Below are 126339 nucleotides of genomic sequence, written 5' to 3'. Positions count from 1 at the left end.
GTTTAGGGTTGAATTGACATTGGCCCTCTGTTGCTACTACACAGTACCCCTGAACCTTTTACTCTACTCATTTAAGACAGCAAAGCACGGCATTTAAAGTATTTCATCTATTATGTGGTCATTGCTCATTTGTTCTGTTCCCCATATCACATAATTACAATTGTAAAATGTATTGTATTAATTGTGTTAAAGGAACGTTTACAGTGAATACAACATGTAGTGAAGGTGCGATAGAATAAATCCTTATTGACTCGATATTTGCAGTCGGTTAAATCTGACATTGAGAAGAACTGTCACTGTTGTGGTGCAAGGCTTCTGAAACTTGTTCCTGTGCAATCATTTTCCATAGAGCACGTTGCGGAAAGTGACGACATTTCTGAGAACGGTTATGGTTAAAAGTCCTGGGATGTGAATAATGGTCTACCATTGTAAAGAAAATGTGTTACCCTGCTCTTCGCCTTAAACTGTAAAAGAAAATTTGTTATCCTGCTTTTAGTTATCACTTAGACAGGGGGCACAAATCAAATACCCAAAACCTGGTCCCCTTTTTCTACCCCCCCCCCCCCCCCCCCCCTTTTAGGCTTCGTTTTCCTCGCGAGGGATTTTATTTTTATAGTTTTATGTCTGGCTTAGTACTCAGAGGTTCCTTTAACACTACGAATCTAATTTGTAGAAACTTTTATCTTGAAACGTGTTAACATGGCACTCAGAGGTTCCTTAAGACCAGGAATCTATAAAAACGCAATCTCGAGGCTTGTTACTCAGCATTGTATGCACCAGCCCGCAAAAGGGTTGGGAAGGAAGATGCAGATGGGATGGAAATATGAGGATTTAATAAAATGCATAATCACCAGTTACGTTAATGACAGAAAATATGAAAACATTCATTACCTATAGCTGAACACAGAATCACATGCTTGCTACGGCAAATAAACATGAACATGTTCACTGACAAATACATAACTAAATGACTCAGCAGGTCGATGGTACCAGGAGAACTGTGTTTGACCCCTCCACCTGGTAGGCCCATGGCCTCTGGTCTTCCAGTTGCTGGTTGCCAAATATAACTTGTGGCATGTGTGGCTTCACCAGTCCTCAGCAGTGGTGAAAGTCCATGAATACTCAAAAGTGCACCTTACTGTGATGTTCTGTGTAAGGACCCACACGCAGACCAGGGAAATCCAAAAAACGTTGTCTTTATTCAGTCCGAGGTTCGAAGCCAGGTAATCAGAGAGAGGAGGGCGTTATAGCAGGCTAGAAAGAAAAGGGGCGGAGCTACAGCGCAGCATGGAAAAGGGGAGACTGGTTAATGTATTAGTATAGTGATCTAAACTATCAAAAACCCAAAACTAGTGTGTGTTAGTCCATTAGTAATATTCACATGTTAGTATATTAGTGAGGTTAGTACTTTACAATCTATAAGTTAGTAGGGATTAGTAGAAATTAGTAAAACTAGAAATAGGCAGGAAGTAAGTAAAGCGAGACTGGAAAGAAGGGGGGAAACCACGAAAACCCGGAACCACCCGAATAGTGAAATCACACAAGTACAGGGGAGTGAAGCAGCTCAGGGAACACAGACACAGAGACAGTACTGGGGAGACAAGTGACCGGGAATACAGACTACAACACTTACACCATTATTCATGGCTTGCATTATACATAGCATATTATATTTTCCAGATCAATGCACTATAGTAATATGTCGCATAACAATCTAATTTGATTAAATAGATACATTTCGTTTATTTAAATGCTAATAAGGCTGTGTAGCCTAATGGCCCAGTTCCATTTTACTATGGTTCGTTACCTCTATAAACCTTACGTCTATATAAAACTCATGGGTGCGGTTGCCTATGGGAACTTGCGGGTACACCTTATCTGAATCATATATAATTAGGAGTTGCCTTGTTATTCTGAATAATTCGTAGCATTAATTCTCCGCGTGGAGAGGCTGTGCCCTGTAGGATCACATCCAGTTGGTTGTGATTTGTCTCATCTCGTGTAATCTTCACTTAAAGCTAATGTCCTTTCTGTAAAGAAAAAGTAGCCATTTCAGAAAGCCAAATTAAATATATGTTTTAATCCAACATCACAAATTAAAATAGGTGTTGCAAGAAGTAACCGGACGCGAAAGGTGAGTGTTTTTTTCATTGTCCTTGTCAATGAGCATTTCAGGAAACTTATTAGCGACTTTGTCTCACCACTTCGGATCATTTTACGTTGACCATGTTATGCAGTTGAGAGTAGCCTAGCCAATTTTTTAAAGAGCTCATTTAATATTATATGAGTAGGCTACCGCTTACGCGGCCAAGTTACAAATGAAATATGCGTACAAAATACATTTTGGTTAAAAAAAGAAGAAAAAAGAATATAAAAAAAGCATAATTCCTGGCGACATCGTGGAGACTGTTAAATTGCCATAATTAATATAATTGGTATAGCCTTATGGATAACCCAGTGCAATCTTTTGAGCTGAAAGTTGACGGGGCGGGAAACGTCCCTTTAACTGATTTTGGTCTCAGTCATTTTCCTTGATTATCAATATAGCGATTAATTCACAAAAAGGCTTAGCCACGTTTGTGCTCATTCAGACTGTGCACACGAATCACAACATTAAAATGTTTTATCGCAGCAATTTGGAGATCTGGGGAAATTACGAATTAACGTCATTATAATTGACTATTGGGATATATGACAAAAACAAATTTTGAGAGCGTATTGCATGATTTACCCATAATTAGCACAGATGGTAGATTCCCAGGAACAGCACTGCGCTGCCCTGCTGTAGAAGGAATTGTCATTTTATGGAGGATTGTTCCGCTCAAAATGGAAAAGATTACTGAAAACACAAAAGGTAAATGAAAATGCAAATGGCAGATTATTTATCCAAAAATTAAACTGGAATAGAAAATTGAAAACTTTTTCTTTTTCCTTTTAGTTTTCCTTTTTCATAAGTGTTCGAGTTGTATGTAAAATCAGATGAAAAACACGTTTTCAACATACATAAATGCCAAGTTACTCGCACATACAAAGCACTGTTTATAAGTAATGAATTCAAACTGGCAACATCTATACCGTCCATTAAAAGTACTAATATAAAAATTACACCAAGCTACAAGAAACAATATTGGCTATCTTAACTTACACAAATTAAACAAGCTGTATTCCAAAGCAATGCCACCCGATGTTCCCTAAATTATTTCACTTGGTCCCGTGTGTACAAGCAGACAGTAGTACATTAATGGGGCAAACATACGTGCGGATAGGTTTGTAAGAGTCGAGATTGATTTAATAGGCCTCAATATGTCAAATTTTGCTCTGTATGCAACATTCACATTTATAGGCTACCAAGGGACATAGCCTACAATCATTCACTCTACAGACAGGGGGGCTGAAAACATAAATACCGATAAAAATTAGACATATTGAGACCTATTAAAGAAATATTAAATCTTACAGACCTATCCATAATTGCTGTACCCATTGACTTATAGATAGTGCTTTTTATGTTTGAGTTGCTTTTTATGTGTGAGTAGGCCTAACTTGGCATTTTTGTAAGTTCAAAACATGTTTTTTTTATTATTTTTTATTGGATTAGCAAATACCATTCCGACACCCAACTGGTCTGAAAAGCTCAAAGTGAGTGCAGGCAGAGATGGGCAAAGATACGTCCAACGTTTCCGCTGGTAAGGTTTTCCTTGCCGCCACACCATAAATTTTTTTTTTAAATTTAAATTAAAGAATATATATACTGTATATAGTCTATATATTAAATTCATAAATTTAAAATGTTAAACTTTCTAAATATTTCTGCCTAAATGCGCTTTCAAATCCATACCGTCGCGTCCACATATTTATTTTCAAAAAGAGCCTAGTCCGCTCGCTCCGTGCTTGCTCCTTTCTGAGGTGGTCGGAAGACTTGCAGCGCGAATGTCGCACGGTCTGTCAAAGCGTCACTTTTTTTCTTTTTCACCGAAAGACAAGGAAAAGGTAGGTAGCGACGCTTCAAATATTACAAAAATACCATAGTGTTAACCTGTGTTTTAATTGGACCAAAATAAGTGCCGGTACCTACTCCTCAAAATACATAGGCGACTTTTTAAAATAAATTACTGTTGGTAATCAAAAGAAGAGTCGGTACTCATATACAAGTGACGACAGCTACTGCCCATCTGAAGCACTGGCGTTAACTATCATTCGGTGATGACGACTGGCGGATCCTCTCTGTTCCGGCAAGTGGAATGCCTCATGCAGTTGTCTGATCGGACAAGTAAAAAATTAATGTGATAAATATGTAACGTTATCTGAAAATAAACAATGTTTGTTTGAGCCGAAGCGGAACCTGTTCCAGTTGAGCTACGTAAGCTACGTGCCTACCATTTTTTTTTTGAAATCTAGAGCTACTGTTATAATGGTACAATACATCTGATTAAAATGGTGACCCGGAGAAGCCCGTCGGATGTCGCGGCCGCAAATTGTTGGCAAATCGCCAAAACAGCGCGAATTAAAAAAAAAAAAAATTGGCTATATTTTTTAGAGCATTTAAAATGTTTGAGTGATTCAACTACTTCCATTTCCATACTATAACATGGTGATTTTTTTCCAATGAAAACGAAAGGGAAAGTGTTTATTTTTAAGGTTTTGTGAATGTAGTGAGCTAGCAAAATTGAGAGTTAGGCTACAGTTGCTACAGCTGACAAAGAGGGCTGCATTCCAATGACGATTATGATTATAACGAGAGGAGCAGTCTCACAAGCTGCTGCAGTGTCCAGAAATGAATACAGATAAAACTAGCTAATAAAAAATACATTAATCAAGCATCTAAGTAGTATTAGAATGTAACAGAACAGAATCTTTAAAACCATTTTTCTCACTTTTTCCTTCTTTTTTTTTTTGCATGGACAATGCATGTAAACTCTGTCATTGAGTGTGAGAGAGACAGAGAGAGAGGGCTTTGAATGTAGACCCAGCTCAAATTATATTGTTAAATAAAAAGATAAAACATTCTAACTAAGTACTATTTTGTCATGGCAATTGAGTTAACTTAGCAGAAGTGTCCCTTTTAAAGTGCAATATGTAACTTTTCTTGAGTATCAATTTTGGTTATATAGTCCTCTATTCTTGAAGATAGAACTTCTAGATGGACAATGTGCTCTTTTAATTGTTCTCACCCCACCGTAACTCAAAATACAGGCCTATTTTGCTTCAATATTTACAAACAATACAAGGGTTAACAAATCTTTTATGGTTTTAAAGTACAACTAAAACTACTTTTTAGCTCTTGCAAACTGTTATTCCTTGTATCAAGAGCTCGTCAGAACTATAAGATAGATTTAGATATTAAAAAAAACATTTAAGAAGTCTCATAGTCTTCATGTTTTCATAGTCTTAAACTTTTTTGCCTTTGCTACACCCCCCCCCCCCCCCCCCCCCTTCAGACACCCACCACCACGCCAAGAGATATCAATTCCACAGGAAACACTGTCGTCAAAATGTATCTTGTTACAAAATACCCCTCAACTAAATGTATCAAAATAAAATAAATAAATACTGGAGGATTTTGAAAATACAAAATTACTCCACTCTAAAGTATATTGTTACAAATGACATTAGAATTTTTTCAGCCCTGTCAAATACAAATTACAAAATACTCAAAAGTAATTGAAATATGTATTTCAAATACAAGTAACAGAAATACTGCTCATCTCTGAGTGCAGGCTATTAGAAACTTACAGTTGGCCTACCGCGTTTCTGAGTTCCCTAGGCTTTGCAACCAAGTAATCATGTTTTGAATGGTTATATTTTAATACTCACAACGAAGGTCGGGGGACAAAGTATGTCCACCTTTCTTGCACTGCTAAATAATTCACCAACTAGATCAAATTTGGCTAAATATTTTACAAAAGCCTTGGAATGCTGGGCACATTTCAACAACAACAAAATATCTATGTATCTGTGTTACTGACTGTTTGGCTAGCTAGCTAAGTTATCTAAACGACCACGTTGCCGTGCACATCATTGTCACCAAGCTAACGTTATTAATAAACAAGTGAAGTCGTTATTTCGATGGCGATTAATAAATCATGTAATGTTACAATGTATCGAACGTTACATTCATGCTACTAGTTTAACGTTACCTACAGACTGCTTAAGTTAATATAAAAAGAATGTACTTACCGACGAGATGAAGTGATAACACAGTTTGTAACGAGGATAGTTAGCCTTGTGTTCTGCCGAAAATAAGGTATGTGCTGAACGTGAGCCTAAGACGGATGCGCAGTTTGTTCTACGAAATAAAATACACCCATTGATATCTCAACTGTGGATTTCAAAGCTGTTGTGAAACGAAAATAATGGTCGCATTCTGTACTCGAACGCCTGCATGGGATTACCGTTGTAGATTCAATATAGCAACTTGTAATGTAACGGCTTTGCAATTCATGGTTGAGATGTTAATGGGTGTAATTTACAGTATCTTGTAGAACAAAAAGTGAAACTGCCTTAGACATACGTTAACCACAGACCTTATTTTTGGTAGAAAACGAAATCCCCATGGGAAAGCATTGGAAATCTGGCGAGAGAACCCATGGCGGAAGAAAGGTCCAGGTTGGCTTACAAAAAGACGTCATTACTGTAACACTCACTGAACTGATGAGGCCATGTTTCAGACTTATGGTTCCATTATAATGTACCATCTGTTTAACAGTAGAATTAATTATCCAGTGCCCTCATTTTGTAAATGGCTCTCAGCCTGTTCTGCTAATATCTTGGACAAGGTATCAAATTCCAGTTGTCTAGTGGAATGCAAATTGGTCAAAGTCCCTGATGTACTTTCAGTTTATATGCAGGTGTCTTTGCAGAAATGCTACCCAGCAAAATTGGGCAGCAGCTGGGTCACCCCACTCAGTCTCTGCTCGGATGGATGGTGAAAAGATTCCTTCTCTGGCACAACGAGGTGCTGGAGAAGAATGCTGTGAGGCTGTGTGGGATCCAGCCGGATGACACGGTCCTGGAGGTGGGGTTCGGACCAGGCCTGGGGCTGGAGTTCGCTGCCTCCCTCTTGTCTGGCACCAGGGGAAAGCTGTTTGGGGTGGACTATTCAGAATTCATGTGCAAGTTAGCCAGCAAGAGGGTCCAGGGCCACATTGCCAGTGGAAAAGTGACCCTGTATCATGACAGGGTAGAGTCCATGCCTTTCCCCGACAGCACCGTGGACAAGGTCTTCCACTGCAACTGCTACTACTTCTGGCCTGACCTGAGGGCTGGGACTGCAGAGATCCACAGGGTGATGAAACCGGGTAGGCCTGACTTCCCACGCAGGCCCTGAGAAAGGGTCTGGGCACTGATTCTGACAAACGGACTGAAATAACAAGCTGTGTAATGGGCCAGTAAGGGGCTTCCATTTGGACTGAACAGGAAAAGGATCCAATGTCACAGTACAGTGACGGGGAACTGTGCTGTAGAAGGTGCTGTCATTTTTAAAAGATGTTCTTCTGATCCACTCTCTGTGGCACTCTTTCAGTGAGTGGGGTGTCAACCCTTGCGTCCCGAAACTGTCTACCAATTATTTCTCCTACATCCAGATCTGATAGGCTTGACAAGCCTTTTAATAATACCCTACATCCGTATCTGATTTGCTAGACAAGCCTTTTAATAATACCCTACATCCATATCTGATTTGCTAGACAAGCCTTTTAATAATACCCTACATCCGTATCTGATTTGCTAGACAAGCCTTTTAATAATACCCTACATCCATATCTGATTTGCTAGGCAAGCCTTTTAATAATACCCTACATCCATATCTGATTTGCTAGACAAGCCTTTTGAGCCCCTTTTCAACACACTCAACACTGGCATTTATGTGCTGATTGGTATATCAAAGGCATTAATGTCGTTTTGTTTTGTTTTTGGCAGGAGGACAGATGGTGACGACCCTTATAACTCATAGTGTGGAGATTGCAGCGTCCTTGAAGATCCTTTCAGGAGAGAACTGGCGCCCTGAGGTCTACATGGATGCCCTCCGAGCAACCGGGTTCACAGATGTCCGAATGGAGGACAAGAAGGATAAACACATAATTTACCAAGCAATATTTGCCACTGCCTCCAAGTGAATGATGCCAGGCCTTTCAGAGTACAAATAATGTTCGGGACAGGCTTAGCATTCATCTGTTTCACCACTTTCTGAAAGCTTACTCCCTTAGAAACTGTGTGAGCCACCGTATATGCCATTTCTGTTGCTAGGTAGTGATTCTTAATGGCAGTTAATGGCCATTTAATATCCAAAACAGTTATCTGATGCTAGTGAGCTATAATTAAGCTACAGAAGTACTCTTCGTAATGCCATTTCTCAATTCCTGTCTACCTCTGTTATACACAAGACTATATATTTCATAATAATACTGTTTACATTAATGCAAATACTGTTCACCTAATTACTAAAGTTGCTATATAATATGCTACCAGTCTGTAATATTGATACTATTTTGAGTGTTAACTAGTTCTACAGTATATTCTATACAACATTTGTAATGTTTATTATTGGCATTAATGTACAGTAACCCATTATTGTAAAGAATTATTGTAATAATTCCTATTGATCCTTTCAGATCACACTCACAAACATACAACAGCAATAAATAAAGCCTTTAAACTGAATATCTTCTCCTGTGATTCTCTGACCAGAGCCTCACATCTCCATATCATCACCTACTCAACCAGTGTCATTCGCAGAGGGTGCCTATTGTTGGAAAACATGGGAGCCACAGTTTACCCCTCTGATTACCTCCCCCCCTTCCCTGTGATGTGTATTAATTTAAGATAACCATTTGGCCCTTTGTTTCCTTAGGAACAGGGTATAAGTATTCACTGTCTCTATCATTTGTTGGTTCTTTGTTTATCTGTACTTGGGTAACAGACCCACTAGTTCCTTTGCTATATTAAACTACCTATTTCGAAACGAAGACGTGCCTAAATTTTCTACTTTCTACTTAAAAGTACGGCAGAATAAATTGAACTCTTAAAAATTTGACATCTAACCCCTAATCCCTAATCCCACACGTTTTGGTTATAGCCTGCTAACGTCTTGGAATTATAACGTGTGCTCTTCTGTTCTTTTCTTGCTTTAGTATTCGTTTTATAAAATGCTAAGCATTCGTGCTGGGACAGCATATTACGTAGGCTACCAAAACATTCAAACGGATTAATTCGGTTGCTGAATATTTTCTTCCGGATTTTTTTTGTTAGCCCGTTGTAATTGACTCAAAACGTTTGATACGATTATGTGAGGTATGCGGTAGTTCTGCGTAATTAACATTGGTGATACAGTACAAGCAAACTGGAAATCACCTTCTGCACTTTTTGTCAGGGTGAAATAACAGGTTAATTCTAGTAATCGTCCCTTTAGCTTTTTCAGACTGCTGTAATTTTACTCAATTTTACTGCCATTTTTCAATTCCACGAAAAGACCAGGAAGACTATGGACTAATTTATGGTGCATGGTTCGCATCTGGAGGGCACACTTCGCTGCTCGGCTAGCAGTAACTTCGAAGGAAAGCAAACGGTGGCTGTACCACTACTAATTTAAATTTTCACGCAAGTCCGAGTTTTCGTTCTATTCTTGTCATTTTGCGATTAGCCTATATGGAATTGACGACGAGAAAGTAATCAAACAGCAAATTGTTTACAACGTGTGCATGTTTTCTGCTGTTGTTGCCAGTTATACATATAAATGTGAATGCATTCTGTCGCTTCGGATGTCAAGACATGAAAGCGAATGTTCGCATAAAAACATAATGAATGTGTTTGAGAGGATATATGAAAATCTATAAATACAAAAGTAACCATATATAGTCATTGTTGGTAACCCGTTGTATATAAGTGGAATAAACCCCTCCGGGCTGTCCCGGTTATTAGAAAATAATGTAGGCTACTTCGGTGGTAGTATGGGGTTACAGAAGAAATCATATGACAGATGGACCGACGACAACATCGCTTTTTCATACGTCAAGTGGGCTAATTTGCCTAATCTTCGCGGGACTTTAGACCGCGGTGGAAACGCAGACAACCATGGGCTGAAGGAACCTTTTAGTTCCTGGTAAAGTAGTTCCTGGGACTGAAAGTTCTGGGTAATTTTGGTGGAAACGCGGCTTAAGAGACAGATAAAAGCATAAGGTCACGGTCCATCATATGAAGTATCTTATAACTCACAAATTTTGAATGGTTCCCCTGTGTCTACAGGGGAGGGGGAGTATGCTCCCTTGAAGAAAGTAGTAGGGGCTAGGGGTCTCTTGGTGGTGTGGAGGGTGTTCCTGTCCATACACAGGCAAAAGCAACAGTTGATATGTTTTATTTTTAGGAACCCAGCAAGGCAGTGTAACTTAATGAGTGAGTGGTTTTCATGAGTCCGAGTCCTAGGAGAGCTCAGCTGTGAGTCATCCAAAACTATCACAGGCATACGCACTACCCAGTAAGTTAACAGCAAAGGAGATATAGGAACATTAAAAAGTGGCTGTTTTAAACGAGTGCACTTCTATATATATCATTTTGCATATGCATCCAATGTATTTATTGGCTGATGTACCTTAAATGTCCAATGGGGAGACATGTTATTTGTGGGCTTGGAGCATTGATGATGTAATCAGGCAGGAAAAATAAGGAGAAAACACAAAATTCCCTAAGTTTGGAGCTGTATTGTTTGGATGTGTGAAAGTGATTGTGAATTCTGTCTGTTAAAATTGGGTCAGAATTGCTGTTTTTAAGGGTTGAGAGTTTGTGGTCAGTGCGGTTATTTCTGTAGGGAACCCTGAAATGTGCCAAACTCTGGTGCTGTATGCGGCAAGGCGTGACTTGGCGGGCATACCTGCCATCCCAATACAGGTCAGTGACCGGGAGAGCCGTTCAACCATTTGACGTCACTACCCAGAGTGCATTGCGACGGTAAGCGACCTAAGAATCTAAAGATTTTTGAAAATTTTTAAATAACTAAAATCTTTCATGTGGGTTTTATGACATTTATATAATTGAAGGCATTCACACCATATTAAGGCCTACAACTCTTAACAGGCGGGGTTCCCTTTAAACTACTGCTTTTGTATCTGTAAAATCTTTGCCGGAGACGTATTTGTATTTCAGAAATACAAATAAATTACAGCCACACTTTAGACAGTTCCGCTTTCGGCATTTTCACTGAGTTTAACGTGATCTAAACTAACGACAGAGCGAGTGTATGACGTTTGTACAGATGCAGACGCCTCCGAAATTAAGCCCTAACATCTGCGTTGCGATTCGGTCTGGTAGGTAACGTTATATAGAAACGTGCAAGATAAGGACTTCACGCCAGGTATGTCGACCTTCTTTAACTGAAAACCCGGCAACGCCGCATTTATAAATCAATGTTAGCTAGCCCTATAGATACTCTACTGACATACAAACAATTAGTGGGTCTGTCGTGTGCAATAGCCAATTGAAAACGCTTCCGTTTAAAAATATGACATCCACTTTAATTTATTTGACATTCATGGTAAAGGGAAAATCATTGAATCCATGCCTATATGTTTCTTTCAGAATAGGCTGTGTGTTTGCATGCATTTATGTGTATGCATGTCGGTCAACCTCCATTTATATATGAATTACTATTAGCACTTACTAATAACAAACGCAGTCCAAAAGAAATCTGACGAAAAACTAGTTTTCAACGTACCACAATGGCAATTTACTCACCCATACAAAACACTGTCTATGAGATATTCATTCAAACTAGCAAAATCTAGGCTTGTCATTAAAAGTATTGATATCAAAATTACACCAAGTTACTGTACAAGAAACAATATTGGCTATCTTACCTCACAATTAAACAAGATGTATTACAAAGCAATGCTGCCCAATGTTTCCTAAATTGTTTCAAGTAACTTGGCCCTGTGTTTTTTAATCTTACGATCTGACAATGCCCTCGTTCAAATTTAGCGTCACATCAAAGTGTCAAATTACAAAAATTTCCTCATGTAAGACATTTGAATGAATGTATAAAACTGCTGGTGAATGCCTACAGAGAGCATATTCTCCCACAAAGGATGTCTATACTTGACTGTCAAGTTCATTTTACAAAATGTACAAGTTCTTGCAACTTGCAAAATAAATACTGATTGTAAAATAAATACTGTAGCCTTCATAGATACACACATACATGGAATACTTCATTATATTCACATTTACAAACAGACATTTATACCAAGAAACATGCAATCATTCACGCAACAGAAAGGTTGGGTGGATAAATGCAGATACAGATTTGACATATTGAGGCCTATTAAATCAATCTTGACTCTTACAAACCTATCCATGTTAGCCTGTTCATGTACTGTATGCTTCTACACGTAGGGCCAAGTTACTTGAAACAATTTAGGAAACATTGGGCAGCATTGCTTTGGAATACAGCTTGTTTAATTTGTGTAAGTTAAGATTGTTTGATATTGTAAGATATTGTTTCTTGTAAATTGGTGTAATTTTGATATCAATACTTTTAATGGAATGTACAGGTGTTGCCAGTTTGAATTAATTACTAATAAACAGTGCTTTGTATGTGCGAGTAACTTGGAATTTTAGTACGCTGAAAACATGTTTTTCATTGGATATTATATACTCTAATATTCTGACTGTTTCCTTCTTGGTACTCCGACATCACGTGGTGTTCCATTGCACTTTTCCTAGTAGGAAGTTGGAAATGCCGACTTTCCAAGTTGCCTGGAACGCAGCAATAGAGCAGTTCCAGCCACTCCCACACGAGCGGTGATGTAGGTTGAAACAGACAATGGAAAAAAAGGAACATACAAAAAAACTTTAAACATTTATTTTCAAAGCCAAAAATGGAAAAAAAAACATATATAAAACAATGTTTTTTTTCATTTTATATATGAAAACATATGTTTTCATATATAAAACAAAAAAACAATAATGAACAATTTATCATGATTCTTCCATTAGGAACCAATTCCTGAATTACACAATAGTACGCTATGACTGATAGCCAGAAGGAAAATCAATGTGGTCTGTCGATCTATAGGATCTGTGAACAGAGTCTAAAAATATCTGTGAATACATCTGGCGTGAGATTTCTTAAAAGTGACTGAGATTAAGGCTGAAAGATTTGTGAGAATTGGCAATCCTGCCATCAACTTATTATTGTTTCACAAATTACGCTATGGCCTGTTTCTTTGGGTAGGCTATGTAGTTTAAACTGTAGCCTACAGGCTATAGAATGACGGTGTATCTGATAATTCAGTGATGAGGCCATGTTTCAGACTTATGATTCCATTATAATGCACCCTCTGTTTCAAACGGTAGAATTAATTATCCAGTGCCCTCATTTTGTAAATGGCTCTCAGCCTGTTTTGCTAATATCTTGGACAAGATATCAAATCCAGTTGTCTAGTGGAATGAAAATTGGTCCCTGATGTACTTTCAGTTTATATGCAGGTGTCTTTGCAGAAATGCTACCCAGCAAAATTGGGCAGCAGCTGGGTCACCCCACTCAGTCTCTGCTCGGATGGATGGTGAAAAGATTCCTTCTCTGGCACAACGAGGTGCTGGAGAAGAATGCTGTGAGGCTGTGTGGGATCCAGCCGGATGACACGGTCCTGGAGGTGGGGTTCGGACCAGGCCTGGGGCTGGAGTTCGCTGCCTCCCTCCTGTCAGGCACCAGGGGGAAGCTGTTTGGGGTGGACTATTCGGAGTTCATGTATAAGTTAGCCAGCAAGAGGGTCCAGGGCCACATTTCCAGTGGAAAAGTGACCCTGTATCAAGCCAGGGTAGAGGCCATGCCTTTGCCCGACAACACCGTGGACAAGGTCTTCCACTGCAACTGCTACTACTTCTGGCCTGACCTGAGGGCTGGGACTGCAGAGATCCACAGGGTGATGAAACCGGGTAGGCCTAACTTCCCACGCAGGCCCTGAGAAAGGGTCTGGGCACTGATTCTGACAAACGGACTGAAAAAACAAGCTGTGTAATGGGCCAGTAAGGGGCTTCCATTTGGACTGAACAGGAAAAGGATCCAACGTCACAGTACAGTGACGGGGAACTGTGCTGTAGAAGGTGCTGTCATTTTGAAAAGATGTTCTTCTGATCCACTCTCTGTGGCACTCTTTCAGTGAGTGGGGTGTCAACCCTTGTGTCCTGATAAACTGTCCGCCAATTATTTTTACATGCAGATCTGATGGGCTTGACAAGCCTTTTGAGCCCCTTTTGGGTTGCTTTTCACCATACTCAACACTGTTGCATTTATACATGATGATTGGTATGTCAAAGGCATTTATGTGGTTTTTGTTTTGTTTTTGGCAGGAGGACAGATGGTGGCGACCCTTAAAGTTCATAGTTTGGCAAAATTGGCATCCAAGAAGATCCTTACAGGAGAGAACTGGCACCCTGAGGCCTACATAGATGCCCTCCAAGCAACCGGGTTCACAGATATCCGAATGGAGGACAAGAAGGATAAACACATAACTTACCAAGCAATATTTGCCACTGCCTCCAAGTGAATGATGCCAGGCTTTACCAAGTACAAATAAACGATGTTCAGGAAAGGGTTGGCATTAATCTGTTTCGCCGATCTGGTGACCTGTTGACTGCTGCACCTCGATAAAACTGTAGCTGGGACAGGCCTCCAAATCAATTCAGGCTATCAATGATGTCTTTCAGTGTTGTAACCATAATAACTAATGAAAGCACACTTTGAAGTCATGTGGCAAGTTTGTGATCTGGGGATCTAATTATTTAGTTTGCAATTTGGAAATAGACAGTAAATGGCAAAAATCTCAATTTCTGATTTTATTGTGCTCACTGGATATTGAAATGTAGCCTAACTGCTTGTAAGCTATTAGTGTAATTTCAAAATGTTTCTTTATGATACTATTTGTACTTTTAAAACGAATTGACACCTTAGGTTAGGCACTGTAAAGTGCATGTCTTTAGCTGGTACAGTGTACTTCTTCCACAACTTGCATTGTAGATTTAAGTAGATACAGACTAGAAGGCAAACACCAGTATTTTTTGAGGCGCATGCTATTAGTTTTTAGTTAGAAGTTACAGTACATTGTAAACACTGCTTATTTTGCTTTTATTTCGGTCTGCAGATCCAGTCACAACTGTAATTTTGGTTTGTTGTTGGTTAAATATGCTTGTCCAGAAAATCAGAGGCTTGTCACTGAAAGCCAACAATGATTAAAGTTAAAAATGGTTCCACTTGTCTCTACTACCTGATTGGTAACTGTCTCATATGGAATCAGTGCTTGCCATTCACTAGCATACCTCTTGCTTTGCTAAGACAAAATTAGGCAAGCAAGACCACATACAGTGCCGTAGGCTACCCTTTGACCAGGCCAGCTGCATCAAAACTTTAGGCCTTGGGAGTGAACAGCTAGTTAACTGAGAAGGAAATAAAGTGCGGGCACAATATAAAAACAGATTTTTATGTTTCATCAATTTCATTGCTCATATGCATAGCCTCAAGACATAATGTCACTACAGAAGCTTCTTTGAAGTTACATCAAGTGTAGTTTTTCTCTTCAAGCCACAAACTCACAATTGCCACATAGGGGCCTACCAGCTAATGTAAAAATCTGAAATGTCCTTCATAACACACAAAAAGCCAACTGGAAACAAACAGTCAATTTGAAAAATAATATTTTTTATGTAATAATGTCAAAAACAGAAAGTTAAACTGTCCCTTTAAGTAGATCTTAAACACGGGCACGACTTGGGATTTACCGGCGCAGTTTCTGTACCACTGCAATGCACTGCCCTGATTACAAACTTACGACTGTACATATCGCCATGATCTTATAAAACGTAGCTTTACAAAACAAAGTAATACATTTATTTAGATCAGCCTGAAACAGCATAACAGACCACGGAGCCAAAACAACACAGTCGCCTTGCTTTGTGATCTTGAGCCATTTGTCCAGTTATTTTACCGTACTACAACACCCGAGATGCACAACGGCCGTGGCGGTCTTAACGTCATAAACCTGGTAAAGAGGGAGAATCAAACGCAACGTTTTCAGAATCTGACAACGGGTAACTGCGTCTGCATATCAGTAATCTAAGGTATGACAATACTTGGCTAATACAATCCACACGCTTCAGTATTAAAACCAATCACGTCATTTTAAAAGTAGTTAGTATTAGTTTCTAAGTCAGCTAAAGTTACTTTTAGCTTGCTAGCATGGCTTATAAATCAATTGTAGCTAGCTAACTAGCTAACAACTTTAGACTAGTCTAGTTGGCTAGTTTAGCTGAATTTGTCTAACTAAAGTTAGCTAGTGTAGCTAAACTAGTGTGTAACTAGCTAGCTAGCTAGCTGAAAAGACCGCGGTCCTCTTATTTGATTTAAACTCTGCTGTCGAGCTCATTATCTATTCTTTTTTTTAATCTATCTCGTTAATAGTAGCTTCAAAGTGAACGATAATGCTAGCTAGTAACAAGATTGGAATGCGATTATCGTAACGCTCATACGTGCACAATAATAACCTGTACGTGTATGCACGGGTGGTTTTTAGGTTAACTTTAGGACAAGAAATGCAGAGATCTACCCGGCTAAAGCGTGAACTTCAGCTGTTGAGCACCGAGCCCCCACCAGGAATCTCCTGTTGGCAAACTGAAGGCCAGATTGATGACCTGCGAGCTCGTAAGCGAACTGAACTTGCTGCTATTCTTCACAGTTTTTTCAAATAATATGTGCGAACAGATAAAACACTTTTTTTTTTTTACCCAATATGATGTACCGTCATTGTTTTGCAGAAATTGTTGGCGGTGCGAACACGCCTTATGAAGGTGGTTTGTTTTCTCTGGAGATAAAAGTTCCTGAACGGTAGGACAACATATTGCACAATATTTTGTTTCAAAAACGGAGAAAACACGCAGGATCACTTGAATATCCGTACATTCCATTATAAACATAATGAACAACTCAATACACTTTGCCTATGGTGCGTATGCATTTGCTATCGGTAGGGCGTCATTCTGTAGCTGTCTTTGCCTACATATTTGTATGCAAATTGTAGCCTTTAATCTTCCACTTTGTTTCAGACAATTTATTTTGTACGTGCATTATCTATTTGAGCATTAGGGTGACGAAAAGCATATGATAAAAGGTTACACTTTACCACAGGTACCCATTTGAGCCGCCAAAAATGCGTTTCCTGACTCCTATTTACCACCCTAACATTGACAATGCCGGACGCATTTGCCTTGATGCTCTGAAGCTACCACCCAAGGTATTTATACTTCACCAAAAGTAGGCCTGCCCTGAATACTGTGAGATGCTTTGAAAGATTCTGTTTCCATAGTGTTTCTGTAAAATCATTTACGGTGAAATGCATGCGATTGAGATATCCATAGATTTTTTTTCTGCATAGATCAAATTCCAGGCCAGTGTCTGAAGGACTAGACTACAAAGCATCACATACTGTACATTGAGTATAACCCCGCCATTTCCCCATGTGCACAATGGTTGGCATTCTTATACATTCACCACATTATTCCAGGAGTTATGCATGGGTTTACAGAGTAATTTATTTACTGAGAATAGCTTATCCATGTGGGACGGTATGTGCTTGTTCAAGCTGGCCAAGGGATAGTGTTAACATAACTTGCGGATGTGCTTTTGCCCTTTCACGTTCAAAGCTGCACAAGGAATGCCAACACGCATCTGGGACATGTGCAAGCTCTGTTTACATACCGTACACGTGTTTACTGGCTTCTTGTAGTCCTGTCTGAGGTCACATACTGCCGATCCACAAGGGGGCAGAATAGGCTTATCTGGGTGTAGTGAGTAACCTTGGAGCAGAAACGGTTACTTCTTCATTTGTAGTTGTTTGTTGAACAGCATTTACATTTAGCGCCTCTAACAGAAATGCGTGGAACTGTTCCACGTGTTTGTATCACCTTGCAAGAAGGCGAGAAATGGCCCTTGCGTTGCTCGTTGTCATCGTTGCGTTGTCGTCGTACCGTGTGCCCCTTGCTTAGAGTAGGTAACAGGCCTTATGTTCTCTTCATCCCTCCCAGGGGGCTTGGAAGCCTTCTCTCAACATCGCCACCGTGTTGTCCTCCATCCAGCTGCTCATGGTGGAGCCCAACCCTGATGACCCCCTCATGGCTGACATTGTAAGTACAGGCTCTCTACCATTGGTTTACTTCGTCTGCTTAGCCTCTCAGCTATTGGTTTACTTCGTCTGCTTAGCCTCTCAGCCATTGGTTTACTAATGCTAATTGTTGCTAATATCATTGCATTGGCTGGTTGTGACTAGGGACCTATTTATAGTGCAGTTTAGCTTTAGCCTATATGTACACCTAAAGGCAGAAAAGTAAAACAACATTCGGCCTCATTCACAAAACTTTTCTTAAATTATTCTCACTTTTGTTCTTAATGTTCTTACGAAAATACGAAATGAGATTCATGATACAGACCTTTGTGTTTCTGCGCATATCCTAGGTGTATGAAATTATGGATGCTGGCTGTTTGTAAATTGTATGAGCAATCCTGTTCATGTGATTTACATAAGTTAACGGCAGTGAACAAACACCGATAAGAAAAAAATGATAAATGCCAAAATGTTCTTGGAAACTTTCTTACACGTAGTTTACGATCAAATGTGAATGAGGCCCAATGACATTTTGTGGTTTACATGCAAATTATTTTTTTGTATTCATTTTGTCTTGTGATGCAAGTACTCCATACCTCTTATTTGCGAAGGGACGTCCTCTAGAGATTCTCTTGCTACAGCAGCTAAACGGGGTTGGGCTCAGGCTGTCTGCATCTGAATTTTGAGCAGCTTTTAAAGCTGAATGCTTATTCCCCCAGTCTTCAGAATACAAGTACAACAAGCAGGTTTACTTGGAGAAAGCCAAGAGGTGGACTGAGAAGCATGCCTTTCAGCAGAACAAGGTATGCCACCTTCTCTTTCCACTTTGGATTTCTTTTGGAAAAATGTTAATGAATTTGTATAAAATTTGTGAAATTGTATTTAAAAAAAATAGATTTTCATTAGAAATGGATAAAACTCCCACACATTGTTCTCTGTAGTTTTACTTGTTTATTCTCATATTCTATGCAGGAGGTTCTTTTACTTATTTATATCCAGTCCGATTACCTGTTGGTGAATTTTCCAGGTGTGCAAACATCCCCACCTCTCTTGTATAATTATTGTATGTTTGTAGATATATTTTTGTAAAGCCCTATAAGCAGCATTTTTGATTAAATGTGCTATTTAAACAAAGGTATTTGCCTTTGAAATCAATGTCTGATCAAAGATGAAAACTTGACTGGTCTCTGTTTCCCAACTGGGGACTTGAAATTTAGATGTGTATAAAATGGCATCTTGCACCACAAGAGGGCATTGCTCAACCTTAGTTTGGACACGCTTGGTTTAAGGCTTTGCAAACTGAGATCCGAGACCCTCTGTGTATGGTTTTTTTTTTTCCACAGTCTCTTAATCATTTAACTTTTTTTTTTCTTTTTTTTTGGGGGGGGGGGGGGGAACAAAACTTCCAAACAGATTTGAGGAGAAAGAAGGCTTGCCAATTGTCTTTTCTCTAGATGATCCCACCTGCCCTGTCAGTTAATCCAGCAGTGCCTGTCAGTTGCCTGTCAGTTGCCATTCTTTGTCAGGATTTCTTGGAAGCCTCTGCTCTTAATTATTTTTTTCATTGATCTGACATTTTTATATGAAGTTATGAGCTACAGTCGCAGCCAGCACATGTATCCTGGGTGAAAATTTTTATTGTGCTCTGAAATGGGAGTTAACCAGGTGTACAGCTGTTAGGGAAATTAAGCCTCAATTAATTTGTTGGATCAAGACTAGATGCACTGTGTTCCTGGAATTATGTTGTACGCACCTCAGTTAATCATTCCAGCATAACCACCACTGTAAACCACATTCAGGACAAGGCTGTCGGATAAATGTGTTGTTTTTCTCATTGCCGCAGGACAGAACACGAATGCAGTAGTACTTTTTCGATTGATTGACATTTTCTTGGATATTCGGTCATCTTTGCACTCATTATTTTATAAAGACACTTGAGCCTAATGGAGAGTTCAAAAATTAAAAAATAGAAAATTAACCAACTAACCAGCTGACTCGTCCAGAGCCGGACTTGACTCTCGTGGCCTGCCTGAACCAACGCAATGATCGAATTTAGGTTCTGTGAGGTTTTTAAATATTCAAATGTAAAATAATTGTTCAGCATTGGTGGTGATTTGAGAATGAAGTGTGCTCTCCTGTCTTGAAAGGGCTTGGAGGAGACTGAGGGAAAAGTGCAAGGCAAACTGGATAAAACGTGCCGCAAGAGAGAAGCCCTCCACTCTGAGGGACTTCGGGATGACTCGAAGAAAGCCTGCATGTAACTCAAGGAACTTTTGCTGTTTATATTGTATATTATGTCATTGTCCATCCTGATCGTCTCTTATGTCTTCTGAAAATTATAGTGGCGTGTTTTGTGTTTGTGACGTGTGACTTGGTATTTCATGTTTACTGTTTTATTTGCTTGCTTTACAACATGTTCAATATTAAAATCTAAATCTTCATTTTCCGCCATATTTGTATTTCACATTACATACACTGTATGCATGTTTCAAAATTTCTCCTTTGGATAAATTTCCAACCTGATCACTGATCATTCTAGTGAGTGGGTGGGTCCCATTCTCTGGCATCACTGTTCTAGTGAGTGGGTGGACCCCGTGCTCTGGTATTACTCTTCTAGTGAGGGTGGGCCCCTTGCTCTGATCACTGTTCTAGTGAGTAGGTGGGCCCCATGCTCTGGCATCACTGTTCTAGTGAGTGGGTGGGCCCCATGCTCTGATCACTGTTCTAGTGAGTGGGTGGGCCCCATGCTCTGGTTAGAAATATTAATTGGATAGTCTATATTTTGTGTTTGTTGTATCCAAACATAGATTATCCTTTGTGTAAAAACTCAGTTGTAGCTTTTAAAGATTCAGGAGTGTTCAGGTTTATTATCATATGCAGTGTTTCAGCTATCACAAAAAGACCAATTAGTTCCCATGCAGGTGCATAAAGTATTTTAATAATATGAAACTAATAATTTTATTTGTCATACTTTTATAAATTGTTTACAGAGGTTCGAAAATATGTACATCCAAAATAATAAATCTGTTTTGTACAACTAAGAGCTTTAACCTTTCCATATAAAAAATTAATATATTTGTGAATAAAAAAAAAAAAACTTAAAACATATTGGGGTAGAAGGGGGAGATAGCATGCTACTTAAGAGGTAGTTACACTGTATATACAATGTCTAGCCTACTATACAACAAAACTGAAAAATATAAATCAATGTATAAATTCTGAAGCATACCGTTTTTGGTGTTATGGAATGAAATATTTTTCACATGGATAACGGTGTCCCCTTTCAGTATCTGAACATGAGCACGCATAGTTACGATCTGATTTCATCAAAGAAATATGAATTCATTTTGCTTGTTTCTCTAATACAAAAATGTGGGTACTACTTTCTGGGTTAGCGCTGAACAGTTGAAAGTAGAATGCTAAAATTATGGGATTTTTCCTGCTCCTTTTCGATGCTGTGGAGTTCATCGCAGAAACGTGCATTTGGTCATGGCGTGACCGTTTTTAGTTTAAAAACTAAAACTGATGATGCGAAAGAATGACGATCCTTTTGTAATCCTTGATCTCACGCTGCATTTAAATAATTTTTCACCCTGTGTCTCTTCTTGCCAGTGCTAATGCACGCCAAGCGCATTGCGACAAGTTAAGACACGCAATTCTAGATCAAAAGATCAAAGAATATCTTTAAGGACCTGGAGGGTACCAGTTATTTTGCCTTTGATAAACGTAGGCATGGACTATATTGCAGGATTATTCTGAAGAGCAGTTTTCCCCAACACTTCTGTGTAAGAAAAAGCATTCAGTAAAATGGATAAAACCCATTAAAGCGCATTTTGGACGAGTGGAGGATTTAAATTTGAGATAGAATATGTGTATGAGTGCCTGAAGCAATTGACCCCAGTTGTGAGCTAAAATAAATTTTCCTTAGGTTTGTGTCGAAAGGAGCAGCTCTTCAGCAGGTATTTTATGTAGCAGAGAAATCTTTACACGTGTCCTTCAACCTTTGAAAAATTAATCTCCCAGTTTTGTTTGTCATAAAAGTAAGCCTATAAATGTATCTTCTTTACAAAAGTATATAATGAACAAGTCTGTATATTTAAAAAATCTAATTTATATACATGATACATGGAAATCCAAGCTTGACATCCTATAGTATGAGAGAGTTTCTTGGATTCCGCACTTTTTTCTACAATGCCTTTGATTTGATACCACCCTTTAGCTGCCAGGATGATCCCAGGGCTATTAAAGTTCTCCTCCGCAGTCTTGAGATTTGATCCGCTGTCTCCGCAGTCGTGAGGTTGAAGCCCGGTGTGCAGTATTCCCCATTGCCCTGTGCCGTTTTCTGCGTTCAGTTCAGAGGCAAGCAAGTCATTCGTTTATAAATGAGACGAGGAGGAGGAAGAGTGGAAGCTTCCGGAAGGAAAGGGGCTGCTGCCTGTGTTCAGGTCGTCGCTTTTCAAAGGTCCTCCGCCCCTGAGAGGGGCCCCGGAGCTGTGAGTGAACGCGCCTTCTCTCCTGGGGGGCGTCTGTTGTTGGCAGGGGATGAGGGGGACGGAGGGGGGGCCGGCGCTCTCGAAGAGCATGTCCATGTCGGTGAAGGACACCAGGGCCTGCGTGGAGTCGTACGAGCTCTTCTCGGTCTCCTCGGAGATGAAGGAGTCGAGCGTCTCCTCCCGGGCTGACTGGGACCTCCTCCAGAGCAGGCGGACGTCCTCCTTGAAGTGGGGGTTGAAGAGGAGGTAGAGCAGAGGGTTGAGGCTGGCTGGGAGCGGCATGAGGACCAGCAGGACCGACTTGATGACCTCCTCGCCCACGGGGAAGAGGCTGAGCAGGGAGGAGAAGGTAAGGAAGGCCACGGGGCAGTAGAGCAGGCAGTTGGTGAAAATGAGCCAGGCCACGTGCTTGATCATGGCACAGTCCCAGATACTGTCAAACTCCCCCTTAATCAGGTCCCAGTAGAGCTTGATGTAGGTGCCAGTGATCACCAGGAAGCAGAGGGTGTTCATCATGATCAGGGCCACCATGAAGCCCATAGTTGACGGTTGCCCCTCCGGCAGGGGCGAGGGCAGGCAGAGGGGCGAGGAGCCGTACTCGCCCACCCGAAAAAGGGGTAGGGCGCCGACCACCAGGGAGAGGGCGAGGCAGCAGAGGGCGGCCGCCCGGACGCTGCTGAAGGAAGGGGACTTCCCGTAGGCCCGCACGCAGGACACCGAGACGCTGCACTGCACGGCCGCCAGGGTGAGGAAGAGGATGGACGCCTCCGAGGCGAAGACGGACAGGAACCCGGTCGCCTGGCAGCCCGGGCCGGTCTCCCAGCGGGCGCCGTGTCGGGAGAACTCCCCGAACGTCAGGGCGTCGACCAGAGCCAGCGTGCCCGTGCACAGGCCCGTCAGGAGGTTGGCCCCGCCGATGGAGCCGATGACCAGCTTCACGGGCGACAGGTAGCTGGGCGAGGCGAAGACGGTGACGATCAGCAAGCTGTTGCCCACGAGAGAAACCAAAGCAATGGCCCACACGCCGAGCCGCACCACCCAGCTGTCAAACATGTAGTCGCAGGGTTTGAAGGGGCCTGTGGAGCAAAAACAGATCATCAGATGGCTGCGAATGCAACCCATTAAAAGCACAGCATAGTTTTGCATTTCTGAGCTGTTATTGTCTATTGATGTGGGCTTACCTGGAGTAGGTGTGCACTGGATACTTGTTTGTAGTTTGGAATCTTCTACTTCAATTTGGAATTCCTCCATGTCCAAGTCATCTGCAACAAACCAGGAATTAGAGACTGCTACTAGATGACAAAAATGCATGGCCCATCCCATCTGGCAGAGCCTTAAAGAAAAGTTAATCTTATTTCAACTCGTCAGTTTGAGAAATATGAAATTGCTCAGTGTTTTGGTTGATGTCGAATGAGTTGCAGATTTGCATTTAATTTCGGAAAATGCATATTTCCTTTCATGCTGGCTGGCTTGAGTAACCATGTTTGATTATGCTTTTGTTTGTTGCTGTAATGGAATAACAGAAATTTGAGAAACGCATGTCTACCTACGCCCCTGAGTATAAATTGGCAACTTCACCATGACTACATGGAGCGAAGATGGCGGCACACACGCTATTTACTCATGTTTGTTAGGGCTCCACCTGCTTTTGATTTAAGATTCTCATTCTTCATAAAATTTCACCCTATTTTTCACCCAGAATGATAGTACTTTGACTGAACCAACGGATGAACACCACCTTACTTCTGAGATACAAAGGGAGTGTTGTCAAATCCTTTGGCACAGTGTTTCTAATGAATGTTTCGACAGTCTTCTAATAAATACAAATTGATAAGAAAAAATGAAATGGTCTTTGAGCAAATTGAAAATGGACTTCAGGGCGAGATTTCCAAAACAGTTCATGAATAAAGACTTCTCAATACGTTCTGAGAGATACATGGCAGTATGTGGGCTAAGAGGGAATCCTTATTCACCGTTACTCTAATGCAAGGTCACTGCAAAAAGGCATTTACTGTTTCATTTCATTTTTGAGGAAAGTGATCAATGTATACTTGTAAACTCCAATCTTCATTGTGTTCTTAAATTGAGAAACATTAGCCTAGGGTCAGATTGAAATTGTATTTCTCAGAAAATATGGAGGAAGTGAGAATGCTTTATTGTTTTCTGATTGTGCATTTTTTCACATTTACAATTGAAGGTATGTGTTGTCTTGCAATCGCTGTGAGAAGGTTGTTGGTCTCATAAATCTGTGTAATTGAGTACTTGACAAAATTCAGTATACGATTTGTTTCTGGTACAATGAATCCCCCTTATCTTCGTTTCTTCTTGCTCTTGTAATGTTGTCTTTTGATGACCTCCAGGGTCTCCAGGCCTTTCCATTGGGCCTCCTAATTGCGTGTAACGAGCCACACATAGCTTCCTCCACCTGCCCCTTTCAAGTCTAGACCCTGATCAGATTTCTCTGCGGAATATATACTGGAAGACAAATATTTGGACTTATTTCATCTGTCAGGTATCTATGGCTTCGTTTGGGCGTCGACATGTTTTAACGGTCTTAATTACAGGTTACACTGACAGCTAGAGGAGACCGAAATAGAGACCAGGCGATATAGCGTGTAATTGTGCTTGGTATTAACAGAGAACATCTGCAGAGTGCACCAGAAGTGCTTGACCCCCTTGAGCCTTGTTTTGGCTGCAGCTGAAAGCCAGGTGTTACTCAAACTGCGTTTGTTTCAGTTCCTTCCTGGATATAGCCCATATGTCCACATCATCATGCAAAGGCCTGGCTTATAGAGCCGTAATGGTGGATTAATCCATTAATATCAACACAGGCCCATTGACATTTGGCAAAATTATTTGATTTCTGGGCTAGGTAAAATACATAGCCCTCATATCCACTCTGCATACCGTATGTACTTGCATAAGTTGCTCTGAAGCTTGAGTCTTGTTAATGTGAATGCTGGTAATCGAATGTCAATGACTTCTTAAAGTCCCATACCGAGCATTACGGAAACAAAAACGGAAATGGTGCTCTGACAGGAGTATATGGCAGAACGCTCCGTTGTTTCATATATAAAGTGAATTTATTGATTTCAGTTGGAGAATCAATGTTTTTTTTTTTTTTTCTTCCTAAATTTTTCCTCTGATAATCAAGACAGCCCTGGCCTGTGTTGGTCATTTATTTATGAAGGCTTTCATTTGCCTTGTTTTATGGGGAACAGTGTGCCATTTCATGTGGATATTTAGCTGTGAATTTAAAAATATACACTGCATTTATACATATATACTTTTTCCAACTATGGCTACACAAAGCGCTTTGCAATTTGATGCTTCAATCACACACACACACACACACACACACCATTGGCAAAAGGAATCTCATCTTACAGTTGGTGTCGGTGTGGATGGGGAACAAGGCGATGGTCCTCTTGTGAAGCTCCTCCTCCTCGTTCCCTGCCTGCTCCACATCCCATTGGCTGCCTGCTTTGTAGTTGCTGTTGCAGGCCCCATACACACAACACTGGTACGCATACGGCATCTCTATCACCCTGTGAAAACACAATCAATAGCCGCTACGGTTTCTTACCAATCAAAGTAGCATCTTTAAAGCTACATACATCAAACTTTATTCTTTATTCCTATGCTAGATTTCTTTGTTGTGACTTGTTGACAGACTTTACAGATTTATATGAGGTTTTTTGTGCTTGATCATCCTTTGCCTTTGAGCCAACCAAACAAGTATTCATAATTTTATTATACATCTGTTCAATTGGCAAGTTAGCATTTTAGCTATCATTAATAATCAACTCGGTGGGTCACTGAAATGCGCTGAAGTACAGAAGCTAAAATAGTTTGAGGGCTGCTTTTATTTGAGCCTTTTCCTCTTAATTCTGGTTACATTGCTGATATAACAGATAATACTGGTTAAGTGGAGTCTCACAAATATGCTGGGCTACATAAATATTTGTGAACATTCACAAATATTTCTGATAGCTTGTGAGTTAACTTGTAGCTTAAGACTATATTGAATTGGCAGCTTGTATGAAGTGTTCTTTCATGTTGACAAACATTAGCATTCTCATTTTAGGCCGACTTAGTGACACCAAAGAAAAACTTGACATCTTTGACACGACTTGGAGATTTTTATACCTCTAGAAACAGGCTAGCACCCAGGGCAATCCGGCCCTAGGATTTTGGTGGCCCAGAACAATTCTGTCAGATGCGTTTGCGTTGGGGGGGGGGGGGGGGGGGGGGGGCGGTTCTATTGGTAAAAAAATTAGGGAATGAATAACGTAATTATGAAAACTTAACGTTATTTACCTTAGATAAACATTGGATTGTGTGGCCCCCCCCTCGTAGTTGTGTGGCCCCCCCTAGCGGTTGTGGCCCTAAACAATCGCATACTGCGTTTATGCCATGGGCCGGCCCTGCTAGCACCAAACTGCATTATCACTAGGGCCAGTAGCAATTACTTAGTGGCACAGCCAGAAGTGGAGTGTAATTCTTGATTTAAAAATGTTTTAAAGCAATAAAAAGAAAGATCATATTTAATGTGAGAGTTTAGATCTGTAGCTGTTGTGAGGCACTGTGGATAAGGATTTGTGTGTTGGAGCTGGCGTCTGTTCGTCTGTTGATCTTTGTTACCACTGTTTTTGTTTTTTTTTTTTCGTGTCACTTTGACATCGTGCATGGTTCAACCAGAGCCACGTAAGGTTTGTGGTTTGGAGCGGATCCACTGCTTTTGAGTGCTGAGAAGTAAAGACATTTGCAGGGCTCTGCTTTTCGAAAATAACTTGGTGAAACTGTTGAGTGACCTGCAAGGAATGTGATGTCAGCACCCGTAATGTAACACCAGTAGAAACTAAATCTACTCTTAAGAACAAAGAAAGGAAAATACTACGGTTTCATAGAACATTGGAAAGGAGGAAACCGCTCACTGGGCTATTAAGTCCTTTTCTGATCTTATGTTTTTATCTGAACCTTTCATCTTGTAATTATTATATTTACATTTTTTTTTTGCCAGTTTGGAATGCTGTAACATTTTATTGGTCCGTCTTCTGTCAGAGTCCGGCTGGCATGTGGGTGTTCAGAATCACATGGAGCCAGGTGGGGTACATCCCCTTGACATTATGGCCAACTGTGCATTGGCCCATAGAGGTCCCAACCATGATCCACACTGGAATGGTCAGGATTGCCTTTGGGACCCCTGGGGAGCTTCGTGAGCCACTGCAGCTCAAACAGCTACTCAAGATCTCGGCTATTTTAGCGCAGTGGAAACTTGTTTAAAAACGGGCCGTGCCGATGTTAATGCCGCATCACTATTGGGTCAGAAGGTGTAGCAGTGTTCCTCTCCCATGCAGTCCTACAGGTTGCTCGTAGCATTGGCCTACCTCATCTTGGGGAAGTCCTCCGCGGTGAAAGCCCCAGACAGTGCCAGATTGCCCCTCAGCTTGAGGTGGGTCAGGCCCCCGAGCCCCTCCAGGGGTAGGATGCTGAGCCGGTTCTCCGTTAGGTCCCTGTTAAGAGGAACATCGTCAGGGGCGTGGCTGCCGCATAGCTCCTTCCAGCCCTACCTGGATTCTCAAACTCCCCTGGGCCCTGTTTCACAGAGCAGGATTACTCAGTTAGCTGGATAACTGCGCTGAGTAAAATCTGGAACCCTCCCTAATCTGGAACTTGGACTGAAGTAAAAAGAACTGCTCCGGGTTTGCTCAGCACAGTTAACCAGCTAACTCAGTAATCCTGCTTTGTCCCACCTAGAGACCCCCTTGGGTTGTAACTAATCTCCCGATCAATTAAAGTGCTAAGAACAGGCTTAAGTTATATATTTTTAGGCTTATTTTTTCTCATTTGAACTCCACACATCATTCAACCAATCTGTAATTTGATTAATTTAAATATAATTACCTTTTAATTGAACTGAATTGAATTATACAAGCAAGTCATCCACCACATTGAACATTACATTAAACATTAGTTGATCTGGCAGATTAAAAGTGCTTGAGTGTGGGTATGGGACATTTATTTGTGGTACAGCCATTTCTCTGGACTTAAGAGCGTATGTCCTCCCTCAGCACACAGTAGTGGTGTCCAATGAAGAAAAGTGAATCGCTCCTTACAATTCAGTGACTGCAAGTGTGGCTGGAACAAAAATTTGAATACAGTGGGGAACCCCAGGGCCAAGTCTGAGACCCCCACGTGCTGCCTGTAACCCCAGATTCTGGGCTTACGTTTTCATACAGATGTAAAAGCCTACTTCCCGAGTGAGCTTATTTAAGTCCTCTGTTTTCTCCTTAGTATGGCCTTGACGTAATAAAGTTCAATTCATAAGGACTTCAAAACATGTTTGTCCACTTCACCCGCTGCCGTTGCTTTCCATAAATGCGACTGAAGCTACTTAACCAATGCCAGGGAAAGCATTTTCACAGCGAGACAAACGCAGACATAATGGATCGAGAAATCCAAATGTTTATGTAAGCTAACGGCTCTTGGCAAGTTGAAGTCTCATTAAAGTTTCAGATTCTTGGATGGGGTCCCTGAGAGTGTCGCCAGATTTAAATTTCGGTATGTTGTATTTAAAAAAGGCTCCACTATCTGTTGAACGTGGCATTCAAAGACTTACAGCTTCACCAGGCTCCGCAGGGACGCGAAGGCGTCGTGGTGTATGGTCTCAATGCGATTCCAACTCAGGTCACTGGAACAGAGGCAAACCACAAGAAATGTTCAATCTTGTAGATTAAAAGATAATATCTGCGCACCGGTATAAAGATACAATGCAGTTTAAGAAAAATATTGGTCCTGGTTTTCTGAGCGCAAAACCAACAGCGTGGTTTCAAAAAGCTTTTTGGACTAGGAGTGTTCATCTAGTTTTAGGTTCCTTCTGTCCACATGTCTTTTGTGAGCTGAAAGTAAAGCCTGATTGGAGTAAAACTCTACTCTGATTGGAGAGACATAGAGTGCACTGTTCACATTCTGTCATTCCCGGCTGATCTTGACCACAAGGTGGGAGTGTTGCGCAGACGATGGGTTAGCCGGCTGCTGGGTTACAGCCAGCTTTCAGCACGCTGACTCCCGCGAAACCGACAGGGGGACACGAAGCAGGACCCGAGCCGCTGCACGCACCAGTCCCGCACCGCCAACAGCTCTTACGCGCTCTGAGACCACAGTACAATGGGCAGAGCACAAGTGAACGAGCGAGGGGTTTCGCTCTGGAGGGGGCAGGTGCAATGAGGGCTTCAGGTATCTATTGGGAATACCCCCCCCCCCCCTCCTTCCCATAACAAAAATATATATTGGAATATGTTATTGAAGGTGTACGTGACACATAGATGGTAACAATAAAATAAAAACATACAATATGACAACAGTATATTTGTCCCAACCCTTTTTGTATCATGAAAGGGTATTTTTATGAATGTTCCATACATATACGTTTCTCCTAAACATCAGGTTTATGTCCATTCGTGCATATTTATGAGGCGTTTAAAGTGTGTTTGCTGCGCACTCACAGTGACCGCAGGGACCCGAGCTGCTGGAACGTGCTGGAGGTGATCTCCCGGATCAGATTGTGCTGGAGGCCTCTGCGAAAGCACCCAAACAAAAGGGCTAAGAGGGCTGCCCCTTTACTCCACAAAAGGAGAGGAGGGCTCCATTAAAACAAGAAGCTTGCCGGCTAGCTTGACTTGAATTATAAGAAAATAACTGAAGAAGTCAAAAGACTAACTTCTAAAAGGAAATGCTTGCACTCTTGAAAAATGTTGTGCAATTGTGTGTATTAATATGTTGTAGTACACAGAAAATCATTTATGAATAACCATGGTATTGATTTACGTGTATTATCAGTTAAGAGATTTCTCCTGAGTGCACTTGCTTGAGAGCCATTTTGCCTCACACACACATGCACATACACACGTACATACACACACACACATATACACACATATGTACACACATACGCATGCACGCACATACATACGCACATACACTCATGCACACACGCGCACGCACACAAACACACACGCACATACACATGCCAGCGCGCACACACACAGACGCGCATACACAAAAAATGCACACGCACACACACAAACACACATACAGACACTCGCACAAACACACGCACATACACACACATGCACGCACATGCACGCATACAGACAAACTCACACAAACACACACTCACACACATACACAGATGCACGCACACACATACACACACAAACTCACACAAAGACACACACACATACACATGCACATACACACGCACACACACACACATACACACATACACACACACATACAGACACAAACTCACACAAAGACACACACACTCACACACATGCACATACACACAGATGCACGCGCACACACATACACACGCACACACACGCAAACTCACATTTCCTGGAGCCGCTGGCAGTGATAGAAGCTGGGCAGCTCCTCTATCTGGTTGTGAGACAGCTCCCTGTAAAACACGGAGAGGACAGACTTTACTGCCAAGCACATGGACGCCTGCTGCTCGCATTTTCTGCAGTTACAGGTGAGCGAGGAGCTGAAAACCGTGCCTTCAGTTCCTATAAAAAGATGCCAGATTTAGGAGACGCAGGCTGATGTTTTAATAGACAGAGATGCAGTCTGGGACATGCTGGTTGGTTTCTCATCTTTTCTACAGTCCATTAATTATAACTCCTTCTCAAAGGTGCACTTGACCCCCTTTTAAGATGCCATAATTTAAGTTCTCCTTGTGAAATCGACAAGCTCCTTCTTGTGCAAAGCCATGTTTCTCATTGTGGAGCGTACAGGATGATTCAGACATTGTGCAGTGCACTCACCACAAGCCCTAGAAAATCTTAACCATGACAGAGTGTATAAGAGCACTAAAATGTTCCACTTATGCCTGCCTTTGCAAGGGAATCATTTCTTAACTGTGGTAATGGCATATTTCACAGTCATATTTGTTTTTCTTTCTGCTTTGTGTTTCTAAGTGTTTCTGCATTGACCATAATAAGCATTTCTATTTCAGTAGGAAATAGAACATTTTGAGAATATAAAAAAATATATTATCAAGATATTGCACCACTTCACAATATGGCAAATTATATATATATATATATATACACACACAGTATATATTGCAGTACAATCCAAATGTATTCGGCCACTTGTGGTTCTCTTTAGAAAAACTTATAAAAATATAATAATAATAATAATCTCAGACACGACTTTCCTCAAAATGGCCTCCTTTGGATTTTTACAAATGTATTTATTACAAATAAAAAATAAAAGCCTATCCAATCATTTTGCAAAGTGAAAGGTGGAGGGGTAGGAGGGAGATAGAGGGGTAATTAAATCAACTGAAGTCTTACCTACCATAAGCTTTTTTAAAACCACAGGTAGCCTAATACCTTTAGACAAAAGTTGCAAGAATTATGGCAAGGAAGAAGGAGTTAGGTTAGATGTTCAGGGATAAGTGAACATATTATGGCAAGGAGGTTATTCCCAGAAATTGCAAAGCAGCTTAAGATTTCCAGGTGCACTGGAAAACTCTTTCTTAAGAAGTCCATGCATTTATAATGCACTGCAGTGCAGTACACTTCCTGTCTGTGTGAGCGTGCCCAGTGCCCCCGGTTTACAGGTGTGTGGCTGCAGTGCGAGAGGCGTGTGGGCGTGGTTTTCTGGTTTGTGGGCATGTGGGCGTGGTTTGTGGGTGTGTGGGCGTGGTTTGCAGGCGTGTGGGCGTGGTTTGCAGGCGTGTGGGCGTGGTTTGCAGGTGTGTGGGCGTGATTTGTGGGCATGTGGGCGTGGTTTGTGGGCATGTGGGCGTGGTTTGCGGGCGTGTGGGCGTGGTTTGCAGGTGTGTGGGTGTGATTTGCGGGCGTGTGGGCGTGGCTTTCGGGCGTGTGGGCGTGGTTTGCGGGCGTGGTTTGCGGGCGTGTGGGCGTGGTTTGCGGGCGTGTGGCTGCGGTGGGAGAGGCAGGACTCACAGCACTCGCAGGCTGGGCAGCTGCTGGCACAGGCTCCGGGGCAGGGAGGTGAGTCCGGCCCTCGTCAGGGTCCTGAAACACACAAGCGCTGGACATGTCAGTTCCCGGGGGCCTTTTGTCCCACGCGAAGCGAGCGGGAAACCCCGGTCAGGCGACACTAACTGCCAGAGACAGAGGGCACAATGGACCCCCCCCACCCCCACCCGGCCCACCACCGTCCCCTCGCCATGGCGACCAGTCCCCTAATCATCCTCTGAATGGGAGTCCTGTTCTCTGTCCTCCCTGCCAGGATGTGCCTTCGTGGGTTTTCCATTTAAACAGAGGCCTACGTCTTTCTCTACTGCTGTCAGTAGGAAGGGGCAAATTCTGTTAATTAACGCTGACACGAGAACAATTGGACGCAAGCTAGCCAGACCCATTAAGAAAACAAAATGTGCACCAATGTATTTCTTTAGCAAAATAATAAAATAAAAGACAGCACATAATGCCATTATCCAATCAATGGGCGCAGAATGCTGAAGAGGCCTTCTCGTGTGTCTCCATTGGTCACTAACACCACGCTAGCACCAAACTTGGCATCGGGGAAAGGAAAGCACGTATATTTCTTTGGGAACCCACATTTTTTAAATGAGCGAGGTTGACACGGGCAGCTCAGCGAGAGTACGTGCAGCAGGTCCTGAGAGCACGCATGCCAAACCAGCACACCAGTGTTGGGGTAATGGGCCTATGTTTGGACAGTAGGATAGCCCTGTCATTGTACTGCGCCCGAATCGTTTGACACGTGAGACGTGCATTCTCATGCCTAAATGTTACGCGCAATAACGTCCAGAATATTGCCCCTGCCATGTTCCACGGTCAAAGAGTCATTGATAAACTACCATTATTTCCTTTATTGCAGCCCAAACCAGGTACCATTTAATTTCGGCTGGTCCTTCTGTTCAGCGTAGCATCACGACAGAAAATATAATAACTTCTCCCTGAATACAGCATCGTGCCAATTTACACTCGGACAGTTTCTGGTGGGATCTGTCCGCGGACACAGTGTCCAGCGTCCTTCAGTGTCAGCCGAGCCTGCGTTTGATAGGCTGTGATCGGGGTTGTGGTCAATTCCAATTTAGTCCTTTCAGGAACATCCTGTGAGGATTTTTCAATGAATTCAAATGTAATGCATTTTCTGAATTATAATGAACTAATGACCCTAATGTTCAGCCAGAAGCTGTATGGAAGCCACGATAAACACATGGTTCAGGTCCAGGTCCAGGAGTCACGACTGCAGCTGGTGGTGAACATGTACATCCAAGGACTGAACTGTATGCATTTGGCATTTGTGTGGTTGGTAATGAGCGGTTACAGACTGAACCTGTGTGACAGACGACCTCTGGGCTTGTGGTGGCCCTGGCTGCTGACATTCCCAACCTTCAGTATCCCTTTTTCCTTCTCAGGTATGCCTTTTTTCCCCGGTTTGGAATGCCCGATCACGTACGGGGCGAGATCGGCCTGCTACGAACTCCGCAGCCGACGCCAGAGAGCGTAGACGAGCGCCCAGGCACTGCCCTCCCAAGCACACAATGCACCCGGTTTCCACACCGCAACCCGCTAGCCAAACTTGTGCGGATATCTGAGCACGAATCTGTGTATCACTGCACGTTTCTTTATCTCAGAGAGGGAAGTGACACAATGAAGAGAGAGGCTAAACTGAGATGCAACTGAGCAAGCTACTTTTCCACCTTGAAGTAATTAAAGGCATTTACTGGTGTTGAAAGAAATTAATTGAAGAAAAAAAAAACATTTTAAGGAAACGATTGAGATGGAATCCTATTTTTCAGCATTTTCACTATATTGGGGGTGTGATTCAGTTTGCATATTAATCCTGTAACATGATCGAGCTGAATTTTACGACCTGTTTTACAGCCATATAGTTTCTCAGTCAAGCATTTGCGTGTGTGTGTGTGTGTCTTGTGCGTGTGTTTGTGTGCTGGCATGTGCATACGTATGTGTGAAAAAGATCAAGGACACTTACAGAATCTCCAGGCTGGTGGTTCCTTTGAGATCAGGGAATTCTCTTATTTCTGTAGCTCCGTTCAGGGACCTGAGAGGGACAGTGAGAGCTCAGCGCGGGGTGAAGTGCGGCGCGCTCGAGCAGAGGCAGGCCCCGCAGGCCGCAGAGGACAGAGCAGCCTCGGGGGCGTTGCCGAGCATTCAGAACTGTGATCTGAACCCCGTTAAACTGAACCCCGTTGGACTCTCACACTCACAGCTCATTTTGTTGTACAAGAGAGCAAACTAGCATGCGTCTTGCCCCCTTCCAAAAACAACTCCATGACACCATGTAGAACGAGCAGCCTGGAGGTTGTGTTCTTTCATTCAGCACCTCTCCTTTCCTCAGCACATCATTTATTATTTCTAAGGACGTGTAAAGAGAGAGATTTATAAAGTACCAGGTTCACAGACTTCGTCCAGGCAAGGACATACCCCTGTGTGGGTGCTGTTGCCGAGCACGGTGACTGACATTGACCTTTAGCAGGTCATACACATTTGTGCAAGCGCACAGTTGGGTTTAATACTTGATTCTGATTGGCTGACAGGGTGCTGATTATTTTTCTATAGCTTGCATGGTGAAACCATATAATTCATCTTTAGCAAGTAATTCCAAAATTCATGAGTGGAGATTGATGCATTTACAGATTTAAGTGACAGAAACAAAGTAACAAGTTAATAATATCACACCGCAATAGATTGGGGTTAAAAAAAATATATATCTCAAGAGATTAATAATATCCATGTAATAATTTCAACATTGACTTTCCAGCTAGTGGAACTTGCAGGCTGAGAGGGGGGCAGTTCCGGTTACTCACAGCGTGTGCAGCTTGGGTAAGAACTGGAAGGCGGATCTGCCCACAAACTGGATGGGATTCTCATAGAAATGACTGCAAGGGAAAGAAAAACAAAAGCACAATTACTCATGCTTCCGTTTCAGCAAACTGAAGCTGTTTATCGGCTGTCACTGGAAGAAAGATGCCCATGAGCATTATCAGAGTGGTTACAAAGTAGAAGGTGATTTAGTTTTGGATTTTTCAAGAAGTCAACCTGCAGAATTTGCCTGATATACTTGGCTGGAAAAGAAAGAATCAAGTGGGGCTTGAGCGATTAGGGGGGCGGCCATGTTGGCGGTTGGGGCTGTTTTTTAGGAGAGGAGCCCATTGGCCATAAGAAGCACTCACATGGTCTGCAGGAGAGGGTTCCCTACGAAAGCCCGCTCAGGAATGGCCTTGATGTTATTGTTGTGGAATCCCCTGTGTAGAATGCACAAATCTCATGTCATCATCACTGCCATACGCAAGTACATGGCCATGTCTTATTTTCAAATTATAGACTGTTGACTAAATATAGCACTAGATGTAATAATGTGATTCTGACACATTTATGACAGCCTATTCTCTTCACAATCCTGAAGATGCAGCAGATGGTAGGCTGCAACCAATCTCCCTGTGGTTATAACCCGGCCACCTCTGGTCACTGAGCGTGTGGATGTCACACAGATATGTGGCAGCTACTCTGCTCAGGAGCCCAGGAGCCCTTATTCATCCACAGAACAGAGGCCAAGTTAGGTAGGCGTCTTGTGCCTTCTGTGCCAAAATACATTGCTTTGTGTGTACACTGATCTTGTTTTATTTTTAAAAATAATTTCAGGAAAACCCATTCCTGCTCTTATTCGAAGTAGTCAGGAGAGTTTAGCTGTTGGTGACTGAGTTTCAGAGCCCGTTAATGTGTGGTGAGCACGCTCCATGTCACAAACAGCACCTGTCTCTCAAAAGCTGAAAACACTTGAGCATGTGAGAAGGAAGGCTTTAAAGATGAAGATGTAGGATTTGAGAAGCTCAGCGCACTGTTCTCAGTGAAGCTGCAGGCTTGCTGAAGCTCAGCGCACTGTTCTCAGTGAAGCTGCAGGAGAAGCTCAGCGCTCTGTTCTCAGTGAAGCTGCAGGATTGCAGAAGCTCAGCACACTGTTCTCAGTGAAGCTGCAGAAGCTCAGCGCACTGTTCTCAGTGAAGCTGCAGGAGAAGCTCAGCACACTGTTCTCAGTGAAGCTGCAGAAGCTCAGCGCACTGTTCTCAGTGAAGCTGCAGGATTGCAGAAGCTCAGCGCACTTTTCACACTCACAGTTCCTGAAGCTTGGTTAGGGTCCTGATGGCCACTGGGAACTCCTGCAGGTCATTGTAGTTCAGGTCTCTGAGAAGAAGAGACAACTGTCACATTGGCAAAAAGGAGAAATGACTGTGCTGTGAATTCATCTTAAAACATCTTTTAGGTTGTGTGCTTGCTTCTTTTACAGATTTCTTTGTGTGTTCATGGGGTTTGCGTGTATGCATGTTCATTGCACATTGCTTTCCTTAGTTAATTTTCCCTTGCTTAAGTAGAAGATCAAGATCAAGATCAGAACACCAGCAATATAACATTTGGTTATGACTGTTTGCTGACGGAGACAACTAGTTTGATAGTCTTGGTCTTACATCTGACAACCTCTATTTCACAAGGTCTTTATGTTGGAATGTGCATTTAATGGCTGTCTAGGAAACAAGGAATTAAGCCAGAGAAAAAAACGTCCCTGTTGTCATGGTTCTGAAACCTCCTGTGCAGGTGTCGCAGGAACGTGTTTGCATGTGAATTGATGTTTTCAAAAGATTCCATTGTTTTACTCCAGTTTTTCTTCAACTTGATTCCGCTCAAAATGAAAGGGAACAATTATCAAGAAAAGCCTTTAATTCAAGAAAGCTTCTTTTTTATGGCGCTGTGTTTGCACTCAATATGAGAGGAATTAAAAGGAAAAGAAAATATATAGAAATGACTGTGTGTGTGTGGGGCGGGGGCGGGGGGGGGGGGGGGGGGGTAAATAGGCCTGGATTTAGCCCCAGGACTCCTCTTAGTGGCCCAGCCCTTGTGGTCATGATAGCTTCTCCATAGACTATCAAAATACCCGACTGACTGCGCCTCATTATCCGTGTAATTATAAGTCTTACCCTTCAGTGTTAAGCGTGAGCTTTCAAAACGCTCTAAATGTTTATGTTTAGGGGAAGGTTTCTGGCACAGGGCCCACGCCTTTTGAACTGAGTCCTTGAATTAAAGGAGACCTGAGCCCAGGTGAGGTTTTGCACAAGCATGTCCTCTGCACGTGCGTGTGTGTGTGTGTGTGTGTGTGTGTGTGTGTGTGTGCGAGTGTGTGCGTGTGTGCGTGTGTGTGTGTCCGAGTGTATGTGTGTGTGTGTGTGTATGTCTGCGTGTGTGTGTGTGTGTGTGTGTGTGTGTGCGTGCGTGCGTGTGTGTGTGTGCGTGCGTGTGTGTGTGTCCGAGTGTGCGTGTATGTCTGCGTGTATGTGTGTGCGTGCATGTGTGTGTGTGTGTGTGCGTGCGTGTGTGTGTGCGAGTGTATGTGTGTATGCATGTATGTCTGTGTGTGTGTGTGTGTGCGAGTGTATGTGTGTATGCATGTATGTCTGTGTGTGTGTGTGTGTGCGAGTGTATGTGTGTATGCATGTATGTCTGTGTGTGTGTGTGCGAGTGTATGTGTGTATGCATGTATGTCTGCGTGTGTGTGTGTGCATGCGTGTGTATGTGTCTGAGTGTATGTGTGTGTGTGTGTGCGTGTATGTCTGCGTGTGTGTGTGTGTGCAAGTGTGTGTGTGTGTGCGTGTGTGTGTGCGAGTGTATGTGTGTGTGCATGTATGTCTGCGTGTGTGTGTGTGTGTGCATGTGTGTGTGTGTGTGCAAGTGTATGTGTGTGCGTGTGTGCATGCGTGTGTGTGTGTGCGAGTGTATGTGTGTGTGTGTGCATGCGTGTGTGTATGTCTGTGTGTGTGTGTGTGTGTGCGAGTGTATGTGTGTGTGCATGTATGTCTGCGTGTGTGTGTGTATGTCTGTGTGTGTGCGTGTGCGTGTGCATGCGTGTGTGTGTGTGTCGCAGGGGGTGGCTAATGCATGAGGCAGAGGTCCATGCACGTTCCACTGCTAGCTGTGTGGACGGCTCTTCTGCTGGTGGACACCACAGCTGCAGGCCAGCTGCCCAAACAACAACCCACCCCTCTAACCCTAACACACCCCCCAAACCTTAACCCTAACACACCCCCCAAACCCTAACCCCAACCCACCCCTCTAACCCTAACACACCCCCCAAACCCTAACCCCAACCCACCCCTCTAACCCTAACACACCCCCCAAACCCTAACCCTAACACACCCCCCAAATCCTAACCCCAACCCACCCCTCTAACCCTAACACACCCCCCAAACCCTAACCCCAACCCAACCCAACCCTAACCCTTATACACACCCCCAACCCTAACCCACCCCCCCAACCCTAACCCTAACCCACCCCCATAACCCTAACCCTTATACACACCCCCAACCCTAACCCCAACCCACCCCTCTAACCCTAACACACCCCCTAAACCCTAACCCTAACATACCCCCTAAATCCTAACCCCAACCCACCCCTCTAACCCTAACACACCCCCCAAACCCTAACCCTAACACATCCCCCAAATCCTAACCCCCACACACCCCAAAACCCTAACCCTAACACACCCCCCAAACCCTAACCCCAACCCACTTCAACCCTAACCCTTATACACACCCCCAACCCTAACCCTAACCCACCCCCCTAACCCTAACCCTTATACACACCCCCAACCCTAACCCCAACCCACCCATCTAACCCTAACACACCCGCCCAATCCTAACCCCCCAACCCCTCTAACCCTAACACACACCCCAAACCCTAACCCCCCTAACCCTAACCCACCCCTCTAACTCTAACCCACCCCCCTATCCCTAACCCCAACCCACCCCCCTAACCCTAACCCCAACCCACCCCCCTAACTCTAACCCCAACCCACCCCCCCAACCCTAACAATCCACCCCCCTAACTCTAACCCTAACCCACCCCCCCAACCCTAACAACTCACCCCTCTAACCCTAACTTACCCCCAACCCTAACCCCCCTAACCCTTACCCACCCCCCCAACACCCCCCTAACCCAAACCCACCCCACTAACTCTAACCCATCCCCCTAATCCTAGCAGGACTAGCAGGAGAAATAACATATTTTATTTCTCTTTTAATATAAATTCATTGTTACATTTTAAAATCGTGTAAAAACAATTTTCCTTGGTTATAGCAGTCCCAAGAAAGACACTGGCCAAACGGGTAAAGATACAATGAACGGGAGACAAAACGATTCACGACAGATGTACCGTTTGAGATGTCTGGTTTTGCTCTCCGTATGCTTGGAAAAATAATCGGCCTTCTATTTTTGCATTTGTTCTGATACGGTCCAGCAGAATGATGCTTTCAATTTCCTGAACCGACCAGTGATCCTACACTCCACATGCCCTACCATAGCGTGGGCTGGGCTATAGGCTGGCTACTCACACAGCCGCACAGTACAACCCACCCAGACTATAGGCCTGTTATACACACAGACACACAGTACAACCCACCCAGACTATAGGCCTGTTAGACACACAGCCGCACAGTACAACCCACCCAGACTATAGGCCTAGTTACTCACACTAACACACAGTACAACCCACCCAGACTATAGGCCTGTTACTCACACTAACACACAGTACAACCCACCCAGACTATAGGCATGTTACTCACGCAAACATACAGTACAACCCACCCAGACTATAGGCCTGTTATACACACAAGCACACAGTACAACCCACCCAGACTATAGGCCTGTTACTCACACAAACAACACACAATACAACCCACCCAGACTACAGGCCTGTTATACACACATACACACAGTACAACCCACCCAGACTATAGGCCTGTTACTCACAAACAACACACAATACAACCCACCCAGACTATAGGCCTGTTATACACACAGTGTCATGGTCCTGTTTTCCTGTCTGTGTTTCCCTTGTTGGGCCGCCAGATGGCGGCACTTCTGTTTTGTGTCCTGCTCCCCCCCTGTTAATTGTATGATTGTTTCATTGTCTCGTTATCCCGTCATTGTTCCCACCTGTGTCTTATCCCCTCCTTTTAGTTTGATTGCTTTTTGAGTTCACCTGTGTCTTGTTACCCCTGTCTATTTAAGTTCTCTGTTCCCTTGACTCGGGTGCTGGTTCCTTGTGTTTGTTGCCCAAGAATGTTCAGACCTTTTATACCTGCCTGCGTTTTTTTTTTACCTGTTTGTGTTTGTTCCCGAGTTGTGTTTGTTTCCAATCTCTGTTGCAAACTGTATTTACCTGCCTGCGTTTGTTCTCACTTGTGTTTGTCCCCGAGTTGTGTTTGTTCTGACTTATGTTTTGTTTCGGATTGAATATACCTGCCTGTGTTTTGTTTGACCTGTCCTTGTGCTCTGTTTGACCTGCCCTTGTCCTCTACCTGCCTGTGTTCTGCACTGCCCATGTTTGTGAGTTCCTCTTGTTTTCTGTTTTATTTAGATATTTTTTGAGTTGGTGTTTTTGCCCTTCGTGTCCTTTTATGTTCCCTGGTTGTTTGCCGTGTTAGTAAAGTCTTTGTTAATTTTCCCTTTTGAGTTTGTGTTTTTTTTTCCCTCTGCGTTTGGGTCCCCCCTACCCGGACCGTCACACACAGATACACAGTACAACCCACCCAGACCATAAGCCTATTACACACACAAACACACAGTACAACCCACCCAGACTATAGGCCTGTTATACACACAAGCACACAGTACAACCCACCCAGACTATAGGCCTGTTACTCACACAAACAACACACAATACAACCCACCCAGACTACAGGCCTGTTATACACACAGACACACAGTACAACCCACCCAGACTATAGGCCTGTTACTCACACAAACAACACACAATACAACCCACCCAGACTACAGGCCTGTTATACACACAGACACACAGTACAACCCACCCAGACTATAGGCCTGTTACTCACACAAACAACACACAATACAACCCACCCAGACTACAGGCCTGTTATACACACAAACACACAGTACAACCCACCCAGACTATAGGCCTGTTACTCACACAAACAACACACAATACAACCCACCCAGACTACAGGCCTGTTATACACACAAACACACAGTACAACCCACCCAGACTACAGGCCTGTTATACACACAGACACACAATACAACCCACCCAGACTACAGGCCTGTTATACACACAGACACACAGTACAACCCACCCAGACTACAGGCCTGTTATACACACAGACACACAGTACAACCCACCCAGACTACAGGCCTGTTATACACACAGACACACAGTACAACCCACCCAGACTATAGGCCTGTTACTCACACAAACAACACACAATACAACCCACCCAGACTACAGGCCTGTTATACACACAGACACACAGTACAACCCACCCAGACTATAGGCCTGTTACTCACACAAACAACACACAATACAACCCACCCAGACTACAGGCCTGTTATACACACAAACACACAGTACAACCCACCCAGACTATAGGCCTGTTACTCACACAAACAACACACAATACAACAAACCCAGACTACGGGCCTGTTATACACACAAACACACAGTACAAGCCACCCAGACTACAGGCCTGTTATACACACAAACACACAGTACAACGCACCCAGACTATAGGCCTGTTACTCACACAAACAACACACAATACAACCCACCCAGACTACAGGCCTGTTATACACACAGACACACAGTACAACCCACCCAGACTACAGGCCTGTTATACACACAAACAACACACAATACAACCCACCCAGACTACAGGCCTGTTATGCACACAGACACACAGTACAACCCACCCAGACTACAGGCCTGTTATACACACAGACACACAGTACAACCCACCCAGACTACAGGCCTGTTATACACACAGACACACAGTACAACCCACCCAGACTACAGGCCTGTTACACACACAAACAACACACAATGCAACCCACCCAGACTACAGGCCTGTTATGCACACAGACACACAGTACAACCCACCCAGACTACAGGCCTGTTATACACACAGACACACAGTACAACCCACCCAGACTACAGGCCTGTTATACACACAGCCGCACAGTACAACCCACCCAGAATACAGGCCTGTTATACACACAGACACACAGTACAACCCATCCAGACCATAGGCCTGTTACTCACACAAACAACACACAATACAACCCACCCAGACTACAGGCCTGTTATACACACAGACACACAGTACAACCCATCCAGACCATAGGCCGGTTACTCACACAAAAACTCAGGATCTTCGGAGTGCATGCTTTCTATTACCACTGCTCCAGATTATGCAGGTTACATTGACCTGGCTCACATTACCCGTAAGGGATCACAGTCCATGTGGATTAGCTCTGACATTCTGCCTTAATTATAACCGAAATAAAGCCCGCATTCATATACACGGTGCACAGCTCACCGTTTCTGACGTGTCCACAACATGCAATTGTTTCCTAGTATTAGCAGTCAGAACAGGACAGCAGAGATCTAACTTATGCAGTTTGGCATATTAATTATGGTGGATCTGTATTTCTGAAGTGCAATCTCAAATTCACACCCCCCCCCCCCCCTCACACGCACATAGAGTACTTTCTTACTGTTTGCACTGTCCTATTAGAAATATTATTACCACTTATACAGTTGCCACTGGATTAATCAGGTCTTCCTTCTGAAAACAGCCATTCATAGGAGTGAGTATTTCTGTAGTGAACTGAAAAAGCAGGACTTTCATTGGAACTCTCTATATTTGTCGTAAAGGGCCTTGGTTTGATATAACTCTATATCACTCACTGATGCGGAATAGCCCAATATCAAAAAGCATTTTCACACGACCTTTATCACTCAGATGGTGTCATTGAGACTGAAGTCTCTTGCAGGACCGACGAGGGGTCCACAGTACAAATAAATTTACAACACACAGAATTTATATACGTTTTTTATAATGTAATTTTTACAACATTTATACGCTTAATATAGACGTTGCGTGCATGTAATATTTAGAATGAAGCGTCTGTAATATTTCAGCCACAATATGTTCTGTCTGAATTAAGCCTGTTTTCTGTTCTTCAGTCACCAGGCAGTTATTTTAAATATGCCTGGAATTCCATGCTGTAAACTGCACATCTGATTTTTTTGCTTTATTTTATTTGTTTTTGTGATAACTTCTGAATGAAGGCTGAAGTTGGATAATTGATATATCCCAGCCCCCAAAACTTCCCATAAACTCTGGTGTCAGTCTTTGCACTTCAGTTGGCCATTAAAAAGCAGGTGTAAAACATTCCCTTCACCTCTCTGACTCACTCTCCGCCTCTTAAATTCATTTCACGTCATGTTCCAGTGCTCAGAAAATTTACAGCAAATATTTTAAATCAGATTTATTTTCACACAGCATTTCTTGCCAAGAATCTGGATTGGATTCTAACAACTGCAAAAGTGAGATGCTTTATACGTCAATGAAGGCTGTTCCCTCCCCCACTTTATATTATATTTAAAGCACTTGAATTAGCCAAGAATCAAACAGCAGCAGTCCTCTGATTTATTTAATCAATGCATAGTTTTATTTATTTGACCTTCTTTAAAATTTTAATTTCCAAATGGAAATTAAATCCATAAGTCTATACTTCTGAACACTGAATAGTGAAGAGAAAAAAAAAATATATAGCACTGTCATTTAGGCAAAGTGTCTTAAATAATTTTGAAATTGTCAGTTCAAAAAATGTTCTTTTTCTCTTTCAGCAGTTGTTTGATGTTTTACCGAAGAATATATTTGAAAAGACGAAATTCAGACAAGAGCGTGAGTTTGTTTAAACACATGAAAACCATATTATGTACCATGCAGTGCCAGGTATTGGCATTTCTGGTGAAGTACGAAATCAGGGTTTGCATCGATCCTTCGCATGTTGTTGCAAATTATTTTTTGAAACCAGCCAGTGGGAAAACAGCCTGTTACCTATACAGTTACTTCAAACTGATCTGATTGAGGAGGCAATTATTTTGGGATAATATCAGTGTCATCTTTATTAAGCGCAATATAATACACATTAACGTACAGTGTATCTAAAGAATTCACAATTCTTCTTCTTCTTCTTCTTCTTCTTATTATTATTATTATTATATTTTAAGACGCAACAATAAAACTAACATCAAGACAACAGTCATGCTAAAAATGCCATGTAACAAAAGTGCAAAGGAGTAATACAATCGAATTATCAATTTAAAATGGCCACAGTTATCGATCGACTCCATAGACTTTACAATGGCCTTCCTTTCCAAGTCAGACCGAGCAGTAGGAACAGCAGTCATGAGCACAGGGCCCTGAGACCATAACCCATAAGTTCCACATTTCTGGGACACAAACAAAGATAAATGGCAGGGGGAGTCTGCCGAGAATGGCCTTATGAATAAAAAGCATGCCGGTGGCTAAGCCGATGTGTGGAGAGAGCTGGCCGGGTTACTCCGGAGCACAATACGCGGAGACTAGCGCGGGCTTCACAGTCACAGCTCAATCTAGCCGGAAAACAACATCTGACAGCGTCCCAGAAAGACCTCGACCATCTCCCCATTACTGCAAGGGTGAACGGGTGAATCACTCAGTCATCCGACTGTGCTAATGCGTGAATAAGCACTGAGCTGTTGGGGCACAAGTGATTGTGCCATGTCGTGCCTGCGGTAAGAACACGGCCAAACATACTGGTTTATTCTACTCGATGTCTTGCGGTTACAGGGTGTTGGATTCCACAGCCGGCACTGTGCTTGTATGCATTGGTGTATACGGGAAGCAAGAATTTCTGTCTCCTATCCTTCTGTCCGTATTATAACATAAGTGGGCTAAACCATAGAAGCATTGCAGGAAGTGCGTGTGATTTGCATGCTTTATCTGTCCAAATAAACCAGGTCCTTTGAGGATCTTAGCAAAAAAAAAATATTTGGAATAAAGTTGTGTGTAAGTGCAAGATATGTGTGTCTGCCCAAATCTTATTTGTAACTCATATTTGAAAATGCATGTCATTTGTGGACTGTACGACAAAGTCAGTCATCATTTTACATTTGTAGTCTTCCAGCCTCAGTTTAGTCATAGTGTAGCAAGTTTATTTTATTTTATTTTTTTAAGATGCCTTGAAAAAAAGATGCCTTGTACTTACAGGGTCTCTAAACTGTGCAGCCCTTCAAAGCAGTTCTTTCCGAGAGTCTGGATCATGTTGTTATGAAGATGGCTAGACATGGAAAAAGATAATGACGAGAAGGTTAAAGGTCAAATATTTTTAAATAATAGTTTATCAGGCATAACTAATTACTTCAGAAAAAACATTATCTCATACTCTTTGGAATTGAATTGCCTCTTGAGTCACTTACATCTCACCTACACCCCTGATAAGACACTGCACATGCAGCAATTTCCAATGCAGCTACCTTACACAATTTCCATTTCCGTTCATGAGCCAGAGACAGCATTGTCACACTACAGCTAGCATCTATCAGAGGAGAGGCACATATCTGCCTAATGGCTAGGAGCAAAATCCAAGAAACCCTGGTCCGCCTGTTTTCTGCGATGATTTTGGGTAATGTTTTCTATCCCTCATTAGAGATATGTAACTCCTTCATAAACACTACACAGCACCTTCGCTAGCAGTACACAGTCTTTCATAAATGTCTTAAACCACAAATACCCTACGGCGCATTGCTTGGAATGTTGTGGTAGTGCGACTTTATAAATCAGCGGTGACATAGACGTTCAATGGAATGTTTTGAATGGGTGATTAAAATTCAGAGGACATCTGCTTTGCCTCTAGGTTAACAGAATTTCAAAGCAGTCGAAGACATATGCATTATATAAATGCATATATGCTATTGCACGCACAAAGAGTATTTGGAGTGTATTCAGATAAGCATGACAAATACATTATCATACAACCTTCAGTGAACAAAAAATGAAATAACAACAGTGACGAGTTCTGGAAGTTCCATAAGGGTATGGTGGACTCATATCTTCAGAATGCAAGGCTAGTTGTTACTAAATGCGGCTGAGCGATGATCATATTAATTTGCACTAAAAGCAAGGTCATGTTTGCACATCTGAAAAAAAAAAATAGTAGGTGCCAGGGCGTTTTGAAGTGGATTGTCGAGAAGGAGAAACACCGGAACACTATTCAATGCTGACAGGCAAGTTTACTGGTGCCGACCTGCAACGGCCTTTGTCAGGTCTAGCTTTCGTGAGCATCTCTTGATTCTACCGGGCCCGGTGGAGCGGTACTCACAGGACGACCAGGCTGGAGAGGTTGCGGAAGGCGGAGTCGGGGATGTGGGCGATGCGGTTGAGCGCCAGGGTCATGGCCTGCAGGGCGGGCAGGCGGTTGAGGGCCCGCACCGGGATCTCCGTCAGGGCGTTGTCGTCCAGCCACAGGTGCCTGAGGGACCGCAGCCCCGCGAACGTCCGCTCGGGAACCTCCCAAATCAGGTTGGCGTCCAGGCGCCTGTGCAGGGAGGGAGGGAGGGGAAGGGGGAGGGGCGCGTTAGCCAGCCGCTCACGGGCCTTCCCGTGGCACGGGCAACTCTGGGGTCGACCCCAGCGAGCGCAGGGTACCAATTTATCTGCATAGCTTTTTATAGAAGCGTAGAAGCACAGGTGTGTTAAATGCTCCTGAGAGAGAGAACCGGAAGGATTTCACAATGATCAACCCCCCCCCCCCCCACCCCACCGAACAGAAAAAAACTGCCAAGTTGTCCGCCTCTGCATCTTCCTCAGCCTTCCGCAAGCCCACTCCCCCCACCCCCCCTTCCCCTTCAATCAAAAGAATGAATTTGGCGCTAAGCCCGCCAAATGTGTTTGTGGCTTGCACTCTGGAAGAGGGAAGGGCTCTCCTCTCCAGCATCGCCACAGGACTGGCGTGACTTTCCTTATAATTGGGACAAATGAAAGTGGGTAAACACGGGAGAGAACCCCCATAACCCTCATAACCCCCGTAACCCCCATAACCCCCGCTCTTCACAGGGCTTCTCTGTAGCGCTGAGCTGACTGGAACATCTTGAAGTTAGCGCAGCGGTGTTTGTACCAGTGGAGCGCTTCCCCCCCCCCCCCCCTCAGCCCGGGCGCTTCCTCGGGGTGATTTATCCCCGCGCTAATTAAACCGTTCCGCGACGCTGCGAGCGCGGGCACGCCACGGGACGGGCGGAGGCCTGCGCTCGCCGGCGATCTTCAGACGGGACCCGCAGGTGCGCCGCTCCGCCTCCCAACCCCCCCCCCCCCCCCCGTCACCCAGAGAGAAGAGCGCCGGCAAGAAAAAGGGAATTTTAATTACAGAGGGAAGAAATCCTGAAGAGCGTAATCAGCGCTGAGCGAGTTCCCCCCCCGCCGCATCGCCGAGCAGCGCGCCGATGTTTACAGGAAGTGCGCGATGACCGCGGCGCACGCGTCTACAGGAAGTGCGCGATGACCGAGGCGCACGCGTCAGGCCCGCTGGAACGCAAAGCCCTCTTTCCCTCAGTCCCTTCACTGGTTTGCCACCCACTCTTGTGATTTTGTGCAATTTCACGGTTTCAGTTTTAATGTATTACTGGGGTCTTTTTTTTTCTTCTTCTTCTTCTTAACCGTGTTTAAATGTGATCCAGAGAACAAACAACTGAGCAAACGGGGAGTGTCGGTGTTGACTGGAAACCTTTAAAAGCCTTTTTTTAAAAAAAAAAAAAAAAAAAAAAGGATCTCTGGCTTTTTCAAAATCATTAAAAACGTTTAAAAAAAAGGCCAAAGAAAAGATAAAAGCAGCGAAGAAGTGATCAGCGGCGAGAGTCTGGAAGTAATTGAAAGAGCAGGAAGAGGGACTTCTTTCACCAAACACGAGTCGGAACCCACAGCCCCTTCCTCTCTTTTTGGCTTGTCGTTGCGCGACCTTGACATTTCCACAACCGAGATATATATTTTCCCCGAACGTCCGCGAGCAGAGCCTTTGATCGAATAAATGCACCCCGCTGAGTTGGGGCGCCCCCCCCCCCCACACCCCTTCCTCCCCCGGCGATGAATGACGCCGCTCGGGTACACGGGGCCGGCTGCGAGCACTTCCTCCCTCTCGTCCGCTCCGGGCCCTTTCCCGCTCGCTCGTTCCTTTTCCGCGTCTCCCCCAGCCCCGGCGCTCGGGGGGGGGGGCACGGGTGAGCGTGTCACGCGGCACAGAAAAAAGGCATTAAAAAAAAAAAGACTCAGTCTTCAAGTAGAATTATAACTTCCGATTCCCCCTCGGTGATCTGTTCATTCGAACGCTCAAGGAGGGTTGTGCATGAGGGCGGGCCCAGAGATCATCGGGAGGGGGAGCGGGGGGGGATGGGTGGAGGGCTTCCATTTTTTGATTTAGGAAAAATCTTATTCAGAATCAACAATACAACTTTACGTGATTTGTTTTATTTTATTTGATTTTTTTTTTAAAGCCATTGACTCTGAAGAACATTGACATCCTGTGCATCCTGTGTCTCTTTTCTACGCATATGCAGTAGTGCCTCAGACGTCTGAACCTGACGAGAACAGACGCTGTTTGTATTTCTGAAATGCGTGCAACTCTAACAAAGTCCAAATACAACAATTTTAATTAGAATAATGTACAGTAATGTAATGTACAGTACATGTAATGAGTTATTATTTTTCAGTTAAATTGGCTCTCATTTTGTAGCAAATAGTTTTATGCGTACTTATTGAAATTTGTCCCAGGCTGCAGCTATTGGCTTTGTTGTGATTATCATGCACCTGCTCAGTTTTATTTGGAGTTGCAACCATAGAAGATAGCCCTGCTTTAATTCTGAGTTCCTGTAATGGGGAGAAGGGGTGGTCCGCCTTTATTAGCTACAGACAAAAATAAAAAAATAAAATTCAATTTGTCCATTAAAAAGTTCTGGACATAACAGATTCCTGTACCTGACCTGGAATTTTTCCTTTCAGTGTCTGGATAGACTATGAGACCTTAATAAGCTCTCAAGTACGAGTAATTGGTTGCCGCTTACAATTTGGTATTCCTCTTACAAAATAACAATCATAAAGAATACATGCAAAAAGGAAGGAATATGCAGGTGAAAATATTTTCCAGGAACACAATGCACCTGCTTGGTCTCATGAGCGTGTCCATGTAAAGGGAATTTAACCCACTCTCAGTTAGTAACATAAGGCCCTGCTCTGCAAACATTTAAACCCTTAAAACCAAATGGAGATAATAAGATATTTCATTTGCCCAGCTTGTGCAACAGAGGCTTTTCAGCATAAACAATTCCTACTCAGGAAATTCCTGGCTTTCAGCCATTTTGATTTTCTCAGGCTTTCTGGTTTCTTTGCTCCGTATTTGTAATTAGAGTTCAGTGAAGATGAAAAAGACTCTCACTTTGAGCCCTGTTCCACAGGTGTTCATCAAGTTTTCCGGAACATTTTGCATTTTCACTTATCCTTCCACCTGCTAGGCCACTGGGGCCATTGTGTGAGTATGTTCTAGTTCACCAAACTTTAATAAGATCTCTCAGTATCAGTTGCAAAACACAACCTCATACTACATAGTCTTACTAAACAATTCCTTCCTGAAGATTTATTTATTTATTTAACTTAAAATATATTGTCATACAATTTGCATACCTTCATCACCAGTGTCCTTAAGTACCCTTTCCTCGATATTATTTCATACATGAATATAAAATGATATCAATTAACGAGTCTGACACCTAAATAGACGTTACAAAACTGCAGAATAAACGTGCACGAGAGACTTGTGTACATGTCACTTCTGTGTGCTCATTCATTTTAATTAGCTTCACAGCCTCACAGCGCAGTGGAAAAACTCATTTTTCCTCTGTCAGAAGAGCGGTGATTTATTGGACTCTTGCTACCTGCCAGGCTGCAGTTTCCACCCATACCTCAGCCCTCCCAAGACAGCATTGTATCCTTCATTCCTCCCAAGAATGCTGTCGGATCAAAGGCCAGCGCTGCGCTGTGGTAGAGCTCGTGCTGTAATGGCTAGGAGAATGCCTTTGGGTTAATCTGCAGGGCTTCTCAAACATGTGTTTTTCACAGGAGTTCTTCACCCATCATCAAAGACGGCATGTAGTCATAAATTTCCCATTTTTGAAAAGCCGGTCTCCAAAAATCATCCAATGGACATCGGAGGTGTCCTACTGTAGTTGTGTTACCAATATGTTATACAAGTATCGCAACTACTGAGCTTGTTTAGACTTTTTCTAGAAGCACCTACTCTTTTCATTGTTAGGCTTGATCATACATATTCCTTAATAATGTGGTATATGAAGCAGAAACATCCTCTGTGCCGTACATATTTCCTGCAAGATTAAAAGCTTTCCTCTAAAAACAGCCTGTGAAACTACTCATGTAATCATAATAATGAATCATTAGTCCTTGGCAACCTGCTCGGGTGTCCTCAGTGTAAATAAGTAAAAAAGGTTTTGAAGAAAAATATCAGGGCCAGTTCAGTAATATTGCAGTTACATAACATCAAGTCAGTATGTAATTGATAGTTTGCCATATGCTCTTTCGCTGGCTTAAACACCTGAAGGAAGCTGAGACTCACAAACACGTCCTCAGACAGTCAGCTTCCACTAATGTGCATGATGCTAGTGGAAGGAATCTGAGAGTGGACCAATCAGGTTGCCTGTGTTATGACCCGTCGTAAGTTTTGTGTTTACGTTTGTCTTGGCTGTATGTGTATCTCGTTCTTCTGGTTTGTCATCTGATTGGCCATTTCTGCTTCCGTTTGACTTTGAAAAAGCCGCCATTTGCCACTTACCAGTGGAGACTTGCTCTTCAAACTCGTGCTTGCTGTTGTTGTGGATAGTGTGTACCTCATTTGACTTTACGTATATGACCTTATTTTGTTTGATTCCGATTCTCGCCTAGCCCTCTGCTTTGCTCACTGATTGGATTTCGTGTTTGGCTATTCACTTGTTATCGACCTCAACTCTCTCAACTCTTGGCCTTGGCTCATTGTGTAGTGCTCTTGTTAGCTACTGTGTTCCCAGCTGGGCTCCAGATTCTTTGGGACACTATTTTGTTATTTTGCTTTGTTATTTTTCCTTTGTTATTTTTGAAGGTGATCTACTCTGGGTGGAATTTTAAATCTCTGTTTGAGGTACATTATTCAGACTATTAGCCTCAGACTGCAGACTAATTGTCTCAAACAACCGTATTACATAAGGACTGGAGTGACTCATTTCACTTACCCTACTTCTTGTTACGGCCTGACCCTAGACCCTTAACTGAATTTGGTGCCTTTGGATGGGTTGACGCCATCTTCTAACAGCAGTTACCGTATGCGTTCTGTGTTTCTTCTGTGTGTCAATGTCAGGCGCCAGAAGATATTTTTTTTTTGAAGCTTTGAAAATGATTTATGTCTCTTCAGCTTATCATTAGCTTAAATTGCATGCTTTGTAATTCTTGAATGACTTTAAGTCTTAACATATTAAAAGGAGCCATAAAACACGTCTCCCTGAATCACCATTATAGTTTAATTGCTTTGAAAATGAATATAACTGGGATGGCTAACAGCCAGTTGAGCAGAACTACAGGGAAGGTCTGGCCACAGCTACTGAGTGATGGAGACTCTGACAGAACAGGTTATTCCAGTGGGAAAACTGTTGGTGGCAAGCTAATTAAATTTCTACACCTCTGAACATAACAAAAACATCCTCAATAAGCTGTAGGAAATGACTGAATTGGTTTACATGGTGTTATTCACACTTGGAAACAGCGCCGTACTGTCTTGGTGGTATGACTCAGAGAAGGTGGGACAATCTGAAGGGACTTGGTGCTCGACGTACAAACACTCAAGTGACGCGTGAGTAAGCTAGACAGGACCTGATGATACTGGGACCCTTGACCCTTCGAGGGGGAATGATTGCAGAGCGGCAGTGAGCCAACGTGAAATGGCTAAGATAATGAGGACACAAAGCGGAAAGAAGAGGGGAAAGCTGGGACACAAGAGACAAACGGAAGAGAAAACGGGTTCTTTCACAGCTCACTGAGGACGTCTCTTGGAGAAGTGAACCACAGTGGCCGTCCTCCAGCTCATGGCTTCCAGATGCAGCCCACCCCCCCCACTCCGGCAGCATAGCAAAAACCCCAAGATAGACTGAGGTATTCTAAATGGAGCGTTCGGCAATCAACTCTGTTCTTTTAAGAACCTAAGACAACAAAACAAATGAAAGACCGGCATCCTGCTTCCATCACGAAAGGAGAATGCTGGAATTTTTCCCCCTCTGCCGACCGTCCAAAGGTTTGTCACGTTTCGAGCCGACGGGCGCCGGGGGAGATGGCGTTGTGCGGCAGACTTCGGAGACAGTCGAGCGGGCCGAACTTATGGCGTTTTGTCGTCCCTGTGCTATCGGGGAGATGAGCGACGACGTACATCGCCGGACGGCCACAGAAGACTCTGTCTGCGGCTCCAAACATCTGCTCGACACTTCTCCACAGGAGGGGAAGGCTCGACCAGACTGCGTTCCTGACACTCGCATGGCCGTGTAGCACCTGTTTTACTATCACCCAGTGTACCATAAATCCTGAACCCGATCCTCCCTGGTGGAAGCAGCTTAATAAAGGCCTTAATGGTCCTAATAGGCGTATAAATAACCCAGCTTTCCTGTCCCAGCTTTGTTGTAGAGACCTGCCAAGAGTTACCTCATTGGAGGATTACAGTAATAAGCAATCCTATCCCTCCCCCTGTATTATTAGATTTGATATTGGAGTGCTAAACAAGTTATTGTGTTACTCTGTGATTCACAGGTTTCTTTCATGCTTGAGGAGTGTTTTTTTGGTCTTCCTTTCTGTTGTGTTTTTTTTTTTTAATCGAGCAGTACATTTGACAGTTCATTTGCACCAAATTTCTCTCGCTCTCTCTCTCTCTCTCTCTCTCTCTTGCCCTCTCTCTATCTCATTTTTCTTTCCTCTCTACTGTGAATGGATTAAAGCAGTCTGGCTTGGTGAATCATCAAATGGAAGCTGTATGACTTAAAGCCTCTGTGTTCTCCCTTACTCTGTTTAACACTGAAACGCTGCCACTTCCTGTCAAAAATTGAACGGTTGTCCAGCTTTTCCACAGCACACCTACTGGCGTGCAATTAGCCACAGCTATTTACCTGTCAATCTGCAGCCCAGTTATGACCAGTGGGCCCAGATAGGTGCTTGAGAGAGTCTTGAGAGTCTTGGAGTGTGCAGTTATTCTCTCATTCTACTAAGGCCACTTGTGTTAAGTTACACTTTGCTTCAGACTGCCGTGCACGCCCTGTCAGTTTGCGCTGGTGTTCAGTCTCATACGTGGGTCGGCTCGGGCTCTGTCCCAGGACCCAAACTCAAAGGGGAGGGGCGGCGTTACTCACAGCGACAGCAGGTTGGGCAAGTCCCACGTGGCCTCACTGGGGAGACGCTCGATCTGATTGTTCTGCAGCATCCTGCAAATCGGAAATTAAGAATGGCATGGGTGTCGCGTTCATTTAGTGTGGCATTTAAAAAAAAAAAAAAAATAGAATTCACATTAGAACAGTAAGAGCTTGCAATAGCAGTGGATTCACTAATGGTTCCTGAGTTTGTCCAGACCAGGGCTGTTCGATGTTGAGTCTTAAAAGCCGTGTCTGGAGCTCAGCGCCGGCGCGTTAAGGTTTGGAACATTGACCGTCCAATCCAAACACGAGCAGGAAGAGACGGAACAGGAAACAGCCGGTGTCCGTGTCTCTCCCGCTCGCGACCCACCACACTCATTTGGCGCAAATCGTCCTTGCCTTAAAAAATGATAACTCACAGTCAGGTAATGGAAAACTCCCCCAGGTGGGGGGGGGGGGGGGAGTCGAGCATATCAGGAATGCTTGGAAAAGGAGCAGAGAATTTCAGACGTTGCGTTTCTCCCGCCATCCCCACGCTCCGTTGACAGAAGATGACTGATCTCCGTTATTACTCAAACGACCAGATTCGCTCTTTTTCGCTGGCCCGGTTGCGAAGAACGCTCGCGGCGCTGGTTTGAAAATGAGTACCTGTGACGCACCTGGGGAGTCGTTTCCCCCAGCGCGCGCCCTGGTTACCGCGGCGATTCCAGCAGAGCGTTAATTACAAACGAGCGTGTCTGGAAGCGAGGAATGTCAGCCGGCCAGACGCGTATCTGCCTGGCGTAGTGAAATCATATGGGAGACAGTTGTTGTTTACACAGCGAGAACAAAAGCGCAATAATAAAACTTTATTTTTTCTCCACTTCAATCGGCCAGGAGATAGGATTTTACATCCAGCGTGTGGAGCTGGCTTCAGAGCGGGGAAGAACGGAAGGGAAGGAATGTGTGTGTGCGTGTGTGTGTGTGTAGGTGTGTGTGTGTGTGTGCTTTTGCATGCGTGTGTGTGCAGGTATGTGTGTGTGTGCGTGTGTGTGTGTGCGTGTGTGTGTATAAGCATGTGTATGTGTGTGTGCGTGTGTGTGCGTGTATGTGTGTGTGCGTGTGTGTGTGTGTGTGCGTGTGTGTGTGTGTGCGTGTGTGTGTGCGTGTGTGTGTGTGCGTGTGTGTGTGTGTGAGTGTGTGTACGTGTGCGTGTGCGTGTGTGTGCGTGTGTGTGCGTGAGTGTGTGTGTGTGTGTGCGTGTGTGTGTGTGTGTGCGTGTGTGCGTGTGCGTGTGTGTGCGTGTGTGTGTGTGTGCACTGAGAGAATGTGTGTGAGAGCCATGGAAGGAAGAAAGAAAGAAAGAGAGAGAGGAGCTCCTTGGGTGGGCCACTGATGTCATACTTGCAGAAATCGGGGAGGGCGAAAAGAGGAAGCGTACACAATAACGTCTGGCTTTTTGAACAATACAAATAATTACAACGTGAGACGTCCCAGTCGTAGATGACGGGCCTAATTACACAGCAGACGGCTTTATCGTGGCCAATCAAAGCCGAGCCTCGTGGAACGGGGCAGCGCAGAAGAGAGTCTCCAGTGTTTTCCAGCAAAAGCAAAGCCGGCGTGGCGGGAAGGTCGTTATCAGGGGATCGAGCTTCCACAACGGGCCCTTTGCAAGTTTACCGCTTCAAATGACCAAACATCGCTAAAATAGCCTACACTACCAATCTGCGCTTCAAGAGCAACATGATTAAGTTTGTTTAGTCTTATTCTTTTTTTTTGTTTTTTTTTAAGAATCATTAGTCAACTTTTTATTTCTACCTGAAAATGGTCAGGATTTTATTTTTTTGCGTTCGTGTTGAAGAGTAAAGGGTTGTTTTTGCATTCATAATCAATGATTAAAGGCCAAGATAAATAGCCATTTTTTTCAAGAGGAGGAGGGTGGGGAGTGGATTTTAATCATTCCCCATTACTTCGTCAAACTGAAGTCTGACAGAGTGAGCCTGGAACCTTGTGCTAACCCCAAACAAGGTCAATAGTTAATCCAAATCCTTTGACAACGGAAGAGAATAAACTGGACATGGAAGAAAACGTAATTTAAATTTTGAAACATTCCACAGACAGATGACAGGGATTTAATAAACAGTTGTACAACCCCCGCTTTCGGCTTCTTACCACCGTGAGTTCAGAAAAAAGGAAAAAGCCATTTCTGAATAGATGCTAGGTATGAACAGTGTTGTTATTAAACCTCGCTCTCGCTGTGACATTTTGCAAAAGATGGACGCACAGCACATCCAAGCAGAAGTGGTTGTCCCTATAGTGAAATAACCACTATTATTTGGTTCCCTCATGAGTAAAAGCGCTGTTTCCTATTTTTTTTTCTACACAAAAAGCCATTGGAAGGGCAGAGAATGTTCCCATTTTGTCTTGTTTTGTTGCAGATTTTGGAAACCTCTATTGCGAGAGCACTTAAGTGATCTTGGTTGTGATTGTCCTGGTGGCCAGACTGGTGGCCAGACTGGTGGTCCTGGTCCTAATGACCACGGGGTCAGGTAATGTCTTGGTTGTGATTGGCCGGCCTGGTGGGCAGTAAGGCGGTCCTGGTCCTAATGACCACGGGGTCAGGTAATGTCTTGGTTGTGATTGGCCGGCCTGGTGGGCAGACTGGTGGTCCTGGTCCTAATGACCACGGGGTCAGGTAATGTCTTGGTTGTGATTGTCCTGGTGGGCAGACTGGTGGTCCTGGTCCTAATGACCACGGGGTCAGGTAATGTCTTGGTTGTGATTGGCCGGCCTGGTGGGCAGACTGGTGGTCCTGGTCCTAATGACCACGGGGTCAGGTAATGTCTTGGTTGTGATTGTCCTGGTGGGCAGACTGGTGGTCCTGGTCCTAATGACCACAGGGTTAGGTAATGTCTTGGTTGTGATTGTCCTGGTGGGCAGACTGGTGGTCCTGGTCCTAATGACCACGGGGTCAGGTAATGTCTTGGTGTGATTGGCCAGCCTGGTGGGCAGACTGGTGGTCCTGGTCCTAATGACCACGGGGTTAGGTAATGTCTTGGTTGTGATTGTCTTGGTGGCCAGACTGGTGGTCCTGGTCCTAATGACCACAGGGTCGAGTAATGTCTTGGTTGTGATTGTCCTGGTGGGCAGACTGGTGGTCCTGGTCCTAATGACCATGGGGTTAGGTAATGTCTTGGTTGTGATTGTCCTGGTGGGCAGACTGGTGGTCCTGGTCCTAATGGCCATGGGGTTAGGTAATGTCTTGGTTGTGATTGTCCTGGTGGGCAGACTGGTGGTCCTGGTCCTAATGACCACGGGGTTAGGTAATGTCTTGGTTGTGATTGTCCTGGTGGGCAGACTGGTGGTCCTGGTCCTAATGACCACGGGGTTAGGTAATGTCTTGGTTGTGATTGTCCTGGTGGGCAGACCGGTGGTCCTGGTCCTAATGACCACGGGGTCAGGTAATGTCTTGGTTGTGATTGTCCTGGTGGGCAGACTGGTGGTCCTGGTCCTAATGACCACAGGGTCGAGTAATGTCTTGGTTGTGATTGTCCTGGTGGCCAGACTGGTGGTCCTGGTCCTAATGACCACGGGGTCAGGTAATGTCTTGGTTGTGATTGTCCTGGTGGGCAGACTGGTGGTCCTGGTCCTAATGACCACGGGGTCAGGTAATGTCTTGGTTGTGATTGACCTGGTGGGCAGACTGGTGGTCCTGGTCCTAATGACCACGGGGTCAGGTAATGTCTTGGTTGTGATTGTCCTGGTGGGCAGACTGGTGGTCCTGGTCCTAATGACCACAGGGTCGAGTAATGGAGTCCTCCAGAGGCACAGCTTAGCTCTACGGAGGCACACGCCATTTTGAGAACCGTGCATTTTGTCGGCTTTTTGACAAAAAGAGACTTTTTATTCGCTTGGTTTTAGGAGGAATTATTTGTGAGTTCACCTTGAGTCTTGTGTGAGTCTTGGAGTGCTTCAGGAGCTGCCAGTGCTCTGGCAGTTTCACAGTAAAGGGATTTTCCCCTTTAGAGAGGAAGCATGAGAGGACACCCCTGTGCCACAGATAAGCTTACGGATGCCGTGAAGTCAGTGACGCTCTCTCCCTTTTTTCAACTCGTGAGCACATAATAACATTAAAAAAAACATAAAACAGTGGTTTCTTTCATTAAAGTCAATGCTACAGGTATACATTACACACAGTAGGTCCACATGTGGAAAACTGTATCGTTACGCTTTCTGAGAGGTTAGAAGGGGGTAATCATTTCGATGAGGCGTGGCAGGCGTGTATTTACAAGAGCGGTACCCCACGCGCGGGCTAATTCACGCCACGTGCGCTGATGCGCCATGAACGGGCAGGTGGACAGACAGACGGACAGAGAGATGGACAGACAGAGGGACAGAGAGATGGACAGAGAGACAGATGGACAGACAGGCAGACGGAGGGACGGACAGACAGACAGAGGCACTCACAGCACTTTGAGATTGTAGAGGCCCGTGAAGACCTGCTTGGGGACGTCTCTGAGGCGGTTTCCGGACAGCCTCCTGCAGGGGACAGAGAGAGAGAGAGAGAGAGAGAGAGAGAGAGACGCAGAGGGGAGTCAGCTCGCTCGCTCCATCACTCACAGGGCGAGCGAGCACTGATGGCCTCAGCAGAGACGTCCTCTGGAAGGTTCCTGCTGAACCAGCGAGCCTGAACGCCCGGTGACTTCCAGCTCTGCGGGGACTCGGGGAGATCGGGCGTGCTGGCCCAAGTTCTTCCGCAGCTGGAGTTTCTACTTCTTTCTGCCCCTTTTTCAACACCCCCCCCCCCCCCCTCTTCTTCAAGTCAGTCGACGTCATTCTCTGCAAATGCATTGCTGTGTGTCTTTGTATATTATAGTCATGTTAGAGTGCTCTCTAAGGGAGCAACAATGGGGAAATGCACTTGCAGGAATATGATAAACACGCAGTTTCAAGATTGAACGCAGCCCACCAACATGTCTCTGATCTGACAAATCAATTAGTTTCCATGGAAATGTTCCGCTCCATTAGTCTCTGTTGTGCGGGGCGCTGACAGACGCGCCATTCAGAGGATATACTAGCGCTCGTTTTTATCATTTTGTTTTTCAGGGTTTCTCTTTTCGGTTGCCACTTCAACCCCGGGACACTCTGAGCCTATTCTTTTATCTTTGAAAAAAAAAAAAGCCAAAAACGTATCCGCGCACCCTAGTGACAAACGAGCTTGAACTGAGAAAGATTCGGATCGACAGCAAACTGAGAAAGTTCCATGCTATTGGCGTTCAGTGCTGCAAATTGTCATGATCTTTTTTTAAAAATTTATTTATCTCTTCCAGCTTCAAGGAACAGGCATACAATGAAGGGTCTCTGATACAGAGCGCGAGGCCCAACGCCAGGGCATTGTGGTTAACACCATTACCCTTTTGTTAAAAAAAAGCGTTTGGAGTCGTGTAAGAGCCTCGCGTGGCGGCCGAGCCGTGCGATTCGACGAGCTCCTTCTGGCGCCCGTGCCTCGGCTCGGGCCGTCCTGGGACGGGGAGAAACCGAACACCTCGCAGCTGTTCGACCGGCAATTTTTTGCTAATCAATTTGTTTATCAAACAAATCGCCTAATAACAATTTGTTTCTGTTTGTTTGGCCCGCGCTGTCCAAACCCTGTCCAAACCCCGAGTCTCGCTGACGTATTGGAACAGCACATCAAATATCCGAAGACCACCCATATTTCACAACAATGAGCGCATTTGTCTTGAAGCCAACAGCCTCCCTCCTCCTCCCCCCCCCCTCCCCCCCACCATTCACAATTCACATTTGGCCATATGATTTCCTTTGCGAGAGAAGGATGGAGTTTACATGTCGGCCGTTCGTTTTGCACTGTCAGCATGCTGGGAAGTGTGATTGAGATAAACCCACCGCGCTACAGAGATGCTCATCACCAGCACAACAGACGCCGCTGGCTCATGATTGGCCGTCATGTCGGCCATTCAGAAACACCGTTAGCGCTGCAGCATCATGGGCATGACGCCACCAAACATGCCAGATCACTATTCACAGATTCTGTTCCTTACAGACCCACACAAACCATGGCTGCTGTTGATTTTTGTTTTGTGAACGCAGAAACAATAAATTATATGCAGTGCATATATATGTTTTCCCTGAAAGTGGGTCACTCAGCAGAAATAACTGTGTATAGCATGTGGCATTTTTTTATCAAATGAATTGCATTGAAAGGAAGTCGCTGGACTGTGTCTCAGCCCATATTTCTAAAGACAGGTACCACAAAAGCGTCAAACCTTTATTGCACATTTTCATTTATAAATGTAAAATATATATAATTTATGTTTAAATGAAATGACAATTGAAAATGTATTTCTTGTATTTTCACTTTTATTTGCAAAATGGTATGTTGGTACTTTTAAGACTCTGTAACACATTTATATCATCTTCCCATCATCTTTAACTCTAAGCAAAATGCAAGTCTTCATGAAAGTTGCTTATGCAGTGTCCACGGCACATTCAACAAATTCCGTGTTAAACTTGTCTTGATAAATTTATCAGAACCGTTGGCGATATTTTTTGCACTTGATTATGCTGTCTTATTGTTCAGCCAACCGAATATAGTCCTGAACGTGTATGGTCAAATAAAACAAAGTACATGTGTCCAGTATTGCTCATACATGCCTGTTTGTATTATTAGCGTATGTAAGCAAACAGTGAATTTAATTCCAGTGGAATTCAACATCTTGACATCAGTAAACATAACTTGCAGGATGCAAATCTCATGAGACAACAATATATCACAAGCCATTCATAGCCTGCGTAGGCTTGAAAACCACAAGAACATTTTTAATATCCCCTACAAATTCAAATTTAGTAAAAAAAATAAAAATAAAAAAACTGTCAAAATCCACCAGTGTTTGAAGGGTAACAAAGGTTTTTTTAACATACACAGCAACTGTTGCTATGTACAGCTAACATATTATTGATCTTCAGTTTTCAGGGTGCATTAAGCGGGGCCATTTGTGTGACGAACATAAAACATATTGTTCTGAGGAAAAACTGATTGTAATAATTTTTCAGTACATTCACCGAAAACATATTTGTAACAGATGTCGGTCTTGATGATGGAACCTTGGAGAGTCTATTCAGAATTGTTCTTTCGGAAGAATTTGGGCCTCCGGTCGACAGTGAAGTTCCATATCATTAAGAGAAGGACAACATTCATCACGCGCCACGGCATCCTCAGAGGCCTGGCTCTGTAGGCAGAAGTCACTCATCGACGCTGGAGGTCACCTGACCCCAGGAGCCTACGCTAGGCTACTCCATGTCAACGCTTGTCCATCGTTCATCATGCCAATCTGCTGTTTACATGGGCTTTTGAAAATGGGGAGCCTACTCTTTACCTTCGGGGCTGGAGTTATACTGAACCCATACAGACCCAGATCCAAGGTTCTGGCCTTGCCCCAGCTGGGAGAGAACAGGGCCGTGTGTCTGTTAAAGGTTTCTCTCCCCTTTCAGCAAAATTCTGAGTCACGCTGCTCAGTTTCAGCGACCAAAACACTCAGTGCCAGTCAGCAGGCGTCTCCCCCCCCCCCGACCCCCGACCCCCCTGCGCAGTCCAGTTTTGCTCTCTTAACTGCTTCGTCTGGAGCCAGCATACCGTACATTTTAATTACGCTTTTTCATCATTTGAGTTTGTTTGTGGAAAAATAATCGTAGTTGTATTTGAGGAGAATACTACACCAGATGCAAGAAAGTAATATTTGACAGGCATCACAGTGGGCAGCTTGCACAACCCCCTTAATTCCACCCAGCTTAGTCCTCCTGTTATATTAAATGAAAACACCTGTCACAGGAGTTTCTTCTTCTCAAAAATCATTTCAGTGCATGCAGCACCATACATATCTTTTATGATTAAAATCACCTCAGGTTTGTTACCTCAGGCAATTTCTCCACTTCTTAAGTATATTTTCTCCATCTAAAATCTCTTTTGTGAAGATTATTTCACATATATTTGCGATCGATTGCTTTTATTACGCCCTCCTGATATTGGAAGTTTACAGCTGAAATCATGTTCTATATTAAAAAAGGGAAAGAAAATCTTGAGATATGGGAGGTCAACCTCCTCCTGGAAGGAAACCCTTCAGTGTTCTAAGAATACAGAGTGGTGTGGAAGTAAACATACCTCAGCAAAGACTGATACAGTGATTGACTCCCAGTGTTCAAAAATAAGTCTGCAAATATTTACAGTAAGTGAACTATGCGCCGAACCTCTTTTCAGGTCAGGCTCGGAAAAAGTAATGCTACGTAGGATTCCAAGAAATATGTCTTGCATGAACTATGAAATCCAATTTAGCCTCCACAAACACGAGAGGATGGATGGGTGCTCTTAGGTCATCTGTGACCAAGAAGCTCGACCTGCTGGGCAAAATAGCTTTAAGGACAAGAAGAGAAGCCGACGGTACTACTAGTGCTCTCTGGGTCTGTGTTTACCATCGAAATGAACTTTGGCTCCTACAGAAACACACTTTTGCATCACGCCATGGTATGGACCTATTTCATGGGCTTTCGGTAGAGCCACATGTGGTTATTGTGCATATGCATCAAATGTCGCAACTAAGGGAAAAAAACCCTTTCTCCCATATAGTTCAATTAACCTTTGACCCCTTTACCTAATTTTTAACTGTAATCAATATGTAATACGCAGTTTCAGAAAGGGTGGACCTGTGCAATTTCTTTAAAAGTATTCTCCAAGATTCCAGATGACCAAAATAACTTTTCTAAAGTAAATATTTTTAATGGTAGTCCCACTTTTTCCAGTGGCACATCCAGATATTTGATCAATCTCGCTGTGTTTTTGTGCTGCAGGAAAATGTGTGCTGATGGGCCAACTAAAGCACGATCGTAGCGCGCAGCATGTTAGCACGTTAGCACGCAGCAACATGACTCATTGACCTCTGATTGAACGTGTTGGGGAGGACCGTAGAAGGCACAGGTGCCCGGGGAAGGTGTAGAGAGCACCAGGTCTGAGAGTCTGCGGTCGGGACTGACCTGCGGCACCACGGAGGAGCCTGGATAACTGCACCGTGGAAAATGAGAGCCAACTCAAGCGTATAAACACCACTTGATTGCAACACATGTTTTCTCTTACCAGAAAAAAAGAGGGGAAAATCAACGGTGTGCCGGATAAAATCAGAGTGGGGGTGGGGGGGTGGATGGGGAGGGGAGCAGCGTTATGTGTGGGGGGTGGGGGGGTGAGCAGTGTTATGTGGGGGGGTGGGGTTGACCCACTGTTCCTCCTATAGCCCTCCGTCTGGTTCCGAGGCTGTGCCGCTGTTTATCTGAGATGGCGGTATGATGCTGGGCCCTCAGGAGAGAGAGGGGTTATCTGCAGCGCATGGCTGGCTGGGGATTTCACGTAGGCCCTTCCCCGGGCCCGGCGAGGGGCCCATTCGCCAAGCGTGCGATTCGCCCGCCACCGCGTGCCTGAGAGCTCACAGTCCATCCGCCAAGCGTGCGATTCACCCGCCACCGTGTCCTGGCATAGGCCGGTCGAGGCTTCACATTTCCACTTGGCGCAAGGTTGTCGAGCGCTAACCTCTGTGAAAGCCCTGTGCTAATTTATTGTTGTCAAGGACAGGTGTGGTGGGGGTAGACTGGGAGGGGGGAGATAACTTCTGGTGCAGGTTTGTCCGATTTCTCTTTATGGCAGGATTTGAAAGACATGTTACAGTTGTTCAAACAACAGTACTGCTACTGTTTAAACAGCATGCTAAAAGTAGCCTAAAGCAGTAAATTATGTGAGCTGATGTCATGTTAATAGGTTCTTTCATATTTAATGAATATTGGAAACTCTTCAGATTTTTAAACTTGAATATACAGAAGGTTTTCACAAGTAAATCTGCAAATCAAAAGATATTTTGCTAAGAGTTGCTTTTTCAAACTAAGCTACAATCCTGGAGCCATACACAGCAGGACCAGGTAATATTTTTCATTGTTTAGCCATTATTACAATCTGTATTGTAGACAGTGTAGATAGTGTAGATAACAGCTAGCTAGATAAATTATTTTGGGGGGTGTGTCAATCCTGGCTCTCCTAAGCAATGCAGTGAAATTCAACTAAAACAGAACTGGCTGTTTTTCTGTATAGTGTAGTAATGACCATAAGTGAGATGTGTCAAAAAACGAAAAGATCCTGGTTTATTGTTCCAGCTACCACTAATAATCCTTTGTCTTCCTGGTTTTTAGCATTAAGAGCATATTGCTCCTCAATCAACAGGCTACCAAAGTAAATATAAATATATATATTTTTAAACTGTTTGCAGTTTTCCCAGTCTGTCTGTTGATTAAAGCGAGGCTATTGCTTTGTTGCAGTATAAAACTACTCTCAACATACTTAGCCACTCAAAAAACATGTCCCCAATTCTACTGTGGTTAATAATAAATGCAATGTATCAACTGTGCATTACCTTCTACATTTCTGCTCTGAAAATAGTATACTATATGAATATTTTATAAAACCCCTCTCTGATATTGAAATCAATTAGTTTTCTATGTTAAACTAAGAAATATGTTTATATTAATCTTATATTAGTCTTCAAAGCCTGCATCTTCAGTTCACACTCTCACGTTTAGCAGTAATTCCCTTTGAACCTCGTGTGCGATGTTAGAATTAGCCAGGAGCAAGGGATTAATGACACTAATTTTGCACGCCTCCGTTTGAAAGCACACACAGGAATGTTGTTGTAACAGAGAGCTCAGAAATAAGGGGTGCCTTTGATACTGGTCAGAGTACAGTCTACCAGACTGCCTTACGAGAGTCCAATGTCAACGAGTTTGAAACCCGCCTCACCTTTTCATTACTGTGTTAGCCACATCCGGCCCCTAGCTTCCTTGGCCTTGATTCCTCAGCATTAAAGAGCCGTTTAATTGAAGATCACCTGACTTTGCGCAGAGGCCCCCCCCCCCCCCCCCCCGGGCGGCGGGGGCGTAAGGGGCGGATCCGGGGCTCAGATCGGGCCCCGCGTGAGCCAGGGCACGGCGGTACTGACGGGGATCTGAGGTTACCGTGAGAACAGGAAGGCCCCCGGGGGAGGGCGAGGGGGCGCGCGCAGACCCGTTCGCGGGCCTTTGATGGTTTCGGGACGGCCGCGTCTACCCGTCCCGAAAGCGCGGGGTCAAAGAGGGGATTTTGGGTTGTTCTGACGCGCCCGACGGAAGTGCGGTCCGCGGCCAACGGTGTGAAAGCGGGGCGGAGTCCGGTCAAGGAAGGGCCCGGAACACACACAAGCCCTGGGCAAAGAACGGCAGCCACGCAGCAGCCAACTTGGCCCGGACATCAAAGGGGGGCCATTAATAACAAGGAGCGGCAAGCCAAACGAAATTACCGCTTGGATCCCTATGAGAGAACCTGAAGGTTGTCTAGCTTTGGGCATGGAACATGCAGTGAGAGTGCAGGGTCTCAAAGGAGAGGGAAATGAGGTGTCATTAGCTTGATTAATGTAAATATGTGGAAAGCGCTCCAGTTCTCTGTAGTGTGGAGCGTCTCTGAGACACTGTGGAGGGAGGGGCTGAAGGTAGGGCTGGGGGGGGGGGGGTCGGGGAGACTAACAAAAACGGAGGCCGTGCTATTAACTCAGGATTTTAATGTGCGGAAATTATATATATCTTCTCATATTAATGGCTGCATGTGGAACGAGCCCAACTATTAACATCTCATCGCAGTGCCAAAGCATGTTTTGCAGCGCTGTGCGGTGTCCTTGCTCAAACTCACATTGCTGCTATTTTTCATATGCTTTGTTTGATGTTTGACGTGAGTTTGAAAGACGAAGGCCTACCACGGCTTGCGTAGCGGAGCAGAGGACATGCATATTAATCATAATTAGCGGAGATGCTTACAGACTGACATATTCTCTGGAGACCTCTGTGATGGAGTGCGAGCGATGTGGTTCATCCAGACAAGCTAACCATATCCAACTGTACCTATGTCATTCAAGAACGCTCACCTTCAGTGAATGGGCAGATATTCAGTGTAGTGCATACACATAATTTCCTGCATAATGTCCTGCTTTGATTGTGCAGTTATATTCACCTGATTTACAGATGCAGTGCTTTAATTAAATAGCATTGCTGTAATCGCTCATGCGTATTGATAAGCATTACATTACATCACAGGCATTTAGCAGACGCTCTTATCCAGAGCGACTTACACAACTTTACATTGCATCCAATTATACAGCTGGATATATACTAACCTGCAATTAAGTACCTTGCTCAAGGGTACAACGGCAATGTTCTATCGGGCAATCAAACCTTCGACCTCTAGGTTACAAGGCCAACTCCTTACCCATTATACTACACTGCTGCGTGAAATAACACAGCAGTGTAATTCTCATTGACCATTCCCAAGCACAGCACTGGAATTCTCATTGGCCATTCCCAAGCACAGCAGTGGAATTCTCATTGGCTATTCCCAAGCACAGCAGTGGACTTTCCACTGGCCATTCCCAAGCACAGCAGTGGACTTCCCACTGGCCATTCCCAAGCACAGCAGTGGAATTCTCATTGGCTATTCCCAAGCACAGCAGTGGAATTCTCAATGGCCATTCCCAAGCACAGCAGTGGACTTCCCACTGGCCATTCCCAAGCACGGCAGTGGACTTCCCACTGGCCATTCCCAAGCACAGCAGTGGAATTCTCATTGGCCATTCCCAAGCACAGCAGTGGAATTCCCACTGGCCATTCCCAAGCACAGCAGTGGACTTCCCACTGGCCATTCCCAAGCACAGCAGGGACGCTGAGGGCCTGGCAAGCCCTTATCAGCCACAGACTGGCAGAGTGACTGATGCAAACGGTGCGAGCGCTGATAAGAGGATCAGCAGGAGGTTAGCCACTCACAGCAGAGAGATGAAATCATTCAACACACCGTATCATAGAGAGAGAGAGAGAGAGAGAGAGAGAGGGTGAGGGTGAGGGAGGGAGAGAGAGACAGAGAGAGAGGAATTGGGAACTCATTAAAATCTCTTTAAGGCATTAGATCAGAGGGGATGTTAGGCGCGCTGTGCCTTATCCGGTTCGAGCTTTACTTTTCCCCTACTTGGCCGACACGAAAGCCTTTGAACAGCTTACAAGGGATCTTTATCTTCTTCTTGCACACTTACAGTGTTATCATGTACTCTGCATTCAGAACTGTTCTGTTCTCGTTACACGTCTGTGGTTTGACACTGGTGTCATTTGTTTTACATTTTTAATGGGAATCCAGTGGTGATGAAATTATAGCTAACTGTTTTTGCACTCAAGCTTGGATTTTCCCACCTTCAACTTGAAAACAACCCTTCGTACTGCACTAATGGCCAGAGGTTTTAGCGCATGTGAAACAGAGTTAGGACTGTACTAAAGAACAGAGGTTGTAGCACATGTAAAACAGAGTTAGGACTGTACTAAAGAACAGAGGTTGTAGCACATGTAAAACAGAGTTAGTACTGTACTAAAGACCAGAGGTTGTAGCACATGTAAAACAGAGTTAGTACTGTACTAAAGACCAGAGGTTGTAGCACATGTAAAACAGAGTTAGGACTGTACTAAAGACCAGAGGTTGTAGCACATGTAAAACAGAGTTAGGACTGTACTAAAGAACAGAGGTTGTAGCACATGTAAAACAGAGTTAGTACTGTACTAAAAGCCAGAGGTTGTAGCACATGTAAAACAGAGTTAGGACTGTACTAAAGACCAGAGGTTGTAGCACATGTAAAACAGAGTTAGTACTGTACTAAAGACCAGAGGTTGTAGCACATGTAAAACAGAGTTAGTACTGTACTAAAAGCCAGAGGTTGTAGCACATGTAAAACAGAGTTAGGACTGTACTAAAGACCAGAGGTTGTAGCACATGTAAAACAGAGTTTGTACTGTACTAAAGACCAGTGGTTTTGGTCCTAGCACATTTAGCTATTTACACTCCAGTATGGTTTATCTCTTCTGAGCAACAAAATAAACTCATTGGCTTTCTCTCCTTGTAATCATGATACGATTGAATTAGGCCTGTGACTGTGCGAGAGCACCTTCGTCTTTCCACGATTATCCCCGTTAAATATGCGGTGTAGTCTCACAGCTGATCTAAGGACCATATCACGGAACACGACATGTTACAAATTACCGAGCAGGGCTTGTGCAGCTAATCGCAAGTGCAGCACAGGCAGCCTAATTCATCCCATACGCCCTACGCCGTTACCCAGCAACCAGGCTCTTTCTTCAGCGGTGTCGTTCAGCAGGAAGCCACCGCCATGGCACTGTGGTGGGCAGAACGTTGGCAGAGGAACTCCAGGACCACTTCTTATCCTGTCGCTGTTAGCTATCAAGGCAGCTGCCTTACAGTAACATGACTAATTAAACGTCCATTGTTACATCTATGGTACATATTCTTAGCATTACTTTGGTTCTTAAAACATGCATACTATAGTTTTTCATGCTATGCATTTTTCCTTTTTTAAAAAATACAATTTATTGTATTTTATGTATTAATTTTAATTCAATTTATGCAAAAAAAAAGAAGCATTTTAAAGCATAACAGTTAAAGCTCCAGTTAAAGCTCCATAAGAATATTTTGCTGGTTGTGATGAATATGTCACACTTGACCTGTTTTGCTGTGTACCAGAGTCAAGCGTGCAGATTGAAAGCTGTTGCCAAGCCTGCTTTCTCCAGACAAGCTTGGCAGCGCCCTCTCGGTTCGTCGGGCAGTGTTTCGTTACAGAATACGGGACTTACTGGCGTTTTTTTCTGGTTCTGGGAGCCAGGCTGTGTTTACGCAGTGAGTCCCAAAGAAACAACTGTGTGATTGAAATGTTTCTGTCTGCCAGACACCCCTCAGAGGTGAAACGGGAGAATGTAAGTCCTTCTCATAGCCAAATAAACACAAAAATTGTATAATTAGGTGGAAAGAAACAAAAATAAAGCACAAGTCAGTGGTAGAACAGGAAATCAACTGAATTCCTCCACCAGAAATGTGTTGCTTGTCTTCACTAAAGTTTAATGTGATATCCGTGCCAATGATGATGGTGTAGAACTGCACAAAACCGAGGCTGACTGGCAGTGACTTATGGGAGATATGGGCATGTACCAGTGATGTCAGATAAAAGACACAGTGCAGACTTTCAAATAAAAAAAATGCAAATATGTCTACATTGGAAAGCAGGATTAAAGCATTTCTTTTAGTGACATATGCCAGAATATGTCGGGGAGGAGGGCCAATCCAGCGGTCGACATTGCGAGTCAAACTTTTATAACGGTGAATGTAGTGTGGTGTAAGTTTAATCACAAATTTCAATGAAATACACAAATCTGATTTATACCTAAACTGTAAAGCAGACCCAGAATTCAAACATTGACTACAGCACCAGTTTGTGTGCCTTTTTGGCAGTTTGTTTTTGTAAACTGTAGTTATATTCTATAATTTGTTATATTCATTTCCACTTATTTACTTTCACCTAGAACTGAATATGAAATGAATTGGAATCTATGGGAATTTAATTGTATTTATTTATGGTTTGATTTTTTCAAATTTCTAGCGAAAAGGAAAAAGAAAACATTTTCATTTGGGCACGGAGCTTAGGGAAAAAAAAATGTTGGTCTTTAATGTTCAAACCCAACAATATGCCAATGGAGGTGTCAAGCTGAGTGTCGCTCATAGTCACGGCTTCGGTTGTGCAATTTTAACAGCTGAAGCAGTACAAACACATGGCTCAACTTTCTGAAAAAAAAAAAAATCTATAGTTGATCCAAAGGGTAGCGAAAGGTATAGTGATTTAAGATTTTATTTTTCCCTTTTTGGAACAAGTCTGGCTTTTCTTTGAAAAGAAAAAAAAAAGAAAAGAAAGTCACAGTCCGAGTCGTTGTATCATAAAATCTACTTTATGACAGTCATATCCTTTTTGGAGATGCTACAAAGGAACAAATGCTGTACATAAAATGTTATGGTATGAAAGTGGCGCTCGTTAAAAAGCGTCCTCTTGCATCCAGAGCGGGATACACAGGAGACACGAGCTCTGTGTTGTGTTTTTGGACGATGAGAACGAGCCGGCCTGCTCGACGCCGGCCCGAAGCGGGACGGCGAAACGCAGCTGGGCCGCCCTTTTCCTCCGCCTGTTTCTCCGGCCTCTCTCATCTCCGCTATCAACCGGCCCGAAATCCTTTCTTTTTTTTTAAATTCGCACTTTTTGTTCGTTTCTTTCTTCAGGCATCAGCAATGAAAACACCGAACGGCGGGGTTTTCACTGAACACACAGTCCTGCTCGGGTCCCAAAGCTTTATTAATCACGAGTCAGCGATCACATGACACGTTCGTTTCATTGCGTTTCGCGCAGAGAAATCACAGGCCGCCGCAATGGCCCCCGGGCCTTTTCTCTTCCTGGCTGTGAATGACTCTTTGACGTCACGGCTTCCGTGAGGCGTTTGACGTGGCGGACAAACGCCTGCCGCCGGGCTTAAAAACTCGGCCCCGTCCCCTAATCTCCGGCCCCGCCCGAAATGCATCACTGGCGAAATCGCACAATGGCTGACGCACATGTCTACGCCGGAGCCCGTCCGTCGAGCCCTTCGGACACGCACGCATTCCGCCTCGTCCGCGTCGGGATGGCGCGGACGTTGATCCGCGCGCCGACCCCCTGACCGACGTTTTCCGTCGTCGAGGACGTGCGGAGGCAGGGCGAGGAGATGGCCGACCGTATCGGGAGCGAGCGAAAAAGGGCGAAAGAGCCGTTGCTTTCAATTAAGCTCCTCTACCCCGGGCAAAAATGTACGAGCAGTTCCCACGCGGCGAAATCGCTATTAGCAACACAAACAAAGGGCCCGTAATTCATGTGAGACGGCGAAACTCGAGCTGGAATCGGGTACGCAGCTGTCATAGCCGCTGATTAATGGGCCTCGAAACGAGGAGGCACCGGTTCTCGAACGGGGCAATGCCCTGCCCATTAACTCCCATCAGCAATTACCGGCCTGTCCAAGGACGCGCGGAAACACTGTGCCTTCGGCCCCCCTAATAGCCCAGCGTCAGCGCGGAATAATAAATCAGCGGTGCAGATCTGGCCTGCTTTTGTTTATCTTATCACAGAGGGCTCAAGCGCTGTGATTGCAGCTGAGTGCCATTACAGCTCTCTGAATCTGCTCCTGAGGAAATCCCACAATCAGACAATGAGCTTGCTCCAGAAGATAGCCATTCTGCATTAGCCACACTGAAGATAGCCATTCTGCATTAGCCATACTGAAGATAGCCATTATGCATTAGCCACACTGAAGATGGCCATTCTGCATTAGCCACACTGAAGATAGCCATTCTGCATTAGCCACACTGAAGATAACCATTTAACATTAGCCACACTGAAGATAGCTATTTAGCATTAGCCACACTGAAGATAGCCATTCTGCATTAGCCACACTGAAGATAACCATTTAACATTAGCAACACTGAAGATAGCCATTTTGCATTAGCCACACTGAAGATAACCATTTAACATTAGCCACACTGAAGATAGCCATTTTGCATTGACCACACTGAAGATAGCCATTTTGCATTAGCCAGACTGAAGATATCCATTTTGTATCAGCCGCGCTGTTCATAGCATCACGGTGAGGGCGAGCGACCCCTTCATATCACACATGGAGTGCTTAATTTAACTAAATGAGTGGCTCTACACTCCTTGTTTCCCCCTAAGAGCCTAATCGCAAAAAGCCGTAGGTACTGCAGCCCTCCAGGAGCTGCACGGCCCTGTCTGAGATCATGTGAGGTGTCTGTGCAGCTGCAGGCAAAACCGAAGGGTACAGGCCTGTGATGACAGCAGCCGATTGGCTGGAGGAAAGCGGGAGGACGTAGCGCTGAGCTGTCACAGGAGGCTTCGTTCGGCCCTCGTTTCTCTTTGTTCCCGAGGCGTCTTCGCCGCAGACGAATGACCTCGCGCTTCGTAACGTTCTCCTCCTCGAGGGGCTTGAAGAAACCCGCACCGGGGAGCCGAGAAAGGTCCTGGACGTCACCCAAAAAAGCCGCGTTTGGAAGGGAGGGGCTGCCTGGATGGGGCCCGGTGCCTCCCCAGGGGAGGGGACGGGGGACGGGGGACGGGGGGGGGGGGGTGCGGAGCGGGTCACCCGATAGCGTTTCTCTTTACGTGACTCGCCATTATCTCACCATCTGCCCTCATCTGGTTACCTGTGCGCTCCACATTTCTGTTTTTGAACAAGGGAAAGACATGAAGAAAGAAGCAGACTTCTGATTGGCCTGCATATATTTTACTGCTTTGATGGGAAAAAGAAAAAAAAAGAAAAAAAAAAAGAACAGGTGGTATTTCCCGGCGGTGCGGCGCATTGTGTGGAAATCTTGAGGCTGACGGAAACTTCATGTCCATCGCCTGATTTGTGTCCAGCGTTTATGGAGGTGCGTCATTTTTCTGAGTGTTCATGGAGGAACAAGAACTCAGCCTGGGAGCTTGTCCCGAAACCAAAAACGCAGTTTCCCCGTTTTCGCAAAAAATCCAAGAACGTCACTGCCTAATCTCATCCCAAGAAAATTAAACGTGTTGCAAATTAAATTTTTTAAAGTTTATTATTTCCCCTTGTTTCCCCTAGTTTCCAGCTTTCTACTTGCTTGACAGAAGAAGACAGATTGTGATGGTCACTGAACTTCTATACCCAAAGAGATATTGCTTGACTTTTATAGAAGTGCATGCTGTCATTTCTACTTAGGCACAAACAAGGTCTGAATGTAGGGGGCACATCAAATCCTCTAAACAACCGTGTCCAGATTAAACAAGGCTACTGCCAAAGAGCAGTCAACACTATAAGTAAAACAAACAGTCCGTTAAACACATAGTACATGAGATGTCAAAACAAATACCACAGACTACGTGCCAGTATGTGAATAGATACGGCAAATTCCTGAATCAACGCAGAGTCTGACAATTAAGCCTCCCACTTTTACCACGAGCTGCCCTTGAACTTAACCGACATACTTGTCCTCTTTAGTTAACATCAGGTGTGCTTTCACAAAACATCTTTTCTTCTCCTCGTCCGCTGCGTGAAATGGTTTCACGTTTGAACCTGCTTAGCGAGCAACTCTTTTAGAGAACTAGAAGGCATTCTCATTAATTATTTAATAATTAAAGGAAAAACACCTTTTCCTTAATCACCACCTCTCAATCACTCACCATTTTCATTTTACTGAGAGACAAAACCTTGTAAATAAGATATTTGCTGAAATGCCGTCAAGCTCAATAGCTCTGCATTCTCTTTGTTTCATATAAAGTCTTCATGATTACGTTTATCTGTGATTTACACTTTTGGAGTATACTTTTGGAGTAAGTAGTGTTTGATATTGGAACTGCGTGTTTTGAAACAGTTTTTTTTTTAAATCACCATCAAGTCCAAGATGTCCACAGAAACAAATGCCTGAGCTGCTCAGAGAGCTCAAAGCACTGCCATTAGGGCTCAGACTCGGGGATTAGGACACGCCAATGCTGTGTGTACCATCAGTGCAAAACATCAAGTCAGTCGTGCTAAATGGAAATTAAAACTTAATGGTTTATTCCCCATAAAACAATTCCCTGCTTTGTTTCCGTTGTTTTAACAGATGCCCCCATAAGAGACAGCTCCCATTTCTCTCTCCATGTTCAAAAGCAGTGAATTTCGATTTCCTTTGAATTTTATATCTTTCTTTATTTATTTTGTTTTGTCCTGCTGACTTCTCCCCCCTGTTAGCACTGCTGTCATGTTTAGCTTTAGCTTTCAGGAACCCAACATTTTTCGGCATTCACACTTATCTAAAAATATTTTGCCATAATCTTTGTACAGCGCTTCATTGGATGGATACAAAGCATGTCCCGCTGACGGCGTCTGTACATCAGTCAGCTTGACGATTGTTGCTAAGGTTTAAAACCTGATCTGCTGCTGGAAAGTGATGACTGCATACTGTGACTGTCACATTTCCTTCAACTAATTTATTATTTCAGGTAAGGCACATCAGGTAAGTTTGTGTCATAGTGCATATTGTGTTCTTGTTATTTCATAAAGCTCATATTTAACCAGTTCATACAGTGTATACCCTTGCAGTCATATTCTGTGGGAAACTTAGGGGTTTATGTATATAATTGTGTCTGGATATTTCTTAGCCATCGTTACTGAGTGCCATTGCTCATCATATGACACACACTGAGGATGTACTGGCTGTTATATCTGGCCATACTGGGAAAAAATTATATCTGAGCCAGTAATCATCCCTGAAGCAGTTTGTGCGTGTTCAATGGAAAACATTTTTTAATATTCTCTGCCTCTTGTTTTGGGTACAGTCCCAGTCACGCAATTAGAACTGTAACTGGTTTGGGTGTGTAGTGATCTCTGGGAAATGTGTATGTTTAATGTATTCAGAGGTTTCAGTTCTGGGTTTGGATGGGAGTTTCTGCCAATGCGGTTAAATTATCCATACATTCTTATGTAAATAATAAACCATTATTTTTCTGTGTTAAATGCAGAGCAGTGGTGGTGCTGACAGGAGCGGGGCATGCTGGGAGATAAGTTGTTTTGATTTAAATGAAAGACACTGTAGTTTGCCCTGTCAGAAGTAGGGTAAATATACCCTGAGGTAGCCTGAGAAAACTACATTTCCCACGATGCCTGTGTCCCCTGTGGCCCACATGTGTGCTGGATTCACAGTCCTCTGTGAAGGTGCCAGGGTGTTTCAATCCGCAGACCATTTAAAATATTTGTCCTCATCTTCTCTCGTCTGCTCTGCAGCATTTCTGTCACTCGACATGAGGGACCCACCAGGTGCTTTCAATTTAACACTTGATACCCCCCTGCCTCCCCCCTTCAGCTGAGTTAAGCCGGGTATTCACCTGAACAAATTGCCCCTTAGGGGAACCCACAGGCAGGCGAGACTGGAACCCTCTCTTTTACACATACACACACACAAACACACTTATAAACACACACACACATGCATGTACACACGCACGCACACACACATGCATGCACGTACACACACACTTACTCACACACACACATGCACGCATGCACACACACACACACGTGCAAACACACACACGCACACACACACATGCAAACACACACACACAAATCAGCACGTTGTGTGGCCTGACTGCCAAAATGGCTTCATTTCCCACTCTCCCTTCGCTATTAAAGGTATCAGTGGCAGCAGGAACGTCTTTGATCACTTTCAGGCTTCATTCTGCTACTCTGAGTCCCCGCTTGCCCACCCCACTTCTTCCCCTTAGCCTTTGTCTTCCCCTCGCAGGAAAGTTTTCTTTTGCACTTGACTTGTTGCACATGTGCAAGAACTACTGCAGTTCTGTGATTTAAGCCAGCCTGGACAGCCTAAATTAACACTCCTGTTCTTTCATGATTTTACGTTCAGAAGCTCAACTGCTTAATTGAACATTCTGACCTGCGCTTTACTGAACCTGCTGAAGGTTAAATAAGTTTGCACGAGATGCATTTCTCTGCAGGCTGTGCCATCGGAGCTAGCTGTTGTGCTTTGGATTGTTCTCGTCCATTTTGAAGCACAGGATGCGAATCGGCAGCGATGGAGAGCGCTGGTTGTTTAAGAGTGGGTGTGTGCAGAGCCCTTTTCTCATCGGCACAATGGAAACAAAGCTTCCAGTTCTCTGCTGTACAAAAGCGGCGCACAATCGTCGCGGCATCTGAGTTCTGGCCGTTTCTTTATTCCTCGGTGTACTCGATACGCCGGAGGGGCCCGGGCGCTTCCTCTCCCGCCCTGGCGAGAACAGCGCTGTTCTGAAGACGCGCCGCACGCAGGAGCGGGCCTCTCCAGAACCGCTCTCCCCAGCACCGGGGAGAGCCTGCCTCTCTGCCTGTACAGAGCCGTTCTCCCCAGCACCGGGGAGAGCCTGCCTCTCTGCCTGTACAGAGCCTCCTGCTCTGGCCTGACTGTCTGTACAGAGCCTCCTGCTCTGGCCTCTCTGCCTGTACAGAGCCTCCTGCTCTGGCCTCTCTGCCTGTACAGAGCCTCCTGCTCTGGCCTCTCTGCCTGTACGGAGCCTCCTGCTCTGGCCTCTGCCTGTACAGAGCCTCCTGCTCTGGCCTCTGCCTGTACAGAGCCTCCTGCTCTGGCCTCTCTGCCTGTACAGAGCCTCCTGCTCTGGCCTCTCTGCTTGTACAGAGCCTCCTGCTCTGGCCTCTCTGCCTGTACAGAGCCTCCTGCTCTGGCCTCTCTGCCTGTACAGAGCCTCCTGCTCTGGCCTGACTGTCTGTACAGAGCCTCCTGCTCTGGCCTCTCTGCCTGTACAGAGCCTCCTGCTCTGGCCTGACTGCCTGTACACAAGCTGCGATAAGACCCCGATGAAACCCAGCCACTCGAGGGTACACACTGATATTCCTGGATGAGTGGAGCATGGACAAACCCTTACCTGATGCTAACCACGCTAACTTCATGTTGAGGGCCAACATCGTAGTACCTGAATTCTGTTATTGCAATATACTTCATATTGCCATCTCAAAAATGAATGAATTTCGCAAACATTTTTTGATGTGGGGAAATAATTTGTTGTGATATAATAATTGCCTCTCTCCCAATGCACGCTGGGATAGGGCTCCAGCACCCCCTGTGACCCTGCCAAGGATAAGTGGGTATAGATGATGGGTGGATGGATGGATGATATAATAGTATCAAAATCAATAATGTGATAAGAATATTAAAAATGCTGTACTGAGTACTGTCTAGAAAGCATCTACCTCTATGGTGAGTCTGGTCTTGAACAGCCCAAAGGTATAAGCCCAGAGGTATAATGCTACATGTCCTGCCAAGCTATTCTACGCATTAGCAACCCACTGTAAAAATACACCCCAATGCTGGAGTGACGTTGTATTCCCAGCTATGGCCCCAGGCTCAGCGGATAGAGCTGAGCGTGACCGAGCGAGTACTCACAGCTCTCCCAGCAAGTGCAGGTTGTGGAAGGCGCTGGGCTGCAGCTCGCTGATGTTGTTCATGCTGAGATCCCTGTCAAAACGGGAGAAGAACCGAGGGTTAGTTCGCAGCCCCGAAAAATACATTCTCGGCAGGGGTACTGGGTTCCCCCCCGCCCCCCCCCCCCCCCCCCCCCCCCACCCAGCATTTGGAAATGTTCTGGAGTGGCGTGAGGATAATCTCACGCAGCACTTTATCAGGCAAACCTCAGGGAAGCTACTGGAAATAGAAACAGAGACTCTTCGACTTGCCCAAAACCTATTTAATAACATGTGGAACTCCTCTCGGAAAGAGTGCACGGCTGGAAAACATCTGAATGCTGCAATAGGACATCTCCCCTGTGCACTTGCGTTTTTTACCTCATGATTTTCAAAAACAGAAATCAAGAATATACATTATATTTGCACAGTAATTATCCTTCATTCACGTGGAAATTCTCACATTTCTACCCAGCATCACCAGCTTTGGAAGCTATCTGGTTGAAACCTATAACTGAGGGATCTGGTGGAAAACATGGATGTGTCCCAGCATGGCATTGGCCTTTTATTATTGTGTAAACACTCCCCCCTCCACCCTTTGTTTCAAGTGAACACTAGACACAGGACAGGTAGGAGGGTGGAACAGGCAAGTTGTACAGAGGCTGGGGAGGGCCTTGTACTGTTTCATTGATCATTGGTAGTAACTCCCAAAAAGTTCTTGGCCCTGAGGTAGCTCCCTCACCAGTGCTGCCTGCAGGCTTGTTAAAACGTTCGGTAAGCACCTGTCCCGTCGCTGCGTGGTAGCCCGTGCCGTCTATCTCCGGGACGGGACCCCTGCTACACGGAGCAGGTCCCCTTGCTGACAATCCAAGACCCTTCTTTCGGTGAAACATGAGGCTTCTGATATCAAAGAGCCTCCGCACCTGCGTTTCCCGCCGTCCGTCCGTCCATCTGAGACGACGCAGCGGAACGCTTCCCGCACTGAATCATTCTACGGCTGATGCGATTTCCTCCTGGCCTGACTTTTTGAAGCGCTGGGGGGGGTGAGGGGGGTGGGGGTGGGGGGGCGATCGGGTCGGGCTCTACTTCCAGATGTTTTCCGGGACTCCCTCATAATTTAGCCGTCGGTTTCCCCAGACGCACGCCGGGCCGCCGCGCTTTCGAGGGATGGCGGGAGCGCGGGGCTCCATCTCTCCGCGCCTGGACCGTGCGTATCGCGACGTCCATCTCCCCCGTCTGTTATGACTCCCTGCAGATGCCTTCCCCGCTCGGGCACGTCACGCCGCCCGTCCCTGCGGCCCGATCTCGACCGCGATCGCCGTCCGCTGCGATGACAGCGCGCAGATTTCTGCGGCGGATAAAACTCGTTAAACCCTTAAACGTGTGATTTTCAAAGTGTATCGGCGCGTCGCGTGAAAACACGGCTTCATTGATAGGGGTTTTGCGTGTGGGCGGGGTGAGAGGTGTTCTTCCTTAATATCACATATTTCTTTTTATGTAGGCGCTACTTTATCATTCATTCACTGGAAATATCGCATTATCCGCTGTTCATGTCCATGTGTAAAAAATACAATGTTTTTTTTTTAAAACTCCAAATATACCTATATACTCCAGTCTACATCCAATTATATACCCATGTCAAATTATTGCATCTCATCATTAATTAAAATAAAATATTGGTGAAGGATATAGCTCATGCTTATTTTACATGCTCTTGCTTATTCTATATAAGATAATGCATGCTTCTACATGCTTATTTTTACCGCAATTAAACTTTTAAAATTAATTATTGTTTCATTAATTATTGTTTAAAATTAAACTAATTTTAAACAATTAAAATTAAAAAGTGACGTCTTGCAACGTCTTTCCTTTAGTATGAATTACCACGCAAAACTCATTTGCAAAGTAAAACACAAAGTGAATGAGGAATACAAAGTATATTGAAAGCCGGTGCTTGCATGCAGGTGTGGTTCCTGAGTTAATTAAGCATTTAACACCCCAGCATGCTCAGGGCTGTGCTCAGAAATGTTGAGTAAGGCCAATGACTCTTTGTTTTGTGATGTTGGCACAAAAGTCTGAGGGAAAGACATCATCATCTAGGGACAACTGCGGTTTAAAACATTTATTTCTCAACCATGATATCCGTGCATTGTTTCAAACTGCAAGGCAAAGCAGACACATGCAAATATCAATAAAGGGCATGAACAGGCAGTTTAATCAAGAACACACTGTCACTGTCAAGAACTAGTGAGGGGGATACTATGGTTGGTGTTTTTTTAATTGGGGTTATTTATTGATGGTTAATTAAATCTTTGTAAGATCTTCCAATGTTCTCAGGATCAAGAAGTCAGGTGAAAACCATTCCCTGAATAGAAAAACTCCTGGAATGCTAAGTCTGCTACAGGAAGGTTGTGACAACTGTAAAAACATTTAAACAGATGAGAAAAACATCAGATTAATTCACCATTCCCTTACAAAAAGAAAAAAAAGGAAACAGCCCATCGAGTCTTCTTTGATTCACTGTCAAGGTTGTCTGAGATTTTAAGGTCATTGTCCCAAAATCGAAGTGCCAAATTATTGCTTTTATCTTCGTTTGCATTTGCTAAAGTCGTTTTCCAGACAAGAGGGTAATTGGTCATAAAACAAGACCACCGGGCACGAAAATGTAAACGGAACTGTTGGAAAATATCCACCGTGTGAGCAATGCCTCTGACGGAGGTGTGGCTGTTTATTTGTTTTGTCAGCCAGTCTAACAGGACCGGCTGAATGCTAATTTGCTGTGGCAGGCCTGTGGAAAACTACATGCAGAGGAGACACAGGAATCTGACCTGGATTGTCCTGCCATGGCGGGCAGGAGCTTAGAGGACACAGACATATCAACTCCGGAGATTATTAAACTAAACAAAGCGGATATGGCCGTTGTATTTATTTGCTGCCTGGAGAATGAGGTTCTTCTTGGCCTCGCATAACAATGTTCTGAGTAATGTTTAGCTGATGTCTGGTATGACGTTCTGGTTTTGTGAAGGCATATCTCATGCATAGCCAACCCCCAGGCTGAATGTGTAGCTAAGGAAAGCCCTGGCAGCTCTGAAAACCTGTGTGTGTCAATATTATGAGGTGAGATCTCCCGGGCAGGGTTCAGCCATTCAGAGTGCTTAATCTGAAACAAAGTATTTCATCTGAAGCACAATGAGGCTGGGCTCTCTATTTCCTGGACTTCTCCCTAACCTTGAGGTCAGCACTGTCTGGAGCAAGCTTCAGCAGTGAGTCACAGCACCATGGCACTCTACACAAGCTTCAGCAGTGAGTCACAGCACCATGGACCTCCACACAAGCTTCAGAAGTGAGTCACAGAACCATGGACCTCCACACAAGCTTCAGCATTCAGTTACAGCACCATGGACCTCCACACAAGCTTCAGCAGTGAGTCACAGCACCATGGCACTCTAAACAAGCTTCAGCAGTGAGTCATAGCACCATGGCACTCTAAACAAGCTTCAGCAGTAAATTAGAGCACCATGGACCTCCACACAAGCTTCAGCAGTGAGTCACAGCACCATGGCACTCCACACAAGCTTCAGCAGTGAGTTACAGCACCATGGACCTCCACACAAGCTTCAGCAGTGAGCCACAGCACCATGGCACTCTAAACAAGCTTCAGCAGTGAGTCACAGCACCATGGACCTCTACACAAGCTTCAGCAGTGAGTCACAGCACCATGGACCTCCACACAAGCTTCAGCAGTGAGTTACAGCACCATGGACCTCCACACAAGCTTCAGCAGTGAGCCACAGCACCATGGCACTCTAAACAAGCTTCAGCAGTGAGTCACAGCACCATGGACCTCCACACAAACTTCAGCATTCAGTTACAGCACCATAGCACTCTAAACAAGCTTCAGCAGTGAGTCACAGCACCATGGCACTCTACACAAGCTTCAGCAGTGAGTCACAGCACCATGGCACTCTAAACAAGCTTCAGCAGTGAGTCACAGCACTATGGACCTCCACACAAGCTTCAGCAATATTATGCTAAGTTGACTGTGGAAAAGAAGAGCCTAATTAGACACATTGGGTATGGTGATTACTGAGCAAAACAAAAAAGCACTGCACACATGCAAGGTATTCTCGTGATGTAAAGAGCAAATATTGAACCAGGATTTTGTAACTTTTCTAAAAGGTTTTAGAATCTAATATGGCTACGATACTTATATCAATCTGATAATATCTGTTTGGATTTTCAAAAAAAGTTAAATTATAATGGATGAAGGCCACATTTGATGATGACATTGAGTTAAAAACAAAACACCGAATCTGTGTTTGACATGACAGAATCTGTGACATGCGTTTTTACGGCTATAGTACAAAAACAGGCTTTTTCATAAGTTCATAAATATTATGTCTTTATTACTCAATATGTGAGATATCTTCCACCCTACTGTTGAGGAGGTTGGAAATTTGAAGGTTTTATAGTAAACCAGATGGCAGAAGTGGAGTGGTCCACTAACAGCTCACCCTCCAAAGCATGTGCAAGTTTAGCTTTAAGACCGTGGGCATGCCTAGCTGTGATGTTAGGGTGTCAGCAATAAGTTCTGTGGTTTTTATATTTCACACTTTGAATTTTGTCTTACAAAGTTTATATCCCTATCAAAGTCTGCAGTAGTGACAACTGTCAAATAAAAAACTGGTCTTGTCAGAGAGAGTAGAATCACAGGTGAATCATATTTCACCTCAGGCACAAAACCACAGGTAGGCCTCACCTGTTAAAGGTTCATGCCTCTCCTTTTCTGATTCCTCCCCAATGTTTTGGAAAACAACAGTGGCGGGGAACTGTCCAACAGCATGAAAATAAAGGTCATTTACGTGCACAAATGAAACTCTCGCAATCTACAACAGCTGTTTTGCCATTGCGTCCAAATGAAAGCATCAACCCTTCACCATTTCTATTTTGGTGCCAGTATGTTGTGATAATTCTTTTTTGACGGATTATCTCAGGGTGAGCATGACTTCATCTCGGACATATCCTTCCACGTATTCAGTGTTTTTTTTTTTTTGTGACTCACAAGCCATCTGGGACCTGCCAAATAATGTGCGTATGTGGTCAGCTGCATTGTCTGTGGATTACAACTGCCAACATAACCATGGGTGAGGTCATCAAGAAAATCAATGGTCTCCTTCAGTATTGTCTAAGCACACTTTAAGGTTATAAATTCCAGTGAAATGGTCCTAACCCTCTTTCATGAATGTCCACTGCTCATTTTTACCTGTTCACTGGTGTGCTCCAGGTGCATTACACGCTTTGCTATGATTTTCAACTGGTGACATAGACATCAGGCATGAAGGAAACATCAGAACCTATGACTACGTAGAGTGCATGAAGGGGGTTAATTGGTCACACAACACATTTTATTCATCTAGGTGATGTTATGATGCCCAGATTTTTTTATAGAGAACATTCTGTTCGAATGACACTCTAGGTAAGATTTATTCAACGTATGATATTAACTTTGACTCACCATTAAATGCAAGTTCATTTTCTTTCTTCTCACACAGTATGTTGAGTTAAGTGATTGCTTACATTTATTATAATAATGAAAGTCATACTGTAAACGTTCATGGAACCCAGTCTTCTGTAGCACACACCTCATTTGTCTAGCAGTAAAGTAAGGCAGTATTCAAGTTAACTGGCTATAAATGTGTTTGCAGTGTTTATATGACCACTATGTATTTCAACTGAAAGATGGATTGAGGTCCTCAATTTTCACACCAGATAGGTAAGTACATTTTTAACTAAAATTTGTAATTCTGACTCACCCTTAAGCATGCATATATGTATGTATATATATATATATATATATATATATATATATATATATATGCATGTATGTAAATGAAATTAAACAGGGCCCCCAGACAGAAGTGAAGATCCATATTGAAGGAATCCGGGGCAGCAACGTGACCAGACTGCTCTGCTGTTCAAGTTGAGGCAGAGAAGAGGCTGTATAATGCTCAATCTTTGAAGTGGATGTCAAGGGCCCCGTCCTTCCTATGATTCCTGGCAAAGGTATGCTTTAATCTCCTCCCGCTGTTTCATCATCAAAGCCGGAGGAGGTTGGAGGGGAACCTCCCCCCTCCCCCCCCCCCACACACACAACCTCCCTAAAGACAGCAAAGAGAGAGGGGGAAAAAAAACGCCCTGCCTCCGGGAGCCTGGGATTGAAATTGGGCGGGAACACGTGCAAGGCTTGTGGCAGAAACCATTAGCGAGACGGATATCGTGCGCGGTGAGAGACGGAAGACAGAGAGAAGGAGGAGTGTACACAAACACCTGCGCTCCTGTGCAGCCCAGGCACAGGCTGAACATGCTTCCCTGCGCTCCTGTGCAGCCCAGGCACAGGCTGAACGTGCTTCCCTGTGCTCCTGTGCAGCCCAGGCACAGGCTGAACGTGCTTCCCTGCGCTCCTGTGCAGCCCAGGCACAGGCTGAACGTGCTTCCCTGCGCTCCTGTGCAGCCCAGGCACAGGCTGAACGTGCTTCCCTGCGCTCCTGTGCAGCCCAGGCACAGGCTGAACGTGCTTCCCTGCGTATCCTGTGCAGCCCAGGCAAAGGCTGAACGTGCTTCCCTGCACTCCTGTGCAGCCCAGGCACAGGCTGAACGTGCTTCCCTGTGCTCCTGTGCAGCCCAGGCACAGGCTGAACGTGCTTCCCTGCGCTCCTGTGCAGCCCAGGCACAGGGTGAACGTGCTTCCCTGCGCTCCTGTGCAGCCCAGGCACAGGCTGAACGTGCTTCCCTGCGCTCCTGTGCAGCCCAGGCACAGGGTGAACGTGCTTCCCTGCGCTCCTGTGCAGCCCAGGCACAGGCTGAACGTGCTTCCCTGCGCTCCTGTGCAGCCCAGACACAAGCTGAACGTGCTTCCCTGTGCTCCTGTGCAGCCCAGGCACAGGCTGAACGTGCTTCCCTGCGCAGCCCAGGCACAGGGTGAACGTGCTTCCCTGCGCTCCTGTGCAGCCCAGGCACAGGGTGAGCATGCTTCCCTGCGTTCCTGTGCAGCCCAGGCACAGGCTGAACGTGCTTCCCTGCGCTCCTGTGCAGCCCAGGCACAGGCTGAACGTGCTTCCCTGCGCTCCTGTGCAGCCCAGGCACAGGCTGAACGTGCTTCCCTGCGCTCCTGTGCAGCCCAGGCACAGGCTGAACGTGCTTCTCTGTGCACCCTGTGCTGTCTTTACCTGGCCGAAAATAAACTGCTTTATTCTTCTTAATTTATGTTCCTCTGCCTGATTTATTTATTTGTTTTGTCCCCTCCTACTGAAGTGTCCTGAGTGTGTGGGTATCTTTTCCCTGTCCCCGAGTTCCATGACCTGCATTCCTGCTCCTGGCGGGCCGCAGGATCAGCTGGTTTTTGTTGTTGCTCCACCCTCAATTGATCAACTGAAGCAGTCAACCGCACAGTTAATTCACCTCACCTGGTTTCCTGGGTCTGAATTGGTCGCTGATATTATTAAGGTGATAAACAAAAACCAGGAGACCCTGTGGCCAGCCAGAAGCAGGAAGGAAGGTCACAGCCCCGGGTCCTTCCCCTTCGCTAATAAGGAATCATCCGCACATGTGCTGACCTGGGAGAGGCCTACACCTGCGCTGCCTGTGAGCTGCCCTCGTATGGTCTTCTGGAGCCTATAAATATCCACAACGCCTCTTCTCAGCCTGGCTATTTGTCATACTGCCCTGCTAGGTTTATTGCAGTAGGGATTTTTTTTGTTGGGGGGGGGGGGGGGGTGGTTTGCTGAATGCTGGTTTAAATTGGTTCAGTGGAGTTTCTGTTTCTCTTGGGTTTGTAGTTTTTGCTTTTTCTAGGCAGGTCGGGAATGATTCAGGTCGACCTTCCCATTTTGAGGAGTCCAAAATTAATTTATTTAGCCCTTTTCCTCAGGCTGTTAGTTTACTTTTTTTGGATGATTTTTTAAATACCTTTTTTAAAGTTATTGTGTTTTAACTTTGAACTGATTCTCAGTTTATGGAATTTATTTTGTTTTGGCCATTGCTGCCAACTGCTTATTGTATATAGCCATAATGCTATGAAAAGCGTTCTGATTCTAAGGGTTCAAATGAATCCTTTGATATTACCCTGTTAGATTATCATGTGCATGTACACCCTCCTACGTTTTCTTCCCTCACACAATTAGTATGACAAACTTCACAGGCAAAACAGTCGTACAGTCGTACTCTTATGCACAAAGTCTATTACTGAAACTGCATTCCAGTTTTCAAATAATTTATGTGCCCTAATATTTCCAAGTAGTCCTGGAGCCTGCAATTTCAATTCATAATTGTGTTCTTAAAGCTTCAGGTGCTCTTCATGGTTTAATTTGGTGTATCGCATGATTGGAAACATATTTACTTGGCAAATAAACATATTTGCTTTACCAAAGTTGCAAGTCTACAGATAGAAGTGCATAAATCTAGAAAGCATAATAGCGTTCCGTTTGATTTATTGGTGCAATTGACTGAGGGACGGCTAATTTCGAGCCGCACTGCACAAGATGTTCCACCAGTGGTCACGCGAGAGGTTTTGAAATTGCTAAAAACATCACGGAGAGCACAGCATGTGAGGTACTGGCCTGAAGACGGGCACATACTTCAGCGTTTCGTTCATTCTGAGAAGACTTGGATAATATCAACGCACGTTTCTCAGCTCTATGGTCTTCGTTAAGCGTCATTGAGCAACGCAGCCGTCGATCTCAGACGCCGTGTCACGAACACGCCTGCTGCAGATTTTAATGGCTAATACCGTAGAAGTGTTGTTCCATTTAAATGGGCTGCGAAATGCGGGTGCACCATTCCACATACACGTTTTGCTCTGTTTCCCAGATTTTAGGCAGTGTTTTCCCAATGTTTAACCATAAGCAGACTGTTATAGGCAGCGCACTGTCATTTAAATTAGTAAACAACAAAGAACATAAAAATAGCCTTAAATTGGACTCAGGAGAACGCTGTGGCCAATGTGGCCAAGGAACAATGTGAATATTGCCCAGTTCACCCAAATTCAGAACAGAGCCTTGGTTGACCTTGCATTCCCACACATTTATAGGGCTTAAAAAACAAGCCCTTTTGCACAGATCTAATTAAGCAAACAACGCCCTGGGTGCTCTTAGGATGTTATTATGCCGGGTTCTTCACATGCTTTAGGGAGATATTCATTGCTTTGGAGAAAGAAATGTGCCATGCTTGTAAACAAATCAAAGTAAACTTTACTCAATAACAATGAGTCACCCAAGCAGGTTGGAATGGAAATGAAGCTTTAAGTAATGTAAATGACTGCTCTAATATGCAAGTCTTTCTGCTATAGGTGAAAATATTGGCAGGACTATATGAACTTTCCTAATTAGCATACCTTGCAGCTATGTGTAGACTGTGGGATCCTTTTCGATTTAATCAACCAAATCGCTACAAACGGGTGTTGGAAATCCTGATTTAGTGGAGACCTACATAACATTCAATGTAACAGGAAACTGGGCCCTCGCAGAAAGGTGTTTGTTTTGTGACGGCATAAAGATTTTGACAATACAGAAATTGCACAAAAAGGCAAACAAGACGGGGGAACAAAGACGGCGAAGCCGTGCAGATTAGGGTCCTGTTGTGAGGAACTGGTTTGGTTTCTGTGGTGTGGAACTCAGTGTTTTTCGATTGAATGAGACTTGGGTGGCCAGGTTTGGTTTTGTGTAATTCATCATTCTCTGTGATGCAGGCTAAATGGTGTGCATAGTACAAAGTAAGCAGAAGTTTCTTATCGCTCCTTTCCATTACATCTATTTCTCTGCCCTCCACAATCATTCTCCTGAATTTGAAATATGAGTAGCTAAATGGGGTATTCAGCACGACTCCGACTACACACTTTGTAGTTGTTTCTGCTGACACTCACATATAAAAAAAAAAAAAAGATTTACTGGAACATTTTGAACCTCCCACATTATGTAATCGGGGAAGGGTAGGTCAAAGATGAAATGCCACAAGCACACAGTCTGAGCTTCGACACTTCTGCCGCCCCACTTCCTGTTCTCTGTGGTGGGTACGCACACAGCTCCCAGGAGGTCAGGAGACATGAAGAGGGTGATCTTCAAAGTGCTGCGGTTTTCAAAGTGGGGCAAGACCACCTCTGAGAACCCAAAAAATGGCTGAATGTGCCTGTGACTCCAACAAAGAACGGGAGATACCGGAAATAGGTGCTGGAGCAGTGGGCTGAGATTGCATTGCTCTCACATGTACTTTTCTTCAGTATCCCCGTAAGGCAATTCATTTATGTCTCCTGCGGGAAACATACTTATCTCAAGAGCCATATATTCTACTATGCTGAAACCTACACTACAAGGGACATTCAATAAAAATTAAAAATAGTATTTTTGAAAATATTTTCACTGAAATGTGTTTTTGTCATCCAAGACACTTGTAAAATAAAATGTCAATGCATAATAAACATTTTTTCTGCCGGGTCTCAGGAGGTTATGAATATTGTAGCGATTTTGTCCAAAGATAGACCTGACGGATCTGGAGCGAAACTCATTGTGTTTATTTGCAAGGTGATGTTTTCAGTACTCAGAGAACAGACTGATCCAGAGCACAGACTGCAAACCCTTTCAGGCTGTCCTGAGCACCAATATGCAAATCTAGGACAGGAAGCAAAGCTGTGACATCACACACCCTTATACAACCTAGCTAGCGCTTCTGTGGCTAGCTAGCGGCACAATAACAAAACTACAACAACTTTAGCTAGCCCTTTGGTTGCTAGCTGACTCCGCTAACCACTGCTACAAAATTAAATGGTTTGGACAAAATACAATGAACTGCAGAGGTATTGAAGCAGTGATACAATTTTTGCTGTTTTGGCTCTGTATCCAGCAAATTTGAAATGGAACAATGAATATGAGGTTAAAGTGCAGACAGCTTTAATTTGAGGGCATTTACATCCACAATGGGTAATCTGTGAAGGAATTACAGACCTTATTGTATCATATTTACATTTACCATTTATCATACACACATTTACCATTTATATTAATTGTTTTTATAAATCTTTTTTTTTTTTCAAATCCAATGTGCTGGAGTACAGCCAAAACAACAAAAATGTTCTCTGCTCCCTGTTAACAAAGAGTACATTTCAATTACACATCGAAGCCAATAAGTGGTTGAGGGCACCATTTGATATGTTAATAAGTTTGTCCCAGCTGTTTTATGACCAAAGCATGTCAGCACACATGCTGGAATTGTTGCTGTCGAGTTTCTCAGTCTGAGAGCCAAGACTAAGCGCCTGTCACCCAGCTCACATCCGCCACTGAGCTGCGCAGGAGCTCCAGCTGAACTGGCGAAGAACCGCGTCAGTGCCGTTACCCATCAGCCATTTCTCTGCGCCGTGAGCTCTCTGTGCCCCCAACCCGCCCCCCCCCCCCCCCCCCCCCCCCCCCCCCCCCCCCCCCCCCCCCCCCCCCCCCCCCCCAAGGCCTGCAGCCCCAGCCCCCTTCCGTCACTTTCCACACCTTTAACACCTGACATGTTTGGGTAAACATTTACACAGGGGTGTGAATCCTGAGCCCCCTCCAAAAAGCCACGGGACAAGCGGATTGTCCTCAGGCACTTCCGTCACCTTCGAAGCGCGGGACTCATTTTTCAGGGGGTCCTGAGATTCACGAACCACCACCATGTCCCGTCCCATCAGTCCCTCCCTCAATCCGGAAGATTCTGTCCAAACTTCCCAAAAGGAAAATATCCTTCAGGCTTTCTCTCAGTTTTTCTTTTTTTTTTCCTATGTCTCTCGGTCACACCTGTCCACTTGTGTTCATTTGCTTTTCATTGCAAGTGTCCTCGGCTACACCTACGGACCCTCCTGATTCTGCACAGTTCCTGATGGAGTGATGGGATAAAGGGAAGCAGTATGATAACAGGCTTGCTCCAATTTTTTTTTTTTTTTTTTTAGTGTGTTCTTTATTATTGTTTTTTATTTGTTTAACCTCAAAGAGCAGTGAAAAGATAAACATCGCCCTGATGTCTGTCAGTAGCTAGAGATGTTGTTGTTGCTGTTTTTGGCACTTGAAGCCTGAACAGACACGCCTGTCAGACAGGAAGGGAAGCGCACCTGCGAGAGACGCCTTCGTTTCGGACAGGAAATGAGCAAATATACAGGCGAAAGGGGGGAAATAAACGTGGTGAATGCACAGGCGAGATACGACTTAAACAGACGGAGATATGACTTAAACAGATGGACCACTGGAGATGTTGCGCAAGATATTTTAAAAAATGTATCCTTCACAGTTTCCTCTTTATTTAATATAGAAATAACTGAATATTTCTGTTGACAAAGGAAATATTTTAGTACGTGCTCTCCTCGTTCTGCAAATGTCGTGCATTTCAGAATCAGAAATTTAACGATATTCTGTAAAGACACTCATCCCTGCAGTTAAATCTGAACCAAAGGCCTCAGCAACTGCTACTGCTACGTTTTAAATATGAAGTTTTAAAAGAAGAAGAAGAAGAAGAAGAAGAAAGAGAGGAGTGTTTGTGGTCGCGCTGCTTCTGGTTTAGCATTCAGCTCACATGGGCGCACAATGACACAGGAAGGAGGAAACAATGCTCCGCTTCCCCTCCCCCTTTCAACGGACATGTTTTTCTTTCGCGTACTGTCAAACTTCCTGAGCTTGATATTCCTCCTTTGTGGCCCGGAGCAGCCCCCTTTTCTTTGGAATACAATGAGGACAGGACACTCTTTCACCTGAGGAAAACCTCCCAGAAAAGACAGGAACACAGTGAAAGGCCGAACAGTCTGCATTTTGTTTTCCTTCAATATCCTCCTTTTATTGTGCTCCTCGTATAATGGTTTCTGAGAGAAAGGAGAGGCGGGCTGGATGTCTGTGGTGAGCAAGCGTAGTGTTCAGTCCGTGGATGCTCTACGGGGAAATGCTTTCACTTTGGATATCAATTGACTCTCCATCCATGCCGGGGAGCTTGCATGTCTACGGCTGCTATTGTAGTTTCATAGCCACAAGTCTCGGAAGATTTACGCTTTGGCCTACATCCAGATTTTCACTGCTTTCCAAAGTTTAATCACTTCAATTAATTTGGACAGAAATGACCCCGGGAAAGACCCGCCCTGTTTGGACGCGGCGAGCCGCGGCAGCGCAGCCGCCCTGTCGAGCCTTGACTCGGAGGAAGTGGCGGCTTCCCGCGATGCCGTCTGACGAGGGCCAGCCGGGGGGGGTCAGGAGCGCAGCTGCGGACGAGCCCGGGGTTTGCCGCGGGTCGCCGCGGGTCACGGGCGGCGAGCGGAGCGCGCGTCCCGGTGCGGAATGTGGATCCGAGCCGACGGAGGAAATGCGTCGCAGGCCACGCACGCGGGACGGAGGAGGAGGGAGGAATGAGGGAACGAGGCGTCCCCGGCACGGAGGAATGCGCATCGAGCCGGCGGAGCTCATCCCGCACAGACGTCGGCGCTGGCCGCCTTTTCGTACCGTGGGGCGAACCGAGCGCCCGCTGGCTGAGTTCGGAGGCGGTGTGGGCTGACAAAAGGCCAGACTTTTGCCCTGGCCCCGGACCTCATACCCCCAACGCCCCCCCATACCCCCTGCCCCCCCCCCCCCCAATCCACAGCCATTGTCCCTCCTGCCAGCCTCAATAAGCCCACGGACAAAGAAGCCATAGTGGGGACCGGGGGCAGGAGGTCGCAGGTCACACACTCTGACAGTCCGTGCAGGAAGCGGAGCGAGACACAGCGAGGAACCTGGAGGCCCCGGTCTCTTCCACGCACTTTTGGCCGCATCTCATGCCCCACGGAGCATTGAGCAACACAGCGCACAGCCGCTCGACGTACGCGGGCCTGTAGACATCTGCGCGTCTGCACGCCCGGCCTCAAGCTGGACAGGGTTCAACTTCCTGTCACTGAACGTGAAAGGTTCTCAGCGAAGACCCAGAAGTTGGCGGAACACTTGAACTTGACAGAAAAATGAAGAAAAAACCTTTAATCTTTTACTTCCTGCGCAGAATTATACCCTTGCATTGCGTAATATACTATAAGGCATTTGTACATTTTGGTTTTTCCAAATGTTAAATTGGGCCAAAAAAATAATTAAGCGTGGATCAAACATGCCAGTCAGTATGTGAACTCAACAGTAATGACCTTGCTTTGTTGATACAAAAAAATCTTCCTCCAGGGCTCCCCTAACTATACTGATGGCTTACTGGAGTGTAAATTACATACAAGGCTACATGTAATCCTTCTGTCTCCAGAATAGAGATTTCCTTTAGATACGACCTGTCAGCAGAATCTATTATTTTCTAAATGATTTTAAAAGCATATGTTCCCTCTGCACCTGACTGGCTGCTGTACATCAAGCACATCGCCTATAGAAAAGTGAGCTTCTGCCTCTGCCGGTGTCTGCTTCACCGTTCACTTGAAGGGGATATTACTAGGCGGAGGCAAGACTGCGAGTGGTGCAGATGCATTACGGAACTCGTGCAACTCAAGACAGATCAGATACCTGAAATCCGAACCGGTGCCAGGTGGACGGCCTTTCTGTCACGAGCATTTTGTGTTTCAGTCGACGGGCGTCGCGAACAACATCGGTGTCCTTGGCATCTGGATTTATGTTTTAGAATGATACACAAAACATGTTTCCTGCTATTTGAATAGCCGGTTCAGAACTCCAGTTACTGATCTGCGAGGAGCACGTCTTGGCAACCTGCCAGCCTTGTAAAAATTCCAGATTTCTTCCACTCCCGCCGATTATGTCTGTGCCGCATGTGGCTTCATAACAGCGCGATTCCCTCGTGCCCAGCGATGCGGGTATCTGCTCCTTCCATTGCTGCGGAGGATGTCGGACTGCAGTACTGTACCGTGCCTCGCGTCAGAGGGTAGCATTCGATGTTCTATCGACCGCGGATAGCGGATGACTCAGGGCCTTTCACTTCCCTGTTAGCGTGGTCTGGGGGGGACGGAAGCTGCCTGTGCCCGATTAACGAGTCTATTCGGAGGGGCTGGCCCCTTACCCCGTGAGCACATTCCTCCACGTCCTGCCCCTTTGTTGGCGCTAAGTGTCGCTGCGATCACTGCTTCATCCCCGTTCCCTGCGTCCCGTCCAAACTCCTTTCTCTGCCCTGTAATCCCCTCCATACAGCCGCATTATCTCGGAGCTCTTCAGCGTCTTTGATGCTACTGCAGGGATTTTGGGAGGCATTAAGTATCATTAACACACAGCCGTTTATCACCTGTCTGCCAGGGGAGTCTGGCTGCTGCCAGGCAGCGCATTAAACGGCTCTGCATCGCCACGCTTGGCTGGGGATCTGAAGCCAGAAGGCGCTGGGTAGCTGCCGCGAGCCTGACGCTAACCGCGCTCGGCGGCCATCTTGTCACGCTCCCGCGCGCGAAGCACGAGAACCAAAACAGCCCAAAAAGCAGGTTCAGACTATCATCTATCATCTCAGTGCTCAGTGACTATCATCTATCATCTCAGTGCTCAGTGACTATCATCTATCATCTCAGTGCTCAGTGACTATCATCTATCATCTCAGTGCTCAGTGACTATCATCTATCATCTCAGTGCTCAGTGACTATCATCTTGAGTTAAGGCATTTATTAAACATTTATTTTCGAGAGATAAACAAACACACTCCTATTTTTTTTCTTTTTTTTCTTTTTTTAAAGGCTGTCCAAAGTGTTTTTAGAAGATACAAGGTAATTGCATGAGGGTTACAAATATAATTCACAAAGAAGGGTATAATTTATCTATTTAAAATATGTTAAATAGAAGAGATTTAATCAGATATTTCCACCTCTGCCAATAGTAATGATGGACTGGCTGAACTTATTTTTATATTGCTTTCATGTGACCAATCACTGGCAGTCAACAGCTTCAGCCTATGGTACTCTATTAAGGAGATGGGTTTAACGCAGGTCATATTATCACTAATATGGAAACAACATGAAGTACTGAAAAGTGTAGTATTCCAACATTGGTGCCTAAGATGGCGAGGTATGTCAGTAGCACTTATTTGAAGCATTAAGCACCGGCCTTCTCCGCTCACTGGTTTGTTAGTTCTGTCAGCGGAGAAGTCTTTTTTTTGTGTGTAAAGAATGCAATGAAAATAGTTTTGCTGAAGTTCAAACAAATGAAGCGGAGGACTCCCCCACCCCCGACAAGTCCAGATGTGATCTTATTGACTAACACCCTTTCGATAGCTCAGGGAAAGATAAACCCTCTACAATCTTAAACAAAGCAGAGGGATTTCACCCTAAACAAGCATCTCGGTGCATTTCAGATCCGAGTGTCTGAGAACCTATAAAAGGAGCTGGTGGGCCACCCTTCTGAGTGATCCTCTCCCCTCTCTCCGCCTTGTACCTACAGCGGGCCGTTCTCCACCCAGGCACGGCCTGGGCGTAGCCATAGCTGTCTGCTCTGGGCCGTCGCACGCATTCCTTTGTTCAGGGAGCACTTGAATGTTTTTCGGGGGCTGAGAGAGAGAGAGAGAGGCCTTCCTTATCGACTCTTCCCTCCGCAGTTACTCTGTCGTTAACCCTTCAGCCGCCGAAAGGAGGGGAGCGGCGACGGCTCTCGCCCCCTCCCGCTAGTCCCGCTGCGCTAATGGGACTCGCTTTGCCAAACACGGTTCGTCCGAAGGCAATCTGGCACGGGAAAGGCCCCGCACAATGCGTCCATTGTGGCGCCCGAGGAACCAGCCCGCCTCGGAGGTCAGGGGCAGGGGTTCCCATGGACCGGGAGGAATCCGCGCAGTGCGCGCACACGTCCCTCGTTCCCAGAACGCGTCCGTGTCCTGCCGCCGTCCCGCACCGAAGCCTCCTGATTGGGCCGTCCCACGCGATGGTGCCTTCGCATTGGGCCATCAGAAAGGGTCCGCGTCAGCTTTCTGTTTATCCGAATATTTGGCTTGGCTAAAAATACGCGTCTCCTCAAAATGGCGAGAAGCAGTTTCTGTGAACGCAGCACTTAAGGCAGACCTGACCTCCCCTCGTTCCAGTTAGCATCTGGCTAAAGCAAGCGCCGCAGGTTATTCTGTGAGAACAGAGCCTCTCGGCCTTCGGTTGCGTCTTCTGTACCGAGCCTCCTGCAGGGGGAGAAATGTAATAGGCGAGGCTGGCGTCTTCGCCGTTGCGAGGCTTAATGACAGCTTTGGCCGTGCAGCCATAATTCCTGTGGTGTCTAACCGCTCTCGCCGAGCAGCGAGAGACTCTCTGAGTAATAGCAGTCCCCAGAGGGGCCAATCAAAGTTGTCTCGCAGCACACACACACGCCCCGTGCTAGCGCGGTCTGAACACATCCAGGGCTGCGCCTCGGCAGATAAACATCACTTCCTTCCTGTCGTTTGGCCTCTCGTATCATGACGAGCACCTGAGCCGCGGCGGTGTATCACATGAGCGTGACATCGATCTCGGGCTTCCATTCTCTCCCCCTGACAACCGCAGGAAGCGCTGCCGCTCGTCGGCGCGGAGGGGCACACTATCGCCTTTGTCTCTTCCCCCGACTCCCTGGGCAACGCTATTGTTAGCGCTGCACCCCGCCGCTGCGCAGCCTCCGTCCCGGAGCGGCGCCTTTTCAAGAGGCGCGCGCAAACCCCGACGAATCCCCTCGCAGGGTGAACGCGCTGCCGTTCGTCATGGAAACAAACATCTGTCTCATCTATCAGATAACGACGGGAAACGATCAGGAAACAGCTTATCCGTATCTATCGAAAAAGGGATACTACCCTGTGAAGAAAGTCTTTCGCGTCCCCTCCCGGCTCTCCGGGTGTACGGCCAGCACAAAGGCTCTGTATTGCCTTTCAGTGTTGGGCTCCACATAGGAAACATTGTGAGGGAATCCAGTTAAACAAAAGGGGAGAAGGTGGGGTGGAAGACAAGGCTCGGTTTGAAAGGGAACTCAGTTTTAAGTTTCTTCATTTCGCAATTCAGCCACGGAAGCCCGCTCTCTTTAAAGTGTAGCCCTCCGGATCAAACACACGCTGTCCTTCACAGTTCTGTGACATCAACTCAAAAAAGCTTTCTGTGTTTGTTCAAATAGATAAATTAATCATCTGAAAGATCCCTGTTTTTTGTTTCTTTAAAAAAGAAGCGATGACTTTGAAATCCAACAATGGCGACTATTTGGTGGAGTGGAGAGAGCATTCTTCAGTATGTGCATATTTAATTTTATATTGTCCATAGTGAGTACTATTAAAACCAGCTTTCACCACGCCACTTGGTTCATTGACTACAAACAGGGCAGAAAGTTAGAGAGGGGTAATGAAGCACAGTTTATGTGGACGTTATTGGCTAACAGCTAAACCTCCAGTGGTCCAGCATGCTGTGCAATACGATGTGACTGTAATGGCTTATAAGTCTTACATTCACAAAATGCAATTCAATTGTTTTGTTTTTTTGTTTCGTTTTTTTTGTTGTTTTTTTCTGGGGGGGGTTAGATGAATATAAATTTGAATTAAGGACAGATAATACAGGTTAAATTACCCTCTAAAATACTGGGCATCCAAAATGCAAAATGACACAGAGGACGAGGTTAAAATTCAGCGAAATAGCATCCGTGCTTGTAATCTAAACTATGTGCACAGTGGTTTTTATGAGACGCAGTGATTGAAAGTCTGGGGTGTCTGCTCTGGTTTGTGGTTGTGCTGTATCTGGTGTGATGCCAGAGGTTCGTGGTGGCTAACGCTACCCTGTTTGACTCCGGCACACCAGGTAATATTTTTCCCCTTCCAGCGTTACTGCCAGCTACACCATCATTTGGCCTCTATTGCAAGCCCATAGCGATGTTGTGGAGAGTGCCTTTCACTTCTAATTCCCCTCTCCAACAGGGATTATGGGTAATATTACACACTGAGCTGATGAATGGTGGCGGTCCATGTCAAAACAACGTCAGGCGTCCAAGTCCTACTGTTATTGCATCACATTAATGTGCCTTCAATGATTCAAGTCTCTCCAGCGTCTGCAAAGAAAGGCTACTGCTAATGGGACAATAGTGGGATCATCCTTTTCCTTTTTTTTTTAATAGTTTTCGAAATCCATTAAACTGTTTTTATTAACGCGCTTGCCGTTTATGGATATTCCTATTAGACATCGAATAGTGTCCAAGTTAAAACCACGCGCTGATGGTTTGGATTTAGCCTGCTGATGATTCGCTGTTTGGCCAGTAAAGGGCGGTATTATAAACACGGGATTTGGAAATAATACATCATGGCAGACTTTGAGTCCATTCATCCAGGCTGTGTTGTACAATGGGATTTTCCTCCTTAATTCAAATTAAAATTATGATTTTTGCCGAGGCGCTTGAGAAACTGTGACTAGCATAAGACGCATAGGAATTGATCCCGTCATCTTAAACAAACATCCTGGCAACGTAGATCACATTTGATTGCACAGACAACATATCCTGCTTTGTGTGTGAGCCGTGGAATGGTACCAGTCTCTGAATGTGGGCAGTGGTATCAGCTCATTCTATTAATATTGCATTTCAGCAGAAATGTGGTTATTAGCACTAGAGAGAGAGAGAGAGAGAGACAGAGAGAGTGAGGGAGGGAGAGAGAGAGAGAGATAGAGTGAGAATGAGAGAGAGAGTGTGAGCGAGAAAGAGATAGAGAGAGAGAGGGCAAGAGAGAGTGAGAGAGATAGAGAGCGTGAGAGAGAGAGAGTGTGAGCAAGAAAGAGATAGAGAGAGAGGGCAAGAGAGAGTGAGAGAGATAGAGAGCGTGAGAGAGAGAGAGTGTGAGCGAGAAAGAGATAGAGAGAGAGAGGGCAAGAGAGAGTGAGAGAGATAGAGAGCGTGAGAGAGAGAGAGTGTGAGCGAGAAAGAGATAGAGACAGAGAGTGCAAGAGAGAGTGAGAGAGATAGAGAGCGTGAGAGAGAGAGAGGGTGCTGGCTGAGGCTTTGGCATCCCCATAGCTCCCAAAGCGACTGTGCCTTCACTCTGAATTTGGGATGGAGCCTCTCCTTCCCGGCATGGCCCAGGTAGGCCAGGGCTGCTCCTGAGCTGGCTCACTGGTAATTACAGGTATTTACCTTTCACTCGTCCCCAGCTCTGACAGCACATCCCTGGCCGGCCTCCAGGGGCTGAAGAGGCCCTTGTGAACCACAGCCTGCTCCAGTAGAGCCTGTCTGCTGGGCTTTAAAGACTTTGTCCCCATCAAGCTCCACATCCAGGAGACTTTCTTTTCCATGCTTACTGTGTGTGACTATGAGAAGCTCTGCCTCCAGCCTTAGGTTTAATTACTGCTCTTGTACAAACGCACGTTAAAATGTAATACCATACAATACTTCCAGCAACAGATAGAAAGATGCAAATAAGCCTAATGTATGAACAGTGCATCAAGAAGCAGCGCTCAGTCAAATAAATGAGCCTTTCATGCATCTTAAACTGGCAATGATGCCCATTTGCATGTATACAATACAATACTGTATTTCTGCAGTGAATTGCAGTATTCAGGCTGAACGTGTATTGTGGGAATGTGTTTGGCTGATCATGGCCGTATGGAGGATGCATTTGGCTGATCGTGGTCATATGGAGGATGCAGGGAATGTGTTTAGCTGATCATGGCCATATGGAGGATGCAGGGAATGCGCTTGGCTGATCATGGCCGTATGGAGGATGGAGGGAATGCGCTTGGCTGATCATGGCTGTATGGAGGATGCAGGGAATGTGTTTGGCTGATCGTGGCCGTATGGAGGATGCGTTTGGCTGATCATGGCCATATGGAGGATGCATATTTGAGGACCAGCCTTTGCGTGCCGGGGGCCTGATGTCAGCAAGTCCACCCCCCCCCCCCCCCCCCCGTCTCGTCCCCTCTTTGGAGCCGTCCTGAGGGAAGGAGTGGGGCTGCTTCAGGGTAGAAGTCTGGAGCCTGGAGCCTGATGACATGGCTGATATGGCTGATATGACATGGCTCTCTCACACACACACACACACTCTCTCTCTCACACACACTCACACTCTCTCTCTCACACACACTCACACTCTCTCTCTCACACACACACACACACACACACACACACACACTCTCTCTCTCACACACACTCACACTCTCACACACACACACACACACACACACTCTCTCACACACACACACACACACACACTCTCTCTCTCACACACACACACACTCTCTCTCTCTCACACACACACACACACACTCACACTCTCACACACACACACACTCACTGTTCAGAGCGCGCTCCCAGGGCTAGACCCAGACATGTTTGTGATGTGTCCCTGCCCAGGTCATCCCTGATAACCATCGCTCCGTTGACATAAGCCAAACCCCGGAGACAGTGCACAGGAACACGCAAAGCGCAGGACTGTTCTGTCGCCGCGGCGATGTGGAGATGTGAGACCCTTCCACGCTAAGCTAATTACGGCAGGGGGGAACGTTCCAAACAGTCTGAGCCCACGTCCTGATGTCCCGCTTCAGCCCAAAACTAAAGTGACTCTGCCTCATAAACAGCACAGAGTGAGCAGCATCGAAGCACGTCGGGGGAAAAAATATCCATGAGACACAAACATCCTCTGTCGGTGAAATCTACCGGAGGTAAAAGGCTGGAACTGAGACCAATTAACCGTGTTTATTTGCCCTGTTTCCACAGTAGCCCAGATCCAGCAGGGCGGCCGTTTGATGCGGACGGACGTTAAGAAATAAAGTGCGACTGAGAGGGCAAACGAGTTGAGCCCGATGCGTCAGCCCGATGCGTCAGCCCGCGCCCGCCGCCTGGTTCCCCTGCGAATGAAGGCCCGCCCCCTCTGGTCCGTGGCGCGGCGGGACTCAGCCTGCGGTCTGTCCCATCAAAAAAGCTAGTGGGTGGTCCGCGGGCCGGCCAGGCGCTCATTTTCCTAATTCTCTTGTCGCGGTTCCTTCCCCCTGGCCAGAGGCCTGTTAGCCGCCGCCGCCGCTGCGGTGCGTCACATAATGACAGCAGTTAGCGGTTTAGCCCCGTCCTTATGGGAAGAGCAGAGCCGCTGGCTCAACAATGGCACGGGTCTGTGACAAAATAAGTCCACAGGATGTCCTGGATCTGGGCAGACTGGAATCTGACATCAAGCGCCGTAGTGGAAATATAGGAATTTGTCACCGGGGAGACCTGTCCGAGATAGAAAAGCTCTGTTTTTGTATTTTTCTGAGATGAAAATGGTGAGAAGTAAAAAAAATTCTCTTCTCCTGATATTTCTGGCAGACCTTGCATGCTCTGCACCAAAATATCTTCATTTGTTATTTGTGCTTTGCAAGTGCCTTGCAAGCTATTAGAATGTTCTTGAAAGTACAACACTTGTCATACAGGAGTAAGCCTTGATTAAAAGTATGTATGCTATATGCAGCTTACCAAAATGGTTTGATGGAAAAAACTCCTGTCTGCAATATCACTCTTGGAAGAAGTGAATAAATGCAATTTTATTGACTTGTAGAGTCATGCAAAATTGTACGGTATTATATATTCACATCTGCTCTAAAATATTATCTGGCATCGCGCGCGAGAATAATCTTGCCGAGGGGGAAAACCTCCTTGGATGGGCTGGAGAGTGTCTTTAGTGATCAGCATGTGCATCCTGTGAGCGAGTTGTGTTTCCTCTGTCTGCAAAAATGCACGTTACTGTTAAAAAAATCCCAAAAAGACGGTGGAGTTTTCTCATGGGGACTCTTAGCCTGCCCTGGTGTTTGATTGGCCTGTCTGAAGGCCACTCTCCCCTCAGAGTGCCGTCTTCATGACCCACAAAGGAGGGTTTGATCCCACATAGGAGGGTTTGATCCCACAAAGGAGGGTTTGATCCCACAAAGGAGGGTTTGATCCCACAAAGGAGGGTTTGATCCCACAAAGGACAGTTTGATCACACTGGAAGGCGCAATTATCCCCATTCAGACTAATTCTTGTGTACAAAGGAATGCAATTGAGGGGGTTCTTAATAAAGGGTTTAGAAAATGGTAAAAAATTACCACACAAAGCATTCTTTTTTTTTTATTAAAAAAGAAAGGTCCAGAACACTTGAGGCATAATTAAGATTCCTTTCTTCTAACCGCAAGCTCCAGATCTGTGGATTTCTACTCCTTCTACTGAAGGAGGCTTAAATTAACTGAGTCTTCAGGAGGACCTCGATAGCAAATATAGTCCACAGGTTGAACACCAGGTATTTGTTTGTTTGTTTGTTTGGTCGGAAAATATAATACAAAAGTCCAAATTTCTATGCTTTTCCATAACGCTTACAGTTTTATACCATTGTTACAACATTTTGGATGAAGGTGTAAAACCTGCCATTCAAGAATGAGGTCTTTTTATCCCACTGGATGCATTCCCATTTTCATTTGTTTTACTGTGGCAAAAATGAACAGGAACTTGTTGGTAAGTTACTGTGAGAAGATAATCATACTGTACATTACAGCAAGGGATGGATGTCAAACAATAGATACATTGATATTTTGGTACATATATTGATAGATGACTATTCAGCTGGTAGATATGATAGTCATCATATACCTCTAGCAATGACAGCAGAATCAACAAAAAAGAAACCGCAAAATCAGGAAAACCTACATTTCCATTTTCAAACAGTCAAATTTCAGAACAGCGTGCTCTGTATGAATGCCTGAGAACTGCTTTAATGTTGAACTTAGATTATCTTTTTATTTATTGCTTATGCGCTGATGACAATTTGCTTATGTACATTCTTCCTATTGTCGTAGCTGCCATCATTTTTGATATTGCTGTTCCAAAGCCATTTACCTGCAGCTTCCTTTGGTTTAGTACCATCTAGTACCATCATTATGTGGAGCAACAAGTCATGAAAAACTTCTTGTGCCACCAGAATGAGCACTTATTTTACTGTACACCAAAATGTACTGTATGTATGATATCAGTTAAGATATTTAACTCACCATTCATTGCATCAGAATATCACCATATACCTGCTGAGTTTATATTATTATTATTATTATTATTATTATTATTATTATAATAAAATACACCTTTTATAAAAACATTGTGGATGCTAAGCACGTGTTTAATTATAGTACTCTGAGATAATGTGATATTTTCTACAAATGTACCCTTGATCTTTCTCTGCTTTCACTCAAAGTATGTCCTTGAGAGGCTTATGCTAAGATGCAAGACATGAAAATGTTCATTAGTTCAGCCATGTTGTAAATGTGGTTCACATTTTAGCCATATGTAAACAGGTAGCTTCTGAATAAATTAATTTGCTTTTTGTCACTTGATGTAAGAGACTCTGTCAGGTTCTATGGCTGTAAAGAGGGAGCTCTGCGTGCCTCACCAGGCACCTGAGTTTATGACTCAGACACAGCAGGTTTAAGCGCTCGCAGTATGGTTAGCCCTCCGTAACCTGGAACATACAGTGGAAGCACACGACCGGATTGGGCTGTCAGTGGTGTCCTCGGCTTAAGTTGGCCTGGGTTCCTCAGTTTAACACTGCTGTGAAGGTGTGGCTTTATTATTGCCACGTGTCTCTTTTATATGATATAATCTTTCTATGTGAAGTGCTTTGGGTTACAATCCTTGTATGAAAATGTGCTATATAAATAGTTTTTTTAATTAAAAAAAAAAATATTATTATTATTATTATTAATAATAATAATAATAATAATAATAATAATAATAATAATAATACTTCAAAATGATGGCTTTTACCATTCACACCATTCAGAAAAGCACACACAGCGTCAGTCATGTTATGATGATCCCAGGCCCTGATGCTGTTATTGGAAAGCTGCCACTACACTTAACGGCAGTTCGGTGATTAAACTCCTGGACCCATCATTCTGCATATCTGCATTCCCCGCGCACAGTATTTAAATACAAAATTCGTAAAGGAAACATATCAAGTGCATAGTACATAGAACTATTGCTTCACTATAATCTGCTTTCTGTGGTTTTCTATGGTAGGCTATAACCACACAACTGGTTATACTGTACATGCACTGTGAGGTCAAATAAAATCGTTAGCGTTTCCCTCCCACGCACAAGAATAGACGTTAACCTCCCTGCCGTGTGCTTCCCTCCTGAAGGATTGCGCTGGGGGAACAGGGGGGAGTGAACGTTGCTGTTCATACGCATGCCACAAGGTGGGAATTCCAACCTCTTCCCCTAATCAAGTACCAAAGTGACACGTCTCTAGAGCCTTTCAAAGGACGAAAGCCATTTAATGCGTTGCCTTGAGTACAGCTCATTGCCGTAAATTCTGACGTGTCCCCGGTGGCAGACGGTAATACACATCTGCAGGTTTGCCGGCATTTGGCGAAACCTTCTGTTCCACACAAAGGCACAGCCTTTTTTCACTGGCTGAAGCGGCTGGTGGTGTACAACCACATGACACGGCACGGGACAGCTTCTCCAACAAAAAAACAACAACAACATCAGGGAGTTGAAGTCTGCAGATTCGTTTTACTGATCTCTTCTTTATGAATTCTCTTCATCTATTCACTCCACATGTTTTCCAGTTCCTCAGAAGTCCTGCTTTTAATCCGAATGTAGTCCGGTTGGTTGGATACAGCCTATATATGGCGCGGCTCACGTGAATTGTTTTTAATTCTTCAGTAAACTGTTAAATATGTTTTACGTTGCCCATTGTCGTATGCTGTTGGGCTCCTCCAGAGCTGGTACAGTGTGTGTACGTAGGCAGGCAGTAGAGAAGTATGTTTGCTGTAGTGTTTACACATACATACCACAAATCATATGCAAAGTGTTTTGCTGACATTTGTTGAGGTTTCAACTGTTTGGACGTAGTAGAAATGGTAATGCCTTATTGTGTTTACTGAGACATGGAGAAGAGTACTGATGGAAAAAAGTACATGAATACTTGACAAATTTATTTAATAGGTTTACAAAATTTCTGAATCTGCTTCTATATTAAATCTACAGCTATCATATATGATCCATGTATGCAGTCATGTTATGTTTCCATGGTTTTTGATGTATGCATGCTTTCGCATACATGTATTTTGTAGAAACACCAACATGTTAAATGGAGGTCTTAAAGTCATGTGATTTATCCCATTTTATAAGGAAAGACTTAAAAGAGCCCTTAAATCCAACCCATTAACATTGCCATCAAAGTGATTATGCTGTAATGGATGGAGAGTTATTAGTACACCATGTTAAACTTAGCACTTCAAAATATATACACTATATACACATTCACACACTCTGAGTTTGAAAGGTCTTCAGTCTGTGTCCTCCACTAAGGGCTGAAGTTCTTTTGGAACCTTCCGACTTGGAAAAGGGAGCGAACACTTCATGAATGCAAGTTGAACGCATATTTTGTTTTAAAAAAAGAAAAGAAAAAAAATACATACATATATATATATATATATTAGCATCCAGTATCATATCTGGATCAGACCACCAATGTGCCGTTTTTATATTAAATTGAGAAAAAGCTGAAACGTGTATGGAAACAGGGAGGGTCGTTTGGAGGAGCAGCTCAAAACGAGCGGATTCTGAATGGCCCCGGTCCCGGCTCGCTTCGGTCTCCAGATCCATCTGCAGATGGACAACGCTGCGGTGCGCTTCACGAGGCTTCCGCCTCTCGCCCGCATCTCCCGCGGCTCTCCTGCTGAGCGAGGATGCGCTGATCTTCCAGAACCAGACACAATGAGATCTGCGGTGTGGAGCCGCCCCAACAAGCAACAGGGTGCCTTTCTTTAAACGTGGGGAGGCTGAGAACATTAAAATGGAAAACATAATTCAGCAGAAGAGATTCCCTTTGCTGGACGTAAACGGTGAAATGTCCACACGGTCCCTGTTTCGTGTTTCCTCCATTTCGTGCACCTAATACTGCCAAACAAATCCCGCATTCACACGCGGTTGACCTGAAGATGGGTGCATGGAAGGCTTTCCTTTCTCGACCCTAATTTTGAATGCTTAATCGCAGTGAGTTGGGGAACAGGTCTACAAAGGCAACGTTTTGCATCAAACAGCTACTTTCAGGAATCAAAACCTCGTCCCGTGTGATCCCCGATTCCGTGCGTCGGGGCGCTTGGCCACATTAGGCGTTTCGGGGTCACCCGGGGCCCTCCCTGGAGGACATTTGCGGCTCTAATTTGTGGAGCTGTCTCTGCAGTTCACCTCTGCGAGCTTGTGAGAAGAGGCCCTTACGTGCCAAAATACGGAGGGAGTAAATCAGGAACTGAGAACAACAAGACTGAGCGAGCGAGCGAGCGAGTGTTTGCCCCAGCCTCCCGGCGACCGGCGCGGGGAGAATCTGTGTCCGCTGACACTCCCCAGATTTATCTGAGCCTCTTTGGTCTGGCGCGCTAGGTCGTCCGCTCCGCTGAGCGATGCTCGCTCCTCAGAGGTCACAGATGGAGAGGTCAGCCCGGTGTCTGCGGAGTCAGGAGGCCTGGGCAGGGTCGGCCCCCGTGCCTCCGGCGCCCGGCTAGTCCTCCACCGCACGCCTCTGCTCTTTGTCCTCGAGGCTTAGCAGCGGCCATAAATAACAACAGGAGTGGATAATATCCCCGTGCCAAGGCCCATATATCCTACAGTTTACATTTTGAAAGGAGATGAAATTGTTTCAGGTCCATATCGCAGAAGTTGACAGGGTTACAAGAATTATTAGCCAAGGAGAGTGATTTATGGAATTGTAATGAAAATTCTTTGTACAAAGACAACAATACATATTAGGAAAAAATATAACTAACAGAAAATTTGCACAGTAATTTATAGTTGCCAGAGGCCCATTCCTGCTATCTGAAAGCAATGCTTGTAGCTAGTGTCCTTGCACTATGTGTACAACATTGACCGTCACAGAAACCTTGGATGACCAAAAAAAAGAAGTGAATCAGTCTGAACCGCAAAACAGCCATAAAACTATTATCACTGCATATCTGATTCTTAAAAATCAGTCGGAGCTCCCTGCTTGATAAATGAAAGCCTTAGATCCCCCCTTTTTCCCCTCCCCCGGGACCTGCATATCTCTACAAGGCATGTGTGTGGTGCCCGTTGTATAGTCGACACCCCCCTGTCATGTTCAAAGGCTCCAGAGAGAAATATAGTCAATGACTTAATCACAGGTTAAGAGTCCACATGCAAACCCCCGCCGTCAAACATGATGGACTGTCGCAGCGCCCAGGGCTGACTTATGGGCTGCTGGTGCTCAAGGAGAGGTTATTGGTTCTCAGTCTCGCGTGTGACGGCCCCTTTTTTTAACACTTCCGCAACGGCCTGGCTTCAACCGGAGACGGACGCGTTATCCGCAACGGCCTAGCTTCAACCGGAGACGGACGCGTTATCCGTTACTCCGATGGTTCCGTTTTGAGAGTGCTTAAGCTCGCAAGCTTCCCTGTCTACCGCCCTGAGCAGCCCCCTTGAGTCTGACATCCTTACTGGCCAAAAGTGTGTCATTGTGTTTCATTGTGTAAAAGTGGGTCTGGATTACTTCTCTCAACTCTCAGAGCTACAATAACACACACACAGAGACGGCCGCAGAGCTGTCCGAGACTTGCTCGCGGTTCAAATGGCAAAGCGATTTCACGTGGAGCTGGTGAAAAGGAGCATTAAAAAAATGAGAGAATGTTCTACAATGAAAACAGTCCGTTTGGCTTGGGTCATCCAGGCTCGTAATTTTTGCCTAGAGTCTAGAGTTCCAGCATTGTGTCAAGCTCAGACCCGCAATACTCTGGGCTTGACAAAGTATGCACGGTAGGAGGGACTATCCTGGAAACTTAGAGCATCTGTATTTTTTTGTTTCCTTTAGTCTATCATTAAATTAAGCATATCCGTGCAAAAACGCTTCACAAAATGCATACAATGCAGGCATCCAGGGCTGGAGTCTGAGGTCATCGCACTATGGACTGTTTTCATTTGTGGAACGACGTTTTCCAGACATGCACAGTGTGGCATCCTTGGATCCAACCATAGCCCCGTCTGACAGATCTGTGTGCTATTTAAAGATGTCCCTAGGAGGGAGCGTGCGGTAGGTCCAGAGGTTTATTTATTCTAGAGTAACTGAAACTATTTTAAGTCTGGCTACACAAGGTCCTAATTGGTCCCCGTTTCACTGTTAGGTAACACAAGGAAATGAGCAATTACTCCTATATTTGTTAGGCACTGTGTGTGCGTGCGTGCACGTGTGTGTGCGTGTGTGTGTGACTAGGAGGATAAATAGTATTCCCCTGTCAATTTACTCCTTTATGCAGCAAAAAAAATCAAACACACTGTATGTGGTACTATCAATATAGTGTGCAAAATCAGAAAAACAGCTTCTGGCAAAAGAGCTGTATGCTAACCCTCTTTGTAATTAGGAGGGATATATCTAGTATTCAGCTATAATTAAGTTATATTCATACGTATATCGGCAAAGGCAGGCTCACTGCATTACCTGCTCATTTACTACTGTGTACTGGTGGGATTTCCCCAAGGCTTCAGCTATCAGTGTCGGTTCAGCATCTGTCCACACAAACCCAGGGCAGCTGCCGGGATTATCGTCAGTCTTCTCGTAATCTCGGCCTACCTCCACGCGTACACATGACCGTGCGTACGTTCGATAGCATGAATGAGCGTGTGAGCGTCTTCCCTTCCGCCTCTCGCACGAAAACACCGCATTACGCTCACACACGCGTGGAATTCCTGAGCCTCGTTCGGAATCCAGACCCTTTGGGCCAATCCCGGAAAGCCTGTGACCTCCGCTCGCCTTAAGACGCGCGGACGCACGACACAGACTCGCGGAGGGGATCTAAAATAAGAAAGCACACAGATATCGCCTGAACCCAGTCCAGAGATATAAATAGAGCAAATGTTTTTGTCTTTTTGATTTGATAACGCTGTTATGCTGAGAAATGCCTCACGCTGCAGTATACGGGGGAAATGATTATTTGAAGGTTACGCGAGGCAGCTTGACTTTATTCGAGTCGAATTTGCGACCGGCTAGCCGGCACAGGACGCCTGGGAGCGGCAGGACTGGGAACCGCGGCTGCCTTTAATTCGTCCGTCTGTGTTTTTTCGCCGGCTGTCATTCCAGCGGGCTGTAATTCATTAGGATCACCTGTTTCTGGTTTCGCGGAGCACGTAAAGAAGGGTCCTGGCCCACCACACAGGCTTATCTCTCTAAACTGTCAAGCGTTTCAGCTGGAAATTTTATTAAACGCTCCGTGCCAGATACCCCATTGACATTTGGAATCTCATTTTAGGCCTCATTTTTTTTTTGTCAGTAGTGGTCAGGAAGCTAATTGCTGCCAAATGCGTACATGTGTTTCATATATTTGCTAATTTCTTCTATTGTTTTTTTGGCAATTTCAGGGCTTTGCAACGGACAGCCGATTGACCAGAGACCGGTAATAAATTCTGTGCAGCACGTCAGCTGTAATGTATGTTTTTCCATTGCGTTTGGTTATACAACCTGCTGTGTATATTTTCAGTGCCACTGTAAATCTCAACAGCTGAGGTCCATAGACAATATTCGGCTTGGTTCTCCTCAAAGCGCTCCCTCTGGGGGAGGGGGGGGCTTGCTCAGCGTTCCTAATGTTTTAAAGCTTTAAACGTGCCCCCCTCGCCAAGATCAATAAAACTATTATCATTCTGTTTTTAATGTATTTCAGATCCTTAAAGAAACACGCAGCAAGCAATTCTCCGGGTTATTTAACAGCGCTCACCAGAGCTATGAAACGTCAACTAGCCAATCAGATCCAGCATTAGACAAACGGTTCAAAACGGTGCTATGCATTCATCGTGTCTTATTGCAACTGTTTTTAGCAATCTAACGTTTTTCAGAACGGCTAAATTAGAGGTCAGCTCATATCAGCGCAGTCGGGATTTGGTCAAGAGAGCACAATGTGACTAGTCCGCCTCCATTCATGTTTTAAGTTTATTTTTCTTTCAAATGTAGCCGACATGTAATTGTGTTTTCTTCTCCCTTACGGTGGCGATTTTCAGATGCGTATGTTGTTTGACGCAGGTAGGCTCAGGGTTATGGAAAACAGTGACTGTACTGTACCCCCACATGTTAAAGCTGCAAGTATTTCCCTGCATGGAAATATCATTACGGCACAACAATATTCTATACAGGCATTCATCATCATCTACCAAGAATAGCCAAGCCTTTACAGTAGAGTAACATTAAGAAAATGCAGTCACATAAATAGGTCAGACAACAGTACTTTATAATCGTTGATGCACGTCCATCAGCAGGAGCAGTAAATATTCCACCCGGCGCCCAAAGGCAGCCAATCATGCGGTTGCGTAAACTGGCGACTAATTTTACAGTAATCTTCTCCCAACAGATAATGTAACTGACCAAAAAACGTCGAAAAACAAGGTGAAGGCATCTCCCAGAGGGCCTTGATAACAGGTTCCTGCCCCCAAGCGGCGGAACTAAGGCCCGCACAGTAACCAGAAACATGTGCTTGCACTCCGCACGCTAACTCAACATTAATTTGTGTTTATCTGGGAAATGACAGCACTCCCCCAGGAGCAGCGAAAGCCATGCTGTCATCTGGAGTGGGAGGTCACCGCATTTCCGTACTTGTGCACAAAGCCAGGCTACAGCCACGAAGGTACGGGTAAATACGGGTTGTCTCTCAGTGGTATGTTTTCATTGCGCAAAGCCGTGGTGCCGCCGCCCGGTGCCATCCGCGAAAGCCACGATGGCAGAGGCTGCATTGAAACCACACAACATTGTGGATTGCTGAGGTGTGTTTTGGAAGCCCTGTGCAACGGAAACTCCAGAATTCAAATTGAATTGGCCGTAGCACCTTGGCCACACCAAAAATCAGAAAAGGAGATGAGAGGCCGGTTGGTTGAGCAGAGAGACTCAGGGATTATTCAGTATCTCCACCCTCCAGCTGAGAAACTCAGGGATTATTCAGCATCTCCACCCTCCCGCAGAGAAACTCAGGGATTAGTCAGCATCTCCACCCTCCAGCAGAGAAACTCAGGGATTATTCAGCATCTCCACCCTCCCGCAGAGAAACTCAGGGATTATTCAGCATCTCCACCCTCCAGCAGAGAAACTCAGGGATTATTCAGCATCTCCACCCTGCCGCAGAGAAACTCAGGGATTATTCAGCATCTCCACCCTCCAGCAGAGAAATGACTCGCGTCATTTGTGTGTCTTGCATGGATGCAAGGGGAATGATCAAAAACAGATTTTTCCACCAAGAGTTGATTAATACCTCCTTTTCTCATAATTAGAATTTAAACACTTAATTTTATCCAAATCGCTGGTATTGGGAGCCATTTGCTTTCCAGGGAAAAATAGCTCTCTGACAGTGATTTAAGGGACTGAGTATAATTTTGTGCTCATTATTCGGAACAAAGGAGAACAACATTTTTTCCTTTCAATGATGAAATGAGAAACATTATTTACCCCATCCTGGAACATGTGTCTTTTATAAAAATAAAAATAAAAGAAGCAGTCCTGTGATGCAGTACAAGGAGTAAACAAGCTTGTAAACAACAGTGGAAAGCAGCACTGGTTCACAGACTGACACTTACTTCAGGTGATTTCTGGACCCCAAGTCTGATGGCTGTTCTACCAAAGTGCCTGATAATATCTTCAGCCACATTCAGGTTTCACAGCCACAATACGTAACATGTGGAAAAACAGCTCCACCTAACACCACAGCTTAAACCAATCTAGATTTTGGATGACAACCCTGCACTCTTTTGTATTTAGTTCTTTTCATTATTTAGACTTATTTAAAATGTCTGTCACAGTCTCTCAACTGAATCCTGAAAAATAAGCCTGTGGGTGAAGTTTGAGGATGCAGTTTGTGCCACGGTGCCTGCCACAGAGTAAACCTGTCGTGTCTGTTTTTCTCACTGGTTTTGCTGTGACTCTCATTTCATAATTAAGCAAGTCAAGTTGTTGCTATTATGTCACACCACAATATAGCTGAGTGTGTATACTGGACCCATTGAAGTACCTCTGTTCAACAGTGCAACAGCAGGCTAACCCAATTTAAACCCGCAGCTCCAAATCTCCCCGACCCATGCCTCTCTAAGGCCTGACATTTTCACTTTTCATGAAATGGCTCCTGGAAGGTCTCAGCAAAGCCATACAGAAACAAACTCAACACAAAACCCCCTACAATGTTAATTTTGGTGCTTTATTTCACTGTTTATACACTTAATCTGTATGACATGTGAACACCCAGCAAGAATTATTATATTAAGATATAATTCATTTGTTATGATAATGATTTGGATGATAATGTAATATGTATAGCTATGTAATGATGCTGTGTAATGATATTTACTTTTGTTTACAGTATTAATAGTAATTGTATTAAATGTAATTAAATAATATTATGTTATTTCTGGGGTTCTGGTGTTCCATTTTCCAGAGTGCGTTGTGTGTCTGTAATCGCTTTAACTCCAATAGCTGATGGCCGAGCATCTTAACTTAACCTATTAGTTTATTAATTTATTTCAACATGAACATCTGCATGTGTACCGTACACAGAAGCTAAAGCTGTAACGCTTGGCTGAGGCAAGAGATCTGGGGCTGCTCAGAGAGGAAGCATCTCTCTCCACGATGAGAACTGGTGGCCTGTGGACCTAATGCACCCAATCCCTTGCATGCCCCTGCACTCCGGACTCCTGGTCACAGGGTCACAGTTAGCCAATGACATTGCAGAGCCACAGGCCTGTGGCAACAGGGCCTTGCTTGCTGTTGTGGTGAACGACACCGGAACATAACTTCCCCTACTTCTCAATATTATCTCATTTCCATTCCTTTTAAACGCCAAACCTAAAAAAGAGTCCATTCAATGTAGTAGAATGCACACATATTTTCTTTCATTTCTTTGACCTGTCTCACTCAGGCTTATTTTTATACCGGCTTCACAAAAGGAGAGAGTATCTCAGTAGATCACTGAGTCACTGGCTACACGATGGCGAACGTGTGTATGTTTATGCGTGTTTCTCTCCGTCTGTCATCGCAGCCCTAATTCGCCCCTCTCTGGTGTGTCCCAGCTTGCCGACTCTCACCCCGGGGGACCCGGGCGATAAGCCACGGAGCTGTGGCGTAAAAAAAGCGCCGTCGCGTTGCGGGTGCGCTATCTGGCGATCGGCCGCGTCTGAGCGGAGGGCTCCGCGCGTTCGAGGGCCCGAGGAATGCGCCGTGCTGACGGCGTGTGTGCGCGATGCGGCGGGGTGTCTGCGACGCGGCGGGGTGCGTGCGACGCGGCGGGGTGCGTGTGACGCGGCGGGGTGTGTGCGACGCGGCGGGGTGTGTGCGACGCGGCGGGGTGTGTGCGACGCGGCGGGGGGTGTGCGACGCGGCGGGGTGTGTGTGACGCGGCGGGGTGTGTGTGACGCGGCGGGGTGTGTGCGACGCGGCGGGGTGTGTGTGCGACGCGGCGGGGTGTGTGCGACGCGGCGGGGTGTGTGCGACGCGGCGGGGTGTGTGACGCTGACGGCGGGGTGTGTGCGATGCGGCGGGGTGGTCCTGTGGAGGCACCGTCCCGCTGCGTTTCTGTTTATCGTCTTCCGCGTTTTTCGCCCGCTCCACGGAAGTAGCTAAATTTAGCATTTGTTTACATTTGCATTTATTTATTATTTAGCGGACGCTTTTATCCAAAGCGACGTACAAAAGTGCATATCATGGTCATGGACGACTACAAAACATGTTGTTGGTTACAGTGCGATGAATGTGTTGTTGTAGAACACCGGTAATTCAATTTGCAGAATTATAGCTAGGGCTAAGTAGTTCACATTCTGTGATATTTTGTGTGTACTGTGCATATACATATTAAATAGCAAAAGCAACATATCACAAAAAAGGTGATACACAGCTTTAAACACTAACTTTGTTTATATTTAAATTAAATACCATGGTGTAATACAAGATGTTAGTGACACTGCTTCATGAAACCATTACATTTTTAAACAGGTGCTATTTCCACTACCTTTAGGTGTGTCTACTTGTAAAAGCCTAAATGTGAAGTATATGGAGAGAATTAACACAATAAGCAAGTTCATGTTCCACTCAATGTGGTTTACACACGAACAGGTGATTTTATACCACCCCAAAAAACAAACAAACATGCGTCGCATTAATCAGCGATGATTTCCACTCCACTTCTGACGCTTTTTCCTCTGCTATGCAAACAGTCACCCAGCCTGCTTTCCTTTCTGTCACATCCCTTGCCAATTTCTGCCCTACAAACATGCACATCCATCAAATCCACTACGCCCCACCCTGAAATCGTCCCCTAAACTTTGGGCACATAATGCAAAAATCACAGGTGCCTAAAGGCTTTCATTTGGGTAAATACTCTACCAGTAGCTGTTTTTGTATAATTAATGTTAATGACTTTGAGAGATGTTCTCCCAACAAACTTTTTGTTTTGTTTTTTGGTTTTTATTTCATGTGTGAAAAAAACCAGTTCTACAATAATCCTCAAATTTTTCCTGATATGTTATTGGTTGATTCTTGTGAAAGGAAAAGGCAACAGTCCCACTGTTTCTGTTAGCCGTTCAGATGGCAAGAACAGGTCCAAAGGCATGGAGTTAATATTGCCTCACTTATCCATACACTGGGAAAAAAGCATATTGGTTGTTCGAGACACTTTTATCAAGGAACGTCAATATAAATTATGTTATTATTTGCACAGCTACCATTTGACACGCCACAAATTCCAATGAAGAACAAATGAGTGAAAAAAAAATAAATAAATCAAGTGAAGACTAACCAACAGATGTTATGCTGGCGTCTACTGTAACAACTTGCTTCTCATGCAGGTTCTGTGAGGATCCGATTTCTTTTTCTGCTTTGTGTGTGTGTGCGTGTGTGGGTGTGTGTGTGTGTGTGTGTTTTGAGAAACGGCACCTCAAAGCTGTGAAACACGAATTTCCACTGTGACCACCCACATTATGTATGAGGTGAGGTATGCTCTGTGCCAGGGGCATCTACGCTGACAGCAAAAATCCTGGAAAATGCACTAACGTTCCCGAGTGATTCCGTGTGCCTTATGCCGATCAGAACCTTCCCATACACATACACACACACACACACACACACACACACAGAGGAACAGACATGCACGCACACACACACATATACACACATGCACACACATGCACACACACACACACAGAGGAACAGACATGCACGCACACACACACATATACACACAGAGGAACAGACGTGCACACGCACACACACAAACACACGCACATGCACACACACGCACAAACACACGCACATGCACACACAGGCACAAACAGACATGCACACACACACATGCACACACAGGCAAAACAGACACACACACACACACACACACACATGCACACACGCGCACACACACACCACCCCCAGCCAGTGCTTGCCCTAAAAATTCCCCCCAGTCAGCGGGAACCCAGCTCATCTTGGCACTCGTGCTCAAAGTGGACACACCGGGACGTCCCAAACCAGCCCCTTTGGTCTAGAGCGCTGGCATGGTGGGGGCGGAACGCGGCTCTACACCCGAATGCCCCCAAAAACAACCCCAGCGCTCCCAACTGAACCCTTCTCCAACCATCGTTTCTCATCCTGGCCTCCGCCTTCCGTCCCTGATCGCCATTCATCGTCCCCTCCGTCGCCAAGGGTCACAGCGAGCACACAGCTCCTGCCTGAGCTTTTTGACCCGACGTTACTCTACGCACAACGCAAAAAAACAGCGACACAAACGCAGTCTGTCTTTCTAAAGTCGCGGGGGTGGGAGGGGGGGGGGGGGGGTTGGGAAAGGATTAACAGCTAACCCTAATTGTTCCAGCCGACGTTTTAGCGGCAAAAACCATTACGCAACGTTTTTTTTTTTTTTTTGCGTAATATGGAAAACACACGGCGAGCATTAAACATGCAGCGCGCTGAGAAGCGCGTCTCTTCATCTGAGCCGTCGGTTCCTAGCAGCCCGGCTTGTTTACACTTGAAAGAGCCGTGCGGCGGTGCGGCGGTGCCGCAGGCTCTGCGGTGATGTAAGCGGCACGCTGCAGCGCGGAGCGTGTGCGGTTTCTCTGGGTCTCTGCACACTCGCGTGGGACGTGAGGTAAGCGCAAATAAGCATTTTCGGTGAGAACGTGTGCGCCGTAGACCCTCTGCAATGTCACCGCACGGTTTCGATTCGTGAAGCATTCATTTACACCGTTTCTAAAATTAGGAGAGAAAAACAAAATTGTACGTACGGCATTACTCTTTGAAGTGGACCAGTTTGTTCCACTTCGCTGTAGAACGTACAGGACTACAAAGTGTCAGAAATCTTGTTCTCATTAGATTCACTTTTAAAAATCTATTTAATGTAAGGCAGCTTCCCCCTGCCCACGCCAAATCTCCCAGCTCATATTGTCATAGCGCTGTCGGCTAGACCGTTTGATACAAACTCAGAAAGCAAGAGAAAACATTATTAAATAAGAACCACTTTCCCAGGTTGTCATTGCAAATAGGTTTCCGAGTTATCAGCTGAACTATACGGGTAAATATGGGTAATTATTAATATTAATAATAATAATAATAATAATAATAATAATAAAAGTGTCTGTGCATGGGATGGGCATTTTTCTCCAGGCTGCGCCTAACTATTTACCATGTGAATAGAATGTTTGTTTTGTCTCAGATTCAAACCGAATGATCTCCTCCCTGGCATTAATCTAGGAATGACATGCTGTAAACATTGCTCCAGTGCATTATTATGCATGGCGACTTTCACAACGTCTCCTACGAGTCTCACAAAAGTGTCACCTGGAATCATATTCTGAACATATTAGCATTTGCTAGTGATTGAAGCCAATTCTCCAGGCAACCAGACCACTCTCGTTCATAGATCAGAGATCGCGGGTAAAGTTAAGATTAACAAAAAAAAGTTTTGATGCACAATCAAGACTTTCCATCTGACCATTCATAAAAGTCATTTTCAAACATTTCTTCGGAATGTATTTTTAAATAAACTGAGTTTGCCATGCATGCTTAATTTCACCTTCTAAATTTAATTATTCCTCATGACAAATCAGTGCACACAGATCCACTCCCAGATTTCTCACAGTCACCTCTCGAATAAAAAGGTGTAAAGTGATCTCTGATCAAACATATCGCCGCTTAAAAAGGTATTGTTTTCTCTCAGTACGTTTCCCCCTCCATCCAGCAATCTCCTTCAGGTGCGTCAGAAAAGCATCATCGCCAGTCACTGCTCGTGTGATCAGGAAAGCCAAAAAACAGAGAGCTTTCACCTTCCTTGAGGAGGAGACGAAACGCCAAGCCAGAGGTAACGGTCGCCCAGAACGGAGGCAGCCGGCGACTGCTGCCTCACCTGCGGGGCGCACCTGCGGGGCGCACCTGCGCTGGCGCACGGCGGAGGGTGGCGCGGGTACTCACAGGTAAGAGGTGAGCGGGCTGAGGTCGGCGGGCACCGCTGACAGTCCGAGCTCCGAGCAGTCCACCAGCTGCAGGATGCCGTCCTCCTGGCACTGGCACGGGCGGGGGCACGGGGGGGCGCGAGGCGGGGGCACGGGGTCACGCTCCTGAAGCTGGACCCCCCCGGCCCGGCTGGCCAACTGCAGCACCAAGCACAGCAGCAGCAGCATGCTGTCTCCTTCTGCTTCAGTCTGGCTGAACCACTGAGTGCCTGTGTGTGTGTGTGTGTGTGTGTGTTTCTCTCTCCTGCTCTTTCTCTCTCTTTCTCTGTCTACCTCTCACTTTCTCTGTATCTCTCCCTCTCTCTCTCCCTCTCCCTCTCTGTCTCTCTCTATTAGTTGGAAGCTCCCATGTGTCAGAGCAGTTAAGTCGGGGGTTTAGAAGAGTTCCTGCCAGCCTTGCTTTGCCCTCCCTCTGTCAGTCTGTCTCTCCCCCTCTCTCTTTGGAGACATTTACCTACAGCACTGGGAGACCGTGCTGCCGAAGCAGGGAGGCCCCTGATTGGCTGAGCCCGGCCTGGGGGATGGGCCGGTGTATCCTTGGGGTGGGAGGGGCCACCCCCCCCCCCTCTCTCCCGAGGGAGCGGGAGAGATCACTCGGCAGAGAGGAAGAGGCGTGCGGCACGGAGCGGCGGGGTGGGACGACTGGCAAGCCCCCGGGGGATCACACAGGAGCATGCTGGGAGCTCTGATCCACACAGGTTTCCTGAGGAAAGTTTTTCCATTATTATTATTATTATTATTATTATTATTATTATTGGTGTTGTTGTTTTTCCTGTTGTTATTTTATTATTATTATTATTGGTGTTGTTATTATTGTTGTTGTTATTATTATTACTATTATTATTAATATTCACTTATTCACTCATTCATTCATTCATTCATTCATCCATTTTGCTCTCAGGCCCAGGAGGGTCAGGATCGTGTTTCTGGCTTGTGAATGGAGGGGTTGCTGGGGTTGTAATGACGTGCAGACAGACTATGAGAAACAGGGTGTCGGTTGACTGCTGTCAGACACAGTAACAGATTCAGTACGCACCCCTGCCCACAGAGAGATATCGGCTTCGCCTCTGCCACGAGGCCGAGCCGGTCCGCTCTGTTTGCTTTTTCAGACCCCCGAATGTGTGTCTTTCCCAAAATACATGTGGCAATTATCTAGCAATGGCCTCCAGAGCTTTCCCCAGAAGATTACCCCCCCTCACCCCCCTGTATCGCCCCCCCTCCATCTCCAGTGAAATAAATACATTACACCTTAACCGCAGCAGCGCTTAACCCAAAGGTCCATGTGCACACATGGCTCTGTTACAGAAGGAGCGCAGAGTCACTGCACAGCCACACACACACACTCACACACACACGCACACACATGCACACACACACACACACACACTCACACACACACTCACACACACACGCACACACATACACACACACACACACACACACACACTCACACACACACGCACACACACACACGCACACACGTGCACACTCACACACACACTCACAGCCACACACACACACGCACACACACACACACACACGCACACACACACACACACACACGCACTCACACACACACTCACACACATGCACACACACACACGCTCACGCTCACCGTCTCTCTCTGCCGGGACCAGAACCTAAACAGCTCCCTCTGACTGTCTCCACTTTAATGGCAAGTCTATGACGAGAGAAAAAAAAAGATCGCACACGCTTTCAGCCTGGTGCAAATAACGTTTAATTAGCTGTGTCTCAAATTAGTTTCTCTCAAAAACGTTTTTTTTTTCCTGTTGAATTTCAGAACATTCTCAGAAATTTCTCTGACAAGAGAAGCCTTCAGTTCAGCGACCGTGCTGCTGCGTTTATTTTTGTTTTGCTTTTTTTCCCCCTTTACTCCCCAGTTTGGAATGCCTCGGCTATCGATTCAAGGAGCGCAGATAAGCAGGGGTTTCAGGACGATGCTCAATTTGCAGCTCAACCAGTAGGGGTCACTGCGGAGCGATAAGGCTCTGCCATCCTGTGACACTGAAACCATCCCATCCCCAGAGGCGATGCTGAAGCCAACTGTGTAACACCCTACGGGGCTGTGGGACACAGTCAGCACTGGCACTCAGGGTTTGACACCGGACTTGGGGGCCCATCCGTGCACTGCAATAATTCTTTAATAGTATGCGCCACCCAGCAGTTCCTCTCTTCTTTTGTTTTCACAGGGATGTGCACTGATGAGCAGATTTACCTTCATGACAACATCACCTGCAGTGTCCAAGAAAACTGTCACGGTTGTGCCTCCTCTGTTCCCACCTCCCCGTAGTTTTTGGCCTGACTCGCGTCCCTTAGTTTGGTCTGAGTTTATGTCTGGTTATTGTTAATTGTTGGGGTAATGGGTTAATTGTTATCACATTCCACACGTCTGCTCGTTGTCTTGTTTCATTCTGCACCCGTCTGCTCATTGTCTGTGATTGTCTCCAAGTGTGTCTTGTTACCCTGTGTATTTAAGTCTTGCTTCTCTGTCACTCAGTACTGGATCCTACTGTTACTGTTCCCCGTGTCTGCTACCCATGTTTCAGAGTTTCTGGTGTTTTACGAGTTCCGTTACGTGTTTTCTGGATTTTGAGTTTTCTTTTGGAATTGCCCCTGGTGGCCTTTTGTTTGGTCTCGGTTTGTGTTGTTAAGTAAAGTCTTCGTTCCAAATATCCTTTTGGCTCCTGTGTTCTTACTCTGCACTTGGGTCCTACTCAACCAAAACCCTGACACAAAACCAAGTTTTGCCTAAGAAATGTTAGATTAAAGACAATTAAATTTTGTACAGGAACAGAAATGGTGTCCTTCCTTCCTACCAAGAACCAAAGAATAAAAAACTACAGGAATTACGAGCAGTGGAGGGTGAAACAAAATCTTTCTTCCAGAGCACATTCCATTATAAAGGTTCTCTCTGTGCATTGACATGAAAAAAGAACCTGCTACAGATCTTATTTTTCTTGCATTTCCTTTTTGACTGTACGCACTCAGAGCTAGCTAAGTGTGTGAATAGTGGGAGATTACCCAGTCGTATTTGTTGTCTCATCCTTTCTCCTCCTTTGAAGTTATATAGTATCCAGTTTCTGTGTGTTTCCTGTAATTTACCTGCTTCAGTGAATAATTCCCTGAACAGTTCATTTGATTGCTCATATCAAAACAGAAGACAGGAACCATAAAATAACTTTTCAAAGTTAATTGCTACAGAAGAGACATTTCAAAGAGGTTTCAAGTGCTTCAAAAAACACAGAGGCCACGTCGCAGTCTACAGTCTGACATTACAGCTCAAATGGGGACTATTACTGTGGCGCATTCGCGTGGCTTGTGTAATAGAGCTATCGGTGTCTTGGTGGTGCTGTGCAGCACACTTAGGTTTAAGGACAGAATGTTAAACATTACCGTACACAACAACATTAATCACCACAATGTTACTGTCCTTGTGTATACCGTAATTATTACATGTAGTTCTGCCCTTCACCGCTAGATGTTTGTGGTGAAACACTGGCACTGGAAGGACCCACTGCATCACAAATCAACTGTCCATCTTGTAACCTCTACATACCCGCACATATTGGAGATGTCTGTTTCTATGGCAACGGGTATAACCATTTGGTGATGCAAGCCTTGTTCTTTGATTTATTGTTGTGATCTGGTTTCCCTCATGTGACGTACTCTCAGAAGACCACTCAGCAATGGCACATATTGCACAGTGTGGGAAAGGCCTACGAGAGAACAGCAGACTCGACCGTCCTTGAAGAGAAATAGGAATTGTGGGTAAAACTTTCTGAGGTGGTCATTTCAGGGCGGCAGCTTATTTGAAATGGGGGTTCGTTTTTATTTGTTAAAACGCTTCCCTCCCTTTTCCTTCCAAACGACCAATCGTGTTCGCTGGAGCTCACTGCCGCAACCTGTTATTGGTTGGGGAGAGCGCGGACCACCGTGCTCTGTCCTCCGAAGCGCGTGATGTCAGCCCTCGCTGAGATGCGCGTGAGGACGCCGCACCCCGACGCGTTCGGTCCGTTCGGTCCAGACGGCAGATTCATCCCTCTGGCGTTCCGTCCTACCGGCCGAGCCGAGGGGCGTGAAGGGCGTTCGCAGACTGCAGGGCTGAGGTTTTCAGGGTTTGAGGTTTTCAGGGTTTCAGGGGTTCAGGGTTTGGGGTTTTCAGGGTTTGAGGTTTTCAGGGTTTCAGGGGTTCAGGGTTTGGGGTTTTCAGGGTTTGAAGGGTTCAGGGTTTGAGGTTTTCAGGGTTTGAGGGGTTCAGGGTTTGAGGGGTTCAGGGTTTGAGGTTTTCAGGGTTTGAGGGGTTCAGGGTTTGAGGTTTTCAGGGTTTGAGGGGTTCAGGGTTTTGGGAGGGCTGTGGCATCTCACAAATCCTGAGCTGCATCTCCGAATGTTATGGTAACTCGTTTATTTTTTTGACGGTTTTTTGTTTGTGTTTGGTTTATTAGCTACTGTTTGCAGCAAGCTAACGTTAGCCTTACGTGGTTACTATGCTTTGCTGTGGGAGGGTTGTGAGGACATTTTTGCCACAAAATTACCACCAGTAATCAGGGAGATAACCACGGGGGAAGGAAGAGGAAAAGAAAATGATAGGAGAGGACAGCAGAAAATCGTTCTCTTTCAGAGCACATTATTATGAAAAAACCTGCCTTCATAAAAACATGAATTACACCCTGCTGAAGATACTTTGCTGTTGTCTGCTCGCCCTGTTAGAAGCTAACATTAACTTCACATGAAATCAGTGGCCAGGAGAATCATACCTGTTGTGACATCATTGCATCGCAAGCATTTTCTACATAGAATCAGTGCATATTGCACACTTTCAAGGAATATTACACACTTTCAATGCATATTACACACTTTCAGAACACATTACACACTTTCAGAACACATTACACATTACACCTGTACAGGAGGATTTGGTATGAGTGTTTTTGAGGCCATTCTGTTTACACAAGTGACATGGAAATTTACTTTTTTACCAATCAGTGCTGTGGCACCTCCCCCTCTTCGCACCTGTGCTTCCCGAACACGTCTCCTGTCTGTCCTGGCCCCACAATGGTGGAATGACCTCCCCATGGAGGTCAGAACAGCTGAGACACTGACCCACTTCAAGCGACAACTGAAGACACACCTCTTCAGGCTGCACCTCTCCCCATCCCTCCCTACCTCCCTGTTATCTTTAAATTGACTGTAAGCTTAGGGTTGTAACTAGGTAGCTGTTTCGTAGGTGACTTAGTTAATGCACTCGTCTTAACTACTGCTTGTATTTTTGCATAGACTGCGTTGTTGCTGTTCTTGTTTGTGTTAGTTTTAACCAGTTTAACCTACAGGGTCCAAGTTGAACTATGCGGTTGTTCCCTGCACTTGGACCGGTACTTCTCTCTAGGGTTTTCGACACACTTGTTCCTGGTTATGGTTATACACTTTGTTGTACGTCGCTCTGGATAAGAGCGTCTGCCAAATGCCTGTAATGTAATGTGATGTGTCTGTTTAGAGGGCAGCCAATCAGAAGTGATCATTAAAAGAACGGTCACGCCATGTCATAACTCCAGTTCAGATGACATACATTAAAAGGAACTTTATTTGTTTTTCCATTTAAAAATTTAGAAAAATAATAAGTATATAAAGGTGTACATCTTTATCTTGTGTCTTAGTAGTATCATATGTAAGTCATTGCATTCAACTTAAAACAATGATTTTGATCATAGGTATGAAGAACTCATTCCATGAGAAATGTAATTTCGTTATTGATTTTCTGTTATTGACTCAAGGGATTTTGCCACTCCCATGGTTCACTCCTTGTGCCTTGCTGCTAAAGTCTTCTCCATTGGTGCTCGCTATGACTTTTTAAAGCTGTTCTGTAATTTCTTCCAACAATTTCCAATTTCTTCCCTCCTGAGATCATCTAATACTGGCAGAATTATCTCCTCCTTCTCCAATTTCTTTCATTCTGAAATCCCAGTCTTTCTCCAGAACGGCCCAGCAGAAGTGCAGGCTGCACTGCCAAATTTATCACAGAATAGTCTTTCGTTATTTCACATTGTCTTCTCCACATGCATTATTATATCTCCTTGAGCTTTCCTCCCGTAAGAATGAGAACACCGGCTCAGATACCGACAACCTCAACTTTTCAGCACGTCAGTCACGGAACCTGACCTGTTTCGAATTATAGCGACGCGTTAAAAGTTTCAGGGTATTACCGCAGCTCGTTTGTATTTTCCATTCTGAGAACTGTCGTGCTCTGATTTGCATGCATGTCTTTCAAGGCACGCTAACTGACGATCTCGATCTCTTCATTCTTTCCCCTGTCGAGCGCTATCCCTGATCTCCCTCAGGAATGGATTGGGCCTTATCATGTAGATGGCAGTTATGAGCGGGGGCTGAGAGTGTCAGCAATGTACAGTAGAGTACGCCCAAGAGCGGGTGCCAGGGTACAGGCCGCATACAGTACGACGCACAAACGCTTTGAATAGATCGCCCATTGAGCAAGCTTCCCACTCGGGGCCGCAGCGTGGGACATTAATTAATTGAAATTCCTTTTCCGAGCGTGCTTTCTGAGGGGCCTTTGTCGCGTTCCCACACAGCTCCGAGCCCTCTGAGCGGTCATGCGCTTTCTGGGGCAGGACCCGTCCACCGTGTCTATTGTGATTGGGCGCTTTTGTTTTCCATCGTGTGCGCATAGCTGTCCGTGTCATTCTCAGGAGAACGGGCCTTGGATTTCATGTCACTGTACAGATTTGCACCGGATTTGCACCAGTTAGAAGAGGAGTCACACAGTCAACGTCCTGTACGATGGAACATACTGTATGTGATAGTATATTCGTTTTATATTAAATATTTATACTGAAGCATATCTTTGTGTTACTTAATGCTGTTATAATTATGTTATGGTGTACCGGCGCTTGTTTTTGTATAGTCCTGTAGTGCAGTTTGCCATCTGATGTTACTGTACATTAGTCAAATGTGAGACACAATATGGGCTGAATAAGGTCATGAAGCCATCGAGATTAAGATTTATGACCATAAGCATGATCAAAAATAGTGTATTTGATTTGTTGTTAAAAATAGAAAATAAGTTTTTTGTTTTTACATCTGCCGGAAATACTTACTCGACAATCAGTAACGTGAGCTCCACAGAGGTGAAGCGATTTAAAATGGAAGCGTCACTATAGTTAGCATGTGCACGTTTAGCATGAGCTAGTAAGGATGTGGGCCTGGGATTCTATTCCCTTCCATTAGTCTAACCCAGGCACCTCCACACTGATCTCAAACACAGCCCAGGGACACATTCACTAACCCAGGCACCTCCACACCGATCTCAAACACAGCCCAGGGACACATTCACTAACTCGGGCACCTCCACACCGATCTCAAACACAGCCCAGGGACACATTCACTAACTCGGGCACCTCCACACCGATCTCAAACACAGCCCAGGGACACATTCACTAACTCGGGCACCTCCACACTGATCTCAAACACAGCCCAGGGACACATTCACTAACCCAGGCAGCTGCTCCACACCGATCTCAAACACAGCCCAGGGACACATTCACTAACTCGGGCACCTCCACACTGATCTCAAACACAGCCCAGGGACACATTCACTAACCCAGGCAGCTGCTCCACACCGATCTCAAACACAGCCCAGGGACACATTCACTAACCCAGGCACCTCCACACTGATCTCAAACACAGCCCAGGGACACATTCACTAACCCAGGCACCTCCACACCGATCTCAAACACAGCCCAGGGACACATTCACTAACCCAGGCACCTCCACACCGATCTCAAACACAGCCCAGGGACACATTCACTAACCCGGGCACCTCCACACCGATCTCAAACACAGCCCAGGGACACATTCACTAACCTGAGCACCTCCACACCGATCTCACACACAGCCCAGGGACACATTCACTAACCCAGGCACCTCCACACTGATCTCAAACACTGCCCAGGGACACATTCACTAACCCAGGCACCTCCACACCGATCTCAAACACAACCCAGGGACACATTCACTAACCCAGGCACCTCCACACCGATCTCAAACAGAGCCCAGGGACACATTCACTAACCCAGGCACCTCCACACCGATCTCAAACACAGCCCAGGGACACATTCACTAACCCAGGCACCTCCACACTGATCTCAAACACAGCCCAGGGACACATTCACTAACCCAGGCACCTCCACACCGATCTCAAACACAGCCCAGGGACACATTCACTAACCCAGGCACCTCCACACCGATCTCAAACACAGCCCAGGGACACATTCACTAACCCAGGCACCTCCACACCGATCTCAAACACAGCCCAGGGACACATTCACTAACCCAGGCACCTCCACACCGATCTCAAACACAGCCCAGGGACACATTCACTAACCTGGGCACCTCCACACCGATCTCAAACACAGCCGAGGGACACATTCACTAACCCAGGCACCTCCACACCGATCTCAAACACAGCCCAGGGACACATTCACTAACCCAGGCACCTCCACACCGATCTCAAACAGAGCCCAGGGACACATTCACTAACCCAGGCACCTCCACACCGATCTCAAACACAGCCCAGGGACACATTCACTAACCCAGGCACATCCACACCGATCTCAAACACAGCCCAGGGAAACATTCACTAACCCAGGCACCTCCACACCGATCTCAAACACAGCTCAGGGACACATTCACTAACCCAGGCACCTCCACACCGATCTCAAACACAGCCCAGGGACACATTCACTAAACCCAGGCACCTCCACACCGATCTCAAACACAGCCCAGGGACACATTCACTAACCCAGGCACCTCCACACCGATCTCAAACACAGCCCAGGGACACATTCACTAACCCAGGCACCTCCACACCGATCTCAAACACAGCCCAGGGACACATTCACTAACCCAGGCACCTCCACACTGATCTCAAACACAGCCCAGGGACACATTCACTAACCCAGGCACCTCCACACTGATCTCAAACACAGCTCAGGGACACATTCACTAACCTGAGCACCTCCACACCGATCTCAAACAGAGCCCAGGGACACATTCACTAACCTGAGCACCTCCACACCGATCTCAAACAGAGCCCAGGGACACATTCACTAACCCAGGCACCTCCACACCGATCTCAAACACAGCCCAGGGAAACATTCACTAACCCAGGCACCTCCACACCGATCTCAAACACAGCCCAGGGACACATTCACTAACCCAGGCACCCCCACACCGATCTCAAACACAGCCCAGGGACACATTCACTAACCCAGGCACCTCCACACCGATCTCAAACACAGCCCAGGGACACATTCACTAACCCAGGCACCTCCACACCGATCTCAAACACAGCCCAGGGACACATTCACTAACCCAGGCACCTCCACACTGATCTCAAACACAGTCCAGGGACACATTCACTAACCCAGGCACCTCCACACCGATCTCAAACACAGCCCAGGGACACATTCACTAACCTGAGCACCTCCACACCGATCTCAAACAGAGCCCAGGGACACATTCACTAACCCGAGCACCTCCACACTGATCTCAAACACAGCCCAGGGACACATTCACTAACCCAGGCACCTCCACACCGATCTCAAACACAACCCAGGGACACATTCACTAACCCAGGCACCTCCACACCGATCTCAAACACAGCCCAGGGACACATTCACTAACCCAGGCAGCTGCTCCACATTCATCCCGCCCGGCGTTGGGTTTCTTGCCTCGCCGTAGGTTTGAGATGAAAAGACGCCTCTGAAGCATGAGATCAAAGACCTGCGCCTCCCCCCCCACCCCCCACCTCCACTCCACACCCGCCCCTCCCTCTGCAAACACTATCCAAGCAACGGCAATCTTTAAGACACAAAAGACAGGCAAGGACCTGAGGCTCACCTGACTCAATTCACCACAGGCTATTTGAGCTCCTTCGAGCTGCAGCTCCATTCAGGTTGAGCTGGGAGAAAAAGAATAAAGCCCCCCCCCCCCCCCCCCGATTCCCAGCAGCGCGTCTCGCAATCGAGGGGACCCCTTCGACTGCGTGTGCGAGGGGCTCAGAGATATTTACACACACCTGCTTATAAACACTCGCTTAGCTTAGCTGTTTTTTTGGTTGTTGTTTTTGTGTGAAAGCACCTGAAAGCCTGACAAAGGCTTTTCTGCAAGCTATCATTAGCCCCCCCCCCCCCCCCCCCCCCCCCACAAAATTAACCTTCAGATTTCCAGCTGCAGCTTGAAAAGAAAGTGAAGGAGGACCAGATAATTGATAATGGGGGGAGGGGGGGTGCAAACGGAGTTTTAAAATGTCGGCGGGCTCCGTTTGTGCCTTCTGTGTTAGGCCCTCAGCGAATTAGTGAACCTCGCTTAAGCTGTCCCGCTCCTTTTAGGGGCCGGGATGGGGATTGGGTGGGGTAGGTTTTGAGGTTGGGGTGGGTTTTGGAGGTGGGGTGGGTGGAGGGGGTAGGGGTTAGGGTGGGTTTTGAGGTTTGGTTGGGTTTTTTAGGGGTGGGATGGGTGGGTGGGGGGGTAGGGGTTAGGGTGGGTTTTTTAGGTTGGGGTAGGTTTTGGGGGTGGGGTGGATGGAGGGGGTAGGGGTTAGGGTGGGTTTTGAGGTTTGGTTGAGTTTTTTAGGGGTGGGATGGGTGGGGGGGGGTAGGGGTTAGGGTGGGTTCTTTAGGTTGGGGTAGGTTTTGGGGGTGGGGTGGATGGAGGGGGTAGGGGTTAGGGTGGGTTTTGAGGTTTGGTTGGGTTTTTTAGGGGTGGGATGGGTGGAGGGGGTTAGGGTGGGTTTTTTAGGTTGGGGTAGGTTTTGGGGGGTGGGGTGGATAGAGGGGGTAGGGGTTAGGGTGGGTTTTGGGGATGGGGTGGGTGGAGGGGGTTGGGGTTGGAGTGGGTTTTGGTCGTAGGGGTTAGGGTGGGTTTAGAGGTTGGGGTGGGTTTTGGTCGTAGGGGTTAGGGTAGGTTTAGAGGGTGGGGTGGGTGGAGGGGGTAGGGGTTAGGGTGGGTTTTGGGGGTGGGGTGGGTGGAGGGGGTAGGGGTTAGGGTGGGTTT

At 45.3% G+C, this 126339-nt stretch overlaps 4 protein-coding genes across 7 annotated transcripts; 3 read left to right on the top strand and 1 right to left on the bottom strand.

Annotated features, from left to right (window-relative positions):
- Window positions 1–6745: 6745 nt before the first annotated feature.
- LOC118207492 (uncharacterized methyltransferase YdaC-like) lies at window positions 6746–8523 on the top strand. Its single transcript, XM_035381132.1, has 2 exons — window positions 6746–7298; window positions 7918–8523. Exons 1-2 carry the CDS (start codon window positions 6863–6865, stop codon window positions 8112–8114), a joined length of 633 nt encoding a protein of 210 aa, XP_035237023.1. The 5' UTR covers window positions 6746–6862; the 3' UTR covers window positions 8115–8523.
- Window positions 8524–10867: 2344 nt separating this feature from the next.
- On the top strand, window positions 10868–15233 carry zgc:194242 (uncharacterized protein LOC100005854 homolog). Of its 4 annotated transcripts, none has more exons than XM_035381131.1 (3): window positions 10868–10938; window positions 13486–13923; window positions 14338–15233. In XM_035381131.1, the coding sequence occupies exons 2-3, from the start codon at window positions 13488–13490 to the stop codon at window positions 14532–14534; spliced, it is 633 nt and encodes a 210-aa protein (XP_035237022.1). In that variant the 5' UTR covers window positions 10868–10938; window positions 13486–13487; the 3' UTR covers window positions 14535–15233. The 4 variants fall into 4 exon arrangements, with proteins under 4 accessions (XP_035237022.1, XP_035237021.1, XP_035237020.1 ...); XM_035381130.1 differs by having other exon boundaries at window positions 13474–13923; XM_035381129.1 differs by having other exon boundaries at window positions 10871–10938; window positions 13463–13923.
- Window positions 15234–15969: 736 nt separating this feature from the next.
- On the top strand, window positions 15970–20583 carry ube2t (ubiquitin-conjugating enzyme E2T (putative)). The gene is made up of 7 exons (XM_035383554.1): window positions 15970–16101; window positions 16554–16681; window positions 16795–16864; window positions 17165–17270; window positions 18061–18159; window positions 18857–18940; window positions 20285–20583. The coding sequence occupies exons 2-7, from the start codon at window positions 16573–16575 to the stop codon at window positions 20396–20398; spliced, it is 582 nt and encodes a 193-aa protein (XP_035239445.1). The 5' UTR covers window positions 15970–16101; window positions 16554–16572; the 3' UTR covers window positions 20399–20583.
- Window positions 20584–21177: 594 nt separating this feature from the next.
- On the bottom strand, window positions 21178–115829 carry LOC118208669 (leucine-rich repeat-containing G-protein coupled receptor 6). Its single transcript, XM_035383553.1, has 18 exons — window positions 115211–115829; window positions 76872–76943; window positions 58412–58483; window positions 53966–54037; window positions 46876–47091; window positions 45763–45834; window positions 36775–36843; window positions 35835–35906; window positions 35469–35540; window positions 34634–34702; window positions 32614–32685; window positions 31029–31094; window positions 30139–30210; window positions 29253–29324; window positions 28021–28146; window positions 26018–26178; window positions 23812–23892; window positions 21178–23706 (listed from the first exon to the last, which is right to left on the bottom strand). The coding sequence occupies exons 1-18, from the start codon at window positions 115417–115419 to the stop codon at window positions 22514–22516; spliced, it is 2838 nt and encodes a 945-aa protein (XP_035239444.1). The 5' UTR covers window positions 115420–115829; the 3' UTR covers window positions 21178–22513.
- Window positions 115830–126339: the final 10510 nt, after the last annotated feature.

The sequence above is a fragment of the Anguilla anguilla genome, chromosome 11 (genome assembly GCF_013347855.1).
Source record: "Anguilla anguilla isolate fAngAng1 chromosome 11, fAngAng1.pri, whole genome shotgun sequence".
NCBI classification, from domain to species: domain Eukaryota; kingdom Metazoa; phylum Chordata; class Actinopteri; order Anguilliformes; family Anguillidae; genus Anguilla; species Anguilla anguilla.
This window is presented reverse-complemented; position numbering and strand designations above follow the sequence as displayed.

Excerpts from the sequence above, each read along its gene's own strand:
- LOC118207492 (XM_035381132.1), top strand. The coding sequence starts at position 6,863 with ATGCTACCCAGCAAAATTGGGCAGCAGCTGGGTCACCCCACTCAGTCT. Across the intron at positions 7,299-7,917 it reads CCACAGGGTGATGAAACCGG|GAGGACAGATGGTGACGACC; the intron begins GTAGGCCTGACT and ends TGTTTTTGGCAG.
- zgc:194242 (XM_035381127.1), top strand. The coding sequence starts at position 11,228 with ATGACGTTTGTACAGATGCAGACGCCTCCGAAATTAAGCCCTAACATC. Across the intron at positions 11,295-13,485 it reads CTGCGTTGCGATTCGGTCTG|AAATGCTACCCAGCAAAATT; the intron begins GTAGGTAACGTT and ends GTGTCTTTGCAG. Across the intron at positions 13,924-14,337 it reads CCACAGGGTGATGAAACCGG|GAGGACAGATGGTGGCGACC; the intron begins GTAGGCCTAACT and ends TGTTTTTGGCAG.
- ube2t (XM_035383554.1), top strand. The coding sequence starts at position 16,573 with ATGCAGAGATCTACCCGGCTAAAGCGTGAACTTCAGCTGTTGAGCACC. Across the intron at positions 16,682-16,794 it reads GATTGATGACCTGCGAGCTC|AAATTGTTGGCGGTGCGAAC; the intron begins GTAAGCGAACTG and ends ATTGTTTTGCAG. Across the intron at positions 16,865-17,164 it reads GAGATAAAAGTTCCTGAACG|GTACCCATTTGAGCCGCCAA; the intron begins GTAGGACAACAT and ends ACTTTACCACAG.
- LOC118208669 (XM_035383553.1), bottom strand. The coding sequence starts at position 115,419 with ATGCTGCTGCTGCTGTGCTTGGTGCTGCAGTTGGCCAGCCGGGCCGGG. Across the intron at positions 45,835-46,875 it reads CTCTCCAGCCTGGTCGTCCT|CCATCTTCATAACAACATGA; the intron begins GTGAGTACCGCT and ends TTCCATGTCTAG. Across the intron at positions 30,211-31,028 it reads TGCCAGCGGCTCCAGGAAAT|AGGCCTCCAGCACAATCTGA; the intron begins GTGAGTTTGCGT and ends GTGCTTTCGCAG.